The sequence below is a fragment of the Diceros bicornis genome, chromosome 1, assembly GCF_020826845.1.
Source record: "Diceros bicornis minor isolate mBicDic1 chromosome 1, mDicBic1.mat.cur, whole genome shotgun sequence".
NCBI classification, from domain to species: Eukaryota; Metazoa; Chordata; class Mammalia; order Perissodactyla; family Rhinocerotidae; genus Diceros; species Diceros bicornis.
The window spans coordinates 37,789,475-37,933,653 of record NC_080740.1 but is presented as its reverse complement, the minus strand read 5'-3'; the positions used below and the strand labels follow the sequence as shown (position 1 = coordinate 37,933,653).

The window sequence follows — 144,179 nt, the reverse complement described above, 5'->3', positions numbered from 1 at the left end:
TCTCTTCAGCCTCTCCTATTGTCCAGCTGGGAGAAAAACTTTTCCCAGGGCAAGGAACTCCAAGTAAGGAATTTGCAATCCTTTCAAAATCACTTGAGTTTAAATTAATTTGTACAGAGTAAAAGTCATTGTCTGTGATGTACAATTCCATGGCTTTTCACAAATGTAGAGAGATGTGTATCTACCATCACAGTCATGATACAGAACAGTTCACTTACCCCCCAAATTCCCTCCCGTTGCCCTTTGTAGTCAAACCCCCCCGCCCTGATTTTTGTTAACCACTGACCTATTCTTCATCCCTATAGTTTTGTCTTCTCCAAAACGTCATGTAAATGGAATCACAAAATATGCAGCCTTTTGGGCCTGGTTTATTTCACTTAGCAAAAATGCATTTGAAATTCTTCCATGTTATTGCATAAAATCACTTCATTTTAATATTAATATCCATGTACTACATCAGCATAGTTTAGATTTTTGCTCTAATGATTCCCTTGAATTCCTGTATAAGTTTCCTACAGCTGCATAAAAAATTACCACAATCTTAGGGACTTAAAATAACACGAATTTGTTAATTCACAGTTTCTGTGGGTCTGGAGTCTGGGCACAGCTTGACTGAGTCCTCTGTTCAGGGTCTCACAAGGCTGCAGTCAACATGTCAGCCTGGGCTGCTAGCTCATCTGAGGCTCACGATCCTCTTCTAAAAACTCACTGGTTGTTGGCAGAATTCAGTTCCCGCAGCTAGCTACAGGACTGAGGTCCTTGCCCTGTCAACACTTGGCCTTTAGTACAGTGAAACCAATTTTGAATTTCTAACCTCCAGAACTGTAAGAGAATGAACTTGTGTGTTTTAAGCCACTAAGTTTGTGGTAATTTGTTACAGCAGCAATGAGAAACTAATACATTTCACATTAGGAGAGAAGTGTATGTCCAGGGGATATGTTAAAATAGAACCGTGATTCTCAAACTCTTTTAATTGCCAACTCTTGGTAAGAAATACATTGTACATCAATATCCAATATGAACAAGCACACACAGTTGTACACACACAAATACATAATCGAAAGTTTTGCAAATCAATATTTATTCCACAAAGTATACTCTGACATCTTCTGTACTATTTTATTCTATTCCATTATTCCATTTTTTTTCAAATGCTGATTAGGACCCACTAAATTGATTTCATAATCTCCTAATGAGTATCTTGAAAAACACTGGAGTTCAGGGAAGAGACTAGGCCCTAAGAAGGGTAGATTGGGATCCAGCTGAGATGGGCATTAAATGACAACCTCTTGACAGCATATGACGAATGCTTCTTAGTAATTCATAGTTGCTGCCACTGCCATCAGGGGCCTAAAAAATTACAGACAGTGCAAAGTTTTTCTCTAGAACTCTGAATTCTCTATTTCAATGGTTCTCAACTGAGGGTGATTTTGCAGCCCAGGAAACATTGGGCAATGTCTAGAGACATTTTTGCTGTTACAACTGGGAGGGAGGCCACTACTGGCATGAGGTGGGTAGAGGCCAGAGATGCTACTGCTTATCATTCTACAATGCACAGGAAAGCCCCAACAACAATGAATTATCCAGCCCCAAATGTTCAGTGCCAAAGTCGGGAAACCAAGCTGTAATTGCATCTTCTCTTAATCAGCTACGTCCAGATTGACTCTGTCAGTCTCTTTTGAAGCCCCTCTCCAGGCTTGTCCTCCTTTCCTGTGTCCTATGGTCCAAAATTATGCCTTTCCTACCCAGCATAAAACACTCACAGCTCTAGTGAATTAGGTTTGTGTTTTAGTCCGTTTAGACTGCTATAACAAATACCACAGAGTTGGTAGCTTATAAACAACCAAAATTTACTTCTCATGGTTTTGGAGGCTGGAAGTCCGAATCAGGGTGCCAGCATGGTCAGGTGAGGGCCCTCTTCTGGGTCACAGACTTCTTGTCATATCCTCATATGCTGGAAGAAGCAAGCAAGCTCTACCCTCATGCCCTAATCACCTCTCAAAGGCCCCATCTCCTGATAACATCACCTTGGGTGTTAAATTTCAACATAAGAATTTTAGGGGACACAAACATTTAAACCATAGCAGCTTGTGATGAGTGACAGCTGCATTTAAAACAGTTTATTAACGAATCTGAAAGCAGTGATTGGTGAAATGTGCAAGAGAGCTTCTTGGCACACAGTGGCTCGTTCCAGGCTGCTGCTCTCAGCGAACTACACAACCACATCTGCACCTTGTTTCCAAATTCCAAAACTACAAGGTAGCTCATCTAGTCATCGAAAATTTACTGCTTTAGGCTATGAAATTTTACTATAGTCAGGTGTAAAGTATATTTGAAAATCATTCGAATGAGACACAGGTAGCACTGGTCCATTGAAAACTGAAAAGAAAATGACTTTCACATTATAAAGCTGTTTAGGAGCTTTTTTCACTCTAAAGATAATTTTCCCAGTGTCCCTAATTCTATATATTCCATTGTACAGCACTAGAAAGAAACTTAAGGATAGAAGGAAGAGTCAGTAACCAGCTTCTGTTGTTTCTACAAATAACTGGTAAAAATATACCATATGTTTAGGAAATGACATCTAATTAAAGCCAACATGAGACAACTTTCTAAGGGAGGCCCAGGCCACATTAACAGGATCAGCTCACTGGGTTAGGGGTGGGCGGTGGTACAAATACAAGAGGGAGGGGTGGTGCTTAGCGTGAAAGGGTGGATTGTGAAAATAATCTACTTTAGCCTTCATATTTGGGGGGTCTTTGGAAAAAAATATCACATGTATTGTTAATTCCAAAATGAATGGTTTTGTGGTTTGGGTATTATTGTCTCTTCTAGTTTCATAGTAACATGAAAGCACCTATAAAAATAAACTCCAGGAAGTGGAAGATACATTACAAAGAGAGTTTTAAACATAATAATTAGAATTTCTGCCTTCCGAAAGTAAGATAGCTTTGCTGCGGAAAATACTCTATCTTAATGTCTGAGTTGCAGTAGGCAGCTCCCCCGAACCCCAGGGGAGGCTGGAGTAGTGGTGAGAAGAGGTCTTAGCAAACCAAAATTCAGGAGCTTGGACAGTTAAGGAAGGTGTCTGAAAGAGAAGGTTTCAGAAGGGCAATGTTCCAAGCAGAACAAACCCTTGAAAGTGAAAAATATTCTTTACTAACCAGTCAGGCTCCTTCTGTATTTGCATGTATTTCCCTTTGGAGCAAGGGTACATAGATTAAAATAGAAAGAAAGAAAAAAAAGTGACCATTTCATTAAATGCTGACCTTGTGTTTGGCACTGTGCTAGGTACGGATTAGTTCATGCAGTCATCACAGTAATTCTGAGGTGAGTACCATTGGTATCCCCACTTATACGTGAGAAAACTGAGGCTTAGAGGAATTGAGTATTTGGCTTAACAAGAGACCAAGCTAGGATTAGAAATCAGGCAATTTGATTCTAGAGGCAATTAATCATCCTGGAACATGCGGTGCATGGGATTCTTTCAAGCACTGCCAAAGGTTTATTTTACAATGGGCTCAAAGTAAAGGGAATTGTTAAGGTGCGGATGGTTGAAACAAGAGAAGTCTGGGAGTTTCTTTTTTCTTTTTTCAGTCCTATCAATTTTCTCTTTTTTTTTTTCTCCCCAAAGCCCCAGTGCATAGTTCTATGTCCTAGTTGTAGGTCCTTCTAATTCTACGTGGGACGCCACCTCAGCATGGCCTGATAAGCACTGCGTAGGTCCGCGCCCAGGATTGGAACCAGCAAATCCCGGGCCGCCAAAGCAGAGCGAGCAAACTTAACCACTACGCCACCGGGCCAGCCTCTCTATTTTTTTTAAATTGAATTATATTTGACATATACCATTGTGTAAGTTTAAGTGTACAATGTGTTGATTTAATACATTTATATATTGTAGTATGATTGCCATTGTAGCCAGCACCTCTATCACATCACATAATTATCATTTCTTTCTTGTGGTGGGAATAATTAAAATTTAGTTTCCCAGCAAGTTTGATGTTTGTAATACAATATTGTTATCTATAATCATTATACTGTGCATTAGATCTCCAGGACTTACTTTTCTACTAGTTGCAAGTTTGTACCCTTAAACAATGTCTCTCCTATTCCCCCACCCTCCAGCCCCTGGTATTCACCATTTTACTCTCTGTTTTTATGAGTATGGCTTTTTTTAGATTCCGTATATAAGTGATATCATACAATATTTGTCTTTCTTACACTTAGCACAATGTCCTCAAGGTCCATCTATGTTATCACAAATGGTAGGATTTCCTTCTTTCTTATGGCTGAATAATATTCCATTGTGTCTGTGTGTGTGTGTGTGTGTGTGCGTGTGTGTGTGTGTATCAACTTCATCTTCTTCATCCATTCATCTGTTGATGGGCACTTACGTTGTTTCCATATCTTGGCTGTTGTGAATCATGCTACCATAAACATGGGAGGACATACATCTTTTCAATATCCTGTTTTCATTTCCTTTGGGTATACACCCAGAGGTGGAATTGCTGGATCATATGGTGGTTCTATTTTTAATCTTTTGAGGAACTTCCATATTCTTTTCCATAGTGGCTGGACAAATTTACATTCCCATCAATAGTTCACAAGGGTTCCCTTTTCTCCACAGCCTTGCCAACACTTGTTATCTCTTGTCTTCTTGATGACAACCATCCTAACAGGTGTCAGGTGGTGTCACTGTGGTTTCAATTTGCAATTCCCTGATGATTAGTAATGCTGAGCATCTTTTCATGTATCTGTTGGTCATTTGGATGTCTTCTTTGGAAAAATGTCTATTTAGTCTCTCTGCCCATTTCTTTAATTAGATTTTTTGTGTTATTGAGTCGCATGAGTTCTTCATATATTTTGGACATTAACCCCTTATCTGATATATGATTTGCAAATATTTTCTCTCACTCTGTAGGTTGCCTTTTCATTTTGTTGATTGTTTCTTTTGCTGTGCAGAAGCTTTTAAGTTTGATGTAATCCTGCTTGTTAATTTTTACTTTTGTTGTGCTTTTGGTGTCATATCCAACAAGTCATTGCCAAGACCAATGTTAAGGAGCTTCTTCCTGTGTTCTCTTCTAGGAGTTTTACAGTTACCAGGTCTTATGTTTAAGTCTTTGATCCATTTTGAGTTAATTTTTGTGAGTAGTATAGGATAGGGGTCCAATTTCATTTTTATGCATGTGTTTATTCAGTTTTCCAGTTTTCCCATTTGTTGAAGACACTATCCTTTCCCCATTGGGTGTTGTTGGCTCCATTGGCAACTATCAGTTGACTATATAGGCAGAGGTTTAATTCTGGGTTCTCTATTCTGTTCCATTGGTCTATGTATCTATTTTTATGCCATTACCATACTGTTTTAATTACTATAGCTTGGTATATAGTTTGAAATCTGGAAGTGTGATGCCCCTGGCTTTGTCCTTCTTTCTCATGATTGTTTCGGCTATTCAGAGTCTTTTGCGGTTCCCTTCAAATTTTAGGATTTGTTTTTTCTATTTCTGTGAAAAATGCCATTGGAATTTTGAGAGGGATTGTGTTGAATCTATAGATGGCTCTGGGGGGTGAGGACAGCATCATGGCGGCATGAGATGTTCCTTTTTTCTCTCTCCTTTTACTTACAACTGAGTTCATAACTGAACAAAAGTGCCTCTGCACATTACACCAGAATGCACAGGAGATTTCTACCAACATGTGCTTCAGAAATTAGGTGGGTAGAATCTTGGAGGGGTTGCGGATCCAAGAGAGTCGGTGAGCCTGCCCCACCCCCACTTGCGCTATCAGAGGGAAAGGAGAGAAACTGGAGACAGCAAAACAGGGCGGACACGCAAGGGAGACAGAATTTGTGGAGGCTCAGTCAGCGTGATGGGAGAATAAGGCACACCATCAGAGCAGGGTAGAGACGAGTTTGGAGACAGAGGAGAAGGAGAATCCCAAGGAGTCCCCCTCCCCAGGGGACACTCAACAAGCATGCTGAGCTTTCACAGGCAGCAATTACGACCTCCCCTCCCGCACAGAAGAGGTGGAAAGTGAAGGCAGTGAGTGACTGACTGCCCGGCTGCGTGGGCCACAGCTGGAGGGACCCGTTTCTCTCCAGCATCACGAATGTCTGAAGAGGGACCTCCGTGATTGGGGTGATGGAGAGGAAGAGGAAAAAAGCGGAGAAGAAATAACATAGGGCATTGAAGGAACGCGTTCCCTGCAGTGGGCTTCGGGGATTTCAGCAGGAGGTCCGCCCATGAATCCCTGGGAGTACCCCTCCCATTCAAGGATCCCCCTCCTGGACAGTGGGCACCCACAAAGACCCCGGGGGCTAAGCCCACACCTCCCCCGAAATCCGCCGCCAGCTTTTTCTATGCCGGCCTTTTTCAACGTGCACTTCAGAGTGCAGCCCCAGAGCCGGTTCAAGTAAGGAGAAACCGAAAACTTGAGCTATAATGCCACCTTGTGGAAAAGAAAAGAAAAGTTCCTAAGTGCCAGTGGGTTGAACCATTAACAGTGAAAGTAAACAACTAAGAAAGGTGTATGCTACTTCAAATGCAACGGCAGAGGCACATTTCATCAAACACTATGAAAAATCACGGTGATATGATACCAGAAAAAGAAAATGATAATTCTCCAGTAATCAAACCCAAAGGCACAGAATACTGCCATCTAACTGATAAAGAATTCAAAAACGCTGTTATGAATAGATTCAACAAGCTACAAAAAAACTCAGAATGGCAATTAAATGAACTCAAGAGTAAAATTAATGAACAGAAGTTCTCTACCAAAAGACCGGAATTTTAAAAAAGAACCAGACAGAAATTCTGGAGCTGAAGAATTCAGTGAATTCAAGGAAGAAGGCATTAGAGAGCCTAGGAAATAGGGCATATCAGATTGAATAAAGAATTAGCAACCTGGAACATAGGAATTGAGAAACGACTCAGGAGAGAGATCTAAGATTTTTAAAAAGTGAAGAAACCAGGCCAGCCCCGTGGCATAGTGGTCAAGTGCACGCATTCCGCTGCTGGCGGCCCAGGCGCGCACCACTTGTCAGGCCATGCTGTGGCAGTGTCCCATAAAAAGTGGAGGAAGATGGGCACAGATGTTAGCCCAGGGCCCATCTTCCTCAGGAAAAGGAGGAGGATTGGCAACGGATGTTAGCTCAGGGCTGATCTTTCTCACCAAAAAAAAAAAAAAAAGTGAAGAAACCCCACAAGAGCTATAGATATGATGGGAAAAACAAATATAAAAATAATCGCTCTACCAGAAAGAGAAGAGAAGGATAAGGGAGCAGAGAGTGTATTTAGAGAAATAATAGCCGAAAACTTCCCAACTCTGAGGAAGAAATTGGATGTACAAATCCCAGAAGCTAATAGAACACGCTATTACCTCAATGCAAAAAGACCTTCTCCAAGACACATGATAATGAAACTGTCAAAAATCAATGATAAAAAAAAAAAAAATCTTCAAGGCAGCCAGGGAAAAGAAAGAAAGTAACCTACAAAGGAACCCCATTGGGCTATCAGGGGATTTCTCAGCAGAAATGCTATAGGCCAGGAGAGAGTGGAATGATATATTCAAAGTGCTGAAAGATAAAAATTGCCAGCCAAGAGTATTTTATCCAGCGAAGTCATCCTTCAGATATGAAAGAGAATTAAAGGCTTTCCCAGACAAAAACTGAGGGAGTTCACCACCACTAAACCTGCCTTGCAAGAAATGTTGAAAGGAGTTCTTCAATCTGAAATTTACTTCTTCCTTTCCTTTTTAGATAACTTTTATTTCTTTGTCTTGCCTAATTGCTCTAGCTAGGACTTCTAGTACTATATTGAATAAGAGTGGTGAGAGTGGGCTTCCTTGTCTTGTTCCTGATCTTAGAGGAAAAGCTTTCAATTTTTCTCCATTGACTATAACGTTAGCTGTGGGTTTGTTGTATAAAGGCTTTATTATGTTGAGGTATGTTCCTTCTATACACAATCTGCGGAGGGTCTTTATGATGAAAGGATGTTGTATTTTTTCAAATGCTTTTTCTGCATCTATTGAGATGATCATGTGATTTTTATCTTTCATTCTATTAATGTGATGTAAAACATTTATTGATTTGCATATGTTGAACCCTCCTTGCATCCTGGATGAATCTCATCTGGTCATGGTATATAATGCTTTTAATGTGTTATTGAAGTCAGTTTCCTAATATTTTGTTGAGAATTTTTGCATCTATATTCATTAGGGATATTGATCTATAGTTCTCTTTTCTTATAGTGTCCTTATCTGGCTTTGGTATCAGGGTAATGCTGGCCTCATATAATGAGTTTGAAAGTGCTAGCTCCTCTTCAGTTTTTTGGAAGATTTTGAGAAGGACTGGTGTTAATTCTTCTTTAAATGTTTTGATGTTATTCACCAGTGAAGCCATCCAGTCCTGGAGTTTCTGCACTGGGAATTTTTTGATTACTGATTCAATCTCTTTGTTATTGGTCTGTTCAGATTTTCCATTTCTTCCTGATTCAGTCTTGGTAGGTTATGTGTTTCTAGGAATTTATCTCGGTTGTCTAATTTGTTGATATATAACTGTTCATAGTAGTCTCTTATGATCCTATGTATTTCTATAGCATCAGTTTAATGTCTCCTCTTTGATTTCTGAATTTATTTATATAAGTCTTCTCCCTTTTTTTTCATGGTTAGTCTAGCTAAAGGTTTGTCCATTTTGTTTATCTTTTTGAAAAGCCAGCTCTTAGTTTTGTTGATCTTTTCTACTGTTTTTCTGGTCTCTATTTCATTTATTTTTGCTCTGGTCTTTATTATTTCCTTCTTTCTGCTAACTTTGGGCTTAATTTGTTCTTTTGTTCCTAGTTCCTTGAGATTTAAAGTTAGGTTGCTTATTTGAGGTCTTTCTAATTTCTCTGTATGCATTTATCACTATAAACGTCTCTCTCAGAACTGCTTTTGCAGCATCCCATAGGTTTTGGTATGTTGTGTTCCCATTTTCATTTGTTTCAAGCACTATTTTTATTTACCTTTTCACTTCTTCTGTGACCCACTGACTTTTCAAAAATATGCCGTTTAGTTTCCACATATTTTTAGATTTCCCAGCTTTCCTCTTGTCATTGATTTCTAGTTTCATCCCACTATGGTTGGAAAAGACAGTTGGTATGATTTCAATCTTCTTAAATTTGCTAAGACTTGTTTTTTGTCCTATCATATGATCTACCCTGGAGAATGTTCCATGTGCACTTTAGAAGAATGTTTATTTTGCTGCTGTTGGATGGAATGTTCTGTCTATGTCTGTTAAGTCCATTTGGTCTAAAGTATAGTTCAATTTCAACGTTTCCTTGTTGATTTTCTGTCTGGATAATCTATCGACTGCTGACAGTGGGGTACTGAAATTTCCTACTATGGTGTTGTTGTCTATCTCTCCCTTCAGATCTGTCAGTATTTGCTTAATATATTTAGGTGCTCCAATGTTGGGTGCATATATATTTATGATTGTTATATCTTCTTGGTGTATTTACACCTGTATCATTATATAATGACCTTCTTTATTTCTTGTAACTGTTTTTAGCTGAAAGTCTATTTTGTCTGATATAAACATTTTGGTTCCTACTTACATGGAATATCTTCTTCCATCCCTTAACTTTGAGCCTATCTGTGTCCTTAAAGCTGAAGTGAGTCTCTTGCAGGCAGTATATAGTTGGGTCTTGTTTTTTAATCCATCCAGCCACTCTGTGCCTTTTGGAATCCATTTAAATTTAGAGCAATTATTGATATGTAAGGACTTACTATTGCCTTTTTATCCATTGCTTTTTGGTTGTTTTGTATTTTCATTGTTTCTTTTTCCCTCTGTTTATGCCTACCTTTGTAAATTGGTGACCTACTAGCTTCATGAACTTGGATGTCCAAGTCTATCCCCAGGTTTCAGAAGCTTTCAGTTATTATTTCTTTAAATAAACTCTCTGCCTCCTTCTCCCTCTCTTCTTCTGGAACTGCAATTATTCTAATATTTGGCCTTTTGATTGAGTTCCATAGTTCACTCAGGCTTTCTTTGCTCTTATTCTCTTTTCTTTGTTCACTTTTAACTGTGTTATTTCTAAATCCCTATCCTCTAAGTCACTAATTCTATCTTCCACCTGCTCTACTCTACTACAGATGTTATTATATTCTTCACCTCACTCATTGAATTCTTCAGCTCCATAATTTGTTTGGTTTTTAATGATTTCTATCTCTTTGATAAAGAGTTCATTTTGTTTGTTCATGTATTTTTTTTCCCTATTATCAATGAACCATCTTTCTGAGTTTTCTTGTAGTTTGCTGAATTTCTTCAAAATAGCTATTCTGAATTCTTTATCAACTAGATCACAGTATTCCATAGCTTTGAGCTTGGTTGTTGGAGAATTATTTATATCTTTTGGGGGTGACATATTTTCTTGATTCTTCATGTTCCTTATATTGTTGTGTTGCTGCTCTCTCATTTGAAATAGCAGACACCTCCTTAAATCTTTATTGGTTGCCTTCAGATGGGGTAGTGATCATTGGTGTTGCTATAACTGGGGTTTCCTCAGGTTCCTCAGGGTAGACCTGCTCCATTCTCCTTGCTCCCTCTTGTGGCAGAATTCTAAGCTTTTACATCTTTTCTTATTCTTATAACTCACCAGGCTGGCTGCTGGAAAATTCTCTCGTTTTCCCACAGGTGGCACTATAGCTCCAGTTTGTGGTTTCTCCCTTGCCCACAGACCCTAGTCCATTTTTTCTAAGAGCACTCCAATAACTGGACCTGCTCTCATCTCTGCACTTGAGAGCAAAGATCTGGCCACAGAGTGGGGGGAGGTGTGGGTTTAGCCTTGGGGTGATGGGGATGCCCATGGACCCAGCAGGGAGATTCTCAAGTGGGATACTCCCAAAGCCTTGTAGGGAGACGTCCTGCCGACGTCACTGGCACCATGTTCCTTTAATGCCCTTTGATATTCTTATCTGCTTCCCTCCCTTTCTCCTTCCTTCCCCCAGTCCTGGAGGTCCCATCTCAGTACTCTGGGTGCTACTGAGAGAAACAGGTTTCTCCAGCCACAACCCACAAAACTGGAGTAGGCAGGTACTCACGGCTTTTCACCTCCTCCACAGAAGAGGTCACCAACACTGACAGCTTAGCCCCATGGAGTGTCGCCTGGGTGGGGGTCTGGTGGAGTTCCTCCCGCTCCACTATGTACAAATTCTCATCATTCCTGCTCCCATGGTGTGCTGGAATCTCCCCTCAGGCAGGCTGGACTTGTACAAATTCTCTCACACACCTATGGGGATCTGAACAGGCTGGCACTCTCCAGGTTTTTTCCCCTACCAAGGTGAGCAGGGATGGGGCAGGCTTGCTGACTTCCTTGGCTCTGCAGCCCTTACCAAGTCTGTTTGTCTATTTTTGGATGCACAGGTAGGCAAGAGTCCTCCCAGGTCCCCTTGGCCTAGGGTGTTGGCCCACAGCTCCCAGTGAGGCACTTTTGTTCATGGATGGAGTCTAATTAGTTGTTTTAAAAAAGGGGAGAGAAAGGAAGAACATCTTATGTTGCCATGATGCTGACGTCACTCCCTGTGAGTTCTTAGGGAGCAATCTATTATAGAGGTTATTCAGACATAGAAATTACATTTTCCAAATTCTGTGATCTTACATGGGTAGTAGCCTAATAGGTATCCTCACCTCTTCTTGACCTGCAATAATAAGTGACAAGAGATTTTCACATATTGAGGTATTTGGGGGTAAATATTTGGGTTCAAAACTGATTTGGCCTGAACTAAAGAAGCCTGACTTATGGCCTGTCAAATATACATTGTACCTCTGCTTTAACCATTAAAGTAAAGAATGTACTCTCTTAAGGTAAGAATGCATACCTCCCCTCCTACACTCTCTTGGTAACACCCTATTGGTAACGCCTGGTCCCTTTCCCGCCTAGTCCCTTTCCCGACACCAGGGTCATGTTGATCTGCTAATTTGCAACTGAATACCGCTTCAAAACTTTGATGAATATGTATCCTGGATGTGTTTAACATATGTTCTTTGTTCTAAAAAGATATAAGACTCTGCTGAAAACTATGCTTCTCTGGAAAGCCTTCCTCCTTTCTGGAAAAGACCTTCCTCGGTTATAAACTCCAGTTTGGTTCAAGTAAAACTTACCTTCTCTCTCTTATCTATAAAATGGTTATTGGTTATTTTGCATCAACATAAATTACCCTTCAGTTTCATATCTCTGTCTCTGTCTCTCTCTCTCCACACACACATACACACACACACACACACACACACATGCACACATATGTGCATGTGTGCGTGATATGATGTTTTAATATCTGATTTTGGAGTCATACTGAGTAAACTGTGTTAAGTCAGTGGCTGGAACCCCAGCAGCAGCGTCCCAATAAAATCTGATTATCTCCAAAATAGCTATAATTTTCACTAGACAAGTCACGATAGCTACTATCTTTGGTGCTCTGAAAGACATTTTTTTGGTCAGACTTCAATGAGCTGTGGAGGAAGGGAGGATGGGAACTCTTTTCTTTGCTAACTGGTCTTTTGATATGAAGAGCCTGAAATGACCAGAGGGCAGCTGTAGATTAAGGGTTAATATGACTCCTATTGTGCCTCTGGAGGAAGGATTTCCTTCTGGGAACCAAGACTTCTATACTGGTAGATCCTAGAGGTGTGAGAACAGGAAACACAAATACTCCTAGTGGGTCACTGGGAATGGTGTAAATGGGGCCAATTCTACTGCTACCCCTTGGTGCCTGGACCCATGTAGTCCACCTGTTGGGAACAGAGCACCATATAATGGTTTTCGATTTAGGATATATGTTACATCCTAGAGAATGCTGCCCCATCTTCGCAGGGTATCATCACCAAGCTGGTGCTTCAGGTGTGCCTTTTTAAAAGGTCATTCCATCTCTCTATCAGTCCAGCAGCCTCTGAGTTTGGCAGCAAATGACAAGATTGGTTGATCTCATGGTTCTGTATTCACTGCTGTACCTCCTTTGCTGTAAAGGATTCTTTGGTCCTTTGTGATGCTATATAGGATTCTATGTAGGTTGATCAAACCCTTTGTAAAGTCCTTGGATAGTGATGTTGGCTGAGGTCATGCAGCCAGGAAAGGAAAGTGCACACCCAGAATATGTGTCAACTCTATTAAGGATTAATTCATTCCCCTTTCTAAGATGGAAGGGGTCCAAAGTTACTAGCCACCAAGTGGCCATTGGTTTCCACAAGGGAAGGTGCTGTATCAGGGCTCAGCATTGGTCTCTGTTACTGGTAGATAGGTCATTCGACACAAGCAGTAGCTAAATTAGCCTTGGTGAGTAGAAGCCCACGCTGTTTGGCCTATGTGTGGCCTCCATCCCAGGCTACTCTGTTCAAGCTCTCATTGTACCAACACTGCACTGGCCAATAACAGAGGCAGACTGACACTTGGCTGAGTCATCCTGCCTATTTGGTAGTATAGTGTCTTTTCTGTGATAGATGATCTCTGAGGGGTAACGTATGATTCAAAAATCTTTATATTTTAATGCTCATTCCTATAGGTCTATCTATATGTCTCCTCCCCAAACCTCCTTGTCCCTGATCTTCCAATCTTTCTCCTTCCAGACCTTTGGCTAACCAGCCAAGCCATTAGCTATTGCCTACAAGTCATATATACCTATTGCCTATGAGTCCTTGGGCCACTTTTATTTTCACACAAAATGGATACCCATGTATACAACCCAAAGCTCTACCCACTGGAAGGATTTCTTCTCACCATTATCTTTCCCTCGAGCTGAAGGAGAGATACTGGCCAACAGCGGAGAATGAAACTGGGACCAGGCCTTGTGCAGCTTATTTGTGCCTTCTTGCCCCATTCTTTCCCATGTACCCCTTGTACCTTACTACAGATGGTTGCTGGGTCTGCATAACCTTATGACTTTGTGAGTTTGACAGATCCCAGCTCAGTTCTGGATGTATGATCACTTCCACGATCCGATGCTTGTCTCAATCAGGGCCCAGTAGCGTCCAAGGAAGTATTTTTCAAAAGATGTATATTTTCCACTGCAGGTGGCATGGTCTGGTTGCAGACTCATAGGGGGTTTATGTTGTAATTCTCCAACTGAAGCATGCCATAAACACCACACGGCATCTTTTTCCATCACTCACAGCTCTAATATCACTGGGTCTGTCAGGTAGTACGGTCCAAGAGGAAGGATCACTTGTATTGCAGCCTGGACCTGTTGCAGATCCTTTCCTATTCTGGGCCTCACTCAAAGCTAGAAGCTGTTTGTGTAAACGGGCTAGAATAGTGTTCCCAGTATGAAATATGCTGCCTCCAGAATCTGAAGAGGCCAACCATTGTTGGCCTCTGAGTGGGGAATTTGTGAAATACAATACTTTGTTTTTCACTTTGAAAGGGATATCCTGGCATACCCTAGATCATTGGATCCCTAAAAATTTCACTCGTATGGTCAGCCCCTGAATCTTCACAGGGCTTATCTCCCACCCATGGAGGGCATGTATCTTACCAAGGCCTTCGACGTGCTTGCAACTTCTTGTTCATCCAGTTCAAGTAATACAATGTTATCAACATGTGGACCAATGTGATGTTATGTCCAGATGACCGAGATCCCTTCTGACTATATCATGACTAAGGGTAGGCAAGATAACATTTATAGTACACTGTTGTGTATCCATAACTTGAACTTTCTGGTCCTCTCTCCTAACAGGGATGGAAAAGAAGGCATTTACCATATCAATGGCCACATAGTATCTACCTGAGGCCTTGTTAATATGCCCTAACAAAGATGCCAAATCTAGCACACAGCTACAAGTGGAGCTACAACTTGGTCAAGTTTGAGGTAGTCCACTATCATCCTCCAGGATCCATCTGTAGGGAACAGACCGGTCAATTAATGGGTATGTGACGGAGATCACTATTCTGCCATCTTTTAGGTCTTGAAATGTGGCACTAATCTCTCTCTTCTCCCCAAGATGCAATATTGCTATTTATTTACTATCTTGGCTGAGTATGGGGCAATTCCAAAGCTTCACTTTGTCTTCCTTTCTATAATAAATAGCTCTTATCCCACAGACTAAAGAACCACTATGGGTTTTTTTCCAAACCCTAAGTGTGTCCATGCCAGTTAGATATATTCAGGGATGGGGAAAATGACCATGAGGTGGATCTGTGGACCCAGAAGACTCACTGTGAAGTAGACCTGGGCCAGGAACTAAATTTATTACCTAGCCCCCATTTGCTGCCACTGTAATGGGGACAAGGGGGTATGATAATGTTTGGTCCCTAGTTATCAGTGTCAACTCAGAAATTGTGCCCAATAATCCCAAAATATTGAGTATTTTCCATTTCTAAGTGTATGGTTTCCCAAGTAAGTCCCTTTGGGGAAGCAGTGGGAAAATTAACACATGAACTTGCCATGGTATGCAGGGTCCTTCCTCCTAGAGATGTGGTCTGTCAGTCAATGAGTTCTGGATCTGAGAATTGGCTCAGGACCAGAAACTGGGCAAGAGTTCATGACTTTGTATTGTGGTGACTGCTCTCGGCCTCCTGATCATCCATTTTTTATTTCTTTTGATTATATAGATTGGGCAATATCCTTACTAGCTGACCATCTATCTTGTACCATTAACCATCCATTGGTTCTATCTTGGTTCCATTAACCATCTCTGTAGCTCTCTGCAGATCAAGACTTTAGCTGCCATCCTGACCTTGCAGTTCATTAAGATAATTTACCCACTTTGCTCCTGCCGTTAAGTGCCACAACCTGGCATCTATTATTTCAGGATCTCATTATCTCCATTGTTATCAGGGCACCCAGCTCTATAACAGCATTTCCTACCATCAGTGCTTGCCTTCAGAAGACAGCCACTACTGAGCTTCTAAGTGATGCTGGTGTCCCTTTAAACAGCACATGCCTCATTGCTTTGGTTAACGGAGGAACCTCTGGGCTGTCTTGCCTTACACAGTATATTCACCCTAGCAGGCACACTTCTCTGAGCTTTTTGATCCCTTCTTCCTCTTGTCTGGTTTGGAAGTTCTGTCATACTTCACTTAGCTGGGCCAAGCTAAGTGGCTCAGGTTTTCTCCAGGCTTCCAAGAACTACCCCAGCTGTACATCAACACTGTTCCCCCAGGTCCCTGCCAGAGCATTAAATCTCTTATCATTGGAGAGTGTTTACATAGAAACTCTCCCTAATCCAGCTTTATGTTCCTTCCCCCTTGATCCAGAGCCCTCAGGATCCAAGCCCATATGTATTCTTTCGGCTCCTCCAGGTTTATTTTGGCAAGGTTCTGCAGCAACTTGGGCAGGCTCAGCACTTCCCTAGCCCAATTATGTTGCAAATTGACCTTAGTTATTGGCTTGGTGGTCAGAGCAGGTGAGGCAAAGCCTGAGGAGGGTGCATGTTACCCTGCAGGGCAGAAGCTTCTGCATCCTCTTTAAGCAAGGGAGAGGAAGCGAGTGAGTGGTAGCTTAACAGGAAGAAGTGGGCTACTTCTGCAGTTCCCTATGCAAAATTTTTCTGTGCATTAACCCAGATGTCCTCATCCCAAGTCTCAGGGTCCTACTCCTTTCCAACCAAGTCCCTAACCTTGGTGTAGCAGACATGAGGGGGCTGGAATGCAATCTTCTCAAGCTCTGCCAATCTCACAGTTAAGTTCTGGGCTGAGTCCCAGCTTTTTCTGTCCTCCAACTGCAGGCGATGAGACTCTTCATATGCTGTCAAGGAGGCCCTGTGGCTTCATACATACCTTTTAATTGGTGATTAATCACCCTCAGCATTTCTCTAATATACTGATTGTCCCCAACAACAGCCACCCAATCTCATACTCTTTATAATTACTACTTCTCTTGAACTTCTCAAATGCCTGAGACATTGTCCCAGCCAAGGCATTCCCAGTATGCTGTCCCAGTTCACCATCAGTGAAAGGTCCCATAATTACCATGCTTTGGCATGCCAGTGGTGATCCATGCTCCACATGCCACCAGTAACAGGGCCCTCCATTGCCAGCCTGCCAGTGGGTGATCCAGCTTCAAAATCTCATTTTAGAATCTGCTTCCTCATACCATTCTTGGCAATAACTGTCTTAGATGGGCGTCCCTGAAAAACAGACTGAGACGGAGATTTGTATGCAAGACATTCATTGTGGTACACCACTGGGATCAAAGCCTGCGAGGGTCTGAAGGAAGTAGGATGAGGCAGAGAGAAGAGTTAAATTGCAACGCAGTCACAACAAAGGCCTCAGCTGATGCTCAGTAGCACTGGAGCTGGAATGGCCTTTCAGAGTTGTCCTGCCTTAGCCAAGGGGGCTGGGTTTTTATAACTTGGATGTAGGATGTCTTTGGAGAGCAGTCATGACTTTCGGTAAAGGGGTTCTCTTCAGCGGCAATTCTCAAAGATCAACTCAGCTGAGTGCTGTCAGCCATGAACACTGACAGCAGCTGAGGGAACGAGTGCCTCAGTCCTACACGATGCACCCAGAGCATCCACTACAGGCACCGAGACACTCTCCTTTGCTTTACCCCACAATTCACATACACAGCCTCAGATTAAGAAGTATCACCAATACCAGGATTACAGAAAACGTTTTCATTTTTGGGGGGTGGGGGGGTGGGGGAGAGGGCATGTCTTTTTGTCTTTAGTGGTGTAAAGTCAAGTGTTTCAAAGTCATGTGAAACAGTTCCCCTCTGGGTGATTATGTCACCAACTCACTGCATAGTTCATTTCATCTGCTTTGCTTTCAATTTTTGGGGGTTACTTTTTTAAAATTTAATTTTGATTACTAATTATGTAAAATATTTACACGGTTCCAAAACAAGGTACATTCCAAGAGTCCTGCTAACCCCAAACTTCTGCCCTGTTTCTTTTCTCACTATAGATATATTTAAAATATATATGGTTTATCTTTCCGTTTAAAGATATAAACAATACACACAGACACACTCACTCTCCCTTTTTCTTAGATAATTGTTAACATACTGTGATGTTTAATTTTATGTGTTAACTTGACCGGGCCATGGGGATGCCAAAACATTTGGTCAAACATTTTGGGTGTTTCTGTGAGGGTGTTTTTGGGTGAGATTAACATTTTTTTTTTTTTTTTTTCAAACTCTCCACTGAACAATTTAAAATGGAGTCATAAACACCAAAAGTAACCCCACGAGGAAACTGCTTTCTTTTTTTTTTTTATGTTTGAAAGTATGTTATTTATTTATTTATTTATTTTTTTTTTTTAATTTTTTGTTTATTGCAGTAACATTGGTTTATAACATTGTAAAAATTTCAGGTGTACATCATTGTACTTCTATTTCTGCATGGACTGCATCATGTTCACCACCAAAATACTAATTACAACCCATCACCACACACATGTACCAAATTATCCCTTTCACTCTCCTCCCTCCCCCCTTCCCCTCTGGTAACCACCAATCCAATCTCTGTCCTTATGTGTTTGTTTATTGTTGTTATTATCTACTACTTAATGAAGGAAATCATACGGTATTTGACCTTCTCCCTCTGACTTATTTCACTCTGCATTATACCCTCAATGTCCATCCATGTTGTCACAAATGCCTGGATTTCATCGTTTCTTATGGCTGAGTAGTATTCCATTGTGTATATATACCACATCTTCTTTATCCATTCGTCCCTTGATGGGCACTTAGGTTGCTTCCAAGTCTTGGCTATTGTGAATAACGCTGCAATGAACACAGGGGTGCATGTACCTTTGCAATTTGGTGTTTTCAGGTTCTTTGGATAAATACCCAACAGTGGAATAGCTGGATCATATGGTAGTTCTATCCTTGATTTTTTGAGGAATCTCCATACTGTTTTCCATAGTGGCTGCACCAGTTTGCACTCCCACCAGCAGTGTATGAGAGAGCCCTTTTCTCCACATCCTCTCCAACACATATTGTTTCCTGTCTTGTTAATTATAGCCATTCTGACAGGCGTGAGGTGATATCTCATTGTAGTTTTGATTTGCATTTCCCTGATAGTGATTTTGAACATCTTTTCATGTGTCTGTTGGCCATCTGTATATCTTCTTTGGAGAAATGTCTGTTCAGGTCTTTTGCCCATTTTTTAATTGGGTTGGTAGTTTTTTTGTTGTTGAGATGCATGTGTTCTTTATATATTTTGGAGATTAAGCCCTTATCAGAAGTATGGTTTACAAATATCTTCTCCCAATTGTTAGGTTGTCTTTTCGTTTTGTTGATGGTTTCCTTTGCTGTGCAGAAGCTTTTTAGTTTGATGTAGTCCCATTTGTTTATTTTTTCTATTGTTTCTCTCGCCCGGTGAGATGCGGTGTTTGAAAAGATGTTGCTAAGACCGATGTGGAAGAGCGTACTGCCTATGTTTTCTTCTAGAAGTTTCATAGTTTCAGGTCTTACATTCAAGTCTTTAATCCATTTGGAGTTAATTTTTGTGCATGGTGTAAGGTAAGGGTCTACTTTCATTTTTTTGCATGTGGCTATCCAGTTTTCCCAACACCATTTGTTGAAGAGACTTTCTTGTCTCCATTGTATGTTCTTGGCTCCTTTGTCAAAGATTAGCTGTCCATAGATGTGTGGGTTTATTTCTGGGCTTTCGATTCTATTCCATTGATCTGTGTGTCTGTTTTTGTGCCAGTACCATGCTGTTTTGGTTACTATAGCTTTGTAGTATATTTTGAAATCAGGGAGTGTGATACCTCCAGCTTTGTTCTTTTTTCTCAGGATTCCTTTAGCTATTCGGGGTCTTTTGTTGTTCCATATAAATTTTAGGATTCTTTGTTCTATTTCTGTGAAAAATGTTGTTGGAATTTTGATAGGGATTGCATTGAATCTATAGATGGCTTTAGGAAGTATGGACATCTTAACTATGTTAATTCTTCCAATCCAAGAGCACGGAATATCTTTCCATTTCTTTGTGTCTTCTTCAATTTCTTTCAGAAATGTTTTATAGTTTTCGGTGTACAGATCTTTCACCTCTTTGGTTAAGTTTATTCCTAGGTATTTTATTCTTTTTGTTGCAATTGTAAATGGGATGGTATTCTTAATTTCTCTTTCTGCTACTTCGTTGTTAGTGTACAGAAATGCAACTGATTTTTGTATGTTGATTTTGTATCCTGCAACTTTACCGTATTCGTTTATTACTTCTAAAAGTTTTCTGGTGGATTCTTTAGGGTTTTCTATATATAAAATCATGTCATCTGCAAATAGTGACAGTTTCACTTCTTCGTTTCCAATTTGGATCCCTTTTATTTCTTTCTCTTGCCTGATTGCTCTGGCTAGGACTTCCAATACTATGTTAAATAGGAGTGGTGACAGTGGGCATCCTTGTCTGGTTCCTGTTCTTAGAGGGATAGCTTTCAGTTTTTCACCATTGAGGATGATATTAGCTGTGGGTTTCTCATATATGGTCTTTATTATGTTGAGGTACTTTCCTTCTATACCCATTTTATTCAGAGTTTTTATCATAAATGGATGCTGTATCTTGTCAAATGCTTTCTCTGCATCTATTGAGATGATCATGTGATTTTTGTTCTTCATTTTCTTAATGTGGTGTATTACATTGATTGATTTGCGAATCATAACCATCATAAACCATCATAATCATCATAAATCATAAACCATCCCTGCATACCTGGAATAAATCCCACTTGGTTTTGGTATCAGGGTAATGTCAGCTTCGTAGAATGAGTTAGGGAGCTTCCCCCCATCCTCAATTTTTTGGAAGAGTTTGGGAAGGATAGGTATTAAGTCTTCTTTGAACGTTTGGTAGAATTCACCAGGGAAGCCGTCTGGTCCTGGACTTTTATTTTTGGGGAGGTTTGTGATTACTGTTTCGATCTCCTTACTGGTGATTGGTTTATTCAAATTCTCTACTTCTTCTTGATCCAGTTTTGGAAGGTTGTATGATTCTAAGAATTTATCCATTTCTTCCAGATTGTCCAATTGGTTGGCATATAGCTTTTCATAGTATTCTCTTATAATCTTTTGTATTTCTGAGGTGTCTGTTGTAACCTCTCCTCTTTCATTTCTGATTTTACTTATTTGTGCCTTCTCTCTTTTTTTCTTGGTGAGTCTAGCTAAAGGTTTGTCTATTTTGTTGATCTTTTCAAAGAACCAGCTCTTGGTTTTATTAATTTTTTCTATTGTTTTTTTAGTCTCTATTTCATTTATTTCTGCTCTGATTTTTATTATTTCCCTTCTTCTACTGATTTGGGGCTTTGTTTGTTCTTCTTTTTCCAGTTCCTTTAGGTGCATTGTTAGATTGTTTATTTGAGATTTTTCTTGTTTGTTGAGATAGGCCTGTATCGCTATAAACTTCCCTCTTAGAACCGCTTTTGCTGTATCCCATAAATTCTGGCATGTCGTATTTTCATTTTCATTTGTCTCCAGGTATTTTTTGATTTCTTCTTTGATTTCTTCGTTAACCCAGTCGTTGTTCAGTAGCATTTTGTTTAATCTCCATGTATTTGTGGCTTTTCTGATTTTCTTCCTATAGTTGATTTCTAGTTTCATACCGTTGTGGTCAGAAAAGATGGTTGGTATTATTTCAATCTTCTTAAATTGATGGAGACTTGTTTTGTGGCCTAATATGTGATTAATCCTGGAGAATGTCCCATGTGCATTTGAAAAGAACGTGTATTCTTCGGTTTTTGGATGGAATGTTCTGTATATATCTACTAGGTCCATCTGTTCTAGTGTGTCGTTTAAGGCCAATGTTTCCTTATTGATCTTCTGTTTGGATGATCTATCCGTTGGTGTAAGTGGAGTGTTAAAGTCCCCTACTATTATTGTGTTACTGTCTATTTCTGTTTTTATGTCTGTTAATAATTGCTTTATATATTTAGGTGCACCTACATTGGGTGCGTAGATATTTACAAGTGTTATATCCTCTTGTTGGATTGTTCCCTTGATCATTATGTAATGACCTTCTTTGTCTCTTTTTACAGTTTTTGTTTTCAAGTCTATTTTGTCTGATATGAGTACTGCTACCCCAGCTTTCTTTTCATTGCCATTTGCGTGGAGTATCTTTTTCCATCCCTTCACTTTCAGTTTGTGAGTGTCTTTAGGTCTGAAGTGTGTCTCTTGTATGCAGCATATATATGGGTCTTGTTTTTTTATCCAGTCAGCCACCATATGCCTTTTAATTGGAGCATTTAGTCCATTGACGTTTAAAGTAGCTATTGATAAGTATGTACTTACTGCCATTTATTAACTTTTTTTTTTTTTTTCCCTCCGTGTTTTAGTACTCCTTCTCTGTTCCTTACTTCTTCTATACAGAATTGGTGGTCACTTTAGTTTGACCTCTGTCTGAAAGCTGTACTCTTTAACTCCCCTCCTCCCTCCTTTTATGTTTTTGATATCATATCTAACCTCTTTTTTGTACATTTGTATCCATTACGTTCTAATCATGGAAATAAATAATTTTTCCTATTTATGGTCTTCTCTTTTCCCCTTAAATCAGTCCCTTTAACATTTCTTGTAGCACTGGTTTCTTGGTGACAAACTCCTTTAATTTTTGCTTGTCTGGGAAGTTTTTGATCTCTCCTTCCATTTTGAATGATAACCTTGCTGGGTAGAGTAGTCTTGGCTGTAAGTTTTTTCCTTTTAGCACTTTAAATATATCGTGCCATTCTCTTCTAGCCTGTAAGGTTTCTGCTGAGAAGTCAGCTGATAGCCTTATGGGGTTTCTTTTATATGTAACTTGACATTCTCTTGCGGCTTTTAGGATTCTCTCTTTATCTTTAATTCTGGACATTTTGATTATGATGTGTCTTGGTGTGGGCCTCTTTGGGTTTATCTTGTTTGGGGCTCTCTGTGCTTCCTGTACCTGGATGTCTGTTTCCTTCCTTAGGTTTGGGAAGTTTTCATCTATTATTTCTTGAAATAGATTCTCTGCCCCCTTGTCTCGCTCTTCTCCTTCCGGGACACCTATAACACGGATGTTAGTGCGCTTGATGTTGTCCCAGAGGTCCCTTAGACTGTCCTCACTCTTTTTAATTCTTTTCTCTTTTACCTGTTCACCTTGGGTAATTTCTTCTAGTCTTTCTTCTAGTTCACAGATCCGTTCTTCTGTATCCTCTACTCTGCTTTTGAGTCCCTCTAATGAATTTTTCATTTCCAGTATTGTATTTGTCATTTCTGATTGGTTCTTTTTTATATCTTCCATTTCTTTGTTGACATTCTCACTGAGTTCATCTATTCTTCTCCCCAGATCAGTGAGCATCCTTAACACTCTTAGTTTGAACTCTCTGTCAGGTAGGTTGCTCATTTCTGTTTCACTTAGTTCCTTTTCTGGGGTTTTGTCCTGTTCCCTTACTTGGAATGTATTCTTTTGCCTCCTCATTTTGCCTCTTTCCCTGTGCTTGTTTCTATGTATTAGGTAGGTCAGCTACGTCTCCTGCTCTTGGATAGGTGACCTTATGTAAGTGATGCCTTAGGAGGCTTCCAGTGTGCTTCCCTCAGTTCTCAATGTTCCAGGGGTGACCCCTATGTGGGCTACATGTGTCCTTCTATTGTGGCCTGTTAGCTCTCCCTGTAGGCGCCCAGGGAGGCTGAGTTATGCTCCTGGCCAGCTGTTGTTATGCTCAGCTGCTTGTAGTTGTTGTGGGCCCTTCCGTCTCTTTATCAGGTGTGGGGAGCCCCAGCACGGTTGGCTGTAAGTTCTAATACCACATTTGTGTTGCAGTATTTCTTTTAACTGAGTAGGCCCCCAGCGTGGCAGGTTGTTAGGCTCAGGGCCTTACAATTGCTGTAAGCCTCTAGCCTATTAGGTCTCTTGTCAGCTCTCTGAGGATTGCAGCTGGGTGGGGCTGGCCTCAGGCACAGGAGCACCCAATTGTTTCAGGCTTTGGAAGGTGGGGCAAACCTCCTATGTGGGTCTTTGAGAAGCACAAGTCTTCTGCAGCTGACAAGCCCTGTTGCCCACAGGTCCACACCACTGCCAACACAGTCCTGCCCCGTGTGAGCGCCCCGACCTCCCCAAGAGGAGCCAGTCTCACCACGGCGGGAGCCCCACACACTCCGCCACCGCCCCACACTCTCCACCCGCTCCTTGTGCACACCCTGACCGCTCAAGTCGGCTCAGTTGCCAGGCTGCAGAGAATCCAGTCACCAATCTATGCAGGCCCACACGTTGCCTGAGGGCTTGTTGTTGGGTGGGGCCAGTCTCTAGGGTGGGTTGCCTGCCCGGGCTGAACTGGATTAAATCGGTGCTCTAGTGGGTGGAGCAGACCCTGGGCTAGCAGGCCTCAGGGAGAACTCCAATGGCGTCTGTGTCAGCACGCTCACACCAGGCCACAACAATGGCCGCCGCCAATGTCCCAGTCCCTGGAGAGGTCTCACCCCTCACCGAGATGCACTCAGGGCCTATTAGGTGAGTCTCTTGTCACCAAAGCACTGTGCACCTTTCTTTCTGGTGATTTTAGGATGCTTTCTGGAACGGGTGAGTTTGTGCGTGGGCCCTTTAAGAGCCAGTTTTAGTTTCTTTGTGAACCGGGTTTTCTGGGGGTCCTCCCCACTACTTTAGTAGCAGCAAAGTCAGATATTATGCCGCTGGTCTCGATTTTGCTGGGTCCACAAAATGCCCACAGCGGGGGCGCTCCTGGCTCAGGGCCCCGCGCCTCCAGGGAGGCTGCGTACCTGTGAGCTGCTCCCGGCAGCCGTGAAGCTGGCGGCTTGTGAAGGCGGTGTTTTTCCTCTCCGGAAAGGGGTCTCTGCCTCTTCTACCCCAGTTAGGATTGTCCGTTGTTGCAGGAGTTCCTCTTATCCAGTTTTCAGTTCTGTCTCAGGGGTAATTTTTCCACGAGTAGTTGTAAATTGGCTGTGTCCACGGGAGGAGGTGAGTTCAGAGTCTGCCTACGCCGCCATCTTGACTCCGCCTCTCGGAAACTGCTTTCTTTTCGAGATTAACATTTAAATCAGTAGACTGAGTAAAGCAGACTGCTCTCCCTAAGGTGGGTGGGCTTCATCCAATCAGTTGAAGGCCTGAATAGAATAAAAAGCCTCACCCTTATCTAAGTAAGAGAGAACTTCTCCTGTCTGACTGCCTTCGAACTGGGACATTGGCTTTTTCCTGCTTTCAAACTCAAATGAGTTTTATAATAAATCTTTTTTATTTTATGTAAAAAATATCACCAACACCATGATTTTATCTTATTTAAAGAGATTTAATATAAGGAATTGGCCCATGTGATTATGAAGGCTGGCAATTCCCAAGATCTGCAAGGTATTGGTAAGCTGGAGACCAAGGAGAGCCTAAGGCGGAGTTCCGGTCTGAGTCTGAAGGCCTGAGAACCAGGAGAGCCACACGTGTAGTTCCAGTCTGAAGGCTGGCAGGCTTGAGACCCAGGAGGAGCTGATGTTTCCATTTGATTCCAGAAGCAGAAAAAAGCCAATGTCCCACTTCAAAGGCAGTCAGGCAGGAGAAGTTCTCTTACTTGGATAAGAGTCAGCCCTTTTATTCTATTCAGGCCTTCAACTAACTGGATGAGGCCCACCCACATTAGGGAGGGCAATCTGCCTTACTCAGTGTACCTATTTAAATATTAATCTCAGATATATACAAACAAACATCCGATTGGTTCTGTTTCTCTGGAGAACCCTGACTAATACACATACCATATATACTTTTTCTCATCTTGCTTTTTTCACTTAACAGTATATTCTGGAGATCAATTGTAGCAATACAGAGATATTTCTCATTTTGATGGCTCCATAGGATTCCATAGTGTGGATGACACCTTGCTTTTTAACCAATCTCCTTCTAATGGACATCTCGGTCATTCCAGTCTTTTGCTAGTATAACTAATGTGGTAGTTACTACAGTTTATTCAACCATTTCCTTACCAGTGGGCATTTAAGATATCTCCAGTTTATTATTTTTTTGCTTTACAAAAAATTTATGCAATAAATACTTTTGTATATAAAGATACCAAGGAATGCTATATGAATATAGAGTCCCAAAGTGGGTCACAGGATATGTATATTTTTAATTTTTAAACAAATTTTCACAAAACTTGGCATATTCTTTTTAAAAAGTGTTACAGTAAATTACATTCCTACCAGCAATATATGGCAGTTTTCACTTCCCCACATCCTTTCCAGCACTGCATGTTGACACTCTTCTAATTTTTGCTAATATGATAGGTGAAAATAAAACTAATTGTTCTTTTAACTTGCATTCCCTGACTACTGGTGAGATGAAGCATCTCTACATATTTACCAGTCACTGAGATTTAGTTTTCTACGACTTGCCTACTTCTGTCATTTGCACATTATTGGGTTTTATTTTTCTTACTAATTTGTAAGCTTAGTATGTTACAAATATCAAATCTCCTTTTCAAATTATATCACTTAGTTTGCAGATCCATAAAAAAAATCTTTCAAAATCTTGCTATATACTTTGGTAAGGCAAAGCTCTTTCTTCTTGGAAATTCTACACATGCTTATAAGACAGTGGAGTAAGCTTCTAAAAGCCACAATATCTAGTTCATTTACCCTGACATTTCATAGGCACAGCTGTCTTAAAATATGAATATTTGAAAGGAAGAGTCTCCTCACCCCTATTTTTTACATTAAACATCAAAGTTATTTTTAGGTAAAAACTATTTCCATTAATATAAAGGTTGGAATTATATCAATAAACTTACAAAAGAATCAAGCTAAATAATTTAACCTTATATTATATTCCCCAAAGTAACTAAAATGTGTTCTTTTTCTTAGAGATATCCTTCCCTGAATCCCCCATCTTCCTGTCTCAATGTAGACTAATTGTCCTTTAAGCCTGCTGCAAAGCTATGGTTCTGAGATTCACCAGCTTCCTGTGAATTTCCTTCCTCTTTCTTATAGAGGAAAAAAATAAGAAAAAAATAAGAAAAAAACCTTTCTTATTGGTTTCTAGATCCCAAGTCTTTCTTTTATAATGTATTCTCTTACTTGGGAAGCACACATCTTTCAGTAACTTTCTAAAACGGAATGAGAAATACTTTCTTTTGAGACTTGCATGTATGAAAACGTCATTATAACCTCACACACGACTGAAAATTTGGGCACAAAATTCTGAGTTGAAAATTATTTCTCAGACCTCTGAAGTCACTTCTCTCTGTCTTTTGATTCTTGATCTTCTGTATGTGACTTGTCTTTATCCCTCCCTCCCTAAAAATTTTAGAATCTTCTCCTTATCCCTGGTATTCTTTAATTTCACAATGAAGTAACTTGGTATGAGTCTTTTTTTCTTTCATTGCTAAGCACCTGTTGGGCCCTTTGATCTGGGAACTCACATTCTTATGATCTAAGTAATCTTTGAAAAAAAATTGTTTTTGGCAATTTCCTCCTCTATGTTTTCTCTGTTTTGTTCTTATAACTCCTCTCCTGAAACTCCTACTGGTCAGATATTGATTACCTGATTCTCTACCTTTATCTTACTTTTTCTTTTCCATCTATTTGTTTTTTGCTTCTACTTTCTGGGAATCCTCTCAACTTTATCTTCCATTCCTTCCATTAAATATTCAATTTTACAATATTTTAAAATATATCCAAGAGCTTCATTTTGTCCCCAAATGTTCCTTTGTTGCTCCTATTCTTGATCTTTTCTTATCTCCTTGGGTGTCTGAGCCTGGGTTCCCTGAAAGCAGAGCCTGTGACAAAGGCTTATGCACAGGCAATTTTGAGGGGAATGTAATCCCAGCAAGATGTCAAAGATGAGGACTAAACAGAGAAAAGGAAAAGTCAAAAAAACAAGGATGGATTAGGGAGTTGGTTACTGCTACAGGCAGCTGGCTCTCAATCAATCCTATGGGACTTTCCGAGAAATCTTTTTGAAATATTCTCAAGAACTAGGTAAGGTACAGAAGGAAGTACCTATTCCATTCACAGGTGTCAGAGTGGTGTTAATTTTCCCTCACCTCCAAATTGTGCGTACTTGACTGCCAAGAGGGCTGCCACAACAAACTGCGGTGGCAGAAAAAGTCCCAGGGCAGGAAGGGGGTTATAGCTAGGGCCCAAAACATGGCAATGTCCAGTCACAGTTGGGTAAAGTTGGTCAAAGACTATGAAGAATTGGTTACGGCAACAGTGGCTAGACTAAGCAGTGGGGCCAAGAGGATTTTGAAGTGATATATAAGGGGTATCCGATATACTAGGAAAAGTAATGACAACTTTTAATTTTGTTCATGTCTTTCCTATTAGTTTGATTATGTTGTTTGCATTGGTCTCTACCCCTCATATTAGCAGCTCTCTTCAAGTGTCTGGTGACCTGTGGCTGTCCGCTGATATGTGAGGCCCTAAAAACATGACTGGAAGCTCTGTGTGTATGGGAGAGGCTCTTCAACAGAGGGGCTTTAGTGGAGGAGGATATGAAGAGTCCATATCAATGGAGCAACTTAAACTATCATTAACTAGTTCTTTTCTCTTGGCCTAATTTCCCTGTGGAAGAATAGGCTAGAATCTCTTGCCAAGAATAGGGTGGAGTGGGGTATAAGCCTGGCTGCCAACAATCCAGGAGCAAAGGCTGGGAGGGGGGAGTGGGCTGAGGTCCCACCACTGAGAAGGTAATCTTTAGGGTAATCTCCCGGCTCTTAGTTCAGTGCCCCTGCCCTCAGTTGTGTCTGTACCTGCAGTCTTCTGCAGGGGTGAATGAGAGGCCATGGCAATTGCTAAGGTTTGTGATATGGTAAAGGGGATCTGAGGGTCTATCTGCTCCGATATAAACTTCTAGGTAATTCTCCTATTTTCAATCCTACTAGTACCTCCAAATCCTAAAATCTTTCTGGGATCTGCAGTGCAAATCCACATGCTTCCATGGTTATTCCACTGCCAACTTAAATTTCAGCCTTCTCAGATTTGCTCAGTTAGATATGATTCATTCAGAAGTTTTCCAGCTTCGAAAATTTTATAGCTGTTACCATCTCTCTGATTCTCTTTGTCCTTTTGGGTCTGTGTTATTTAAAAAAAAAAAATTCTTCACAGTCACTTGTGGTTTGAGAGAGCCTAAATGTAAATGAGTGTGTTTAATAATCTATGTTTAACTGGAAGTTTCTGCCCTGTTACTTTCTAAAATATTAAAAAAAGTTAATATCTCTTATTGTGCACCACCTATGAATAAACACTGTGAGAGATTTATAATATGGGCCATTAAATAACTCACTCTCCCCCTTGCCTTCTGCTATTGGCTCCTTGCTGTTTCTCAAACACCTCAAGCATGCCCCTACCTCTGCACCCTGCCATTTGCTATTTCCCATCTGGATCACTCTTGCCCAACAAATCCTCACTACTCCCTCATCACTTCCTTCAGGTTTTCACTCAAATGTTACTTCATCAGAGACACCTTCCCTACCTACTCTATACATCACAGCAACAGCCCAACGGACCCCCCACCCTGCTCCTCCCTATCCCTTTTTCTCCAGAGTACTTATCACACTCTAACATATTATATATTATTTGTTTCCATTTGAATTTATGCTCTAATGTAAACTGTTTTGTCCCTGCTGTATATATCCCAGTACCTAGAACAAGCCTGGCACATGGCTGATGCTCACTAAGTATTTACTGAAAGAAAGGGAGGGGAGGGGAGGGGGAAAGGAAGGAAGGAAAGAAGGAAGGTTGCTTGGTTGTTTGGGCATTGTATTTGATAGAATATAACGGGAGATGAAACTCTTTTGACTGTTTCTTGAGGTTAAATTATGACCTGGCCCAGAGGTTTCCCTGATTTTGGCACATCCTAACCAAACCATAACTTAATCTTCTCATAATTTCCCCCCCAAAACAAAGGGAAAAGAGAAAAAAGATACTGCTAATCACTCCGTGCAATACTGTCTCTAGCTCCACGAGGCCAAGGACTCATTCACCTGGCACAGTAGGCACTTAAAGAACATGTCGAATGAATGAAGACCAGGACCTCCCTGAATGTTCTGCTTTGCATAACCTTCCTCTAGGACTTTTACACATCTCTGAACTGATAGAAACCCTGATAATCACAGACTGAATTTCCTATGGCCTCAACAGAATGGGGCTTAGAGTCAGACTAATTTTATTTAGAAAAAATAAAGTGACTTTTACATCCCAGAGCTCTTGGAGTAACATTCATACACGCCACAATCTAAGGAAATGTTCCAAAGAGAACATTTGAGGAGGGAGGACAAGAACTGTAAGGAAAACCTTGGTCTATCTGGAAGAGGAACACCACTAATGGTTCACAAGATAAGACCAAATAAGAAAATGTGGGCCAATTATGAGAAATCAGGATATGAGAGTGTTAGGACTTAAAAAAACAGTTTAGCTTTGACTTTGGGATGGAACAGTCAAGTGGAGCCCCAAAAGGTTTTGTGTTCAAAAGCAACTAAGTATTTGCTGAAATTATTTTTCATCATTTTAGCAAAGAGGGATCAGATGCAAGGCTTAAACCTATGTGTATAAAGTAAATTTTGCAATTTCTTAATATAGATTTTCGAAAAGGATTTGTTATCTCCCACTCCAGATCTCATCCTACACAACATGCTATGAGATACACTACTCTTGATTTGTGAAATAATTGAGTTTTAGAACAATTTAGTGAGTTTCTGACTATCAAAAACAAAAGTACAAATTAAATAAATCAACATTAACAGCTGATTAACAGTGATAAAATATACTTTTATTTTTTGTTGAGTCAGAGGGCCGTAAAAAAAATTATTGCTAAAGTAGATATCAGGCAAACAGAAAGGTACTTTAGAAGTCCAGTTACCTTGGAGTTTATTTAAACTAAGAGAAAAAGGTCATAATGTTTTCATGCAATACATACTTGGTTCTTTAAATAACAATTGTGACATAGAAATAATTAAGGAATGCTGCACCTGTGATCCATACAAAACACCAACGTTTTGGGTTGTACATAATTTAAAGAAATGTCTCAAACACTTTTCAAAACACTGTAGTAGCCAATACACAGAGGCATGCCTTAGGTGGGCATAGGAATGCAGTTTAGAAAAGAAAGAAAAAAAATCACACTAGAACTACTCAATTTCTTCAAAATCACTGAGCAAGAAAACAACGTTGAACTTCCATACTGATTTTACACTTCTATACAGTACCTTGACTTAAATCCAAGAGCAAAAGTTAAGACTCTCCTCCTCTATTTTTGGTAAACAACTGCATGGTAAACTTAGATGACTTTTCCCCCTGGATTTTACCTGGGAGTGGCCTTTTAAATTTTTTATTTAAAAGAGGGCAGGTTTGGCACTTTTATACTGATGTCACCAATGTTAATATTTCTTGGGATCTCAGGAAGATTCATATTCTTTACAGCTGATACAGCACGGGCTGGAGCTCCCGCTAAGCCAGCCTGTATACAGAAGCAAATAAAAGAAAAAGAAAATGTACAACTCAGGTGTAGCTCATCAAAAAACACTAAAAATGGAGGACAATGACAAAAGATTTTTTCATATAATAAGCTTAGAGACCAGATGGCAGTTTGAATTGGTATGGGATGGTTACTTTGAAATACTAATCTATAAAGAGAAAACAGTTGACACATTAAAAAATACAGTGAATACATGCAATGATAACAAGGTAAAGATTGAAATACAAATTAACTTGTACTACTTAGATATCTCACACAATATTCAAATTACAAAAGCTAGATCTTCACCTATATCTTGATTTAACTGACTTATGATATAACCATGAAGCATATTTTACGTTAGTTTCCTTGTCAAACATCTCTTGCAACAATCATGATAGATTTTGGTGTTTTTTTTGCTTTTAAAATGGCATTTATTATCAATATATGCTGTGAAATAAAAAAACTAAAACTAATAGATCATGCTTGCTTAGTCTCTTGACTTAGGGCTCAGCCCTTAAAACATTTCAAAGCAATAAAATCTTTTAAAATTTATTTTTTAAAATTGTGGAGGCTCCTCTAAACTTTTCTAGGAAAGTTCTAGAACATTAAAAAAAAAATCAGGTTTTTATGGTGAAGCCTCAATCCAAAGAGAACAGTTCTACCTAAAAATGACACTGCAAGAAGAGGATCATTCCAACCCTTCAATACATTAGTAAAAATATAATGATTAAAAATATTTTGTCATATAAAGTAGATTCAACAACATATCTTACAAAATACAAACTTAGAGAAAGAATAGCATAAACGCAAAAGGTAATATATATATATAAATAAATTTTAAAATTTCCAGTACAATTAGTGTATAATATTTGTCGTTCATCTTAGTAGGAAAATTTATAATTTTGAAAGAAAATATGCTTAAAAAACAAAATAAAAATGAATATATATCATTTTTCTCAAATAGCTACAGCAACAGTCTGTGTATTTTTAAGGTTTAATTTATATACCAATTAGATTTCATCAATTTTATTCAGGCTGTATAATAAAGTAAAGCCAACAAAAACATCTGAATTCAGTGGCATACGTCATCTTGCACAAAAGCAGACAATTAAGTAACAAAAACAAATCTTCCACTTTCCTTAGATTACATATATAAGAGACAGTGTCTGTGTAATTAGAAACATGAGTTTTAAAGTTTCTTTTTGTAATTTTAGGGTTTTTTTCTTTTATGTAATCCTACCTCTTTTGTTAATCAAAAAAATAGTAATAATAAAGCTGTTACCTGAGAAAAATCTTGACTGATACAAAATAGGCCAGTGTAAACTATTTGCTGAATAAAGGATACAAACATTGTTAAGCAATGAAATAAAAGCCATGGATTATCAAGTCAGAATTGGAAATAATAGAAAAATCAGTAAAATAGTATTAATAATAGATATGGTTCACACAGGCAATGATAAGGGTGATATAGATGAAAAACTCCATACCCAATTAAAGAATGAATAGGGCTGGAGAATTCAATTTTTGTAATTAAATGGAGATTAGTTGTTTTTGTTATATAACTAAAAATTTGATTGACCTCTACATTTATACCTACCTGAAGCAATGCAGTTTTTGTTGTACCCCACTTCCCTCCCACTGCCCGAAAAGATGTTGGAGATACAAATGAATATTTTTTAAGGTGGCATGAATCATATTCAAAAGGGTTTTTAACTTGATTATTTCAAGTTCATTGTCTAGCTACCAAAATTTAGAATGGTTTAAGACCAAAGAAGAATCCAGTTCAGACAGCTTTACCATATTCCTTTTACCTACCATCTAGGCCCTCTTCCTTTTACCAGGAAGTATGTTGTCTGCCAAGGGAACAAAAATTATTTTACAAAATTACAGACATCCTAGAACTAGTAACATTTTTCTAGGTAGAAGTATTTCATAATTTTTCTAATTAAAAAACCAATTTGTCACTATTTTTACTTTGGAATTTCTATACAGGGTACAAATGATGAGTAGACTATAGAAAAGTATTAAAAAGATATTTGAATAAAAATATTTTTAAAGACATGAATTATTAGAGGATTTTATTATTGAGAAAGAGAGAGAAGGCAGATATGTGTGTGTGTATGTATGTATGTGTGTGTGTGTTTTACTGGATGCCATGGTTTACATTTATAAATAGTAAAAATAATTTTTTCAGTATTAAATTAAATGTCACTGTCAAGAAGCCTTCTTTTTCATAATACCCTGTACCATGAATAGCTAAACTGAACTTAAGCAAAGAAAATGAGAATAAAAATGTGTCCTGTTAAATTTCATTAGATTAAGTTGTTTCTCTGTGACCAAAGAGGGTTTAACTGTTGGCTGCTAATGAGAATACATAAAGTCAATATACCAATTGATTTAAATAGCATATATGTGCCAAGTTCTTATTATGTAAAACCAAAAGAAATTTCTGAGTACAACAAACTACAATTCTTCTAAACATAAGCAGCAAGCCATAGACATGCAAAGGATGGTAACTATTCAGAACACGCAAATGAATTAAGAGAATCAAATTATTTCTCAAGCATGTTCAATACTTTTGTGTAGTATGTCATGAATTCAAATGGTAGGAAATGAAAAAATTGTAATGTGTACTTCAATTAAGTTTTAATTAAATATTTTAAGAAATCAGATTCTGCAGAATATAAAATACAAAAAAAATATGAGAAGGACAGTTGATCAGTAAGTAGATGCTTAAATGAGCTATCAATGTTTATATATAAAAACTTCCGGCTTAAAAAAAGACGATTCATGTTACTCAGGTAATCAACACTAGAACTGCTATAAAACAAATTTCATTTTCAGACTTCTGTGAAAGTGAAGTCTGAAACATTTTTTATTAAAGAATAAAATGTAAAAGAGGTAATACGCCATTAGGAAATCAGTTTGCCAACACAGAAGTGTAAAGTAATTTTCATCTTAGTTAAGTTTTTTTTCAGTAAAATATACTCAAAGCAGCAGGATAACTTTACTAACACAATTTTTTGAACACTAAAATTTACAGAAATTAAGTTTACCTGACTTGTTAGTGGAATGTATAACTTAAAATGCAAAAATAAGATACTTCTGACAGTACAATATAGTTCTTAAAGATTTAAGATTACACAGTTGACACACAGCAGAAATAAAAAGAATGAAACCCTACTGGAGAAATAACTTGTTTCCATCGGTTGTTATACTTGAGCACCACCATTGCAGGTAGACTGCAGCAACTCCACTAACAAAAACAAATATATGAATCCAAAGCAGTTAAGAGTATGAATTGGATGGAAGAATGAAGTACAGTATATAAAAGAATGGTCATGTTTTCTCTCCCATGAGATTAAATAAATTAACAGAATTAAGAGAAAGAAAACAAAATGAAGTCTGCAAGTATACCAAAATGAGGCCAAACAGATAGAAGACTTATACAGACATACTCTCGGAAATTTCAAGCACTTGAATCACAAAGATAGTAATGGATGGATATGATTTGTTTTTGATTTTGTTTTTAAATTGCCAGACCCAAAAATAAACAAAATATGTGCAAGCAAAACTGAAAAAGCAGCATTACTAAAATACAATTGAAAGAATCTGAAAGCTCCCTTTTCCTCATGCAATAAGCAATTAACTTTCTCGAAGGGAAAGGGAAAGAATCTGGATATTTATTTCATCTAAGATATAAAATACCATCCTACCATCTTAAAATATTTTTTCAAGCTTGAAATATAGCATAATAAGATGGTAGTTGGGATAAATTGTACATACTAAAACCTTTACCCACCCTTCCTGCTGGAAGTTGCTATATGCACATTCATAATTTTGACCTAACAGCAAAGTGAAAGAACATCAACATTAATAAACACAGTATTAAATGGTTTCAGACTCAAAATCATTAACAAAATAATGGCAGATTTGGAGAGCATGTTTTGAGCAAAATGCAAAATGTCAATATTTTAATTTCTGAATGTAAAATAGAATAACTTTTAATCCAGGAACTTATAATAGACTTCTTCTTTGCTTTAAAGGCAGTGCTTTAATACTGCAATTATAAACAGACAGGTTAGAAATGCTGATGACAATCCTCTATTGAGCAAGAACTTTGGTACTTTATTAAAAATTTTATCAAAATTAGAATATTTAAAAATTTTTAAACCTTCCAAATTACTAGTCATTTTATATAATCTTCAGTTATAGTTTTAATTTCTACCACAGGATTTGCCTGTGTGTTATAAATATAGCAGATCAATGTTACTCATGGATTTAATTAACTAGTTTTGACCATTACTCGTGACCTCAGGGATCCTTACCATAATTTTGTAGAAGAATAACTGCATGTCAAGGGAGAGGGCAGAACCAATTCATCTGTATCTTAGGGCCACGTTTCTTATTCTCTACCCTTTGAAAACAGATAATTAATTAAAAAAAAAAAAGCTAACTACTAGTTCTAGTGATGGAAGTTAAGAGACCCAAGTGGTTGATGGTTCTTTGCTAGAAAATAGCAATTTACGATTAGTTAAAGACTGGAACATAGAAATTGGCAGTGATTTGGATCAATGGACTGAATGCGTACCTTCTATTCCAGCGACAAAATAATGAGGATCCAGGGAGCAAAAGTGGTACCCACAACGTTCATCATCTAGCCCATGATCCAAGATAAGAAATTATAAAGCCACCTGTATGTTGCTGCTTCTCAGACACATCAAGAAAGTAATAATTTAGTGGCTAAAAAGCAATGCCAAATTCTCAGTGGCATTTTTCTAATTAGTAAGGTAGGTAGTCAAACTTGTTAAGTTTATAGATTTTTTTCCTCCATGGGACTCAATAAAGCATTTTCATTTTGAAGTTTTTAAATGGAGGCCTATAAACATTTTCATTTTTCATAAAATGGCTTTGTACGAAAAAGTCATTCATCACCATCTACATGGAAATTTTTAAAAAGTACTTCACATAGCTAACTTATGGTGTGAAAAAATGCACAGGAAATACCAGAGAAAATTTAATTTTGTAAAGCTAGGAGTCTATTAAAAACACCTCCAATATTTGCCAAAATATGCTTTGCAAAAATGTTCAAGGTTTACAATATTTTATTGAGTCTAATGACGTGTTTGGATGTCAGAAGGTTGCTACAGTGGAAATCCATTTTATTTTGGTTAATATATTTAACTCCATCTTTTAGAGCATTTAATTCAATTTTAGAAGATTTCTGATCTTAGTTTTGTTGGCCACTTTTAATATGCACCTGTTAGTCACAGCTGCAAAAGCAATTCTGTTAAGACTTTGAAACTGAAAACCATTATGGGGGGAAAAAGTACCAAGTAACAGTCACTATTCTAAGCCTTCACTGCTTTCCACTTTGTATGCAAAACTCTAAAAGTTCAGCTTTTGGTTTGTAAATTGACAGCTTCCAAAACCCAGCAGGCAATTTTGTTAGAATCCTAACTTAGAAAGATGGGGAAAAAAAATCTGTGAGAGTTAAATCAAGATTGGTTCTGCCATATGATGCTCAAAATAAACTCTAAATTTTTATATACAAAGTAAATTGTCATTTCTACAAATGTAATTTGTCAGTTAAATGACAATGTTTAAAAAAAAGAACAAAAAATTTAAACTTTCTTTTTACAATGCAGGCAGACAAAACAGAACAAACATGACATCAATGATATACTAGTAAAATACACTAAATCCAATAAAAGATGAAACTACAAGGAGAAACTAGAATGGAAAATAGGCTACAGGGACTATATGGGTTCATTAACACAAAGAATTTTTGAGTCTGGCCTAAATAATTAATTGCCTTTGACATCATTTTGCTTTCCCTTTGTTAAAGTACATTTTTCTCAAAGTCAGCAATACCTTGTCTACCTGTCCTGTCTGGGAGATTGAAAGATAAAGGTCTGTAAGAGAGAAGAATGGAAAGAGCTAGAAAGATCAGGATGTTCGGAAAAAAGAGGACTGACTTTAAAAAAGTAGTGACTAAATTCAGACCCATTTATTCATTTTAAAAATAACATGAAATACATAAAGTCTCCCCAACCCCACCCCTCTACCTCCACCCCCAGGGAGTCCTTTTGTTCCTAGGCAGATTCCTGGGTGCGTCTTACACTTCCCCAAATCCCCACCAACCTCCCAGCTTAAACCCTCCTCTCCCAAGATCCCAATGTTATAAGAAACCATTTTTCTACCAAAGCAGGATAGATGAAAATACATTCCGAGCATATCTTTGCTTCTCCTCTCTTTAAAGATCTGGGTGATCTTTGCTTCTACCTGTCTAGGTATGGGGAATTAAACTGGTTCACTTTCGACTGTCACTGGAAATACCTTTAAGCCAAAATAATATTTTCCGTTTGTGACAAAATAAAGGCACCTAGATAGATACATGTTATATTCTAAAAGCTGTATCTTAATTATACCCAGGCTGATTTTTTAAAGATAAATGCTATTCTAAATATTACTTTAAATTAATTTTAAAAATATGGTTACCAGGTCTTGTCATCAATCATGATATTCTGGATTTTAATCAGGTCTTTCTTGGCAAGTTTTTGCTCACATAATAAATTTGAACTAAAATTTAGTAAAAGTCAGATTAATAAAAGCTTGTAGTTTGCTCTCAAATACTTTTGGATTATCCTGCAATCATATATTTGGTAGATATAACCAGTTTAAGTAACATGGAAATGAAACCCATATGGAAACTTCAGACATTTCAATATGTCTGGAATAAAGCTGGTAGCCTCCCAAACATACTTAAAATAAATGAAAATTAGTGAAAAATTTGAAAGTCAACATTATTTTCACCACAATTTCTTAAAATATGATCAGGACTAAATGGTTTCACTTTGACTCAAAATCCTATTTTTATTTATTTATTTATTTATTTTTGTGAGGAAGATCAGCCCTGAGCTAACACTCGATGCCGATCCTCCTCTTTTTGCCAAGGAAGATTGGCCCTGGGCTCACATCTGTGCCCATCTTCCTCTACTTTATATGGGACGCCGCCATGGCATGGCTTGACAAGCGGGGCGTTGGTGCGTACCCGGGATCCAAACCTGTGAACCCCGGGCCACCAAAGTGGAGCGCCTGCACTTAACCACTACAACACCAGGCCAGCCCCTCAAAATCCTATTTTATAACTAAAATATTAGCAGACATTACATAGAGAGGGAAAACTTGATAAATATAGAATATGTTGTGGTTTACCCCCAAATTTAAAACATACTTTCTTGTAAAGGAGAAAAAGAAAAACTAATTTGGTAGCAGATAACAACTGATTATACATGTTAAAAGATGACCAGTGGATGAAAAATAGAAGTATTCACTGGTATTCAAAACCATTTTAAATAGCACTGTTTCTGTGAAAGGATTTTTTTCTAAGTTATAGTATTATAACTATTTCCATCAGAAATGTAAATTCTGTATTTTACTGCTTTTTATAGATAAAAATTGCCTCATTAACAAAGTTTTACTGGACAATCAAAAGGCAAATATCCGTTATGCAATTATTATAGGTCCTTCATGACTTTTGTCAATATTATATATAGAAAACTAAGGAGAAAAAGAAAATAAAAAGGACACCACCAACGGAAAGGAGTTAAATACCTGGAAATGTGAAAATTCCAGACAGGAGGTCAATATAGTTTGACAGATGATTACACAGAATTCACAAATTACCACATATTCATTCATATTAAACTGATTAATGGACTGTGTCACTGTCTGTCTCTTGGCATTTAAAATCAATATCCATACAGTTTTGTAAAGCAAGGTTTAACAGATTACATAAATTTCAAGTTATCATTTTAAGACTTTAAAAACTATAGCTTAGAGTTTATAGTAAATCTTTTACTATACTAAACAATGTATTGCAAACCAACTATACTAAATAAGATTGAGTCATTTTCCTTGTTTTACAACAAAATTTTCTCTATTAATCTAGTATGTCTTTCCCTTTCAAAAATCAATATTCTAAAAATTGGCTATAGAACATACAAAATATATACAGTTACTGGAAAGAGTCATAATTTTAAGCTCTTCACCAGTATAAGCCTCTCCTTTGGGAAACCAATAGGGATGGTAAATTGAGATAAGAAGTGCAGGACTATTTTAATTTAAAATAGAACATTGGAAAACATTTTCTTTCCATTTTTTTTTTTATTATTATTTATTTATTTATTTTTCCCCCAAAGCCCCAGTAGATAGTTGTATGTCATAGTTGCACATCCTTATAGTTGCTGTATGTGGGACGCGGCCTCAGCATGGCTGGAGAAGCAGTGCATCGGTGCGCGCCCGGGATCCGAACCTGGGCTGCCAGCAGCGGAGCGCGCGCGCTTAACTGCTAAGCCACGGGGCCGGCCCTTTTTAATTTTTTTTTATTTATTTTGGAAAACATTTTCATACAAAGCTTCGATGTTTCTAACTCTCAGACTTCAGATTTATCTATCATCCTGTGTTTCATTCAATTCCAGTGAGCACAGTGTTGTGTTAAACTAATCCTTTAAAGTGCCAACAAGAAAAACATTCTTCAGAACTCACCTGCTGTAAATTAATGCTAGCATATTTTTAATACTTTGCTGCTTTTATAGTAATATTTAGTTTAAATCAACCAAACACCTGAATTTGTACTAAGTATAAATAAAATTTATTTTTCTAATCTGAGTTATGACTATAAATACCAAACATAAGACGATCCTCAAACATAGTGTGGAATGAGATATTGAGACTATTCATCTTTCTAAACTTTTGCTATAGCAACAAGAAACAACCAAAATAATGTGAACTTGAGTGGCTCAGCTACAGCACCTGTTATTGATATGCAACCTAGGACTTGAGGGAAGAGTCACTAAAATTCTGAAGTAGGGTTTTATACAGTGCTAAAGTGCTGGCTGGTCCTCATTCACCCAGTCTAACAGCACCAAGTTAGCCACGTATAACTAACCAAATCTTCCTCTTACAGAATGCAGTAAAGGCCATGAATACATGTATCATTGTATAAAATATATAACTTAGCTAACTTGTCAGTGACCTTTGGGAAGGATTTAGAAAAAGATTAAGGCACTGAATTTCTTTTTTCAGTGTGTACTCAGGCTTGCTAAGCACGTATTATAACATAAAATTACTTCCTCATGAGAATTCCATTTCCCATCCTTTCCTTTTCCAGAAATAGTTTTGTAACACTAAATTTATATATCTTCAAAATATCAGTTCTAAGATTTCCTTGATAATGACTAAATAAGGTTTTATAAAGCAAATATTGATTCCATTATTCAAATAAATAGTTTCTTTTTTTAAGCAACAAGAATTTGGAATTGTGTTTATTACCCAAGGCAGTTATGACTGTGGCTAAAAGAAGTATGCAAAACTATTTGGTAGATAGTAGTCACAGAACATTTAACATACTAAAATATGTATATTCCATTTTTTAAAACTGAATAATCATACCATCTGTACCTAAAGGGTGATACTGAAGGACAAACAGTGAAAGCTACAACTCATGCATAATTTATGATCATGCTTACTACCTTCATCATTAACTAAAGCACTTTCCATTCTTACCTCAGATTTCTCCAGTTTATTTTGTGCATCAATTTGTGTAACAATCTCATTCATGTTGGTCTCCAATACCATTCCCCCCATCACCATTTCTGCAAGAATATTATGAACCTAAAGGAAAAAACAATACACATCCATACAGAAAACTCACTACAAAAATGTTTTATGTTTCCAGTAGGTTTTGTTTCAAATACTGCAGTGTCTATTTTGTAAGTATGAGCTGTAAAATAAAAATTATTTGGAGTGAGGGCACATAATCTACTTTCATCACTACTGTGAAGACTTAGGCAGTTATATAACCTCTTAATTTTTAGCTTAATGGGCTGTAAGACAGAGATAATAATAGTACCTCCTTCACAGATTGTTGAAAGGATTAAATGAGGTCGTCCATGGAAGTGCCCAAAACAAAGTAAATAATCAATAAACATCAGCTACCACTATTATTGTATCAAGTTTCATGCTATAAAAAGATGATCTATAAAGGCCTTTTATACCAGATTCTTAGACAATAATTACTAAGTTGTTTTATGTTCAAAGTATTTAATGAAGCTATGTGGTACTACTGCAAGCTCTAGATTGAAAAAAAGCATAATTTTCTTTTTATTGTAGGTTCTTTAATAATGCTTTTATCCCAAAGCCCTCCCTATATGTAATACTCAGATTTTTTATCATCAAATACATCTTACAATGACTAAAAACTGCTTCTTCCATTGGGGATAAATAATATAACTCAGGTGTTTTTTCATAAGGTATTTATTGGATCAAAAATTACCAATTCAGGAGAGTGCCATGAGCATCACGGCTGAGTGAGCTTTCCCGTAAACTCTCCCCGGATAAGTTACAACAAAAACAACATTCACATGCCAACAAAGGACAGTCAACAACACAAGGGGACGTCTGAGAGACCGACACAGCCGCACATGTGCGAGTGGAGCCCCCAGAGGAATTGGGGAGAGGTAAGAAGAAATCCTCCCCCTCCCCATCTGATCAGCGCCTCCCGGTATGTGCGGCTCTCAGAGAGGGGGGAGGGGCGGCCCTCTGCGGGAAAACCGTCGCTTTCCAAGCCCACTCACAACCCGTGGGAAAATCCCATATGGAGGAGTCTGAACTGTTGTGGGGGTGTCGTCAACATCTGAGCACCCCAGGAGAGGAGACAGCGAGGGAAGAGCGAGAAGCCCTCCAGGATGGGGCAGGCAAAAGAGAGAGCCCCCCCCCCCCCCCCCCCCCGCACCCCCCGCACTCCAGCTCAGCCAGTCAGCCAGAATGCTCGGCTTGGGGATGGCTGTGGCTCAGAATACATAGCCCTTGACTCCCACCCAGTGGCGCCAGGTGGAAACTGCAACCAGATATTCTTAGGATGAGGAAAAACAAATCAAACTCAGCAGGCACAATGCAAAACTACATTAAATCTCCAGACCAGAAGCAGAATGACAAGCACCCAGAAATCAACCCTGTAGGCACAGGAATTTATAACCTAAAGGACAGAGAATTCAAAATAGCTATCATAAAAAAGCTCAACAAATTACAAGAAAACACCTATAAACAATTCAATGAGATCAGGAATTTCTTCACAAAAGAGATTGAAACCATAAAGAAAAATCAATCAGTATTGTTGGAGATGAAAAACACAATGAAGGAGGGGCCAGCCCAGTGGCGTAGCGGTTAAGTGTACACGCTCTGTTGCAGCAGCCCGGGGATGGGATCCCAGGTGCGCACCGATGTACTGCTTGTCAAGCCATGCTGTGACAGCGTCACATATAAAGTGGAGGAAGATGGGCACGGATGTTAGCCCAGGGCCACTCTTCTTCAGCAAAAAGAGGAGGATTGGTGACAGACGTTAGCTCAGGGCTAATCTTCCTCACAAAAAAAAAAACACAATGGAGGAGATAAAGAAAAATCTGGAATCTTTAAAGAATAGAGCTGACAATATGGAGGAAAGAATTAGCAGTATTGAGGATAGGAATGCAGATATGCCCCAGATGGAGGAGGAGAGAAAACAAAGACTAAAAAGAAATGAAGAAATTCTCAGAGAAATATCCTACTAAATTAGGAAATGTAACATAAGGATTCTAGGAATTCCCGAGGGAGAAGAGAGGGAAAAAGGAACAGAGAGCTTATTCAAGGAAATAATAGCTGAGAACTTCCCAAATCTGGGGAACAAGCTGGAAATTCCAGTAAAAGAAGCCAATAGATTGCCTAAATATATCAACAGGAAAAGGCCCTCTCCAAGGCATATAGTAGTAAAGCTGGCAAAAGTGAATGACAAAGAAACAATACTAAGGGCAGCTAGACAAAAACAAAAAACAATGTACAAACGAATTCCCATCAGGCTCTCAGATTTCTCAACAGAAACTTTACAGGCTAGGAGAGACTGGAATGATATATACAAAATTCTGAAAGACAAAAACTTTCAGCCAAGAATACTCTATCCAGTGAAAATATCATTCAAATATGATAGAGAAATAATAACTTTCCCAGATAAACAAAAACTAAGGGAATACATAGCCATGAGACCCCCACCACAAGAAATGCTCAAGAAGGCCCCCATGCCTGAAAAAAAAAAGAAGAGAAAGAGGATACAAAGCTTTGAGCAAGGAGAAAAATAGGTAGACAAAATCAGAAAAATAGTAGCTCTCTATCAGAATAGATTAGCAAACACTTAAATACCAAAATCAAAGATTAAAGGAAGGAAAACACTAAAAATAAATATAACTTCATCACTTTAAACACACACCCACAACACAAGATGGAATAAGTTGTGATAATAACAACTTAGAAGAGGAAAGGGATCAAATCGACTTAGTGTAAGGAAATAAGAGGTCATCAGATAATGGACTATCACATCCATGAGATTTTTTATACAAACCTCAAGGTAACCACTAAACAAATAATCAGAATAGAACCACATATGATAAATAAACAGAAAACTAAAAGAGTCATCATAGGGCACTACCAAACTGAATTGGTAGTCCAAAACACACAGGACGAGAAACAAAGGAAATGCAAAAGAACCTGAAAATAAGCGATAAAATATACACATTAAGCCCTCATATATCAATAATCACTCTAAATGTAAATGGATTGAATTCTCCAATCACAAGACACAGAGTGGTGTGATGGATTAAGAAGCAAGACCCAACAATATGCTGCCTCCAGGAAACACATCTCAGCTCTGAAGACAAACATAGGCTCAGAGTGAAAGGATGGAAGACAATACTCCAAGCTAACGGCAAACAAAAGAAAGCAGGTGTTGCCATACTTACATCAGACAAAGCAGACTTCACATAAAACAGGTAATGAGTGACAAAGAGGGGCAATATATAATGATAAAAGGGACACTCCACCAAGAAGACATATCACTTTTAAATATATATGCACTCAATACAGGAGCACCAAGGTACATAAAGCAACTATTTACAAACCTAAAAGGAGATATTAACAACAACACAATAGTAATAGGGGATCTCAACACCCCACTCTCATCAATGGATAGATCATCCAGACAGAACGTCAATAAGGAAATAGTGGACTTAAATGAAAAACTATAGGAAATGGACTTAATAGACATATACAGAGCGCTCCATCCAAAAACAGCTGACTACACATTCTTCTCAAGTGCGCATGGAACGTTCTCAAGGATAGACCATGTTGGGAAACAAGGCAAGCCTCTATAAATTTAAGAAGACTGAAATCATAACAAGTATCTTTTCTGACCATAATGCTATGAAACTAGAAATCAACCACAAGAAAATTACTGGGAAATTGATAAAGATGTGGAGATTAAACAACATGCTACTGAACAACCAATGGGTCATCGATGAAATTAAAGGAGAAATAAAAAATTATCTGGAGACAAATGAAAATGAAAACACACCATACCAACTCATATGGGATGCAGCAAAAGCGGTCCTGAGAGGGAAACTCATAGCAATACAAACCCACTTTAACAAATAAGAAAAATCCCAAATAAACAACCTTAAACTATGCCTAATGAAACTAAAAAAAGAAGAACAAACAAAGCCCAAAGTCAGCAGAAGGAGAGAAATAATAAAAATTTAGAGCAGAAATAAATGAAATTGAAACAAAAAAACAGTAGAAAGGATCAATGAAACGAAGCATTGGTTCTTGGAGAAGATAAATAAAATTGACAAACCCTTAGCCAGACTCACTAAGAAAGAAAGAGAGAAGGCTCAAATAAATAAAATTAGAAAGGAAAGAGGAGAAATTACAATGGATACCACAGAAATACAAAGGATTATAAGAGAATACTATGAAAAACTAGAAAAACTTTTATCCTTAACCACAAATTTACTACTTTCTTTGCTCTTCTTCTTTCTTCAATTCATTCCTTCTATCTCAGACTTCCTTCTGTGTAAAGTACCCTCTTTAGAATTTCCTTCAGCAAAGGCTTGTTGGTGGCAAATTATCTCATAATTTCTCTGACAACATCTTTATTTTGCCCACACTCTTGCAAGATATTTTTGCTGATTTTAGAATTTCAGCTTGGGAGTTACTTTCTTTCAACATAGTTATCTTCTAACTTCTGTGGTTGCTGTTGAGAAATCAGTTCCCAATCTAACCATTGCTCTTGTGAAGGTAATGTGTCTTTTATTTCTGGATGATTTTAATAGCTCTTTCTCTGCTCTTCAATTTTACTATCATTAGTCTAGATGTAGATTTCTTTTTATTTATTCTGCTTGTGATTCTTTTATGTGTGGATTGGTATCTTTCATTAATTCTGGAAAATTCCCAGCCATTAGATACTCAGATATTGAATATGCCTCATTCTTTCTCTCCTCTTCTTCTGAAACTAAGAATAATTGTTCATTAGACTTTTCTCACTCTATCCTCCCCACCCTGTAAACTCTTTCATATTTCCAATCTTTCTTGTATTTTTATGCAGCACTATGAACAATGTGTTCTATCTTTCCATTTACTCAGATATGTGTATGATCTACATTTAAATTCATTCACCGAAATTTTTAATTTTGACATTTTTTTCCTCTTCTAGAAATTAAGTTCTTTTCCATGTCATTTGGGTTGTTTTTTAATATATATACTTTATTCACTGCAATTTTTATCAGCATTGACTTCTAACAACTTGCTCAGTAGATGGGGTAGGGGCTGGTATGTCCAGGGCCAGCTTTTGACTGGTGCTGGCAGGGCAGGGTGAGCCTGGCATTTCTGGGGTTTAGTTTTTGAATGGCCCAGCCAGGAATTTGGTTACAGAAAGGAAGGATTGAGCAAATAAGTAAATGCATCAAGAGTAACGGGAATAATAGGAATGAGAATAATCAGAGTAAACTCTCACTGTCAGAGTAGCAAATTGCAAATATGGAAAAGGAGAAGGCTAGAATAAATTCTGCAGTGTTGTACTAGACTCTGAGGTATTAAGAAGAACTCGATGATTTTTAATATCTATAAAGATATAGAAATAGGTAGGGGTGTGTGTGTGCGTATACATAACATCTATTATATCACCTCTGTAGCAATGAGCATACATGGTGCTATGACTGTCATTTCTAAACATCATTGTCCACTAAAGGAACAAGGGTTCCTTGAAGAAATGGCTGTCTCAAGGGCTGGGGCAGAAAATATGTAAGATGCTCTCTCCATAGAAAAGGCTAGAAACAATGACCAGCCTCATAATTATGAGCACCTCCAGACTGTGGTCTCTAAATACCATTTCCCACTAAAAGGAATCAGGCTCTAGAATGGCTGATAAACGTCTAGAGCAGGAAATGAACAAAATGAGTTCACTGAACTTATCTGAGGTCAAATGAACAAAATGAGTCTGGAACATCTGTACCAGAACTCAAAGCAGCTATTCAAGTCCATTGTGGGGAGGTCATGTCAAAAGGACTCAGAAGACAACCTGAAGGGATTCCCATTGGCTAAAGATGGGGCAATTTGAGCATCAAAAAAAATAATATCTGCAGTAGATTAAAACAACTTTTGGACCCAGTTGTGGTCCAAAAGCAAGCAGAGGGTTGTGTGCAAAAGTCTCCGTATCTGGCCCTAAGAAAAAGTGAATTGAGCCAGTTAGGAGATCCCTGGCTGTTGAAAGGTCCAGGGCTGCTTGAAAGTTGAAAATAATCCTACTTTCACAGAAAGGCTGAAAACAAGACTAGCATGGTTTTAGATGGAGAATGTAGGGACAGGAAATGTCTATTATTCTGGTCTCTGACTCCTGGTATTCTGAAGCTTTTCTCATTGCATTGAAAAAAATTAAAACAAGAGCTTAGCCCAGAAAAAAGAGACACAGCTAATTTAGGGAGGTTCTAAAGTAGTGACACACTGTTGTGTGAAATGAACATTATATACTGTATGATCTCATTTTTTATCTTTTTAAAGACATATTTGTTTCTGTAATTATTTGTACAAAAGATCTAGAAATACATATACTCTAAAATGTTAACACTAGTGTTAATTAAACAAGGAGGCCATTAGTCTGAGGTGGTTCTAACACCTTAACAGCCTATGTAAGCAAACTAAGCCTGTAAATGCCTCAAGGTTAAGAAAGTAAAACCGAAGGACAACCAATCACAAACAGCCAACTCGGCTTTCCCAAATAATGCAATGGTTACACTGTAGCCAATCAGATCATTTCCTTGCTTTGCTTCTGCCTCTTCTCTATACAAGTCTTTCCCCTAGCTCCTGTCGGTGGAGTGCTCCTAACCACTTCCCGTTTGGTGCTACCCTACCTGAATCAATTTTTGCTCAAATAAACTCGTAAATTTAATATGCCTCATTTTATCTTTTAACACTAGGCAATCTCTGAAACTGAGATGGCTTCTATTTATTTTCCTTTTATTTGTATTTTCTTATTTTTCTAAAATGAATATAAATTAATGTACAATAAAAGTTTTAAAAACACTGTGTGTCATATGTGGAAGTTGTAGACGAGGAGAGCTTAATTTCTCTATTAAAGAAAACTTTTATTCTCTAGTATAAATGTGAAAACTTCACTCTTACCAAAATATTTTAAAATAGAATCCTCAATTTTCTTAAAAAATTGCTAGATGCATTATACAAACTAATGATCTTTGAGCAATCATTTTAAAAAGAGCTTTTCTAAGCATTTTAATCATGTACCAAAACTAATTTCGAATATTGTAAACCCTAATGACTAAAAATAACAGGAGTCTTTATGAGTGTGAAAAAGATAGATTAATTAGAGAAAAGCAGTAGAAAACTGAAAATAGACTCTTAAAAATATCAAGTTTAAGGGGCCCGTCCGGTGGCGCAAGCAGTTAAGTGCATGCACTCCACTGCGGCGGCCCGGGGTTCGCTAGTTCAGATCCTGGGCGCGCACCGACACACTGCTTGGCAAGCCATGCTGTGGCGGCATCCCATATAAAGCGGAGGAAGATGGGCACGGATGTTAGCCCAGGGCCAGTCTTCCTCAGCAAAAAAAGAGGAGGATTGGCAGATGTTAGCACAGGGCTGATCTCCTCACAAAAAAAAAAAAAAAAAGCAAGTTTAAGTTCTCTGTCCAAAATGAGTTAATACATGAAATCCAATCACTTAGCAAAGAAGAAATATGATCTAGGAGATCGGCTAATGATAAATGTATTCTTTTGATGTTCACAAATAATAAAATGCATTCCTTATGCTATATCTTGATTGTGGTAGTGGTTACATAACTACATACATTTGCCAAAACTCCGCTGAATTTTCATGTGTGTAAATTATTCCTCGATAAAGCTGATTTTTAAAAATCACTTTTAGGCCAGCCCGGTGGCACAGTGGTTAAGTTCACATGCTCCACTTTGGCAGCCCAGGGTTCATGGGTTCGGATCCCAGGCACAGACCTACATACTGCTCATCAAGCCATGCTGTCGTGGTGTCCCACATGCAAAATAGAGGAAGATGGGCACAGATGTTAGCTCAGTGACAATCTTCCTCAAGCCAAAAAAAAAGAGGAAGATTAGCAACAGATATTGGCTCAGGGCCAATCTTCCTCACCAAAATAAATAAATAAATAAATAGTAAAAATCACTTTTTTTGCTAAAATTTTCAACAGATTATTTTCAGACTATTTTATTCAATGGCTTAATCATTCAAAACAATCTGCTGCATTATATAAACTTAATACATAAAAAAATCTGTATAGAGTAAAAGTGGAATCTCTTCCTCCTCAATTCCATATCAACAATACCCAGTAACACTAGCTAGAAAACTCAGTCATTCGTCCTTTCTCTCACCTCCAGCTTTCAATAGGTCATCAAGCCCCGTCAATTCTTTCTTTCATCCCTACTGTTCTGCCTCAGTTCACTTCTTCCTGGACTACTGCAACAGACACCTAATTGATTTTCCTGTCTTTAATCTCCCACCTACCAATTCAACCTCCATAATGTAGAAAAAAATGATCTTGCCCAAAAAATGTATAAGGCAAGAATAATGCCAATAAAAACTTGTTTAAAAATATTAAATTGCTTCAGAATGAAGTCCAAAATCCATGCCACTAAAGACACTTTAAAATTAAGCCTTTTGATCAGTATCAACATCCCCCAACAAAAAGCCTGTATTTTATCTCTCTGCTTAGAGAGCCATCCTCCCCTTTTCTGTCTGTGAAATATCTACTAATCCTTAAAAATCCAGTTTAAATGTAATTTCCTCCATTCACACCCTCCTAGGCAGAGGTAGGTGGTTCAGCTGTGTTCTCATTAACACTCTGACCCACTGTTACCCTCTCTAGACGTGATTCCTCTAGGGCAGGATCCGAATCTTCTTCACTAAACACAGTGCCTGGCTCTTAGTAAAAATAACTTATGAACTGAATAATAAATAAATAAAGGTATAAAAATAGTACTATTCACTAAATCCATTTTTACTTTGACAAATACAAATGAATATTTTTCTTAGATAAAAAGCTTAGAAGATTTGACAACATAGAAATAGTACCTTGTCTACATGGAAAATTAAATCCAGTTCACAGACATTTTCAAAACACTTGTCTAATGTTTCCACAAATACCTAAAGAAAAAGAAAAAAACAGGTTAAAAGCTTTTGAGAACTGTATAAGTGTACTCAAATGTATTATGTACAAGGCAGACAATTCTTAATTGTGAACCAAAACTTTTCTATTATCACATTTCTCTTTTTTAAATTAAAAATTGTATTAAGTGCAAAAGAAATAATTATAGACTATTCTTCATGTAAACTACTTTTCAATACATTAATATACAAAACAAAATAAACTTTGCTGAAAATAACTAAGAACTAGAAATTCTTGGCACCATTACTTACAAAAGCACTGAAAAATACTCAAATCGGGCTCCCTATCTTCATGCGAGGGAAAAAGAAAGCTTATTACAAAGTATTTATCAAGATAGATGGGCATAGTTCAAGTCCCTACCACACCTAATGTAGCCATTAATTTTTAATTGGCAAATCAGCATAAAAGATCACTAAAAATTACTTATGGAAAGAGCACAAACTTTGGAATCAGATTTACCTCGGTTCAAATTCTGGCTCCAATACCTTGTATGACCTTCTGTGGGAAAGGCTTAACTCAGCAGGCCTGGGTTGCTCAAACCCTACACATTCCCCAAAATGGCCTGTTTCCAGACTAGCCCTTGGCTGGCTCCTTGGAACTGAGCTCTGAGTCCCTGGAGAGTTCTGTCTGATAAGAACGTTTTTGCATGCCTGAGTCCTTGGGCCACACTGTACCAGTCTGAGCAGAGAGTTCATGCTAACAATGTGATTTATGGCGAACATCTCTTTTTCTCTGAAGTTCTGGAGCTTAAGTAAACAAGGTCAGTCATATAGGTGCTACATGCGTATGTGACTGACCCCCAATAAAAATCTGGGACGCCCAGGCTAGAGTGAGCTTCCCTGGTTGGGAACACTTTGCGCATGTCATCATATATCACTTCTGAGGGAATTAAGCATATCTCTGTGAATCCAGCGGGAAGGGACACTTGGAAGCTTGCACCTGGTTTCCTCCAGACTTCCCCTCATGTGCCTGTGATGATTTTACTCTGTATCCTTTCACTGTAGCAAACCCTAACCACGAGCATAGCAACTTCTGAGTCCTGTGAATCTTAGCAAATCACTGAGATGGTCTTGGGGACCTCTGGCACAAACCTTCAAAAATCAATCTCTTAAATTCCACTTTGCAGAGCTGTCACTGACTATTCTATTCTATTCCTATTTCTATTTCTATTCTCACTATCCTTCTCAATGGTAACTTTCATAGACAGAATGATCATACAATTTATCATCCGAACTAGGTGGTATTAAGAGTAAAAGGGAGCAGCTAGCTATTAATATTATTATTATAATAATAATAGTACGTAATGTTATCATAATAACGGCCTGAAACAACAGATGTAAACCAGGATTGTTCTAAGCAAACTGAAATATATGGTCACCCTATTCATAGGTGATCCCTTGGAATAAAGTAAAATCTAAATAGCAGGCTTCCTGCTGTAACTGCTCCAACCTCAGGCCATTTTACACAGATCCACAATCCAAGGTTCCTTCCTGGCATTAATGTAGATGGATAAGACAGGCGAAACAATGTAGATATGTAACTATATGACTTTAATCAACATTGTCTGAGACCAGGAGTTGGCAAACTTTCTCTGTAAAGGGCCAGAGAGTAAATATTTTAGGCTTTGTGGGCCATACAGTATAGCATAAAAACAGCCATAGACAATACATAAACAAATGACCATGGTTCTGTTCCAATAAAACTTTATTTACAAAAACAGGTGGCAGGCTGGATTTGACCTGCAGGCTATAGTTTGTTGACACCTGACTTATACCAAAGTCACTAGGAGAAATAGAAGTCTGTAGTAACCAAGAATATACAGTTTTACTCATAATTTCATTTATGAGAAAAAGTCAAGTTATTAAGATGACCAAGTATGGGGCATACACAGGTCAGCTTCAAGTGAGTTTCTAGTTTATTTCAATTTTGTGGTAGGTAGAAAATAAATATCGTTGATTATCCACCCAAACTCCCAACTTTATCTATTTCTCCTCAAGGCCTTGGTGACATGGCCTGAGGTGACAAGTCCCTGAAATGACTTTATTCATTCTATTTCTAACTAATTCAAAGTCATTTTCACACTTGCTATAACAGACTCTTGATATGAAGATTGAATGGGATAATGCTGCCAGAACACAGAGTAAGCACTTAACAAATATTTACTTCTTGGGGAAAGTAAGAATGGGAGCCAAAAAGAGAAAACTTTTCCCATTGAGAAAGAAAATATTAACTTCTGAAACAGTGTCTTTAACTTGGAAATGGTCTGAATACCAATTTATAAATAAGTTATGGGAAATAAAGCCATTTAAGTTCCATACCCCTTCTGTACATTTTTACTGAAGTATAACATACATACAGAAAAGTACACAAATCATAACAATGTATAATCTGATAAATTTTCACAAAGTAAACATATCTGTGTAACCAACAAGTTACACCCAAATCAAGTATTAGAATTCTATCAGCACTGTAGAAGCCCCCTCCTACTCCATCAGTCATTATTACCACCAAAGGTAACCGCTACTATGCTTTCTAACACTATAGATACATTTTGCTTATTTCTGAACTATATTTAAATGGAATCAGATAGTATGCAATCTTTTCTGAGTGACTTCTTTTATTTATCATTATTTTTGTGAGAATCATTCATGTTATTACATAGTACAATAGCTGATTCATTCCTGTTGTACAGTATGCCATCACATGAATATACCACAATGTATTTACCCATTCCACTGCAGACAGAAATTTGGGTTGTTTCCAGTGTGAGACCATTACATTTAGTACTGCTAAGAACATTCTTATACATGTCTTTTAGTGAACATATATACACATATTTACTGAATGCATACCTAGAGTAGAATTGCTGGGTCATAGGGTAGCAAATATTCAGCTTTAGTAGACAGTGCCAAATAGATTTTCAAAGTGATTATAAAAATTTACACACCAAAGAGCAGTATATAAGAGTTCCCACAGTTCCACAACCTTGTCAGCAATTTATGTTGTCAATCTTTTAATTTTAGCCATTCTTATGGGTGTGTGGTGATATGTCATTGTGATGTTAATTTGTATTTCCCTGACGGCTAATGAGATTGAGCACCATTTCATGTTTATCAGCCATTTAGATATCCTTTTTCCTGATATCTGGTCAAGACTTCTCATTTTTCCACTGGTCTGTCTTTTTCTTATTGATGTACAGAAATTCTTCACATATTCTAGATACAGTCCAGTCATATATACATATTACAGACATCTTCTCCCACTTTGGCTTGCCTTTTCATTCTCCTAATAGTGCTCTTGGAAGAACAGAAGTTTTAAATTTCAATATAGTCCAATTTAGCAGCTTTTTCCCTTTATGGTTAATAATTTTTTTATGCCCAATTTAAGAAATCTTTGCTTACAGTAAGGTCAGGAAGATATTATCCCAGAAGAAAACAAAAGCTTTATTGTTTTATTTTTCATGTTTGGATCAAATCTACCTGGAACTGATTTTTGCGTATGGATGAAGTGGTCCTCCTTAATTTAAATCATTATTAGACTTACTAATCAGAATAAAGTTTTCAGTATGCCTTTATTTTTTCATGCTTACTTTTTCCAGATCCACTGGTTTAATTACCCATATATTGTAGCCATTCGTTTTTAACCAGCAGTTGATGACTATCTTGGTGAAAATGCTGTCTAAATAGTTTCCCTTCACTTATGCACATGGATAAAAGATCGGTGGAACCCACTAAATGTGCAGACTATATATTGGGTAAAGAAAAAAAAATTTTTTCTTGGTAGCATTAAGTGTGGCACTGGTGAACCATGCAGTGGCAAAAAATATGGGCTGCCTAACGAAGCAGTATGGTATAGTGGTGAGGAAACCAGAAAGAACTGGCTTCAAATTCCTACTCTGCTGCTACCTAGCTATGTGAGCTTGAGCATCACATGTAACTCCTCCAAATCTCAGAACTATAAAATAGTTAAATGATTTAGATAAAGTATTGCTTATCTGGCTGTTTGAAACATGCGAGGATTATAGAATTAAAATAGAAATAGAAAATTCTAATTATGCTGATAAACACTAAATACATGCTGAGGCTGCCAAGTGATTTGCTTACTAACTTAGAAAGAAAAATGTTGTCAATATTTAAACCAGAACAATACCGGCTATGAAAATGTAAATACTTTAAAAAAAAAGCGCCCTGCAGCAAAATATCATTATAACTACACGTTCTTAATTTAGGAAAAGAATTCTTAAGGTTTAAGGCATTCAAATGCTAAGTTTGGCTAAAAAAAAATCAAAAACCCTCTTCAAAAAACTTTCCATTTATTTTCTTTTGATTTGGCAAAAATTACTTAATATAATTAGAAATCTAGAGCCCCAAGGTAGATAGATACACACCGCTGACCTGTTACACGGACAAGACCAATACAAAACTAATAATTTACAAACCGAACTAAAGAAATTAAGGAAAACAAATTTATGGGCTTGGGGGTTCTAGCCAGAACAACAACAACAAAATAATAAAGCTGCTGCTGCATTATATTTCACAAGGAGAAAGATCAAAAGAGCCAAGAACTAGAAGTGGTAAATGGCACTCTCTTGTGTTTCATTTTTTGCTGAGGAAGACCGGCTCTGAGCTAACATCTATGGCCAATCCTCCTCCTTCCCCGCTCCCCGCCCCCCCCCCCCCGGCCAAAGCCCCAGTAGATAGTTGTATGTCATAGTTGCACATCCTTCTAGTTGCTGTATGTGGGACATGGCCTCAGCATGGCCAGAGAAGCGGTGCCTCGGTGCGCACCCGGGATCCGAACCCGGGCTGCCAACAGCGGAGCGCGTGCACTTAACCGCCAAGCCACAGGGCCAGCCCTACTTTTAATTTACTAAGAGAATCATATTTTAAGTTTTTCTTCATTTTAATAATTACCTAGTTTTCTAAAAATAAATTTAAAAGATAGAGATATTCAGAAAAATGCCACATCCACATATAAACAGTCTCCTCTCCCCATGCCCTTCTATCAACAGAACCTCCTTGTGCTTTCTTTACCTTTAATTACAAACCTATATGTCTGGGCCTCAAAGGATAACAGGAATCTATTATGAGGCAGCTCAGTATTTAAGAGTACTTAGTACTTAAGAGCATAAGCTTTAGCCTGTCTCTATTAAAATTCCAGCTTAGCCTCTAACTATGAAATCTAGGGCAAGTTATTTAACTCTTAAGCCTCAGTTTTTTCATTTGGGCATAACAATGGTACCTATGCCATAGAGTTGTTTTGGTGATAAATGAATAAACAAAAAGAGCTTAGAACAGTGCCTTGCCAAAAAAAGTACTCAAGGTATGTTAGCTAGTATTATAATACTATACACATATGGAGAAATAAAAATGTGCACTAGGTAAAAGAGATGCCATAAAACATCCTTAAGCAATATCACTTACTTGGCAGACCCCCCTTTTAGAGTTTCCAGGTAAAAAAATAATTTTTTTTCTAGGTTTGGGGACTTCTGTTAAATTTCAGGAGGAATTGATCCTACTGTTTCTAATCTACAATATTAAATGAAATACATAAATGTTAAACCGACATGTTATGAGATAGGAAAAGTCTTAAGCCCAAGAATAGGAGGCAAAAATTTAAGAATACTAATAATACGCCAAGAGATCTAAAAAAAATTTGTTTTTCAGTCAGCAGCAAGATGTTCTATAGAAATATTGGTTTAGCTCAAGCCAAGAATCAAAAAATACCACTAAAAATGTACCAAAAGAGTTAGGGAAGACAGATTGAACGTAAAATCAGATCAATTACCTTTGAAGAACAACTAAGAACGTAGCCTAGGTACACTCTCCAACATGTACTGCTGCGTGTAATATTCAGAATCTTTAAGGTATATGGTATTTATGGTGTGTGAATAGCACTCAACTCAGCATATGACTGGATTCTGGACTGGATTTCCATTAAATCTGACCCCGACACTCATATGCCAATGATGACAATCTTAGCAAAAACAGAGACATTTATTGTGCATTTACTATGTACCAGGCACTTTACACATATTAAACTCTTGACCTCAATATGAAGAATTTAAGAGTTGATCAAAGGACTGTCTTCTATATTCATGTCATAATGATTCTCAAAGAGTTCACATTAATGATTCTTTTTATGTAATTTATTTCCATTTTTAAAAATAGTTAATGATGGGGGCTAGCCCAGTGGTGTAGTGGTTAAGTTCACACACTCCGCTTCAGCAGCCCAGGGTTCGCAGGTTCAGATCCCGGGCATGGACCTACACACCACTTATCAAGCCATGCTGTGGCAGGCGTCCCATACATAAAGTGGAAGAAGATAGGCACAGATGCTAGCCCAGGGCCAATCTTCCTCAGCAAAAAGAGAAGGATTGGCAACAGATGTTAGCTCAGGGCTAATCTTCCTCAACAACAACAAAAAAAGGTTAATGATGATAATAGCTAGCATTTATTGAGTATATACTATTACGGCTTTGCTATTGTTCCAAGTGCTTTAGAGAGATTATTTTATTTAATCCTTCACAGTAATCCCATAAGGCAGGTACTTTTATCATCAACTATTTGGAGAAGAGTAATCTAAAGCAAAAATTTAACTAACTACTAACACAGTTAAGTAGGAGAGTGCTGATTAAAATCCAGAAAGTTTCATTGCAGAACCCACATTCTATTCACTACGCATACTCCCTCCAACAACAACAATTTTAATTTTAACATAGTAAGACGTGATTATTTAGAAAATTTGGAAAATACAGAAAAGTATAAAGCAAAAATTTTAGCTTTCCATACTTCTACCACCCACATTAACACAGTATTGTGCTAAGACTGCTTTTCCTAGAGTATAGGAAATTTAACTACACTGTAGCCCTCCATTAAAGTGACTTAACATGATTTGTATGTTGGATTTAGAAGTATAAGGAAGAGCTAGGGTTTTGAATTTGTAAGGCTAATAAATCAAATATTACTTTTAAAAATGAAAGTAGCATCCGAATTATTTCTTTCTGTGCACAAAAGCTACTTGCAACAACACTTAAAAAAACTTATTTTGACACAGATGGAAGAAAAGTTGATTTTAAAAACGGTATTTGACTTTGAAAGATATTATTCTACCTGTAATTGAATATGGTACTATTGATATTTTGAGCACTGACTTAAAACAAAATAAAATGAATAAAAATATTACGGCTTTTCCTTACGGAATTCCAACTAATAAATACAGAAAGCATGATGGAAAAATCACCATTTGGCAAACACCACAATAATAATTCTTTCAGGCAAGAATCATCAAGAGATGCTAAAATTAATGATCAAAAATATGGTAGAAAAAGGATATTTACATACAGTTTCAAAATTATTCCCCATAAGATACTTTTAAGCACAAAGGGAAAATGGAAGTTTACAGTTGGTAAGCCTGGCAGGCACCACCTTAACCAAGGGATCAGAATAAATACCACACGTAATGGTACAAAATGACACCATGGACCTCCTGATATGATCCATTAAGGACATAACATCACTTCTGTGGTATCCTTGCCAAAAATACATTAACCTGAATTTAATCACTAAGAAACATCAAACAAACCCAAACTGAGGAATATTCTACTAAATAACTGGCCAGTACTCTTCAAAGGATCAACATATGAAAGACAAGAAATGAATGAAAGACAAAGATGAAGAACTATTACAGAGTAAAGCAGACTTAGGAGACTTGAAAACTAAATGCAGTATGTGATCTGAATTGAACTCCGAGCAAGAAAAATGACATTAATGAGACTTTTGGCAAATTTTGAATCAAGTCTGCAGGTTAGATAGTAGTATTATATCAATGTTCATTTTCTGATTTTAATCATTGTACTGTGGTTATGGAAGATGTTAAATTTGGGGAATATGGGTGAAGATATGGTATGCAAGAATTCTTTATATTATACTTGCCACTTGTTTCTAAGTCTGAAATAATTTCAACATGAAAGTTTTAAAAAATTTTTAAAGAAAAAAACATTTTGAAAAACCAAGCTCAAAGGGCACTCTCCTCCTCTATATCTAATTCCTCCCTGAAAACCTACCATTCCACACTAGGAAATAAAAGAATTCACCTTAAATCAAACGAAACCACCAACATAAACTGAGTTTCTCTCTCTCTCAAATCTACTTAGAACGGGAAAAAATAAATTTTAAGTTGCTTCCAGCTCCAAAATTCTGACTTTAAGTACTTGAGTTCCAAAATACTTCCTCCACCACTATAAAGTAAATAATAATAATGTGTCTATTATATTCTAGGCCCTATACTGACTGCTTTATATATATTAGCTCTAATTCTTACAACAATGCTGGAAAGACAGATATGAATATTGGCACCCACAGATAAAAATATTGGGGTGGATGAGGCTAAGTCATTTGCTCAAAGTTACATAACTGTTAGATGATAGAGCCAATATTCAAACCCATACCATCTGACTCCAAACACCAACTTGACACTATGATGCTTCCCAAGAAGACTGCTGAGATATCAACAAAACACATAAATTAGAATAGTAAGTATTATCAAATTTGATACCAAGATTCATCACAAAGAAGCAGCAGTGTAAATAATGGAAAAGTGAACATTATATTTCCAATTATTGGAAATTAGACTTCTCAACAATGAAAATAAGATAGGAAAAGAATTTTAGGAATGCTGAATCACTCCAACAGTGTGCTTCAAATTGTTTACAGAAATATTTTTTGGTTTCCCACATATACAATATAATAAACAAACAGAGTTTTAATACTCTGATAATATAGTGTGGTGCAGCAAGCACAATTTTCCTAAAATGATCCTGGGCATTCACTCTGGATTGCCTGGAAAATAAGCCAACTGGGCCAGGGCTCGCTCCTTCTCCAGCAAGAGCAACTGTACCAGAATTCATCTTCCCATAGGACCACAGGTTTTTTAACTGCCCCCCCAACCCCCTAGTAGAGAAGCTGCAACTTCCCACAGTCCCCAAGTGCTGGTCAGCTGGTTCTTTCAAATAATGCTTAAAAACAGATGGCACCTAAACCTATATAGCCCAAAGCTAAGTAGTGTATATGTCACCCCATTGATGTGGGTGCTTTCAAACCTACCCTTATAATAAAAGAGAATGGTGGGAGGGGGTGAGGCCTCCACTGACACACCATTCTACATTCAGTAACACCTACCTCAGCATAATTTCCTATGCGATAATGGGAAGATCAGGGGATCTTTCTTCACTTAAGTATTCTTGGCTTTTAAGTTGCCCCAGTTAAGCCTGTTTCTTATCACATAACTCTGTCACCATGTAGAATTCATCCTAAGCCATCACACAACATATAGGATTCACAAATTCTTATAAAAATGAAAAAGAAATATAAAAGGACTTCTGTATTCAACTTAATTTGTGTACTAATGAAATAATACTTTATATGCTTTCCTTATAAATATATGCATTAATGATAATGTTAGCTAAATACCACTGACTACTACATATCAGTCATTTAGCCATGGGCTTCATGTACAGTATCTTTTTTGATGCTTGCACCTACTCTATAAGTTTGTATTATTACTATTACCTCCATTTTGCAGATAAGGAAAATTAGAGTCAGAGATTAAATAACTTGCCCAAAGCTATATAGCCAGTACAAAGTAGAACCTGAATGGCTTTAACCACTACTAGCTTGCTTTAATTCAGTGATCTTTCTAACAACCTCGTGATGTCTGTAGGCAGTATATTCAAAAAGGCATACCTTACTGGTGAAAAACTTCAAGGTCTAAAAAGATTAAATGACTTGCTCAACCTCATAACAAATTAGCATTAGCATCCATAAGTAAAATAATTTCACAAAATCTAGTCTAACACAGTACCATAGAAATGCCAATGCTATCTATACATGGAGCTCTAGTTTATATACATATTCTAACACCATGGTCAAAACTTATCTTTCTAAACCTAAAGACAAGTTTAGCTGTTAGTTCTAAATTTTTTCCTAACTACAACTGAACAAGATTGATGCTGATATAATTGCTACGTGTGATACAGAAAACTGTAACAGAATTTGGAATTACCTAGTGAACTTTTATGCCTCCATTATCAGCTTGGCAAAAATTAACTGAGGACAGTATGACTGCTTATAAATAACTCAAACAACCAACATTAATATTTAATGAACTTCTATTCTCATTCTGTAAATATTTTAACAATTCCAATGAAGATACGCTACAACAGAAAGGACTCTAAAAAAAAGCTAGCTATCAACTCTGAAATTTGCTTATATGACAGTCAATACTACAATAAAATAGTACATGTCAGAAACAAAAAAAGATCTCCTTTTTTCCAACTTACAAAGAAATTTAAAAAAAAGAAAGAAATCAGAAGCTGATTATTCAATTTGGTGACATAACTGGTATAAATTCCATATGGAATTTACTAACAATGCCTTCTCTCAGACTTTATACTAAGACATAAAGTCAAATCTGGGACAATATATGCATACCTTAGAAACACAAAATCTTGCATAAAAATATAGGCTTCCAAGGATCATCTGAATGCTATCACTTTTAATATTCAACAAGTCAGAATTAAACATAAGTTTAGTAATTATATGTTGATGTTTATTAAGTTTTCTTAATCCATTCTCTAAAGAATACCCAAGACCAAGAGGTTTTGATCCAAACTCTCTTGGTTTATAATTTTCCACTTTTACTTTTTACATTACACTTACCTTTCTCAAAACTAGAGGATGGACAAAGCAAGAAAAGCAGTTCTAAATAAACTCTGAATAGCTGTTTCATGAAACAGAATCAGAAACAATGAGCTACCCCATTCCATCTTTGTTCACTCAGCTAATATTTTTAAAGTGACTGACTCATGCATGCTCTGCACTCCCTCTTAAGTATTCAATGATCTGTGGTAATCACAGGGGAAAGACAGTAACTACAGAACTTCCAACATGTTGGTAGCAGTAACAGAATTAGTCCCTGTAAGGTCAATAACAGAACCTTTCTTTTTTTGTGACATGATAGATCAACATGTGATCACTCATTAAGATCTTTTTGTAAAAACAGCTCTAGCCTACATTACTAATGGGAAGATGACAGAATCCTCCTGAAATCCTCTTTTCTGTATCTTATATAATATGAAGGCACATTATCAACAATTGAACAGTAATGGCTAAAAAATTTTGTGAAACACAAGACAGTTTCCACTTTCCACAAACACATGATAGAATTTACTTCAGATATGATGTAAGATATTTGTTCTTTGACAACTCCCCATATAATTCCCTTCTGAGAGATAACAACTATGCTATCATAACCATTAAGATCAGCCACAGCATCAAAATAATAATCAATAATGATGACAAATCTCAGAATACAAGTGTAAAATACTTCTGATTTACCTCTAGGAAAATTCACATTTATTTTAGTCTTTCTTAACTGCAATATTTCTCTTCAATAAAACAGATTACTTTTCTCCTGTTTCTCCTCTTGTAACACTAGTAGCTAGCTAAGGAAAATAAAGAACAGCGTTTTGGAATTTAGTGTGTGTCTACCACTCTAGTCAGCTGTGGATAATTGAGAGAGAAACTAGAAAGCACAGTCCATATTAAAAAATCATTTTCTAAAAAACACAAAATTTCTTTGAAATAACAGTCTAATGAACTAACTACTACCTATATGGGATAAACCAAGAAATGAAGTAATGAACAAAGTTAAAAGGCAATGCAATACAGACTTGTGATCAACCCTTAACTGTTACCAATTCATATACAAGTAAAAGTTAGCTTCTCTTTCTTTACTAGAAAAGCCTTTGGGAAAACAAAACACAACAAAATTTAGCAGTGTTTCTCAAGTAGTCCCCAGGAGGAAAGTGAATATATATCCAAGGGATCTTGGGGACATATCTGCCTCAAGCTCAAAATTTCTTTGAAGTCTCCTCTTAGAGTTTTAAATATTATAAAAAATTTCTATTCTACCTCATAATATATACATGTTTATCTTAATGTACACGTTTATCTTAGAAGTGTCATTTCCTTACCCCCAATTAAAAAAACATATACCAAGAATGTCTGCCATGATTACTTCATGGTTTCCTGTAACTCAGATATCTAGCTCTTCCTCAAAACCCAGTTTAAGAATTATGGATTTAGAATAATCTGGCATAGTCACAGCTCCATTTATCACTTGCCTTTTTTTCCTTTATTAACAATATTTGACACCAAAACCCTTAATCTCTCCCTTTCTAATATTTTTAAGCTTTGGTACTCAGAATTATTACCAAAGTTGTCTGCTTTGGGTAATTTCTCATTTAGTCTGTAACACTAACTAGATCCCAAACCATGCCTCCTTCTTGCTGATTTCAAAAACATGAAACTTGTTTGGCAAAGAAAACTTCCTTTTTACATGCAGCTTTCTCTAGTCTACGACTTGCCTACACCATACCTCTACATTTTTGCCCTGTCTGGGGTTAAGAGAGAGAAAGAAAACATAAGTTCAGAGCATTCCCTCAGGATAATCTTAGCCCAAAATAATTATCTGTAGCAACTACGTTTTTTTTTATTGTGGCAGAGGTAATTTTTTAACTTTTTACAGAAATATCACAGACAAACAGAAAATATAAAAATCTTAAGTGTACACAGAGCTTAACGATTTTCACAAATTGAACACACCAATGTAACCAGCACTCAGGAAAAAAAAAAAACAATTACTAGCATATAGCAACTACTATATTTTATTTTTCTAGCTAACTCTCCTTCTTCTAATTAACCTTTGGGTTGTATTGTCAGTTATTTTATCATGAATGCTAAATATTAGGCATTAAATACGTTCATTCATTCAACAAGCATCTGTTAAGGACCTATTATGTGCCAGGTGCTATTCTACACACTGGGGTTAAATCAGTGAACAAAATAAACAAAAACCCTGGCCCTCATAGAGCTCACATTCTTGTAAGGGTAAATGACAACAAACAAGATAAAGCCGGTCAAATATATAGTATATTAGATGATGACAAGTACTAAAGAAAAGAATAATAAAGCGGGAAAGGGGTTAGAAAATGTCAAAGAGAGGGAAAATTTTTAGAAAGAAGGGTTAGGGAAATATCATATTGAGAAGGTGACATCTGGGTCAAGACCTGATAAAATGATGGAGCCAGCCACGGGAATATCAAATGGAAGAACAATCCAAGTACAAAGACCAGAAGTACAAAGGCTCTGTGGTAGAAGCATGCCTGGTATATTTGACGACAGCAAGGAGACCACTGTGGCTGGAGCAGAGGAGAAAGGAACAGAAGATGAAGCAAGATAAGCAGCAGAGTATGGGGAAGGGAGTCAGATCATGTGAAGCCTCATGGGTCATTTGTAAGGAATCTGGCTGTTACTCTGAGTGAGAAGGGAAGCCACTGAAGAGTTCAGAATCTAAGATGTGACGTATTTCAATAGTATCACTCTGGCAGTTTTCCTGAGAAAAGATGAAAGGGAAAAGTACAGTGGAAGCTGGGAGACCAGTCAGGAAACTACTCTAATAATTCAGGAAAGAGCTGATGCTGGCTTAGACCAATGTGGTGGCAGCACAGGGAGTAATAAGTGGTCAGATTCTGTATATCCTACAGGAGTTGCTGAAGAATAGGTAAGAGAGACTAGGAAACTGAAATGAAGCAACTAAAGAGGTAGATGAAAACCAGGCAAGTAAGGTGTCCTAGAAGCCAAGTGAAGAAAATATTTCATGGAGAAGAGATTAATAAACAATCTTAATCAAATAAAGGAGGACTGATGAGAACCTTTGGATTTAGCAATAGTAGAGCTAAAATCCTGACTGAAGTGTGTTCAAAAGACAATAGGAGAAGAAAAATTTGAGACAGTGTATATGTACAGACAACTTTTTAAAAGCATTTTGATATAAAGAGAAGGAAAGAAATAAGGCAGTGGCTGGAAAGGAAAGCAGGGACAGGACTTTTTTTTTAAGATGAGAGAACATATTATAGGCTAGTGGGAATGATCTAGAAGAGAAAAGAAAAACAATACAGAAGAAAGAGGGAGAACTGCTAGAGCAATGAGGAGAAGGACACTAGTATATAAGTGGGTATGTTGGCCTTAGCTAGGAGCCTAGTGAGTTCATCTCTCACAAAAGAGTAAGTAAAGTACACGGACACAGATGTACAGTCTGGAGAAGCTCTCTTCTGATTGCTTCAATTTTCTCAGTGAACTAGAAGGCAAAAGCTAGAGGTGCTTGAGGTATGAGGAGAACATATCAGTAGTTGTCTAGGAATACAGGAGAGTGAATGGACCAGGGAAATATAATATGATTACTGGGTACCATTAAGGACTCACTGCGGTTAGAGATCATAAATTTAAAGTAAGACCAGTAAGCACGGTTATGCTTTTTTCCTCTAAGTATGTACAGGTGTACGGGTTCAGGGAAGGAGCTGAGTACATACGTGACTATGATTATCATGACTGACCACGGAATTTAAGCTGGGTAAGGAAAGAAAGACATCAGGAGATCAGGGACAGGGAAAAAATAACAGATTTCAAAGACTGAAGGTCCCAATAGGCTCAAAGAATTGTTGGAGTTATAGAAATTGTGAGAAGAAAAGATAAGAGGTGGTAGACAGAGAGTGGAAACTGTGAAATTGAGATTATGGGCAGATTGCAGTTTGGATAAAGACAAGGTCTAGAAATGAGTAGTGAGGCGGTGTGGAGGGCAAAATTCACACAACCTGGAATTGTGTGAAGGTTTGAAGACACCAGGATACTGGAAGAATTAGCCACATGGACACTGAAATCACCACAAGCAGTATCGGAGTGAATGTCAGTGAACTGAACTAAAATCTGTAAGGAGACAATCCTCCATGGGTCTTCCATTTCTGCACATAATGTGAGCAAAGGTACTGACTGCCTTTATTGCAAACTATCTTTTCAAGCAAGCTTGTATAGCAAATAGCCTATCTTGGGGCTGGCCTTGTGGCGTGGTGGTTAAGTTCGTGTGCTCTGCTTCCGCGGCCCAGGGTTCACAGGTTCAGATCCCAGGCGTGGACCTACGCACCACTTACCAAGCCATGTTGTGACAGGCGTCCCACATATAAAGTAGAGAAAGATGGGCATGGATGTTAGCCCAGGGCCAATCTTCCTCAGCAAAAAGAGGAGGATTGGCAAGGAATGTTAGCTCAGGGCTAATAAAAAAAAAAAAGAAAACAGAATATTTCTCCAAATAAAAGAGTAGGATTACCTATACCCTTGGGAGATATTCTCTTCCTCCAGGACATGGGCAGACATGCTTAGTGTCCAATATAAAAGACTCCAGTTCCCTAAGCTTGGGGTTCCTCTCTTGTAACTCAATCCACTGTGTATGCAGGTATCACCTGGCCCTCTTCAAGTCACCTTCTGGGAACTGGGAACTGGGGAACCGGTGTAAGCTGTTGCTCTGGCAGCTGCTTTTGCTATTAGTAATAAAGTCCTTTGTTTCTGGCCCAGAAGTCTCCTGTCTTCTGCCAGCATCCACAATTCTTCCAGTTAACTTGTTAGCTTACAAGTAAGGTAAAATTTCAGACTCTTGAAAGTTTTTGACAAAATCTCCAGTGAATGGGAGGGGAGGATAAGAGATGACTGCAACAGGATGAAGAGAAGGTGGTACAGTTTGATAACATGAGTTAAAGTCTGGAGACATTTGAGAAGAGAGAATGGTAGGAAAAAAGCAATACAAAGCAAAGAGAACACCTCCAGACTCACTGATATGAAGAAAGCAAGAGAGAAAACTGTTACTATTTGACACTTGCAGGTAGTGTCATTAGAGAAGCCCGATTTAATTTGGAACAAAAAGGTGAAGGTAATATTAACAGGAGAGACTGAAGATAAAGAAGAATTTGGTGATGACTGACCCTGAGTTCCAGAGACATTATGAAAGATTTTCAGGAAACAGGGAGGGGTGGGTTTTGGGGTCAGATCTGGATACATATGGTAAGAGACCTATGAGTCTTAGGCTTCTTGTGGTGACATATGAATAGGACATGATGAAATTAGTTGTGATTAGTCTTAATCACATTAAATTAGTCTACATGTTTCTACATTCCTCGTCCCTCTTTTACTCACCCAATATCTATTATGGCACAATTTCTTTCTTACCAAACAAAATATCATTTATTGAAAATTTAGAACACACAAGTTTGAAAAAACATAAATGTCAAAATTGTTATTTAAGACATTAAGAGGCAAACGTTAACTTACTTGGATTAGATCTAAAATACCAAGTTCACTTTCTGAAGAATCCACACAGAAGACAAAATATAATGTTGCATAATGTCTGTAAATCAGTTTGTTGTCAGATCCTCCAATTAATCTACATGACAAAACAAAACAATTGGAATGTTATAGGAACAAAATGAAAAACATTTTCATTAGTTCAAGCAAACTGACAATTTATTTAAAACCTTTTATAAATGTTTTGTCATAGCATTTAAAGGCACAGCATTTAAGTGAACTTACATCAGAGACTAAGTAAATTAAGATGGCTACTTTCTTCAGAGATAGCAAGTAAAAGAAGCTGGTGCTTAATTTTAGTTCATTCATTCACTAAACTATCTATTGAGTACCTACTGTGTGCCAGGCATTGATAGTGGGCAAGGAGCAACAAACAAACAAATAAATAAGAAAAAGTTATCAGATTGGAAGGTGCTACATAGAGAATCAAAACAGGATGATGCCATATTGATGGATTCTCTACTTCAGATTAGTTGTTCAGAAAAAAGTGACATTTAGGCTGAGATCTAATGATAAGGAGCCAGCCACTAAAAATTTAGAGAAGAGCATTGCAGGCAAAGGTAACAAATAACAAAAACCCTATTTCATTAAGAACAAAATACGTATGTTCAAGAAAGAGAAAGAAGGCCTGGTGACAAGAAAAGATTCATAAACGATGAGGTCACAGAAGTAGGCATAAATCAGATCACAGGGCATTTTTAAGTGCTTACTAGATTTAACACCAAAGGTCACAGTAAGTCACACAGCTTACGACTGATTATTAACGAGCAAAAAAAAATGATGTTTCTTAAGTTTTGGACAGATTTGCCATCAAGATCTTCTCCAAAAATACATTTTGTTTTAGAATACAAAGGCAAAAAAAACTGAGCTAAGACATTCTCAATTCTCTAATCAAATATTTTTATTTAGATTGACTGGAATGTCAGCATTTTTAAAATAATAATTTAGGAATCATTCCAAACACCTTATATTTTTCTAAATACAGTTTAGCTATTTCATAGTTAAATTTACAATAATTAGTTCACCTTCTCAAAAGATCCTTTAACACTAGCATATATAAAATCAAGGCTAAATGTAGTCAAAGCTAATTGAACAAATCAAACAGGACATGGGAAAAGGGCATCTATTTCTTACTCGGTAAAAGTAACACTGAATTCCCAAGTTCATTGAAACAACTTCTCTAAGTATACACTACCTTTATGTCCTCTAACAGGAAAAGTGGAAATAATCTTTGACAAGAATTAAAATTCCTACTATGCTAGACATGTTTCTAAAAAAGATACTCAATTAAAAAATATGTACATGCACTTCAAAGATTCTCTGAGATTATTTTTATAGACTATGACTGTAAATTTTCCTTAAAAGAGACAAAAAGAGCACAAATAGCAGGCTTCACTTCATCCTGAATCAGTAATTTAGTGATTACCTTAAACTTTTGTTTTGCTCTTCTTTAAAAGAAGACCAGGGGCCAGCCCGGTGGCGCAAGCGGTTAAGTGCGGCGCTGCGCTGCAGCAGCCCAGGGTTTGCTGGTTTGGATCCCGGGCGCCCACTGACACACTGCTTGGCAAGCCATGCTGTGGCGGCGTCCCATATAAAGTGGAGGAAGAGGGGCACAGATGTTAGGCCAGGGCCAGTCTTCCTCAGCAAAAAAAGAGGAGGATTGGCAGATGTCAGCACAGGGCTGATCTCCTCATAAAAATAAATAAATAAATAAAATAAAAATAAAAAATAAAAGACCAAACTTTTGAAAACTATAAGTTTCAAAATGGCTATTAATGTTATTAAAAGAAAGAAAAGATATTACTATGTAATATGACAAGTATGTATTTTGCCGTTAAAAATACAATTTATTCTTTAAACTACAGTATGATACTGATAGAAACTCTTTTATGGAATGCAATATACCATATAAAACCAAAGAATTTTAGAAATCATCTTAGTCCAAATATTTCATTTTAAAGAGAAAACTGAGGTACAAGAATTTAAGTGATCTGACCAAGAAAACCAGCTTGTTATTACAAAACCAGGACTAAAGCAGATGTGTAACTTCATCTCTGATGCAATATTTGCTTTCTACTTTTTTATAAGGCTAGAAAAGAATAATCACAAATTCAAGCCATAATTTCTAGTTCAGACTCTGGTTAGATCCATCAGGTTTTTGCCTGACTACCACTTACAGTGCACTGTGCTGGGTGGTAAGTTTCCTATGAGATAAGAGATTAAGAGGCTGAGATGAAGGGAAGTGATAGTAATGGCCAAGACAACTAAACTCCTCCAGAAGTTTAAGAGAAATAAGTAAAGTACAATGAAAATACAAAAAAGAAACTAGGTACACCCTTCTCAACTATTAAATTGGAGGCCTTGAGTTAACAGCAAAATTTACAAATTGTAAGTGCATATTTGCAAATTTAAGTGTAGCATGATATAAAATTTTAAGAAATGCAAGTAAACTCTCTACATGATAAAAAGTAAACTGGTGATCAGATAGGAATGAATTCTCTATTATCCGAACTATTTTTCATAATATGCATTATACGTATTAAAATACAGAAAAGTGTAGGTTTCTCTGACTAATCTGTGATTATTCACAATGAAGCTCAGCTACAGTTTACTTTCTAAATTGTCAAGGAAGAAATATGATGAAATTAATTACATAAATATGGGAGGGAACATTTATGAAACTATTTGAGAGCAAACTGTTTTCATGAAACCCATTAATTTAAAAGTATTTATTTATAACAGTTGGTAAGCTAATTATAAGTAACTCTTATTTATTCGTTTTAAAAATAGAAAAATCCATTAGCCGAATTCTATCTACATAAAGATAGGTCTATATATAGATACATATATACACACACACACAGATATATATTTGAAAAGCAGACTTCACTCTTGTTTATAATAATAAAATAAAAGATGTAATCTAAATCTTTAGGAACAGGTTCATGCATCCTAAGGAATACTCTGTAGTCATTAAAAAGAATGAGGTTGCCCTAGATGTGTTTACACATGCAAAGCTTTTCAAAATATTAAGTGAAAACAAGCAACATGCAAACCAGCGCATATAGTGTGATCCCATAAGTAAAATTTTTAAGGTTATACTTTTATATGTTAGTCAATGCAAAATTACTTTTATATGTTAGTCAATGCAAAATTAATTGCCTAGAAGAATACATAACTGCGAAGAAAGACTAAAGTTGGGAGAGGGAGACTTAGTTTATATTTTATACAGTAGTCCCCCCTTATTTGCAGGGGATACATTCCAAGACCCCCAGTGGATGCCTGAAAGATGTTTCTGTAAGATGTACTGAACCCTATATATACTGTTTTTCTATATATACATACCCACGATAAAGTTCAATTTATAAATTAGGAACAGTAAGAGATTAACAGTAACTAAAAATAAAATAAAACAATTGTAACAATATACTCTAATAAAAGTTACTGTAGATCTTAGCAACATCAGCATACAATTATTTTTCGTTCCTTATTAAGTTGAGAACTTTCACCTTTTCACTTAAAGGAAACACTTTATGGCTTCTCTTTGGCATATCCGAATTGCCAGCATCACTACTCCTGTGTTTTGGGGCCATTATTAAGTAAAATAAGGGTTACCTGAACACAAGCACTGTGATATCATGACAAGTGATCTGATAACTAGGATGGTTACTAAGTGACTAACGGGTGAGTAGCGAGTAGTACATACAACACAGATACGCTGGACAAAGGGATGATTCACAACCTGGGAGGGATGGAGCGGGACAGATGTTGAGAAGAAATGCTACTCAGAACAGCACGCAATTTAAAACTTATGAACTGTTTATTTCTAGAATTTTCCATTTAATATTTTTGGACTGCAGTTGACTACAGGTAACTGAAATTGAGGAAAGCAAAACGGTAAATAAGAAGGACTACTGTAATTTCCTGTAAAGTCTGAATTTTTGCCATTGGAATATATTACCTTTATATAAAATGCCTTTATAAAAATTTGTAAAAAGAAAAAAAACTGCATATCTTAAAAAGATTAAGTTAGATGTATAGCTAACACAGGTGGTAATTAATTCACCTGATCTAATTAATCAAAATTAGGAAAATTTTACAATGAATCACCTAAACAGTATATATTTTAATCAAAGATTAAAGATTAGAAATATCCACGAAATGTTTTACTTACAATCCTCCTTCTAGGAAATTACAAACATTTTCATCTCTCTTAGATACCAAATGGAATGTCTCCCTGATGATTTGCTGTTGTGTATCTTCACTCTAAGAAAGAACAATTCGTATACATTAGGATTGATTTTCTAGGTTTAACAGTATTTTAAGAATTTTAAAAAATAAAAGGTAATAATATCAGCCTGGGAAATTCATCTAAGAGAGAGGTCCTTGGAGAACCAACATATCACAATCTACAGAAACAAAACCCAATATTTTATTATGAAAAACAAAAGCAAATACAAAACAAAAAAATTAACATTTTCTAGTTTACCATTACAATAAAACTAACTTATTTTTAAGTTTCAAAAACTAACAAGAAAAATATTAGATGAATTACAGACATTAGTAAAAGGGACACTAGATATTAACTAGTCAAAGCTCATTGTTTTACAAATGAGTAAACTGAAACAGAGAGATAAATTATAAATAACTCATATAGCTAATCTATATTTTAATAGAAGATACAGAAGTTTAGAGCTTCCAATTAAGTAAGTTTAACTAAATGCAAATTAATGAGTCCATCCATCTATTCATCCTTAGATAAGCATCCTTATATAAGCAATTTTTGACATAAAACCAAGAATTGGCTCAAAAAATATTTATTAAACTCACCAAGTAACTCATATCCCTGCAAAAAAAAGTGTCAGCTTCTCAAACATTGCAATAGAAAATTGGGCAAAATCATGAACCGGAATTTCACACGAAAGGACGGTCCACAAACAAATGAAAAGATGCTAAACCTCATTAGTAATTACGTGAAATGCAAATTAAAGTAACAATGAGATAACTCCACAAGCACCATATTAGCAAAGTGTAAAAATATCACAATATCAAATGCTGGCAGACATGTGGAGCCAAAGAAACTCTCATCCCACCAGTGAGAGAGTAAATGATACAATTGCTTAGGAAAACAGTTTTATAATCCAGCACATCCACTCCTAGATACTCTGCTAAACCAAAGGAAATCATTGTTTTGGAAGGTCAAAAAAATAGAATATTGGCAATTACACTTATGTAATAAACTCTTAACTTTGTGTACCAAGAGACGTGGAAGAATGTTCATAAAGGCACTATAACAACAAAAAAAGCTAAAAATAACCCAAACGTCCACCAATAACAGAATGGACAAATCACGGTACGCTCAAACAATGGAATCCTATAAGAAGTAAAAATTAAAGAAGTAAATTACACCCATCAGTATGAATGATTCTCAAGAACTTAATACAGAAAAGAGGAGGTATCTTAGCTCAGGCTGCCATTACAAAATACCATAGACTTGGATAGCTTAACTAACAGAGATTTATTTTCTCATAATTCTGGAAGCTAGAGGCTCAAGACCAAAGTGCCAGCATGGTTGGTTTCTGAATAGGCAAGTTCACAGAGACAGAAAGCAAATTAGAGGTTACCAGGAGCTGGGGGCATACAGTGAGGTGGGGAACAGGGAGCTATTGTTTAAATGGGGTACTAGAGTTTCCGTTTGGAGGGATGAAGAAGTTTGGCAATAGACAGTAGTAACGGTTGCACAACATTATGAATTGTAATTAATGTCACTAAATAGGACACTTAAAATGGTTAAAATGGCAAATTTTCATGTTATATGTATTTTGCCACAATAAAAAAAATTTTTAAATAGTAAAAATAAAATCTAAAACATTCTGAAATTTAAAAGCATACTTTAAAAAACAATCATGGGTCAAAGGAAAAATCATAATGAATGTTATAAACAGGTGTTAGAGTCCTAACATAATGGATATTAGAACTCAACAATAAGAAAAAATCTGAGAATTAAAACTTGTAGGTCACAGAAGAAGTCTCCAGAAACACCAATAAATAAACAGTCCCAGAAACACACACACACACTTAAAAAAAAGAGAGAAGTCTCAAAATTCTTAAGAAAAATTATACCAGAAAAAAACACAAATAAAGGAAAAGGATAAAGAACACAAGTTAATGAAGTATACCTGAGTAGATAAATAAGGCTAAACGCTGATTCTTTGGAAAGACTTAAAATATATAAACCTCTAGTAAGATTAACCAACAACGATGAAAATGGTGGTGAGGAAGAAGGTAATAATCAACAACTTAAAGAACACAAAGGGTGACCCAGTTACACATGACGCAGAAATTTAGCAGATAATAAGCCAGTATGATAAACATAAGACAATAAATTTAAAAATCTAAGATGAAATGGCAAAATTCCTAAAAAAAAAAAATTTAATAAAACTGTCTCAAGGAGAAATAGAAAAACTTTAATAATCCTAGAATCATAAAGAAAGTAAACAGTAGTTTAAAATATCTCCACCAAAAATAAATCAGGCTCTGATGGCTTTAACACCAAGTTCTACCGATGATTCAAGAAACAGTTGACTCCAATCTTCACAACTCTTCCAGAGCACAGGTAAAGAACTAACATCCCTAATTCATTTTATGAGGCTAAGCTAACAGTGATACAAAATTAGACAAGGAAAGTATGAGAAATGAACATTGCAAGCCAATCTCACTAAAGAACATAGATACAAAAAAATACTTTTTTTAATTAATACATCATGACCAAAATGGTTTATTCCAGTAATGCTAGGTTAATTTAATATTAGAAAACTGACTAATATGATTTTCTACATTAACTAACACATTAACAGAAGAAACAGAACATTTGAATAGATGCAAAAAAAACCATCTGATAAAATTCAACCTCAATTCTTGAATAAAACAAAAAAAAAAAAGCTCTTAGCAAACTTAAAAAAAGAGAATTGCCTCTAGTGAGGGTATCCTATAAAATACCTTTTGCAAACATACTCCCAAACAAAATGTTTAAACAGTTTCTTCCTTTTAAGATCAGAAACAAGATAGGGATAATGGATATTGGTTTTCCTATTCAGTGCCATACCAGTTATCACCAGTGCAAGAAAAAGAAATAAAAGATATAAGACTTTGAAAAGGAAGAAACAAAACTGTCATTCACAGATGAAAGGATTTTCCACATAGAAAATCTAACATAATTTACACAAAGTGCTACAATTAATAGAATTAACAAGAACAGAAAGCCAGTATACAAAATCTTATTGCAATTCTAAACTTCTGCAACTATCAGTTGGAAAATGTAATTTTAAAAAGATATCCTTTACAATACCACCAAAAAACATGTAGTGCCTAGGAAAAAATGAAACAGACATGCAAGATTTCTACAGAAAAAATATAAAACTTTGTTGAAAAAAATTAAAGACCGAAGTAAATAGAAAAATGTACAATGTTTATAGATTGAATGATTCAATATTATAAAGATGCTTGACCTCCCCAAAATGCTCCAAGGAGTCAAGGTAATTCTAATCAAAATCCTAACAGAGAGAGAGAGAAAAAGAGAGAGAGAGAGAGAGAGAAACTTGAAAACCTGAATCTGATTCCAAAAGTTATATATTAGATCAGAAGAGTAGAATAACAAGACACTATCAAGTAGAATGTGAAAGGACCTGCTGACCAGATAAAAATTATTATAAAACCACAGTAATTAAGATAACATGATACTCATGCAGAAATAGTGAAATCGACTAATGGAACTCAATAGAGAACCAGAAACACACTCACATATATATAAGGTAATTTAATTTAAAACAGACTAGGTATTGCAGATCAGTAGGGAAAGGAAGGGTATTTCCATGAATGGCACCAGGATAATAATTGTTGCTTGATAAAAATTGTTGTTTTTGTTCTGTTTTAATACAACGAACTTCTAGCTCTCACATTATATTGAAAAATCAATCCCATGTTGATTAAAAACAAATGTCAATGGTGAAACTACAAACTTTTAAAAATATAATACAGGAAAATATCTTTATAACCTTGTAATAGTGTTGAACTTTTAAATAAGACACAAAAATAAGGGTACCATAATGAAAAAGATTGGCAAAGTCAATCACATCAAAAGCAGACACTTCTAATGCTCCAAAGACACCAGAAAACGAAATAAGAGAGCTACAAACACATAGAATATATCTGCAATACATAAAAACTGGCAAAAGAATAGTACCCAGTATATACAAAGAACACCTACAGGTCAGTAAGAAAAAGATCAACATTCCAATATAAAAATGAGTTGGCAAAATAAAAAACTTAGATAAGAAGTTATTAAAAAAAAGGAAACCAGAATGGTGAATAAACTATCAAAGATGTTCAAGTCCATACAGGTAAAAAAGAAAAATAGGAAAAAAACAAAAAACCCTGCTAGTTAAAACTGCAATGACAACATTAAGTATCCATACTATCAGTGAAGATATATAAATATGTCTAATAATATCAAGTATTGGCAAGAATGTGGAGCAACAAAGCACTCATACACTGCTGAAAGAACTGCAAATTGGTAAAACCACTTCTGAAAACAGATCCGCATTACCTACTAAAGCTGAACATGCACATACTCTAGGATGAAGCTATTCGACTCCTAGTGATACTCTGGAGAAATTCAAAACAATGTTTACAAGAATGCTTACAGCAGTACTGTTTGTAATAGGAAAAAATCTACAATATAAATGTCCATCAATGCTAGAATGTATAAATAAACTGTGGTTTATTCATGCATGGAATATTATACAGCAATGAAAATGAATGACTGTAACTAGATATAATGCCAATAATGATCTTAGAAATGTTGAATTTTTTAAAAAAATAAAGTCACAGAAGAATATAAACACTATGATTCTATTTTTTTAAAGTTCAAAAACATGTGAAGCTAAACAATAAACTGTTTAAGGACAAAACAAATATGGTAAAACAAAAACAAGAGAATGAATTCAAAAACTCAAGATGGTAATTATCTCCTTGAGTAGAAAGGGAACAGGATAGGATACAAGAGAGGTGCAGAAAGATTTCAAAGGTATCAGTAATTTTTGTTAAAAAGGAGTGGTGAACACATAGTAGTTAGGGTATTATTTCCTACTTCTTACATATAAATATTCTTTTGTATCTATTCAATATTCCATAAAAATACTGAAAAGGAGAAAAGGAGGGGGAGCAGTGTATAAGACAGCTGCCCTCTTCTTTCCTTATGTTTGCTTGATCCCCTGCACCACCTCTTTCTAGTCTTCATCTAGAGCTAAACGGTGTCCCGAGGATGACCTTACCTACTCTTGTGGCTTCCACCATGTTATCTCCCTAATTTCTAATTCTCCTATATCCCTAGCGCTTAAAAGAAGCCTATCTTCTTTTCTGAGTTGCAAATAGACATCTCCACTTGTATTCCATAAAGTTATATTAAAACTTACATGTTGAAGACTAAAGACCAAAAACATTACAGTTTTTCTCAAACCTATTATTCTTACTATACTTCTAATCTTAGTTGATGGCATCACCATTCATCCAGTCTCTTAAGCCAAAAATCTTGATGATTCCTTTTCTTACTTCCCATGTCCATTCATTCAACAAGTTGTATTAATTCTACTTCAGAAACAACAGTAAAGCTAAATTCAGATATTTTCTCAACTTGGATTCTTATTCTCACCCAGAATACTATAAAAATCACCAAAACGTTTACTCTGCCACCAGTATCTCTACTCTAGACCATCCCATACATGTCTCCAGAATTACTTTCTAAAAAACAGTATGTTACTTTCTTTCTTAAAGATCTCCAGTTTCCATCTGACCTAAAATCCAAACTCCCAACTATGCCATAAAAAGCCCTCCAAAATCAAATCTAGACCTATCTCTGAAGTTTCATCACCTCTTTCTTCTCCCCCATACAATCTACTCCAACCACACTGAACTTCTCACTATTCACTCTCTTCATATTTTCCTACTTCCTCACCCCATTCTCTAGCAAAACCCTTTTAACACTTTAACTTGTCATCATCTGTAAAATAAGCTAGAATTCTAAGGATAGTGTAAAGATCTTATAAAAGTTTTCTTTTAAGGAAAGCTATCTTTTTGCATTATATTATTGTTTATAAACAAAGAGGTTAAATATGCTAAACTTTAACTATGTTTCATTATTTTAACAGTGAAAAGAATTTCTCATGTGAACTTCAACACCACCACTTGGAATAGTCTTTCTTAAAATGCCAGCAATACTCAACTGTGAGAATCAATATTGGAAAGAATGCCTTAAAATTTTAATCAAACATCTAAAGTCTAAGATTAAACAAATCAATTCTCTGCTCACATAAGACAATTTCCCTTTCTTTAATAATCAATTTAATTTAACAGCTTTTTCATAAAGAAGCCTGGAGTTTGCTTCAGATTTCCTAACACTATGGTTTCATAACAGAAGTCAAGAGATACATTTCAGTTGGTCATAACTCCTAGACTACACCAGTCTAAAGACAACTAGAGTAACATAAAGGCAACAAATTTTATTTTAAATAATTCTTAATGCCTTAGCGAAAATTAAATTTTAAAAATTCAGTAATCCACTAACAAAACTTTCTCTTTTCCTATGTTCCTTTCCTGTCCTTATGCATATGTCATAAAAGCCAACTTTAAAACCAAAACTTCCCTCTAATCAAACCGTTAAGTATGTCATTATCCTCACTCCTCCCTCCCACACACACTCAGAGAATTTTTTTCTTTAAATGTGTTCATTCACTCTGTCAGATGTTAGAATAGAGGATTACCAAGACGAAAGAGAAACAGATCCTGTTCTCAAAGAGCTTAAAACAAAAAATAAAATGAATAAAACTATTTAAAATTTTTATTTAGTGTTCTATATCTTGCCTTTTTTATATTCCAAAAAAGAAACAGATGTCTTTATAATAAAAGATAGAGGGCAATCCCTGACATAAGAACAGCACAAATAACATACTATAAGAAGTCAAGAGGAATAATGATTTTCAGCCACAAGACTATCATCTTCAAACAAAAGTGACAGATATCTAGGAAGGGCCTTAAAGAATACATAGAATTCAAAAATGTAGAGAATAGGGAATGTAAAGTTGTATGATATCTGAGGCAGAAGGAAAAATTTGGGGAAAAGAATGGAATCAGGAAAGCAAGGAGCATACATGAGGAATAATAATTAGTTCATTTTGCATTAAAAGGAAGAGAAGTTTGAAGACTAAGCCTCAGAGCACTCTAACATTTAGGAATCATGAAAAAGAGAAGGCTCCGGTAAAGAAAATCCAGTGAGTGTGTTCTTTTTATCAGGCCGCTCCCAAGCAGGAAGTCTGGCTGGAGAGTTGGTGTGTGTGGGTAGGCCTCACTTTTTCCTGAGTGCATAAAGAACAAGCAATCAGGATAGAGTCACCCTTAAATCTTAAACAAGGAGGGAAGAGGGCACCTACAACAGAAACTGCATTAACACTTGCCCAGACATTTCATTAAATTTCTTTAGAGAAGAACCCTCTGTTATTTTCCCTCATAATGTATAAAAGTGTATTTAAAACGCTTAGCACAACAAAGAAAGCACTCAATAAACGGCTGCCTATTATGGACACTCTAAAACTATCATCTTCCATACTAAGATGTTTCCCAGTTTCAGTGACAAAGACCCTATTATTTTATTTAAATAAACAGCTGAGAAGGTGATAGACTGAGTTTGAAATATTTAGAGAGTCTGAACCACAATGACAGTTGAAAGGTCTCAGAATTCAAAAACAATGCAAAATTTAGGGGGGGAAGTTAGAGTAAGGTACCAAGACAATTCAGTGGAGAAGGAATAGTCTTTTCAACAAATGGTGATGGGAAAACTGGATAGCCACACGCAAAAGAATGAAGTTAGATCCCTACCTCACACCATATATAAAACTAACTCAAAATGGACCACAGACCTAAATGTAAGAACTAAAACTACAAAACTCTTGAAAGGAAATATAACTGTTAATCTTTATGACTTTGGATTAGACAAAGCTTTCTTAGCTATGACACCAAAAGCACAAGCAAAGAAAAAAATAGATAAACTGGACATCAAAACTAAAAACCTTTGTGCTGCAAACGATATCAGCAGGAAGGTAAAAACAACCAGAATGGGAGAAAATATTTGCAAACCATATATCTGAAAAGAAACTTGCATCCAGACTATAGAAAGAACTCTTACAACTCAATAATAAAAAGGCAACCTAACTTAAAAATGGGCAAAGGGGAGCTGTTGGCCTGGTGGCATAGCAGTTAAGTGCGCACACTCCACTTCAGCGGCCCGGGGTTTGAGGGTTCAGATCCTGGTCATGCACCAATGCACCACTTGTCAAGCCATACTGTGGCAGCATCCCGTATAAAGTAGAGGAAGATGGGCACGGATGTTAGCCCAGGGCCAATCTTCCTCAGCAAAAAGAGGAGGATTGGCATCAGATGTTAGCTCAGGGCTAATCTTCCTCACAAAAAAAAAGGGGGGGGAGGGGGCAGGCCCAGTGGTGTAGCGGTCAAGTTTTCATGCTCTGCTTCAGTAGCCCAGGGTTCACAGGTTCGGATCCCGGGCATGGACCAATGCACCACTCATCAAACCATGTGTGGCAACAACCCATGTACAAAATAGAGGAAAATGGGGATAGATGTTAGCTCAGAGCCAATCTTCCTCAGCAAAAAGAGGAGGATTGGCAACAGATGTTAGCTCAGAGCCAATCTTCCTCACCAAAAAAAAAAAAAAAAAACATGGGCAAAGGATTTGAATAGATTTTTTTTTTTCTTGGTGAGGAAGATTCTCCCTGAGCTAACATCTGTGTCAATCGTCCTCTTTTTTGCTTGAGGAAGATTAGCCCTGAGCTAACATCTGTGCTGATCTTCCTCTATTTTGTATGCAGGTCACTGCCACAGCATGGCTGACAAGTGGTGTAGGTCCACGCATGGGATCCAAACCTGCGAACCCAGGACACCCAAGCGGAGCACATTGAACTTAACCACTACACCACAGGGCTGGCCCCTGAATAGATTTTTTTCCAAAAAAGATATGCAAATAGCCAATAATCACATGAAAAGATGCTCAATATCATTTGTCATTAGGAAAATACAAATCAAAATCACAATGAGGGCCGGCCCCGTGGCTTGGCAGTTAAGTGCACGCTCTCCGCTACTGGCGGCCTGGGTTCAGATCCCGGGTGCGCACCAACGCACCGCTTCTCTGGCCACGCTGAGGCCACGTCCCACATACAGCAACTAGAAGGATGTGCAACTATGACGTACAACTATCTACTGGGGCTTTGGGGGGAAAAAAAAATCACAATGAGATACCACTTGACATACACCAGGATGACTAGAATCAAAAAGACAGACAATAACAAGAGTTAATGAGGATATGAAGAAATTGGAACCCTCATACATTGCTGATGGGAATGTAAAATGGTATAGACAATTTGGAAAACAGTCTAGCAGTTCTTCAAACAATTAAACATAGAGGTACCATTTGACGTAGTAATTCCACTCCTAGATATCTGCCCGAGAGATATGAAAACACATATCCACCCAAAAATTTGTACATGAATGTTCATAGCAGCATTATTCATAGTAGCCAAAAAGTAGAAACAACTCAAACATCCATCAACTGATAAAGGGATAAACAAAATGTGATACATCTATACAATGGAATATTATTCAGCCATAAAAAGGAATGCAGTACTGACACATGCTACAACATGGATGAATCTTGAAAGCATCATGCTAAGTGAAAAAAGCCAGTCACAAAAGACTATATATTTCATGATTTCATTTATATGAAATGTCTAGAATAGGCAAATCTACAGACATAGAAAATAGATTAGTTGTTACCAGGGGCTGAGACGAGTGGTGATTGAGAAGTGACTGTTAACGGGTACTAGGTTTCACTTGGTTTGATGAATATGTTCTAAACTTAAATTATAGTGATGGATGTACAACCATGAATAAAAACCATTGAATTATACATTTTCAATAGGTGAATCTTATAGTACGTGATTTATACCTTAATAAAGATTTTTTTTTTAAGGTTAGGTAATTTAAAGAAAAAAAAAGCTGGAGCAAGTTTCACAGCTAACTTTCTCCTAAAAAAAAGTCTCCTTATGGAACTCTTCTCTGGACGAAATCTTGGAGGACTTTGTATTTTGCAATAAGGAAGTTCATTCCAAAACAAGGCCTACAAAGAGACGATTCATTCTGAGAAAATACAAAGAGTATCCGAGAACAATCTCTGGAATGTTCTACAGTTCCTTAGCTACATAATCTTCCAAGCAAGGGTAGGAAGCAGCCAGTAGCAGTAATACTAAAAGTAATTGTTTTTATAAATTTAGGTAACAATTACTGAATCTTTATTATGTGTCAGATTTTACAAGTATGTTTCTTATTCAATCTTCATCAAAAAAACTTTATGCCACAGTAGAAGACTGGTTAAATAAATTATGGTACACTATACAAGAAACTATTATGTTGTCATTAAAAAATTATTTTCTGGATATGACACCAAAACCACAGGAAACAAAAAAAATAGATAAGTTGGACATCGCCAAAATTAAAAACTTTTTGTGCGTCAAAGTACGCTATCCTTTAAAAAAGGATACCATTCCTTGGACAAAAAAGCAACCCATGGACTGGGAGAAAATATTTGCAAATCACATATCTGTGACAAGGGATTGATTCCAGGATATATAAAGAACTCCTACAACTCAACAACAACAACAACCAGGTTAAAAAATGGGCAAAGGACTTGAATAGACATTTTTCCAAAGATATCCAAATGATCAGTAAGCATTTGAAAAGATGCTCAACATCACTAGTCACTAGGAAAATGTAAAACAAAACCACAGTAAGAAACTACTTCACACCCATTAGGATGGCTATTATGAAAAAACAGAAAATAAAAAGTGTTAGCAAGGATGTGGAGAAATTAGAACCCATGTGCTTTGCTGGTAGGAATGTAAAATGGTGCAGCTGCTGTAGAAAATGGCATAGTCGTTAAAAAAATTAAACACAGAATTACCATATGATCCAGCAATTCCACTTGTGGGTATGTACCCAAAAGAAGTGAAAGCAAACACTCAGATATTTGTACACCCACGGTCCCAAGTACACCTAATAACCCACGTTAATAGCAACACTATTCTTAACAGCCAAAAAGTAGAAGCAACCCAAGGGTCCATTAACAGATGAATGGATAAACAAGGTGTGGTACCTGTACACACACAATGGATTATTATTCAGTCTTAAGAAGGAACGAAATTTTGATACATGCTACAACATGGGTGAACCTTGAAGACATTAAGCTAAGTGGAATAAGCCAGTCACAAAAGGACAAATATTGCATAATTTCTCTTGCATGAGGTTCCTAGAGTAGTCGAATTCATAGAAACAGAAAGTAGAATGGTGGTTGCCAGTGGCTAGGAGAAGGGAAGAATGGGGAGTTAGTGTTTAATGTGTACAAAGTTTCAATTGGGGAACATGAAAAAGTTCTGGAGATGGATGATGGTGATGGTTGCACAACAATGTAAATGGACTTAATGCCACAGAACTGTACACTTAAAATGGTAAATTTTATGTTATGTATATTTTACCATCATAAAAAAATTATTTTATAACAATCACACTAAAATATATTAATGACAAGAAACAGCAGAATGTATATGAGGTAGGATGAACTGGCAATCTTCCCCACTTAATTAGATAGCACACAGGAATCAAAACAATTCAATAGGTCTGGCACATTGAAAAAGAGCCCTTTCCTCCTGGGTAACAAAAGGAACAATGAGTGACAGCTAGTGATTCTTGAATTACACCATGCTTCAAGCAAGAGAGGCAAGATGTAAATGCTTCTCACCACAATAATAGTGGTGGTCTAGAGGGCTTCACATAAACTTTGCTCGCCTATAATTAAGGCTGTGAGTTATCTGAGAAAAATAAATGCTTTTCTTCTTGAGTTGCATTGCTTAACTGGAATGCAGGAAATGGAACCAGCTTGATCACAGGTCTCATAAGCATAGAGGCTGCACAGAATTGGGGCGCTCACTTTTACCTTCATTCATTGGGCTAGCACTCCTACTCTCTGGAGCCTAATGATAACTTGGTAGAGAAGAAAATAATGGAGCAGAGGACAGCATCACTGCCTCTCCTGCAGAGGCGAGAGGCATTGTTCAATCGCGCACAACACAAGTAGGATTCAAGGAGAAATACCTCTCCTTGTAGAGAGCAGGGTGGGGATACATGTCATCAGACTGAAAGATTTGAAGAAGGCTCTAAGATTTGGCATGTAGGCATGATCTGGCCCTGTCTTTCTCTCTGACCTCATCTCTTGCCACTCTTCCCTGCGATCACTCAGCTTGCCTTCTTGTTATTCCTCAACACATCAAGTTGGTGCCATTTGAGGGATCCTGCACCTCTTTCTGCCTGAATCATTCTTTCCTCAGCTGTTCTCATACACTGCCCTACCTCGTTCAGCTCTCTTCCCATGTCAGTTCCTCAAAGAGGCTTTCCTTGATTATCTTATCTAATACAGCCTCTCCCCTATCACTCTTTATCCCCTTACATTGTTTCATTTTTCTTCACAGACTAATCCCAATTTTACATAATTTGTTTACTGTCTATTTCCTATCACTAGAATGTACACTTGTAAGGCAGGGACGACATCCATCTTTCTCATCACAATATTACTAGTGCTTAGAACAAGGCCATACAAACAACAAATAAAATTGTTGAAGGAATATGGGCAGGGAAAGAGAGAAAGGAGAGTGCAATGGACAGGTGAGGTAGTATTCAAAAAGGCCATTCCTCCTCCCAAAGGACTAAGTCTGGAAGTGCCTCCCCTTAGAGTTTTAAGAACCTAACACCTGTTAGCTAGAATGTTGGCCTTTATTTTTCTTACACTCCAATATCCTTCTGAGAGTTGCCTGATCCTTCAGTAAAGAAGTTCCTTATCTATATTGCAGTTCAAAGGATTTGGTAAGGGGAAGGCTGACAGGGCAGAATGGGCAAGGAAAGAACATGGGTAATTTATCGCAATTGAGAGTTTTATATAACAAGAGGCTGGAAGGGGGCCTCCTCTAGGTGGTCTACAACTCAGAATTACCTTGGCTTGTCAGCAGCAGTGAAGAAATCCATAACCCTCAAAGTACAAAAACGACTCCAAGTGCTAAAGACAAGAATGAATTCCTTGACTCCAACCAAAATTAGCAAAGATTTCCTGTCGGAATTAGAAAATGGAAGGGCCCTGATACACTCAGGTTACATACATGAGTTCGATTTTGTAAAAAAGACATAGACAGAGAAAAAATATATGCAAATTATTAAAGTGCTATTAACATACATGAATGTATTTTTAAACATTTTAAACATTCAGACATTAACATATTTGGTTATCTTAAACCCACAAATGTTCCAAAAATCTACCAACAGCTTCAATGCATTTTGTGTTATTAATGTCTAAAAGGTGTATACTTTTCATTTGGACATTCTGGAAGGAAAAATAAAGACTAGGAAAATGCACTAAATGTTAATAGTTATCTGGGGATGGTGAAATCAAGGAGGACCTCAGTGATCTTAATACTTAAATATTTTCCACATAATCACAAACAGAAAGTTATAAAAAAATAAATAAATAATTTAACATCAACAACTTTACTAAAGAAACATAATATAGCCACACTATACAAGGCTTTCCTTTGTTCTGAAAGGCAGAGGAATGAACTATAGCATTGTTCTATTTATAACCTTTCCCCCAAAACCAAAAAATCACTGTCATTTTGAATATTTCATTTCCTCCTTTACAATTTAATTTTTAACAGGTTTTATCTTAATTTTTTAAAAGCAAGTGTTCAAGCATACTACCTACAAAAATTGTGATCATATTAGAATTTGAATTTTTCAATGATCCTTTGATATAAGGAATACCCTGAACTAAGATCTTTTGTGGCACATGTTCAGAACTACATATTATCAAGAACCATTCCGGATATTAACAATTTCAGAAGTAATCTAAAATTACAGAAGAGAAAAAATAGTATCTATTCAAAAGAAATAATGTGAGCTAATAAAGAGGGAATAGTGGACACTTGTTTGCCAACCCAACACCTACTCCTCTCTTCCACCTTTCCAATAGAATACCAATTTTATTCACGTTTCCACTCTCATCCTCAGCTCCAAGGGTGGATCCTGATTAGTGTAAGCTGTTATTGGTCTTGGTAGAACCACCCAGACTGAAGGAAAAGACATATTCCAGGAACAGATCACTTTCTCCTTGTGAACTGAATTGATTACCACTGATTTCAAGGAGGAAATCAGCCTTTGGATATCAACTTTGTAAACAGCAAGGCAGAGAAAGAGAAAGAAACTGGATTTATGATGAAGTCATTGATTTGCTGAATCAAGTAATTCTGGAATCTGTCTACTATTCTGCATTTTCTATTATGCAACCTAACATAGGTTTTTTTAAGCAAATTTGAGTCAGGCTATACTATATCAAATATATGTAGCCAAAAGCATCTTAAGTAATATGGAAGGAAATCTAATCATTTGGAATTATCTTCTTAACAAACAGTTCAAATGCTACATGTTAACACCTTAATTAACAATTAGAATGGTTGACAATTATATCTTGATCATAAAAATAAGTTTATCCCATCTGCCACATCGTCTTAATAGTCACCAAAAAAAGATCAGTCAATATGGATGCATCTTTCTTAAAGATTTTTTAAAAAGGAAAAAAAAAAGTTATACATACTTATATTTTTCATGTAAACAAATTCAAAAAAAGGCAAAGACAATCTTAGAGTTCCTTCTAGGGCTTGCATGTGATTGAAAACAACTTAATAATCAGATACGGTTTATAAGAAAATTGAGGCAACTCATGTACATAACAGTTTGAAAACTTTACTGTTTGCACTGTGTGTGCACATATAAACACACAATCTCTTTTATCTGTGGAAACAACTAAGATAATTCACATAAAAGAAAAATACTTTTACTTTATTCAAGTGATTCATCAAAGGATATGCCATGGTTCTTAATAACACAGGAATCATAACCCAAGGGGTTTTTTTTATTTGATTGTTATGTAAAAATATATCTGGTTTGTGAAATATAAGTCTCATTAGTCATTTATAGTAATACACAAATATTGCCAGGCAAATATTAAAAGACTAAAGTTTATTGTTGCCAAGTTGCTGTGGCTAAGCATTAATAAAAGAAACAATTAAACCAAGAAAAATATGTGAACTTCTGCAGTCATAGCTCAAGGATATGGAAGGCAAAAACAAAAGAGGACACATTCTAAGGCCACCCTTGAATTCTTAATGTCCAACTCTAGCAGAATGAACCAAAAACGTCAATTTAGCAAAACAGGTGTGTGACTTCCTATGTCTCACACACAACAGCAGTTTGGAAGCACAATCAAATCTAAAAATCTATTACAGCAGGCAGTGCAAATCTGCACTATTAAAGGGTAAAGATGAACATATAAATTGTTGTATCATGAGGGAGGATAAATGAGGAACGGAAATCCAACGCAGTAAAGGAAACTGGTTAGCAAGCGGTTAAACAGTTTTCAAACTGCTCAGTGTTACAACATTATTGTTGGACCCAAACCTTGGCATCCTATCAGGGTACGAACTGTTAATGCAGCCAGACTCCTAGATACTGCTTAGTAAATTAATCTCCAAACTGTCAATCTTATTAGATATATACTTCTCTTAACTTAAAACAGAAACAGTTGAAATAACAGCTATGCCACTATTACTTTTGTCCTAAAGGCATGGATTCTTAAAACCTCTAGTTAATGAAGGACTAAATTTTAAGAGTTGGAAGGAATATTAGGAAGTCACTTCTAACCCAAACTCCATCTCAAGCTAGGAGACTCTAATGAATGCATTTAGCAAAGATTAATTGAGAGTTTTCTATATTCAAGACTCAATGTTGATTGCTGGGGGTGACACAAATATGTCTAAAACCTGATATCTTCCCTCAAGGAATCTGTACATCACCCCAAAGAATTATAGGCTGTGAAACAGAATACTGTACCATAAAAATAAAATCCTAAGAACCAAGAGGAGTTTTTCATCAAGATAAAAGGTTTTAGGGCATGCTTTAGTGATGTTTGAGATAAGCCTGGAACAGGGGGTCGAATCTGGACATTTGGCAATGGAAAGGAAGGACATTCCAGGTAGTGAGAATAAAATAAACTCTGATGCCCTATACAAACAGACCTCATTTCCAACTACTCTCCCTTACTAGTCTGCTCTTGCCATGCCAGTTTTCTTGGTGTTCTTCAAACAGGGCAGGTTCCTCAAACAGACATTCCCTCCTCAGAGCCTTTGTATCTGCTGCTCCCTCTGCCTGGAATGATCTTCCCCCAGATATCTGCAAGCCTGGCTTTCTTACCTCCTTCAAGTCTTTGCTCAAATGTCACCTTCACAGTGAGAACTTACCTGACTATCCTATTTTAAATTGTCACCTTCACACTCTCCATCATCCTTCCCTTTTTATTAAATTCTCCACAGCACTTGTTACTATTGGGTATGGTATATATTCTACTTCTTATTAGCTTTGTCTATTCCCCTGCCAAAAGAGAAGTTATCTGTTTGTTCATTTTTAGATTTTAAACACTGCCTGCACATGGTAGACATGAAATCAGTTTTTGTTGACAAACTGACTGATGGAATAAATGAATGAAAAACATTTCTTCCCTCAAATAGGTTATGATCTGGTGGAGGAAGCAAACAGATAAATAAATAATCTTAAATTATTCCTGAATGACAAAAATAAATACACAGTTAGCAAAACCCAATTTATAAAAGACTAATACACAGAAACAGCTCCTGGCATCCCCACTTCTACACGTCCAGTGACCACCAGATTCTTCTTTTTACACCTCCCAGCTCCCTGTCCCCAGTAACACTGCCACTTATGCAAAGGCCAAAAATGACACTAGAGCTACCACTGCTGCCAAAACTGCCTCTTCCCACATTAACCTTCACTGCTACCTACTGAGTAAAAGACATTTCTGTTCCTACTGTTGGACAAGAAAAAGACGTATTCCTGGATTTCCAAATTAAATACATTTTTCTGTAGATAGTTATATTCTACACTACAGAAGTGGTTACAATGATATTATGGATTACCCAAGAAACCTACTATTTTGAATACTGCTTAATTATTAAGTGCAATATGTAGATATGGAAAAACACATTTTTGAATTCTGTTTTACTACTGGAACATACCTTTTCTACACTGCAAGCGAATGGCACAGGCTTTTGTTAAGAGAAGGATTCCTTCCATACAGGCTAGGACTATATTTTAGGCAAATGGCTAACAATGTAGAGTTAAGGGCATTTTTTGCACTCAGAAGGATCAACTAGAATTTTATCCTGGATTTAAAAATGATGTAGAATTCATAAATAGAGCATTAGTATTTAAATTATACTATACTAAAACCAAACAGGAATAGTAGAAAATATTCTTTATCGCCAGCAAAAGCAAAACCACTTTTTCGAAAAGGAAATGAGGACTAAGCTCAAGATTTCTCACTTCAACTAACACCTTCACAGACTGCATTATCATTTTAGGCAAAGTGACATTTTCACATTTAATTTTTAATGGCAGGAATGATTTCCATCTGGGATTTATCTGCATAAAAGTGTTAGCCTTGGCAAAATTTCAACATTTAATTGAAAGGTCATTTCTGGCTCTAAGCAAAATGCCCCACTACTACACAATAGGTATATCTCTACATTAATCCTACCATTTAGAGCTCGATTTTATGTGTTTTACCCGGTGATGAATTTTGCCCTCAGATAGGCACATCTGTCTATAACCCTCTTTCAATCATTAATAAATTATTTATCTTTACTACCTTAAAACTTCCTGCATTTTCCAACAATATTTACAGTACTAAAAGAGTTTTACAAATATTACTATTCTTCATAAGCAGAAGAACCACTACAAATTAGGGCAAATTCCCTGATGTAGAAAAATGCCAACCCAGCAGCTGAAATGAAAACTTTCAGGTATAGAACCACAGTTCTAATCGGTCAACTACAAACGTCGCCAGTTATGGCCGTTGTAAATAATTTACAGCTACTAGGGCAAAAGCCCGATAAAAATGTCAGGTCCTCACTTATCTTTTTGTTTAATAAGGAGACACCTGCACGTCACACTGGGCAGTCGACCATCTATCGCAACACACAGGAGACACTACGGAGTGTGCAGTTATCAAAACGCAGGAAGCCAAAGTTCCTGCGCGATGGGAGGACTACGGTGAAAAACACTAGCCCATCCGTCCCTAGGAGAAGAGAAAGAAGTCCACGAGGAGAGGCTGGGAGTCAGGGAGGTGGGGCTGCGAGACCCGCGCGAGCGCGCTGTCCTCAGCGGCTAACAGAAGCCTCGGGCGGCAGGAAGGCAAGGGCGCCGGTGGGCTCGCGGGCACAGGTGGGCTGCAGCTGCCCGACCGGCCAGGACCCCGCACCGGGAAGTCTCCAGGGCCTCGCCCGTGCAGCTGGGAAACCACCCAGCCCACAGACAGGCGGAGGAGGCGCCCCGGCAGAGCCACGTCGGAGGATAGGAGCGCTGCGGAAGGTGGGCACCTTCCCACACCCACCGCGAGGCTGACAGCCCGGGGCGCGAGAAGGGCCGCGGCGCGCCTGAAGGGGTCGCCTTCAGGGCGCTGCCTGCTGCCAACGACTCCCCTCGCCCAGATCGGCAGCGGCGGGATACTCACGTAGGGCTGGTAGAACTTGGAGAGCCGCGGCTTCCCGTGGTTGTTGAAGATGAGGATGGCCTTGATCATGGCTGAGCCGGGCCGACAGGGTGGGCGCTAGGGGCCAGGGCGGGGGCGGGCGCGCGAGCCTCGCCTCGGGATCTCGCCAGCGATCCTTCCCCACCCGCCCCCTCCCGCACGCGCGCGCGCTCCCGAGCCGCGGGGCGGGGCCTGGGAGGGGCGGGGCCTGGGCGGGGCCGGCGCGGAGGGAAGCGGAAATATCTCCGGGCTGGAGTTCCCTTGCCGGAGGGGCGCCTGCGCACTCGGTTGTCGTGCGGGGACGATGCTCAAAGGCGCTTTCCGGAGGCTTGTTGCTGAGGGAAAACGGTAGTTGCGGCATTAACGGTCAGGGGTCTGCGACAGGTTCACACAGAGGACCAGCCAGCAACCCCAACTGTCGCCTGTGGGTTGCGTCCCCCTACTCCAGCGCCTCCTTAGCGACGCTCCCTGGCGCCAAGCCCGCCCGCTGCACGCTCTGAGCGCCGCCCACCACTTCCGCCCTCGCCTCCCACCGAGCAAGATGGCTGAGGAGCCGGAGTCCGTTCTGCAGCTCCCACCCTCAACTGCGGCTGACGGCGAAGGACCTACGGAGGTCTCCCCTGAAACAGCCACTCCGGAGCCCCCTTCTTCCGCTGCAGTCTCCCCGGGAACAGAGGAACCTGCCGGCGACACCAAGAAAAAAAGTAATTTTGAGAGAGCAGTTTCCTTCTGGGCAGAGGCAGGAGGTTTAGATTGCGTCCGATTAGGGATGGCGGCCAGTATAAAGAAGCAAAGTTTAGAGGAGGGCCAGTCCCAGACCTGGTTTTTGACCAATCAGGAGAGAGGAAGTGTACTATTCGGCTTTCAAGACCTTTGAGTTGAGAGCCTCTAAAGAAAACTATCCCTGGACGCACCTTCGCGGTGGGGTGCCCAGTACTTGACTGTCACAGCAGTTATTACCCTGTACTCTGATCTTCGAGTTGGCCAGACGGCGAGCTCTTTGAAGGTGGGAGTTGAGTGGGATCTTGGTAGCTCCAGGTACTTAACGTGCGACCTAATTATTTGAATGATGATTTAAGGTGATAGGGATGGTCGGTGACAAGTCTGGATTAGAATCCACGCCTTCCGACCGGTTGGCTGTTTTTTATGCCAATTGCGTGGGAATTCACTCCTTGAACCAAAAAACTGGAGTTTTACCCAGTATGAAGAACACTAAGGGAAAACTAAAGGTATAGGCGTCGCCTTTTGTTTTTTAAACACCATTTTGGAACCTTTGTAAGCGAATCATTTTCATTGCTTGAACTAGCTGTCCTCACCTCTTGATTGCTTGAGAAGTAGTTCGCCGTTATAAAATACAGAAATTCCTAAATGGAGCACTGTATGTAGAGTTGCCTATGAGAAAAGCAGCAGATCAACACCTCTGATTCCAAGAGGTTGACCCTGGACCTTAGACAGGTTTTCTCAGTCCAGAGTCTTAAAGTGTAGAGATGGCATGTTTTCTGGTCAGTGATCTCACAGCCTTTCATCGAACTTCAGTTTCTGCTGCTGTGGAGGATAATTGTCTCCCCTAGCACTGTCTCCCTTTTAAATCAGACTGCCTCTACATTTGGGGGAAATCTATTGTGTCGTTTCCATGTGGTGCAGTAGTAGAGAAACAGAAACGTGTGGTTATTTCTATAGGTAACCATTAGAATCTTAAAGAATCCCACGAGTTTTACAGATTCTTGTTCCCTTTTTTCCGTCCAATTTACTATAAGCAGGAACAGACTTTCAAAGGGTTTGTTTTAAACTCTGATAGTCTTAGTAAAAAGCTTACTACTTGACCCTGAAGATAACTGTGTAAAACAGAGGCTAAAAAACAATGGCCCAGAGCCCAGATATGGCCTGAGGTTATATGGCATGTTTTCTTTGGTCTGCATGGTATATATCTTTAAACCATCATTTAAAAATCAGATTTTCATTTTCTGGCTCCTGTGAGCATTTGAGTTTGCCTCTCTGCTTTAAAATTTAGTTTCTAGCTATTGAATTTCTATCTTGAAATTGTCGTCCTTTTTTGAGGACGTCTGATGAAAGAAGCTTAAATATTTCCTATACCCCGCCTTTGGTTTAATCTACAGAAGAAGAAAGATTATGGAAGCAGACCAAGGTTGTTGGTCTTGTTGGCACATTAGGATCACCTAGGGGAGCTTTTGCACATGTCGGTGCCAACTCCCTACTTCCAGAAGATTCTGATTTAATTGATGTGGACACCTGTATTCTTGTAAATGTTCCCCCAGTTGAGTCTAAAGTAGCTAGGGTTGAGAACTACAAGCAAATCACCTTTAGAATTAAAGGGAAAAAAAAGAGTGCAGTTATAATTACAGAAAATACGTTTCCTTCTCCAGCTTCTTGCCCTCTCTCTCTTCTTCAGTAGTACAACTCAGTATTTTCTGGTTCACTTTCTTGAAATGCCCAATTGCAGTTGAGTTATTGATAGCCCCAGGGGATTGAAGGAGCAGAGAAGGGCAAGTATAGAAGGTGAATTAACCAAAATCTTAGTTATCTCCCAATTCATCTCTATTCCCTAGATAACAGAAGCTAGACTTATTAAGTGGAGGAAGGAAAATAAACTAAAGCAGGAGGATAAACTGTGCATCATATGTTCTAGGTGCCTCATTCGAGGGGTAAACTTGAATAAATTGGTCTCAGTGACCCCATTGGGTCCCAGTTTTTAGTACCAAAGAATGGGACAAGAAGGATGTAATAGAACAGAGTTAACTTGAGGGGACAGCAGAACACTATTTTACTTTCAGTGTTGCTTTTGATTGTAGATGTCTTTTTTTTTTTTTCTTTTTAGCAAAGGAACTTCAGGAGACAGATTCATAGTCTTTGCGTTTGCATCTTTGTATTTTGGATTATTGAAACCTTTGATTTCTCTATCTGAAAACTTTTTGGCTCCTAATTTTTGTATTTTCTTTTTAATTATTTTTATTGTCTTCCTTCATTGAAAAGTGTATTGTAGAAAACTTAGTGGTTACAGAAAGCACAAGTAAAACCAAATAATGATTGTCTATAATGTCACTACTAAGAAATAGCATTTTGGTGCATATGCCACATTTATGTGAATATATGCTTGTGATGATTTTAATGAAATTGAGATCATATACGTGCTGTTTTATATTGAGTACATTTTGATAACTTTTTCATACTGTTAAATATGCTTTTATGTTTCTTTAAAGGCAGCTTAATCTTAAGATTCAGTAAGTATGAGTTATGAGCTGATACTGTTCTAAACTCTCTACATGTGTTAACTCATTTAATCCTCATAACAACTCTGTGAGGTAGGCGCTATTATCCCCATTTTGCAAATGGAGAAACTGATACAGAGAGATTAAAGAGCTTATTCAGGTGTATATACCTAACAAGTGGCAAAGCCAGGGTTTTGAACCCAGGGAGTTTAGAGTGTGGATTCTTTACTACAGTATGTAAATTCTATCATAGAGTATAATATTCTTTATTTAACCAATCCCGTCTAAATATCTTTGTTGGATATTTAGGTTTACCAATTTTTTTCTATAAATGTTTCAGTGAAGGTGAAATCCTGTAAGTGAATCTTTTCACATCTCATATTTTCTTAGATTCCTGAGACTCTTCTTCGAGTCAAATATATCTTTAAGTATTTGGTAATGTATTACCATATTGCTTTCCAGAAAGGGTATACCATTTTGTATTCACAATAGTAGTATCATCTACACTATTATTCTAATCTTTACTAGTTTGGTAGATGAAAAAGGCCATGACTTTATTTTTTATGTTTTTCATACCTTAATTGACCATTTATATTTCTTCTCTTTGGAATCGCCTGTTATCTTAAAATGCATTTTAAAGATTTGTTTCATGGGGAGACCTTGTGGGACTTTAGGAGCAAGGAAAAAAACCCACAAAAATATGATGAAAAAGAATCTTACTAACATTTTTACATCTTGGGTATACCTCCAGTATCATAAATACACAAACTGTAGGTAGATTAAAGGTTTAAGTTTTCTAAAGTCTTTTATATCACATTTTCTTTAGATGTTTTAGGGTAATTGTCACTAATTTTTTCTTTTACAGTTGACATTCTGCTAAAGGCTGTGGGAGACACCCCTATAATGAAAACAAAGAAGTGGGCTGTAGAGCGAACTCGAACCATCCAAGGACTCATTGACTTCATCAAAAAGTTCTTAAAACTTGTGGCCTCAGAACAGTTGGTATGAAACCAATGGTGATCATTTCCCTACAAAAATTCACAGTAGTTCCTAGGCAACAATGAATAACTGTTGTATATAAAAATGCATATAGAGCCACATATGCTACTTCAGTAATGTCTTTTTATTTTTTATGTTGGTGGAATTTCTGTGCTTTATTGAGGGATTCTCTGGGGAACCCTGAAATGGAATGAATTTTAGATTTGCTGTTACAATGTGAACCAATTTTATTTTACTTACTGTATTGGTTGTTCTCTTCAAAAAGTGACTGAGTGCCCATGCAGAAAGATCTATCATAGAACATTAGTATAGAAAGTTTTGGAGTTTTTTAACTTGTTTCAATGTCAGTGCTACTTCCTTCCTATTCTTCTTGAGGTAAGCAAGATATCTTTACCATATGTTGTGGAAGAACTAAGAGATACACTTATTTCATATTATGGTACATGTTAAGCACTTCTTGGTGGCATTTGTAAGGATTCATGTTTTAAATGCCATTGGTTTTTAACATGGTATTCGACTATAGAAATTTAAATGTCTACATGTGTTTGGCATTTTGTCACATGTTATATTAATATATTAGACGCCTTTATCTGCAGATCACAATCTTGGTCAGTACTAATACAGATAGCATATGAGTGGATAGGTAGTTGAAAAATCACTAAGTATTTTTAAAATACAATTAAGAATTTGTATGTATAAGTATTGGAGAGGGATTTAGTTGCATGTGAACACAGGAGTGAGAACCGGTAAGAGGAATGAACTGATTATTAAAGTGAGACGTTTTGGAATCTGTTTCTCTTTCTCAGTGAAGAGGAAGAACTACTCTGATCTAAGAGTTTGGCTGTAAGTGGCTCTCACAAAAGGGACATGGGTGCAAAAATAAGGGCAAGATAGGTTATTCACTAGAAGTTATTTGAGGCAAGAATAGCATAGAAGCATGGATTCCTCCAAAGGATGTTGTCTGGGAAAAGTGTTGGAAATATTTGAGTTTTATAGGTGAACATCTCTCTTTTTGATCAGAGTGAAAAAATCGTCTGTTTTAGAATAAGAGTGCCATATAGAATTTAATTCACTATGAGAGATGGGCAAGATTGTAGTGTCATCCACTATAATACATATGGTAGCTAAAACCTTGGGAGCAAAAGACCTTGCCTAGAGTTCACGTCTAAATGGGAAAGTTAGGGGAATGATGACATGCTTCAGAGAAATGAGTAGAGGCTATATCCCTACTAAGGGTGCAACATGAAGAGTTGGAGAGGTAGGAAACCAGAAGACTACCAAGTAATTAAGGCATTAGTTTTAGAAATTTATAGATAGAAGAAAAGATGAAATGATGCTATGTTCTATGTTAATGTTAGAGTCTTGACGTTTCGTATTGCCTATATCCAGCAATCTGAAAGGACTTGATTGATATCAACATGTATTAGATTGAACCATGTAAAATTGCCATCAGTCAACCATTTTAACTTATAAAAACAGCAATTTCATATAGTTCAACCTTAAACCTTCATAGTGAATCTGATTATCCTTTCCCATTTAAGCAATAGGTAACATAAACAAGTAGAATCATTTTGTCACTTTCCTAGATAAAATTAGAACTCATCTTCTGGCTTTCATCTAGCTGTACCCACATTATTTTAGCAAAATGGATGTTAAAGAAAACAATGATGCTGAGCATTCTGGGAAGATAGCAGTAGTGTTAGAAGGCGTAGTTGAATTTCCAAATTCCCACAAAAACATAGTCAACTAGATAGCAAAACCAAAAACCCGTGATCAGTATTTATAACAAAACTAGATGATAAAGTATCCTGATGAACCCTAAAATGCAAATTGGTGGGGACAGACCGTCAATAGCCACAGGATCTGCATGATATCAGCAAATGTGCTGAAAGAAGCAAACAAGATTGGCATCTGACAGCTCTGAGGAAAGGAGAACCTGGAAATAGCTAACAGGTATTCACTGGAAACTGCAGTAGGCCAATTTAAGAATAGTTGAGATTGAGAGGGTTTTATTCTGTCCAGTAGCGAGTGATTACAGTATATCTGCACTAAGGAGGACTGAAGCGGCTGGAGCAGTCTGCCCCTGAAAGCTCTCAAAACAGATTCAGTAAGGCTCTCTTCCAGGACAAGATCCCACACTGAGGAGGGACTTCTGGAAGTGAAACAAAATTGATGAGGGTAGGAATATGAGAGGAAGGAAAGAAAAGGACTGGACCAAAGTGGAGGGGAACAGAACCTGGAGAGCTCAGAAAGCAGGCCTGCATATTGTTGAACACTATACCAAAAACAACAAAAGAGGGAGCTCTATGGAGTTAAAAGAACTGCACTAACCCACTTGATTCTAAAAGTTGAAGAAAACTAATTTCATATAAAAACAAGTAACAGAGGAGCTGGCCCAGTGGCGTAACAGTTAAGTTTGCGTGCTCCGCTTTGGCAGCCCAGGGTTCACAGGGTCGGATCCTGGGTGTGGACCCATGCACTGCTTGTCAAGCCATGCTTTGGCAGCATCTCATATAAAGTAGAGGAAGATGGGCACAGATGTTAGCCCAGGTCCAGTCTTCCTCAATAAAAAGAGGAGGATTGGCAACAGGTGTTGGCTCAGGGCTAATCTCCCTCACACACACACACACACACACACACACACACACACACACACACACACAAAAAAAATCAAGCAACAGAGAAGTATCAAGGTTGAATCCCATAGAATGTCATAAGAAAAAAGAAAGAGAACAAGATATAACATCCCTAAAGACAATGAAAACATGTCAGAAAAATGTACGTATAAGACATGTCAATAACTAACTTATTATCTCAAAACAAGCTAAAAGACACGAAGAAAATGATACAAGACATGAAAGAACAATATAAATCAACATTAGTATAAAACTCAAATGAAGTAACAGAGCTCAGGAAAAGAATTACAAATAAAAGTTATTTCAGAAATGGAGACTTACCTAGAAGTAACATAAGAGCAAATAAATAACAGATAATGCCTTAAGAAAAATAGAAGGCAAAAAAATTCTGTTTTAATCAAAGGGAAATGAAAGGTAAAAAAGATTGGAGAGAAAGTGACAAATATTGAGTATGAACAAAGAAGAAGAAAACCAAAGCAAAGGAACAAAACAAATACTTAAAAACTATAATTCAAGGGAAATTTCTTAAAAAAAGATTTGAAACTACATATTTAAATAAGTACCTGAGAATACCAACCCAGAATAACGAGCACCAAAACACATCCTTTGAGGGACTGACCCTGTGGTGTGGTGGTTGAGTTTGCACGCTCCACTTCAGCAGCCCAGTTTCGCGGTTCGGATCCCAGGTGCAGACATACACCACTCATCAGCCATGCTGTGGTGGCGACCCACATATGAAATAGAGGAAGACTGGCACAGATGTTAGCTCTGGGCGAATCTTTCTCAAGCAAAAGGAGGAAGACTGGCAACAGATGTCAGCTCAGGCCGAATCTTGCTCAGTAAAAAAAAAAAATCCTTTGGACATCTAGGGGGGAAAAGGAAGACATGACTTAGAAAGAAAAGTAGGTTATCATCAAACTTTGACAAGAAAGATACAAGGAAAGTGTGAGATAAGGATTTTATGTGCAAGAAAACTGACTATTTTTTTTCCTGGGCCACCGAAGCAGAGCAGGCTGAACTTAACTGCTAGGCCACAGGGCCAGCCCCCAAAACTGGCTTTTTAATCAGGGCACAAACTATTAGCAATGTGCAAGAACACAGGGAATACTGTTCCCATGAACTCTTCCTGAGGAATCTACTAGAGAAAGCTTTGTAACAGCCAAAATAACTAAAGAGACATCAACATAAAGACTGGTGGTTTAAAAACAAAATCATTATTCTTTAAAACTAAAATAATTTTATCTTCCTAAGTTCTAGCATTTAGCAGAAGATTGCATTTTGAAAATTTTACTTCCATGGAACATCCGTTTAAACTAGCTGAATTGCTCTTTTTTATTAAAGTCACTTTCAGTTTCTAATTCCTGTTACAAAATCACATTGAGTTCCTGTAGTTCCCTACTACATCTACTCTTCTGTCCTCTACTCTCACACCATCTTACTTTTGTTTCTTTTGCCTACAAAATTCTGATTACTATCTTCACCTAGTTAAATCCTGTTTATTCCTCAGGTATCTCTTCCAGGAAGCCTTCCCTGAGCTTTTTGCTAGGCTATACATGTGTCTGTGTACTGCACACTTTGTCAGATGCTCTTTTCCCATCTATAGTCTTTTCTCTTCATATGTGTTGGGCTCTCCAATAGATCAAAAAGTCAGTGAGGGGAGAGGTCATATTAATCTTCATAGTTCCACACCTTGAACAGTTCCAAGCACATAATAGACGCTCAGAGAATGTTTGCTAAAATAAACTGAATTGTCACCAAGAGCCCTTCTCCTAATTTAAAATATACCAAAGAGTAAAATCTATATTCACTCATAGTTAAACTGCCAGGAGCTAAACACAAATTATTATGTCTGTATTACAGGAAATTCACATTAAAATGCACACTGATTTCTGGTAAGTTTCTGAAATTATGTTAGAACCTTATTCAGCCTAAACCATGAATTGGTATTTAATCATGAACTATTTTCAAATATTTTAATAGTTATAACTAATGTCAAATGAATATGTATACCAGGCACCATTACATGATGTGTACTATTTCATTTTATCTTTCCCAGCAGCCCCAAGAAGTATAGGTACTATTATTTTCCATATTTACAAATAAGGAAACAGGCTGAGAAAAGTTATTTGAATTTAGAGCCAAGATTCAAACCTGGATCTGTCTCAGTAGAGCCTCTACGTTTAGTTACCACATTGTATTGCCTAAGGGAGAAACGTAAGCAATATTTATTCTTATTATAGTTGGTGGGCCAAGTAGTATCTGTCAACCAACTGTTCTGGTAGATATTGATATAGATATTCTTTTTTAAGACTATGTTAAGCCCAGGAAGTTTTAGTGTTAGAATTTAATTATAGACAAAGCAAAATTGAATATATTACCTACAAATAATGTTTTGTTTTCTAAAAAGAAAATTATCAAAAGCCACTTTGATACTGTGACCTTTCCTTTCAGTATCTTCAGCAATTTTTTAAGTACTAGAAATGTTTTAGGAAAAACAGACTAAACTGAAACATTGAGCAATGAATTCTTTAAAGAACAAGGTTGTAAAGACATTAGGTTTCAGCTATGTTACATTTTTCCTACCTGATTTGGCTGTAAGTGACTTTACAGTAGTGGCACCCAGCCAGAAGTTTAGTACCTTTGAGAGTTTTCAAAGGGTAAAGGGTAAAGGTCAAAAAAATCCAACCATGTATGTCGTTTACCCAAGAAAAATGCACAGACTATCTCAAATATTAGATTTCTTGATTTTGGGCTGTGTTTGTGAAAGTTTGTTAGGAGAAATTCTGTCTTTAATTATGAGTAAATGAGAAAATTGATATTTTTAATAATGTAATTTCTTAGCTAAACCTTCAAAAGCTATTTGTAAAAATAATATTTAAAAGTTTCTTAGTTATAAAAAGTTGAAAAGCACTGTTCTAGGAATAAAAATTCTGTTATTTTTATTCCTCCAGAGGAAAGACATGATCTTCATAAAGATGTCATTTAGTTGACTAATTTATGAGAATTAGAAAGAAGTTTAGGGAAGCTTTCTTCAATACTGAAGACAAATAATTTGAAATAGCTGGCTAATGGGAACCCAGAAAAATGCAGATTAATCAGGATGCCATTAAAAGTGAATTGCCATAGTTTTTTTTCTTTCTTGCAGTTTATTTACGTGAATCAGTCCTTTGCCCCTTCCCCAGACCAGGAAGTTGGAACCCTCTATGAGGTAAAACATTACTGCTTTATTTTTTTAATGGAATGTGCACATCTGTGTATAGTATGATCATTCATTCACATCATCATTTTAAAAAGTGATGTGCCAGAGCCGGCCCTGTGGCGTAGTGGTTAAGTTTCTGCACTCCACTTTGGTGGTCTGGGGTTCGCAGGTTCGGATCCCGGGTGCAGACCCATTCACTACTCACCAAGCCATGCTGTGGCAGCGTCCCACATACAAAATAGAGGAAGATTGGCACAGATGTTAGCTCACGGCCAATCTCCCTCACCAAAAAAAAAACAGTGATATGCCATTCTTAATTGTCAGCAAAGAAGAAATCATTTTCTTGTTCTCTGTTATATCTCTAACACCTTGAACATAGTTGGATCTCAAAAAATTATACAGTGATTGAAGAATTAAGGAATGAATAATACAAACAGAAGCTAACTTGGAAGTATGCCCAGAAAGTAAAGTCTCCTTTTTTACCTACATCTAGTTTCTTCTACGTTGTTTATATAATCAGTAATCTAGATCTGCCTCCAAGAAATTGAAAAGGAGACTGCAAAGAATGACTTTATTCAACATTCTTACAGTTTCATGGCAGTAATTGTTAGAGTATACACAGTAGCACCACTACTAGAAAATAGCGTGCACATTATAGTCAGAGATGTAGAAAAGGGGCAAGATTAAAATATGTAAAGCTGTCCATGCCTAAGATACTTAAAGGACAGGTTTTATTAAACATTTATGATTACTAATGTCTGATAGTAACTTGCATCTATTGAAAGAAATACCTTATAGATAACTTACATGTACATGTAGGGTTATTTATGATACATTTTTTTTCTTACTTTCATCTGAGAAATAACAAAAATTGAGTTTAATTTGTTGCCTTTTTTCTTTTCGTAGTGTTTTGGCAGTGATGGTAAACTGGTCCTGCATTACTGCAAATCTCAGGCATGGGGATGAACTACAGAGAAAAAGATCTTGCTTACTTAAAATGAATTGTCAAAAAGGAAACAGCTCTGAAAAGTTTTGATATTTGTGGCAAGAGACTTATGGATATGATCTACTCAGCATGTATCTACTATGACCCATGTTTATGCATAAAAAAAATCCATAGAGTAGATGGACTCAAAAAAATGTGATTTGTATTAAAACACAAATCATCATAAAAGATTGACAGAGTATACCCATTACTACAGGTATTGCTCCAGATCTGCCTCCAAGATATTGAAAAGGAAAATAAGACTGTATAAAGCCTCTTTATTATCAGTTCTCAAAATGACTGAAATTGTTTGTAGAATTAGCGCTCTGCTGATTTTTTCCTACTGTAAAAGTCAGTTTACTAAAGGATTCTTTTTGTGCTTGTCCAGGGAAGTTCAATTTGTTTGAGATATGGGATATGCCTTTTCTCATTTGCATGTTTGTTTACAGTGTCACCTTATGAAACAAAGCTGCGTTGACCTGCTGGCTCTATACCTTACACAGTCCAGTAGAGGGCAGCACAGCTGGCAGAAAGAGGCCGTTTGGTGTTAGATCTTTGCCAGATGATAATGGAGGAAAAAAGCTGTTCCTGCTCATTTCTACCAAACATCTAGCCAAGAGAGCACGCATGTTGACACACTGGAAGATTGCTTTAGAGAAAATGCATGCTGTAGTTATTGTATTGGGAAACGGAATTTTACAAATTCTGGACAAATGATTCATACAGCTCTTTTCAGTCCTACCATATAATGATTCTTGAGTCCCGATGGTTATAACTGTGGTGTTATTCTGTCTCTTACTTTTACAGTGTCAAAAGCACTCAGTGAGTACACCTGGCAACATCTTTAAGTTTTTTTACAATGCATTTTGCAACTTGAAAATGCTCAAAGAATAATTGAAAAATAGTCTTAGATTTTGTGTGTACTTCATGCCATGACTAAAAGCACCATTTTTACTTATGCTATTAGACTGGTTGTTTGAAGTGAGATTTAATGTTTTTTCTTCATTCTATATTATATTTGTAATGCAACATTAAAAAAAAAATTCCAGTAAATTGAATGGAATATCCAAACAGGATCTGAGGTGTGTATGAGAATTCTAAGTGTTTATTTTCAAAGATAATGGGATGATATGATTTTGTCAAAGGACTTTGAACTACACATATATCCCCTAAACCCCAGAATGTACTTTATGGTTAATGATCTGCCATACATTAGCTTTAGGGAAGGCTAAGGAACAATTCCGTTTACGGTGATGAAATCGCTTTTCAGTTCTCATTTTCTGCCCAAGAATAAATGCTTAAGTCCCCTTATACCCATGTCCCTGTTTAATAAATTAATACAGCTAGTAGTTAGCACTGAAATAATATGGATTGAATTGTCAAATTTATCTTGTAAGACTAGGTAAGAAGTTAATATGTGTGTTGAAAGCTGGAAATGTATTATTTTTGAGTCAAATAAGTTGGATATGAAAAAGATCTGTTCTCTAGCTTCATCCACTTACAGTTTACTGAAGGATGTGAACATATTTACTTATATGCATATCTTATTTAAAAATAGCAAAAATGTGTTTAATTTACACATGATGTTTGCTGCTGCAGTTTCAGATGATAGAATATTTACTACCTCAATCAAAACTACTTGAGTTTGAATTTGTGACATCAATTTAATTGTCCTTTTTCTTTTTGTGAGGAAGATCAGCCCTCAGCTAACATCCATGCCAGTCCTCCTCCACTTTATATGGGATGCCACCACAGCATGGCCTGACAAGCGGTGCAGCAGTGTGCGCCTGGGATGTGAACCTGGGCCGCCAGCAGCGGAACGCGTGCACATGACCGCTACGCCACCGGGCTGGCCCCCAATTTAATTGTCCTTTTTTGATCTAAATAACTTATTTATTAAGTCTAAGGTTAGCTAAATATATATATCTTGTTTTCTTCCCTAATAACCTTGAAGAATGTACAGGGCTTTACACTTTTTCAAACCATATTTACATTTTTATCTCTTAATCCTTACCCAAACAATTAATCACTCCATGCTAACTGCAACATTTACTTGTAAGCCTGGATCCCATAAGTTATTGGGTAACTAGAACCTAAAACACAGTTCACAGATATTTTTGCAGGTGTCTGCTTTATACTGACCTAATTGTAATTGAACTCGGCAGAGAAACTGAATCCTCAGGTTATATTTTAAGTTTTGCACGTTTATGAGGAAATGGATGTCAATAACGTCACACTTTATTTTCCTGTGCAAAGATGACCGGTAGCACACAGAATGTATATAATATTAGAATATTGTGCTTCCATTTTTGAAGGTACCTGTGCCAAGGACTTCATAATGAGTCCCCCATATTAGAGTATAAGGTAAGCCAAGAATGTTTATCTGTAATCAAGATAAGATTGGATACTTCCTGGAATCTTTGATTTTCTAGAAGTCTAAACCCTGAAGGGACCTTAAATATCATCTACTCTAATCAGATTAGAAAACTCAAAGAGATGTGCAGACTATGTCTTAGATTATATAGCATTGTAACCCAGAGTGGGAAAGTCTGTGGTGTTCAAGGGATGTGAAAATGAATATCACCTTTCATACAGTTTCTGCTTCATTTTCCAAGGATTATAATATACTTGGTAAGCTTCTGGCACTAGGGAAGTCAGCAACAGACCACATAATGGAAGGAAAAGTATTCAGAAAACAGTTCAGCAGGTTTAGTCTTACAAATACTATTTTCTTACAAGATTATTCAGCCCACCCTGGATTATTCAGTATTCCCTGAATGTGCCTTGTGTTTTTCTGTTTCCTAGATCTGCTCATGCAGTTCACTTCTGGAAATGTACTTACCACTTTACCCCTTCAAATCCTACTGTTCTGCTTAATTCAGTTTTTAACTCTTCTTAAAGTTTATCTGAGTCACTCAAGGAGGAGATACTGTCTCCGTCAAAAGAACACTTAACAGCAAACTACCACTATTACAGCACTTACTGCATGCTACCTTATAAGCATGTGTCCCAGACCCTTTCATGATTGAAATGGCCCTGAAAATAGGATTTTTTTGGTTTTTTATTTGGTACCCACACACGTATAATAGTACATTTCCTTACACACATATAATTAGTAATTCATTACATATTGAATAAATGAATTTAAGTGTGGCTTGGAAAGTATGATTTAACTTAGAAAAACAACAATAATGGAAATTGGTGTGTTTTAAATTTTTGTGTGGCAGAAGATAAAGGAAAATATTTGCAACATATGACAGGGTTTTAATGTCCAGATGTGAAGAACTCATTTCAATCAATAAGGAAAAACAAACCACCTGAAAAATGGGCAAAAAATATTAAAAAGCAATTCACAAAATATACAGAAGGCCAGTAAAGCATGAAAAGTGCTGAACTCCATTAGTTATTAAAAATACAAACTATGAATTATTACCTATCATAGAAGTAATAATGTAAAACAATGTAATTACTAGTATTGGCAGAGTTGTGGGGAAATAAGTCTTGTCATATTCTTGGTGACTGGAATGTGAATTGGTGTACGTTTTTAGGGGGGAATTTGGCTTTTTTTATCAAAAGCCTTGAAACTGAGTATAAGCTTCCATTTGTTCATTCACATATTGAGTGCCAGCTGTGTCCTCAGCATTGGAATAAGATTCCTCTTCTCATGGTGCTTTCATTCTAATTGGGAGGCAGATTTTCAGATATGAATTTAAATAATTCTTGAATTTTTAAATTGAATTTTACAAATAATGAAAAGTAAAAAAGATATTTGATACCAGATATTAGATTTATCTGTGTTTTCTTATATAAATGAAAGGTAAAACGTATGTATATGAGTGTGATTAGAATCTTAAGTTAGAAGAATCCTTATAAATCAACTCCCATAGTTCCTTCTATGTCCTCATATCAGATATACATGAAGCTCATGTTGATTACTTCTGGTGCTGGCCACAAAGAAAGCCCTGTCCATTTTGTGATGGCTCTATTCCTTACAGAACTGTCTTCCTTACTTTGTCCCTGCCTTTTCCAACTATTTGTTCCCAGTTGTAGTATCTAGATCTACAAAGCATATCTTTTCCCCTGTTCCCACCCCGGTTCTCCTAAGTCTTCTCTTAGTCACGGCAAATCCATTCCTTCCAGTTAGTTGGACTCATTCTTGATCCCTCTGTAACAACCTGTTTCCAGTCAATCAGCAAATCCTGACAGCTTTACCTTCAGAACATGTTCAGAATCCAACCATTTCTCATCTCTTTTGCTCCCACTCTGGCCAAAGCCCCCATCAGTCTTTCACTCAAATTGTTGTTCCTTTATCTCCTCTCTCCTTTGGCCCAAATCCCTGAATGGCTTCCCATATCAGAATAAAAGCTAAAGACCTTACATTGTCCTGCAAGGACCTGTGATCTGCAGTCCCCCCTTCCACACCGTGCCACCCACATCTATGTTCATCTGTGTTGTTATTCAAACACTAAGCTTGCTCCCATTCCAGGGCTTTTGTACTTAGTGTTTCCTCCACCTGGAAACCCCCTTCAGACAACTACATGTCTCACTAACATCCTTCAGTCCCTCCTTAAATATCACTTCATCTAGGAAGAGTTCCCCTGAACTTCCTCTAAAATGACGACTCACCACCTCACTACCCTCCTTCCCCTTCTTTTTCTCCATTGTATATTGTATACGGTACCGTGTGTCCATTTCTCCCTGTGTACATATATAATATTGACCTGTCTACCCTCCCCCCATTAGAACATAAGCCCTCTGAGGGCAGAAGCAGTTCTGTGAGCAGTGCCTGGCATATAGTACTTTTAAAAATATGTTAAACGGATGAATAGATGAACATTTCCAGACCTCTAATAATTCTAGTTTCCTCCTCTGGATATCTACCCCAGGTCAATATCTGTCTTAAAATGTGACAGTCATTGCCCTGGGCAATGCAGAGTGCAGTAGAACTACTACCTCTCTGGATATAGGTATCCTGCTTATGTTATTAGAGCCTGTAATGTTAAGCACCTTTTTTTTTTTTTTTTTTTTGACAGTAGTTAGGTTACAGTGTGCAACTCTTAGGAAAAATTTGGGTGTCCTTTGCAGAGAAAACAAAAAAACTTGAAACAAGTTTTCTGGATTTGAACTCATAACCCCAGGATTTCTAAAGAAAAACTACCAATTGAATTGCTCTAGCCAATTACCAATATGCTTTTTCTAAATTCATCATTCATGCATACCCAAGGCACTGTGTGCAGGGCATAGAGGAGGATATAAAAATAAAATATAAGTGGAGCCTATCCTAAAGGTTCTTACTGTCAAGATGATCTACATAAGTAACTGTAATACTTGCTGCAAAGTGGTAGGTGCCTAAGAAAGATTGACTACTGCCCCAGTTGTTCAGGAGGAGATATAGCTTATTTGAGAGTAAAGCACCTGAGCTAAGACCTTAAGATAAGATTTGGACATATTGAAATGGCCCTCTAGAATCTAGGCAGAAGGAAAAGCTTAAGCAAAAGAATGGATTTGGTAAGCATAAGAAATAGTAACTAATTCGCGCCGGCCCAGTGGCGCAAGCTGTTAAGTGCGCACACTCAGCTGCAGCGGCACGGGGGTTTGCCGGCCCCGATCCCGGGCGCGCACTGACGCACCGCTTGTTAAGCCATGCTGTGGCGGCATCCCATATAAAGGAGAGGAAGATGGGCACGGATGTTAGCCCAGGGCCAGTCTTCCTCAGCAAAAAAAAGGATTGGCATTGGATGTTAGCTCAGGGTTGGTCCTCCTCACACACATGCAAAAAAAGAAATAGTGACTAATTCAATTTGGCTGAAAGATATATTTATACAGAATAGTATAAGGTGAAAGTTGAAAAAGATATTTTTAGAGCCAAAACACGGAGAACTTTAAATGCCAGACTGGCAAACCTAGTGTGTAGGAAATAAGAGTTACTGAAAGTTTCTGACCAGGAAACATCATCAGTTTGTGCTTTAGGATAAATTAATCTAATGGCTGTGTTGGGGAAAAGGTGGAACCGAGAAATCCAGTTTAGAAGGCAAGTGCAGTAATCCAGCCAAAATAGAATAGAAGCTTGAACAGGTGGTGTAGCAATAGGAATAGAAAGGTGGGAAAAGAAAAGATACTATGGAGATACAAAATTTAGCAATTGCTTAAAAAGGCTTGAGAATGAAGCAAGGAAAGAGGAGGCAGTGATAGATGAGGTTTTTGAGCCTAGGTAGCCTCATTACAGAAATAGAACCTCCAGGACTTGAAAAGCATGCTTGAAAGGAATTTTAAATATATTTCATCTGAGGTGCCAAAAGGTGTTAAATAGAGATTGCTCTCCACGTATAAATTAGGGAGATGTGGGAGGCATCCTCATAGAAGTGATTAATAAAATTGTGGGTTCAGAAAAAGGTTTAGAGAAGAGCAATGAATGTGAATGTGTGCATATGGCGTATTAGCAAAGATTCTTGAGGTCTTTGAAGGTTATTCAGAGCCAGAGAAAGTAGAAAAAGAATTGTCCAGAAAATTTAGAGAAGTGTAATCCACTATGAAGTGCAGAGAAGTTAAGCTTGTATTGGATTTTTGTTCATTCCAAATATTCATGGATTAGAATAACTGAAATGAATTGAGACTCAATAGAAAACACTGACAAGAATAAAAAAAAAATTTGAGTAAACAATGAAAATTGTAGAAGTTACTCTGTCCGAAAATAACCACCTCTCTGCAACACACGTCACAAAGCCTTGGCTTCTGGAGTGCTTTCTACCTATAGCCCTTTTGAACAATGGTTATTAAGCTGTCGTTTTTACTTGCTAACAGCATTGTTAGAATACTTATAGTGTAATCAGTTTAAAGTAAGACTTCAAGTGGCACAAGTAAATTTAAATATAATATATACATTATATATAGACACACATATGTATATACATGCATACATTGAAGCAAAGTCTAGAAAAAACAGACCAGTCTTCCAGATGTCTTGACCTTTAATAACTTTGAATCCAAATTATTCCCTGGGCCCGTGTATAATAAGAAAGAAGAAATCTATACTTGCATTTCTTTTGTCCCTCATATTTTCATTCATACTTAATGTGTGTTGTTCTCAAAGCGTGCTAAGTGCTGTGCTCGGCACAGAAATGCGTTTCCCTACGTGTGTTACCAGTAGGCCCCTTCAAGCACGGCTACAATACAATTAAAGGATTTAAGTAGTCTAATTAAAACCCTTTAAATTGGGGGACAAAAAAAAAAGCGTGTTTTTTTTTTCACCGTTAACTGAAACACCAGGTCTTTGCAATGAATATGTTATTTTTTAGGAAATGTTTGATTTTAAAATCAAAGAGGGATACCAGGCTTTCCATCGTTTCACAAGTCTTGCTCGAGACCCAAGTCTCCTTTGTCAAAATGTACTTTCAGTACAGTACGTTTGAAATTTTTTAAAGGAAGTCCTTGACTTATTTTCACCTAGCCTGGAGCATGTTATCGATAGTTTCAATCGACAAAACAGTAGCTCTCCAGCTTGGGAGTAGAATCCATCCTCAACCTCCGCGGGCTCCTCACAATTCCTCAGCTCTATTTGGAAGGAAGGGTCCCTTTCCTTGCGCTTCGTTCTTCAATTTCTCCAGTCTTTTTCTCCTGACCCCTTCTGCCTCTGTCCTAGCGTCGGAAACCACAGACGCCGAGAGGGGCCTCACAGAGCGGCGGCGGCGAGGGGCGCGGAGAGAGGGGTTGGGATGGGCGGCCAAAACGCGCCCTGTGAAGGTGGGGGAGAGACTGCGCGAAGCCCACCGCCAGCGCAGAGACACGGGAGGGAAAGCTCCCGCGAGGGCCACAGTGCTCAAGAGGCCGGGGCCGCGTGCGGGGGCCGTGCCCGCACGCTCTCGCCGCCTCCGCCGCCTTTCTCAGGTCGCTGGCCGCCTCTCCCCACCCTCCAAGGGACGTTGGTACATTCCCGCTGACTCCGAGAGCTTAAAAGGGCCCGCGAGGCTGCGCCCAGTGGATTTGGTCCTGATTTGTGCGCGGGGCTCGTGTCCTCATCCCGCCCCCGCCGCGCGCCCAGATCCGCCAAACTGCCGGGGGAGTCTTGATATCTTGGCGAAGGTTTCTTTACGCTGTGGCGCTCTAGCGTTTGGGGGTTGTGTGTGTAGCTGTGTTGCTCGCAGCTAGGGCCCCTCCGCCCCCGGCCCCTCGGCTGCCTTAGCACCGCAGCCCCGCAGTGTGCAGCGCGCGCCGCCAGCTCCGCAAGGGATGGAGCAGACCGAGGTCCTAAAGCCACGGACCCTGGCGGATCTGATCCGCATCCTGCACCAGCTCTTCGCCGGCGAGGATGTCAACGTGGAGGAGGTACAGGCCGTCTTGGAAGCCTACGAGAGCGACCCCGCCGAGTGGGCAGTGTACGCCAAGTTCGACCAGTACAGGTGAGCGCGCTTTAGCCCTGCCGGCCGAGGATCTCGGGCGCCGGCCTCGAAGAGCGGGCGTGGGGGAGGGGGTCTGGCTCCGGGAGAGCGCGGGCCGCGCTGCGCCCACCTGCCCACCGCTCCCGAGCCTTTGACGCACCGCCGCGCCGCGCCTCCTCGTCCGCGGGCGGCCGGGCTGGCGCTTTGGGCCGAAGGTGGATTCCTCTGGCCTTGACGGCCGCTGGCCGGAGAGCGGCAGGCTCGCGGAGGGGAGGCCACCGCGCGGCTGCAAGGTTTTCTATTCTCTTCTCGCCCGTCAATCTCGCCGCTTCCAAACCGCCACTCCTCCTCCTGCCCCCGGCCTCGGGAGCAATGCCCTCCCCTCTGGAGCGATCGCTCGCCTCGGACGCCGAGATGCGGGGCGACCCGGGTGGCCGGACACACTTAGGCTCTACCCTGCCGTCCGCCCTGAGGAACCGACTGGCTGGACTAACGGAGGTGCTCCCAGGAGAGAACTGCATCAGCCATCCGGACAAAGGGCCGACGGCGGAGGACGCAATTCCCCGACGCCAGTTCTCCTCCATCGCTTCGCCCTCGGTCGCTTGCAACCAGGCACCTGCCAACAGGCATTTATCTGATACAAAATAGCGTCTTGGAGTTGTCAGCTGCTCTTTTTCAATTTATACTGCTCCTCTCCCAAACCATTGTAACTTCCCGGAATGCAGGTTTATTTAAACCCGCTATCAGGTTCGCGAATTAAACGACTGCTGCTTTTTCATCCCCCAAGCCATAGACTTGCCCTTATCCTCAGTTCTGAAGATCTGGCCTGTAGATTGAAGACCGATGCTTCCTAGATGTGCTTGAGTGTGATGCCCAGGCAGGCTGGGTCCTTACAGCCTCGGCTTGGTTATTAAGTAAAACTGATCTCTCTACCAACCCTCTGGGTGAGAAGTAAAATTGAATCACCCTGAAGGGTAATAGGTTCTTTTCCGAAGGGCAGCCTTTATGGATGGTTAGGTTGACGGTAGAGAGAAGTGGGGGGTGGGGGGCATCGTTGAAAGAGAAGAATAAGAAGATGAAGTTTTCCTTGGGAGCAGTCCATTAGTCACCTCACCTAAACATACAGTGTGTTTGGTAAGGTTTTGTCGGCAAGGGTTGTTTCAACTGTATTTTAGGATTTGAAATAAAGTGAAGCCTACTTAGGATCCATCCCATTTTCCACTTGCAAGTGACTCTAGGAAATTCCTTTGGTTTGTATCAACTCAGTTCATCGTAAAGTCCTTCTGTGCCTGCCAATAAAGCTACCAGAGTCTAGTTTTTAATTTTGCTATTAGCTCCAGGTAATTGAGGGCTTGTTATGGGCCGGGTACTCGTCCAGTCACTTTACACATATGTTAACTCATTTACCTCACAACAGCTCTAAGAGAGAGGTTCCGTTCTTACCCTTATTTTACAGGTGAGGAATGGTAGGCGGTAAAAAGGTTGGATTACCTGCACAAGGTCGTACTTGTATCAAGTAGCAACTCTGGGGATTCAAATTAGCATTGTTTCAGAGCCCACACTCTAAACCACAACTAAACTTCCTGCAGACATGGTGCCATAATAGTTTTCTTCTGTCTGAATATATTATTATTGACCAAGTGAAATTAATTAAGCAGGGTAGGTTGTAAGAGCTCTTAATCTTTAGAACAACGGCATTTCCAAGGGCCTTGAATTCCTCTTGATTGACAAGCTTTAAACCATTTGAAATGCAATCAGTCGGACTATTCCACAGGTATCTGAGGCACAGCCGATAAAGGGTGCAGTCTTGGGTGGGCAGTTGGGGGAGGTGGGGGGGAGATGGGAAATCAGAAATCAATTTGATAGTGTTTTCGTTTGTAATAGATGTCCTAGCATTGTGAAGGATTCTGATCTCTGCCCTTGGGAAAGCCAATGCAGAAGAACAAAGACAGAATATGTTCCAGGGTGGGCCAGACAGTAAATTCTCTAGAAGAAGACCTACAAAGCAAGAGGGGTGACCCAAAGTGTAATGAAGGGAGATGTAGGATCCTGGTACAGGAACGGAGTTTACTATGAATTAAAGGCTGGGTGCACAGCCCCTTGCTAGGGTATAAAGGGCTACAAAACAACGATGACTGATGTCTAAAAAGCACTTACTAATCCAGCACCTGGCCTCCAGCCTGGAGGAGGAGAGGGGAGGAAGAGACATGTGGGACAGAAGTGAACAGATGACTATGTGAAAAAACACTACCCCAAAAATGGGGTAAAGAGTCCTTAACGATGACAGTCTAAATGAATGTCATAATTATCAAACTTATTGATGCTAATTAGATGGCATCGGGAATACCACTGGGACCAATAGAAGCGTTAAAGTTGATTTTTTTTCTTAGTGGTTGTAGTTTTGGTTTAGGATTTTTTTTTTTTTTTTTTGGCCAATTAACTGGTTTCTCACTGTAAAAGGTTTAGAGCATCGTTTGCTTCCCTAATGTAGCCTCCTTTGCTCTGGTACTTAGGTCGACTGCCACCCTATTTGTGGAGGACTTTTCATTAGGAGTGCTTTAGAATGTGATTTGTGTCTGGGCTATAGTAAAACTAAGAAGAATTCTAGAAGAGCTATTTAACAAAACCTTGTCACTCAAGTTCTGGTTTAGCTACAGGGAGAGAAGAAACAAAACAGTAGTAACATTCTTGCCTAGAGCAGTAATGCACTTTGCAAATACCTTCTGTGAGAAACTTTTATTCTTTTTATCAGTTTGAGGCTGTCACATGTAGAATCATGGAATTTGCTTTCTTTTCCTGGTGCCTTTTCAGTGCCATTAATTACAACTGAGCAGCTGTAAATGCAGTGATTAAAAATACAGAAATGTCCAAAATGAACTGTGAAAAAATATTTGTTTTCATTTGTGCTGGATTTCTAATTAGAAAACCACAAAGTTGCTTAGAGGTAGAAATGTTAACATTTGTAAATGAATGATACTTTGTGACTCACTGATTTTTCCCAGTGCTTGTTTCATCAACCAAATTCAAACTTCTGAATGTATTCTTTTTAGGTATACCCGAAATCTTGTGGATCAAGGAAATGGAAAATTTAATCTAATGATTCTATGTTGGGGTGAAGGACATGGCAGGTAATACAACTATTCTTTTGCAGATATTTATTAGAGTATCTATTCTAGGATATGAAAAGTACAGTCCAGGCTGGCAACAAGTCTTGTGAGCACTAAGAAATCTCATTTTATAATTATTTGTTCACAACGTCCCCTAATCCCAACAAAAATTCTCATGTGAACTAGCCTGAGGGGTTTAGGTGTACACCATGCATATCAAAACAGTCCCCCAAAATGAGTAGTAAATCAAAGGAGACATGTAACCAGTTTAACTTAATCTTTGTCTTTGTCTTCTATGGAGTTAAACTTTATATGAATTGTGCTAAAACTTGACCTTTGTGGTGCTTTGACGTATGTAAACAATGATGGGACCAAAGACCAAAGCGTGCAGATTTGGAGCTAGAAAAGCAATTCACAAATTCAGAAAATTTCTTTCTACTTCAAGTTAATTGTGTACTTTCTTTATATAGAAGGTAAGGCAACTTAAACTAATACTGATTGTTTGAAACTTGGTTCCTTAATTTGTCCTAAATTTACACATTTGCCAATCTTATTACCAACTTTTTTTTTTTTTTGTGAGGAAGATCAGCCCTGGGCTAACACCCATACCAATCCTCCTCTTTTTGCTGAGGAAGACTGGCCCTAAGCTAACATCTATTGCCAGTCCTCTTTTTTTTTTTTTTTTCCCCTTTTTCTCCCCAAAGCCCCAGTAGACAGCCATATGTCATAGTTGCACATCCTTCCTGTTGCTGTATGTGGGTTGCCGCCTTAGCACGGCCGGACAAGCGGTTCGTCAGTGCGCACCCGGGACCCAAACCCGGGCTGCCAGTAGCGGAGCGCGTGCACTTAACCACTAAGCCACGGGGCCAGCCCCGCCAATTGAGTATTGTTATCTCTTGAAACAGATCCTTCTCGGTCTTTTGAGAATGGTGAAAACAATAATCCAGACCCATTTTTGATGGGAGAAAGGAAACATGAATTTACAAGACTTTGGAAAGTTAGGTTTATAGAGTACATTCATTTATTCATATGGGATTGAGTTATTTTCATTCAGTATTTTTTGAAAGCAAATTATATGTCAAGAGTAGGACTAGGCTCTGGATTTAGGAAACAAGTTCTTATGGATTGTATATGGGTTAATAGAATTCAACATATGAAATAAATGCCAATAATGTATACCAATTCATATCTTTTAATCAACCCTACAGCTAATACTACTTAATAAACTTAAATACTATTTACTCTAAGATTACATGAATAAATCCTTTCCCCAAATCCAATTTATTTTCTCCCACCAATATTGAGAGGTAATCAAAGGTGGGATACTCTAAATCTACAAAATGCTAACATTATATATACTTTTCTGTATAATTTTAGGGTAGTAATGCATACACATACCCTTTGTTCTCCAAAGGAAGGAGAAAAGAGGAAAACCCTGGGCAAAAACACTAAATGTTAAGTGTGATGCAATTATTATAGATGATTATCTTTATCCTTTCTAAAATTTCTCTAGTGTGGTTTTATAATCAAGTTCTAGCACAGCTTAACTGAATTATTAAAAGCTATATTTTGAACAAGATAAGACTGCTAGTTTTGTTTTGTTATCAAACTAGTATTACAAAAAGGTTTTAAAAAATTAACTTCTTTAGTAGAGGTATATGTCAAAACTGTACCCCTTATATGCATTGATATGGAAGACTTTTTTTTTTATTACTTTGCCCTGAACAGTGTTGAATTATGAATTGATGACATTTAAAAATCCAGCTGAAATAGATTTTGGCCTGGGAGATGTCCTGTTGACAGTGTGCAGCTGTGAGCTCTGGGCAGACTGTTACTGCAGATCTGGGTACTAGACCATCCACTGAGTTCAGTTGTCACTTTGTGTCTACATAGCAGTATCCATGATCACACTGACTCCCACTGCTTTCTGAAGATGCTACAGGGAAATCTAAAGGAGACGTTATTTGCCTGGCCAGACAAAAAATCCAATGAAATGATCAAGAAGTCAGAAAGAATCCTGAGGGAAAACCAGTGTGCCTACATCAACGGTAACATCCAGTACCTTTTTCTAAGGGCAAGTGGGAAAAACCTTGAACTCCCATCTGAAATATTGGTTTCTTTTTTTTTTTTTCTTTTTGTGAGGAAGATCAGGCCTGAGCTTAGATCCATGCCAATCCGCCTCTCTTTGCTGAGGAAGACCGGCTCTGAGCTAACATCTATTGCCAATGCTCCTCGTTTTTTCCCCCAAAGCCCCAGTAGATAGTTGTATGTCATAGTTGCACATCCTTCTAGTTGCTGTATGTGGGACGCCACTTCAGCATGGCTGGGGAAGCAGTGCGTTGGTGCACGCCCGGGATCCGAACCCAGGCCACCAGTAGCAGAGCGTGAGCGCTTAACTGCTAAGCCGCGGGGCCAGCCCCGAAATATTGGTTTTTTACACGTGTGCAATACAACTTGCATCATGGAGTCATGATTGCAAATATTTGCGAAAGGACCTAAAAGCAGTGGGTTTTGTTTTTTAAAGCTTTGCATCTGGATTGGAATCATTTATTAAAAACTTATGCAGGTAGATTAGCACCCACTGCAAAAGTCATTTACCTGCCAAGTCTTAGGACAGTTAGAATTGAAGATGAATTTATGTAAGTAGAGTCTTTTAGTAAAGGAGTGAGGCCAAGTTGGAAATATTAGTCTCTGTGTTAGAAAATGTAAAGAAATGTTTTGGAAGTGATAAAGAATGCTAGCTAGTCCCTGTTTTTCCAAAATGCATACAGCATACTTAAAAGAGTATTCTCTAGGGAAACTTTGCAAAGCATGTTATTTAGCAGTGATTTATAGATCTCTTACCAAGAATTCATTCTTTTCCCTCAGTGTGATATGGGAGAGCCAAAAGCTTTTCAGGAGAGGCGATAATTAACGTCCATCTTCCTAAGGGGGATAATAACTTTCCAAAAAGTTCATTAAAGCTTATTTTTTATTCCCATTTACAGATGAGATTGCCAACACATAGGAAGATTAAATAACTTGTCTAGGGTCATTCAGCTTTCAAATGGCAGCCAGGATTTGAACCAAGCAATTTGATTCCAAAGCCTGTACTCTTGATCAGGATGCTATCCCACTTATATAAAATCATATATTACAGAGATTTTTCTGGCAAAGCAGGTTCTTTGTTCTTATATCTTAAAGTCCAGTATTGACCTTGATACTTGGCCTAAATTTATTCATTGGTTTAAAAATGCAAGCCACTTACAAAGGTCAGATTGTATAGAAAGTTTTTTACCCCATTCACATAACACAAAGTAGTTAGTTTCTTGTGTAGCAGGAAACTTATTTGAGGCATGCTATGTGTATAGGCATGTCAGATTTCCAAGAACAAGTTTGCTGCCTGTATCACTCACAACAAAGCCAAAAGCCTTTCAAAAAACTTACTTTCAGCTAGAGTCACAGAATGTTTGTGAAACTAGATTAGATCTTGAAGAATAGGTAAGCTTTTCTCAAGTCTTCAATGCAAAAGCCTACAGGAGCCAAGCAGGTAAAGTGAGTGAGTGGTGCAGGCCGGGAATAAGACTGTGGGAACTGGTGTGTGAGCCACGCTGACTAAGAGGGTAGCAATGGCCACTCAGCTCCAGCTAAATTGTCCAGATTTCTTTTTCCATAGAAGTGGGAAATTCCAATTTTTATGGGAATTTTGCCAGTCAGTAAAATATCAGGTGTGATAAGCTAAATATTTCTGTAGACTAATTACCCATATAATCAAAAACCACAAATTTTAAGCCTTTGATTTTTACAGATGCAGGAGTAGGAGTGCAGATGGATAGTGATCAGTGAGAAGGATGTTTCAAGTATAGGGAAGAGCATGAACGAAGGCACAATTATTGCAAAGAATGAAAACTATTCAGAAATGATCGAGCTGGAGGGAAGAAGGAAGAATGGGCTTGCACACGAGTAGTGGGAGAGAAAGGTGAGATCAGGTCCTGGGCTGCCTCCAAGACCAGCTTAAAGTAAGAGCTTGCTTTGGTCAAGAGCATTTTATCTGTAATATCTTGATCAGTTCAGTAGCTGTGTGCAAGACAGAGTGGAGGAAAGGCAGAGTTGGGGCAAGGAGACCAAGAATAGGCAAAAGGCGGACATGGCCTAGACCAAACTGGTATCCATTAGTATCACCATGAAAGATCTAATAGTACTGTGACAGAGAGTACACCATGGGCATAAAAGAAAGGAGGCAAAATAATGATGATAATAATAATGCTGGGATTATTAACAGTAGGGGTCAGCCATGAGCCTCCAGGGCTTCCCTTTCTAAGGGATGCGTGACTAGTTTTTGTGGGGTCTTTGCTTGCAGAATTGTCCAGCATGCATTGGGTGGTGTATGTACTTGCAGTTGGAGAAACAATTTATTTGTGTCAAGAGCAGTCAGTTCTTAAGAATGTTGGACTTTTGTTCAAAGTTGTGCTTAACCCAGTATATTTTGAAAGCAGTAAACTATAGAATCAAAGAGTTTGCAGATCTGAGATTTAAGCCCCATTTTTAGAAATGAGGAAAACTGAAGATCCTAGAAACGGCGAGTGGTTCAAAGATAGTCTAGCTAGCTACTCTAGCTGAGAGTGGGACCTAAGTCTTCTGCTTCTAGGCTTCACTGTTCTTGATCGTGCGAGCTCGTGGGGCTAGATCATAAGGTATAAAGCCAAACTAGGGGCCTACATTAACTACACTAATTACACTGCATTTCTTCCTGGACTAGTCCTCAAACCCTCTCCTCACGACCTACATTTCTTCTCAACGTATTTTTTAAAAATTGAGTATTTGTCTGTATTTTAATCTTGAAGACGTCTCCCCCGGGGCCTTTTGACTTGCTTCAGTGTGGATTGGTTGATCGCTAGGCCAGGGCTCAGCTGTCATCCTGGGGTCCCCTCACATCACCCAGGCTTTCCCTTTGCTCTCTCTTGTTACTGACCCCCTTGTTTCCTGACCTCGTGTCTGCTCTGTTCTTGGTCCATGCCCTTGTTTTGGTGGAGCATATCCTCCAACGGTTCTATGAGAGAGGGTTCTTGGAAAGTAAATTTTTGCTACCTCATGTATCTATATTCAACCCTTGCAACGTATAAGTCTTCTCCTGAGTGGTGTCCATTTCAAGTTGTTGTTTTTCAGGTTGCGCTGGCCTCTCTTTCATACTAGAGGCCTTGCTCCAATGTCTGGTGGCCTTGGCTGTGTGCTAATATTTAAAAACCAGGGACAAAAAAGTTAACTGGTAGCTCTGAACACATGGATGGTGTTTATCAACTGGACTTCACTCTAGGATAATTGGGCAGACCTTTTTCCTTGAGGGACAACCAATGGCAGTATCTTGAGGGTTTTGTTCTTGATCAGATCAGATTCCCCAAGAAGCTGCTTCTCGTCTCCTGCCTGGAGAAAAAATTCCTGTCTGGCAACATTCTGGCAGCTAGGTGGTGAAGAAAGTGGGGATCCTACCATTCAATATGTAAATTTTCACTTGTCACCTGCTTTTCACCAGTCCTGAGTTTATCTGCTGTATTCTTTCTAGAGAAGAGATTTCAGAACTCAACGGAGCAGGGGAAGGAGGTGGGTAGGCGGGAGTGTTGAAAGGGATTTGAGACTCTACTTAAGTTTTCAGAAGTGCCTGTGCTGCCAATTTCTGAACTGTTTGGGAGTTTTAAGATATAAATCAGGTTATTTCTTAGCTGTCCCATGGGTAGGAGAGGATTTAGCTTTCTCTCCTCTGCAAAGCCATCCATCTACTTTCAAGCTTTCAAATTTTTATTAATATTTTCTTTTTCCATTTTCTTTTTCTTTGTATGTTGATGCCTTTTTTATTCTTTTACTGCAATTGTAGGTTTTCAGGAAAGAGCAGAGTGCCTGTTGCTTACAATCTTTAACTAGAAGTTCAATTCTAATTTCTATTAATTCCATATGTATCAAATTGATTTACCATCTTAGGTGATAGACAAAATTTTTACCTACAGCTGTCATCTAAGCTCCTATTCTTCCTTCGTGGATATTGTTTAGATTCCATTGGCTTACATCGAGTAGAGAATATTAGCCATACGGAACCTGCCGTGAGCCTTCACTTGTACAGTCCTCCTTTTGATACATGCCATGCCTTTGATCAAAGAACAGGACATAAAAGCAAAGTCACCATGACATTCCATAGCAAATTTGGAATCAGGACTGCACTTGTAAGTATAATTTCTCTCTTCTAGGTTTAAGTGCTTTATGGGTTGGCAACATTACACCGTATGCATTGCTTTTTTTGTTCTAGATATTATTTTAATATATTGTTTTAAGTGTTCTTGAATTGAAGAATGAGCTGCACCTTAACTTGGAAGAAGGGCCCTTGATATCCTAATTCTTTTCTTTAACTTTGGAGAGTATATTTTCAATTTATAAAAAACTTAAATTAGATGCAAAGAATTGTTTCTTCAGAAACCTCAAAATGTATGCTCATTCCTAAAGAAAATGTTTTCTCTTGATTTATTAGAGAAATAAGAGTGAAAACAATATTATTTGGTATAACTGCTACTGCTCTGACTTTAGTGTTCATAGACCTAACTTGCTGGGACAACGCAAATAACTTGCATAGTCAACCTTTGCAAAGTTGAGACCCTTTTCTGATGATATAAAGAAACTTGCTTGTTTTGATGGCCAGGTTACTTTTTCTTTGAGTAGTGATGCTATTTAGACCACAAATGAATGAGAATAGACTATAATATGGTCCGCCTTGAGGAACACCAGTTTCCACCTTAAAATAATAAGGCAACCAACAGTAATATGGTATGGCAGTCCTCCTCTGGTGAAATAAGTTGGCCATTTAGGGGGATGGTTTTTAGTAATTGGAATGTCTAAAAGTAGACAGTGCATGAAAACAGAGCCTGAAAACAATTCTCATGAATTATAAGAAAGTACAGCCTTTGAGAGAAGCTGGGGTGGAATTTTCTGAAGTGACCGCCTTGCTTTGTTTTCTGCATTCCAACCCCAAGAGATGCTCTTATTACAGCAACAAAACCACAGGGCTCCGGTGCCATAGCTGAGTTTTCATTCACTGCTAGAAAAACAGAACTTAGAACAAGCCAAAATGTCTCGTGTCAAGATTCTTACTCATCTTTCTTTTTTTCTTTCTTACAGACAACTTCTGGATCTCTGGAGAACAACTAAGGAATACGAAACCCTCTGAAGTTGTACTTTAAGGTCCGCTGAAAGTTTTGCCTTGGACAGGAAGGGCCTTCCACCATTTGCTGCCCAGTAATATACTTTACAAAGCCAATACTTAGATCTACTGTAAGGTAGATGTGATTGTAAGGCATTAAGTAAGCAAAGAGTGCCCTGAGCTACTGCAGGAGAAAAAGTCCCACTACAGAAAAAAAAGGCTTGTAATTTTAAAGGCCAAATCAAGTGCTCTCCTGGTTTTATCCTCTAAATCCAGTGGAACCATACTGGGAAGGTCAATGAAGGTTTTTATAGCTTTTGGAAACACTTTGGTCTCTGAACTATGATTAGCAATAAATAAAAACAAGAAACCACAGACATCAAATGCCTGCCTTGTTACTTGGAGGACTAAATGTAGATATCTTTAATATACTTTGTATGTCCTTAATATTTGAAGAGAATTTTTTGAATCTGTGGATATTATTTTTTCAATCTTATTTTACAAATTCTTGTTCTATAAGTAATAGGGTATTGTAGATAGAAAAACTTAAGGTACTTTGCCATTTGGTAATAAAATGAAGGGCAGAGGATTTAGAAAAGTACATGTACCCAAGCCCACAACAAACCAAAAACATAAATTCATGTCAGTGTGTCCAGTGGTCATAGTCAAAGACTTTGTACTGCTACAAAAATTGCCAAATAATTTTAATAAAATTGGATTTGAACACAATTTGAAGTTGTCTTTCTTTTTAAGGTGATGAGAATTTCATATAATTCATGGTTTCTTAGATTTAAGTAGACTGCCAAAAGTACTACAAAAGATGCTTTTATGATGTAAGAAGATGAGAGGGCCAAAAAAGGCATGCAAAAGCAGCTTACCCTTTCAGGCTTTACATGTGTTCACTGATGGGCCAGAGATACAAACCTGAGGGCCTCTGGCCCCAGTGCGGCTCGTAGACACAATCGGTTTTGCCTGGAAATTGTTTGTGGGTCTATATGTGTTAGATGTGAATTGGTTTTCAACATTTAAAAGCTGGAGATTTCACAGAAGGTATAGATTGCTAGCTTCTTGAAAATTTGAAGCATCTGGCAACATTGGACCTGCGTTGCACTTTCATTGACATCCATTAGCTAGGCTGGGGTCTGCGCTTAGATGGGGCCACCCCTGCAATCTGCAGCAGCCTCAACTTGCCTGTTTCCCTTATTTCTGTTTTCCTGCAAAGCCTACATATGCATTTGAGTTCGCTGCCCCTATTTTAGGCAATTTTCTTAGGAATATCTGTCATAATCTTGGAGTTTATCATCTCCGGAAACTTAGAAGGTAAAGTCCTTTGAAGATAGTTTCTATACAGGTCATTGATTATGTTGTTTACACCACTTTGTATAATTATTTACATCTTCCTCATTTTGAGAAGGATATCAACATTTATTGAGTGCTTACTATACACGAGGCATTGTTATAAGTTGTTTAGACGTACTAACAAACTTAATTCCATACAACTTAAGAATTAGTAAAGTTTTTCTCCTGGTGCTATAATACATTACCACAAATGTAGTTGCTTAAAACAACATAAATTTATTTCCTTCAGCTCTGTAGGTCAGAAGTCTGACAGTTTCACAGCACTAAAATCACCATGTCAGAGGGCTGCATTCCTTTCTGTAGGTTCTGGGTAGGATCTGTTTTCTTGTGGTTTTTTTCCAGCTTCTAGGGACTGCCAGCATTCCTTGGCTCAGGATCCCCTTCCTCCATCTTCAAAGCCGGCAGTGGCAGATTTAGTCCTACGTCTCAGCACTCTGACCTACTCTCTGCTTCCCTTTTCTACTTTGAGGGACTCAGGTGATAACATCTCCATCTCTACGTTATACCCTTAATCATATCTGTGAAGTCTCTTTTGCCCTGTAAGGTAATATATTCATAGGTTCTGAGGATTAGGATGTGGATGTCTTTGGGGATGATTCTCCCTACCACAGTCCGCCATTTTGCCCCCAAAGAGCCATGTCCATCCCACATGCAAAGTAGATTCACTCCAACCCAAGACCCCCCAAGACTCATCCCATCACAATGTCAACTGAAAGTCCAAAAATCTGAATCTCGTCATCTCAAAAGTTCCAAATCTCATTTAAATTAGGTGTGGGTAAATGTCTATTATAATTCATTCCAGGACACAATTCTCCTCCATATTTGGACCTATTAAGCATGGTTTAGAAACTTGCCAAAAGTTACCCAGCCAAGATATTACAGAGCTAGGAATTTGATCCCAAGCAACCTTCCTTTAAAAGTCATTCTCTTTAGGGTCGGCCCCGTGGCTTAGCGGTTAAGTGCGCGCGCTCCACGGCTGGCGGCCCGGGCCCGGATCCCGGGCACACACCGACACACTGCTTGTCCGGCCATGCTGAGGCCACGTCCCACATACAGTAACTAGAAGGATGTGCAGCTATGACATACAACTATCTACTGGGGCTTTGGGGGAAAATAAATAAATAAAATTTAAAAAAAGTCGTTCTCTATACTCAGGCCTTTCAGGTTAAGAGAAACCTGGGCCATTTCCAGTTTTTGTGTTTCCTATTATATTTTTTTAAAATTATTGCATACTTTTGTCATATATACAGTATATTTAAATGCTTATTAAATAGCACTTTTAACACACAAATGGGGTAATACCCTATGTGTGACGAGTAGAGGTCAAATCTAAATTGGAGGTTACTTATGAATGTGAGGCTCAACCTAAGTGGCCACTCTGGCCGTCCTGCCCACCCTGACCTATGTGATCGGCCCCGTTCTCTACTACCCATGACAATGTTCAGGAAGGAGCGACATCCTTCTCCTCGAGGAGCTCAACGTTCACTTGAGTGGATGACGTGTTTGCACACATGGCAAGGCAGTGAACAAATGGATTATGTAGGAGGGAGAAGAAACATTGAGGCTGGAATTGTACTGGTTGCTAAAAGATGAATAGGAGGTAAAAGAAGGGGAGGTAAGGGCCTGAGTCTAGAAGAGGAGGAGGAACGAGCCCTGTGTGTGAGGAGAGAGTGAAAGGCAGGGCTGGCGGTGGGCCCGCGCACCACCTTAGCACACAGTCCCTCCCATCTCACCTGCAGCTGGAGCGTCTGCACTTGCTGTTCCCCCAGCCTGAAATGCCCCTGTCCAAGCGCTTTACATGGCTGGCCCTTCAGATGTCAGCTCAAATGCCATCTCCCCAGAAAGGAATTCCCCAACCACCCAATCTAAAAGTGAAATCTTCAGGCGCTTTCTATTCAGTTTCACCGAAACACTTTGGTTATCTGAAAAGCGTCATTTCCTTTCTCCTTTATCATCTAAATCCTACCAATAGAATGCAAGGCCCATAAGCATAGAGACATGGTTTCATTCACTGCCGTATCCTGAGCACGAAACTGTACCTGACACATAGGAGGTACTCAATAAATAGTTATGAAATGAATGGAAAAAACCCTGAATCTCTTTACCTAATAATTTTGTATTAACATACCCTGATGCTATGGTCTTTTCTATGTGCCACCAAATCAGGTGTGCATGTTATTTTTATCAAGTATGGAAATTCTAAGAATCATTTTTTTAAGCCACAGACTTCTTTTGTGAGGCCCGTGTCAGGAGCTTATCTTGTGGGGTGAGTTCATTAATCATGTACTTAAACAAACTAGCTGGTGAATGAAGGGCTTTTACGTGTGTTTCGTGGGAGAAGACAGCGTTATTTTTCCCATTTAGCAAATGTGCTGAGCCTTTTTTTTTCCGACTCACAGAACACTTTGAAAAATCTCTGAATGCTAAAGAACTCTCCAGAAAGGCTAGCACACAACAAATTTGCATACAATTTCAGAAAAGATTTCTGGACTTTCTGAAGGTCCCTAAGGGCCCCAGTTAAAGAACTCTGCCGTATGTGAGCAGAGTAGGCAGATTTTCCGGACCCATCTTCCTGGTCTTAACAGGCCTTCTAGCAAGTAAGCTGCATAGGCTTTAAGTCAGTACAATAAAAATCCACGCTGTAGTGTGAAGCAGCCATGCAGGCCACCTTCTCCTGTGTCAAAACGACCTTGCAACCCCACGCCTCATGACTGAAGACACCAGCTGGACAGATCCACAACAGGAAAAGATAAAGGGGTACCTCGCTCTCATGTTTCCCAGCTGCATTTCTTAGAGCTTGAGGGACTACTTAACTACCCTGGTCCTTGCCTCCCTCCACACATAGAAAACGTCAGCACCTTTGAACTTGTTTCATATGTAACCAAAGAAGTCTTGTTTATGTTACCTTCAATGTATAAGCTGGAGAAAAGCCCAGATGTACTCCATCTCTTTTTTTGAAATGTAGTTGTAGGTGTTTTTTTTCTTTTCCTCTTCCTTGCATGTACGTGTTTTGTGAAAGTGATATAAGCTGCACTTAAACTCACATACCTCGGAGCAGTTCCATCAGAGCACTCTGTCGAACTGTTCTCCCAGAGTTCGAACTCCTCACTCTGATTATGGAATAAATTCCTTCACTAATATCACCTAGACTCTTTATGTTAGTCGACATGAGCTATGGCGTGTGGGAAACTGTGGCTACTTCACTTCATTTTCTGCGATAGGAGGGCACCGGCAAGCTGGGCTACTAGTTAACCTTTTAAACGTAACAGTGGGGTTTCTAGGAAATACTAGCAGCTGGTGCTGCCTTATCCAGGCACGTCCACACACATTTCACAAGATCTGTTCTCTCTGCTTCTAAAAACATGAAAGACACTTCAGACTTTCACAACTTTATTTATCCAGTTGGTGGATGTTTTCTTTAAAAAGTGTACATGGGTAGTGAAATAAGCCCAAACACGGAAGGACAAATATTGTATGATTCCACTTATACCAAGTACCTAGAATAGGCCAATCCATAGTGACGGAAAGTAGACTAGAGGCTACCTTAGCAGGGGCTGAGGGGAGGGAGAATGGGGGTTGTTGTTTAATGGGTACAGAGTTCCTGTGGAGAAGGATGAAAATGATTTGGGTATAGGTAGTGGTGACGGGTCCACAGCATTGTGAATGTATTTGATGCCACGGAATTGTATGCTTACGAATGGTTACAATGATAAGTACTATGTTATGTATATTTTCCCACAATAAAAAAGTTATTTCTAAAAAAAAAAAGTGCATGTGGGGGGGAAAATGTGTACGTGTGTGTGTGTGTGTGTGTTGGAATAGGTAAGACATACTGTCATAGAAAATGCAAATGATAGGAAAGGCATATGGTGAGAAGTATCCTTTCCATTCCCATCCCAGGCTCTCAGTCTCCCTCTCTAAAGGTAACCTATATTACCACTTTCTTTTTTCCTTATCTATTTTTCCCAGTTTTTATACAGAAGATACCATTCTAAAGTTCATGTTGTGCACTTATAAGAAGATCTTTCCATATCAGAATACAAACCATTCATTCATTTATTTGTACTGCTGACTTCATGGTATTTCATCGTATGAACGTACCATAGGTTAGTTCACCAGTCCTCTATTGATGGACTTGGATGTGGTTTCCAACCTTTTACAAATACAAACAATTCTGCGTTGAATAACCAGGTACATCATGTCATTTCACAAATATCAATTGACATATTTCTTTATTACAAAAAAGCCAAGATAACTCAGCCCCAGGAAATGAGGTAACAGCAGAAGGTCATGGCAAGCTGCCCTGGCTGAAGAGTACCCCTTCAGTGCAGAACCTGTCACCTGATGTCATCCCTCTTCAATTCAGCCCCCTCCACTCTGTTCCTTGGTCAAGCGTGTTCGTGTGAAGCCTCCAGTGCTGTCAGAAGCTTGACACTCACAGAGATTATTTATCACAAGCAAGAAAGCCCAAGGAAAGTCCACGTGTTTGTGAGAAAACTAATGATCTAGTCAAGGTCAATTTAGAACTCTGCCCATGCTCAGTAGGAGGGTTGATGCATTCCTGATGTTTGTTTTTATCACTGTGCTTTTTGAGTAATTGGAGACAACGAGATAGCTTCGTGTGCTATTTGAAAACATGCCTCACAGGTTGCTTAATGAGGGGCATTTTGTTTAACTTCCAAGTAATTCCCAGAAAGACATAAAGGAACTGTGAGAGACTGAGATCTACCTAATATGGTTTTGAGCACTGATTTAAGCGTGTCAGTAATCTGAGGAGCATCCTTATACAAGCTCAAGAAAATCTGCTTAAAATATTTGTATCTGTATATCCATATACTATAGTGACATATATAATGTTTACCTAAAAGCACAACCAGAAAAATTCCTTGCACATGAGGGATAGAGAGAACTAGAAAGTAATCTAATGCAACTGAAGATCGATTAGCCTTTGATGCCAAGAGCCCTCCTAGCCATGTCACAGCAAGAAGAAAACATCTCATTGCAACAACAGATCACCACAATGCACCTTTCAGTGAAAGCTGTATGATTATAATTAGATTATGCAGGATTCATCTAACAAATAAATATAAAATAATAATATCATGGAATCATGAAGCTGAAATGTACTTGAGTGAGCATTTAGCCAAACAAGTCTTTTGATAAATGAAGAAACTGAGGCAGGTGAGGTTAAGGTTAACCAACATACCTGAGCAATGTTGTGCTGCTGCAGGTTCATATTGCCCCATGGGAGCTGATATTCAGGAATTTTGAAAGCTGATTGGTAGATTAGAATTGGCCATAGTGGGAGTATTTACACTGTGAAATCTGTCAATGCTGCAAATCAGGGTAGTTCTCTCCCCCCAGAGAGCCTTTGTTAAACGTTTGTCAGCGTACCACTGTATCTAAGGCAATCCAGCCAATTCAAAATAAAGACAAGGTTTGCCTGGACTATTTAAATATACATTTTTATCCTCTCATTTTTATTGGACTTCTAAATTTTTTGATCACTTTTGCATATATAGATATATATTACTGTCACTTCAGAGAAATTCATTGAGGTGAGACAGGGATATTATTTTTCCCCGCTCCATTTCAGAGATGAAGACATTTAGACACATGTTGATGAAATATTTTGCCCAAGGACACATAGCTAGGTAATGGAAAAATCAAAATAGATGTTGGTTATGCCCAGGACACATTGAACCTTTGGCAAGAGAGAAAAACTATTAAACAGGGACAGAAAGTCAACAATGTGGCCAACGCAATGATGACTCTATGGCTTTCCTGTCTGGAATCTGTCAACTGGTTCCTGACATCACAGTTTAAACAAAAATACTCATGAGGTACTCAGGCTGGATGGGACAGTGAATAGTCTTATTTTTCCCAAGTGGATCCAACTAATTATTATGTCATAGCAAAGGTTGGGACTGGGCTGTGCTTTATTCCTACTTATCTGACAGGGCACAGGTTATAAACTTTGGGACTATGTTCATAGTTATACCCCGCGGCACCAGACAGTATCCCAGGTTATTTCTATTACAACTCACTCAACTGCAAGTAATGAAATGTGAACCAAACTGACTTGAACAAAACAGGCTATGAAGTCCAGGGGATACTCAGGAAAGGATAGACGGAGGGATTCAAACAGCTTTTTAGAACTATATCTTGCTATCCTCATTTCTTGACTCTAAAGTCTACCCTTGTGGTGTTAGGATGACTCCCAATATCTCCAGGCTTACAACTTCAATTTCAATTTTGGAGGATAAGGGGTTATTTCTTCACAGTCTTTCTGTAGGAGTTAAGGAAGTTAGCTATATGGGCTCTGATTGCATCCCATCCCATCCCTGACCCATTCACTATGGCAGCAGGGTATGATCTCTGCCCTGGCCTGAGTCACCTGTTTGCCTCTGGTGTCATGGGTGGAACCAGTTCCACCAAATCAAATAGATTATTGGGGGGATTAGGGGGAATGTCACCAAGGAAAATTGGAATTCTGTTATGAGAAGAAAGGAGAAAGGAGAGACTAGACGCCAGGCAGACAAAATCAACAGATTTCCATTACATAGGAGCTCGATAGATTTTTGTTGAAAGAGTGAATAAAGGAATGAAAGAAAAATCATAGCAACTAAATCACCATCACCTTTTTACCAATTTAATGCCAATAAAATACCAATTTAATATCAACTTAAATAATTCAATGCTACTGGTAAAACCTACAGACAACCCCATCACTCCAAAATCAGAGGACTTTATGGATAAATTCACGAGTGTTCTCCAAGGAAAGCTCCAATATCTAAATATCCTCCATCAATCCTAACCAATGTCAAAATTCTTCCACCAGTATTACAGCTCTGTGTAACAGGAGACAAATGGGCTCTTTCTATTGTCCCAGAATTAGCTAAATCCTAAGGCTGAAACAAAAGGTATCAAATACCCTCATATTCTAAAAAGAACAGACAAAAGTCACGGAGAGGCTGGGGTTAGGCATTTTCCTTCAGGACTTACTAGGAGGTGGCAGATCCTGCTCTCCCAGCAACAACCCTATCCATCACCCTTCCCCGGTCTATATAAGATAAGGCTGAGGAGTTGGAGTCCTTGCATTGCCATTGTGAGTTGCTCAAATCCCTTTCCTAATGTTCATTCCTAAGTCTATAAGACTGCATTAAGTCTGTTAGAACCACATTCCAGCTCCTATGGTGACCACACCTGCCCACCCCATACTCTAATTCCCCACCCCCTCAACCCCAACTGAGCCAGGTTTTCCATTCAGTTCTTAGGTCTCCCTGTGCTTTGGCCAAATAACACTGTCTTAACCTCACTGGCTTTGTTCTCCTGTCTCCTGCCTAAAATGCATTCTGTCCCAGTACCTGCCTTCTGGAGGAAAGAGCAACTCCTCTCCAAGGCCCAGCTCAAATATCAATTCTTTCAGAAGTTTCCCCAGTGGGAAGGAATCTCTCCATCTTTGAGCTTCCATAGAATTTCATTTTCACTTCCTTGTAGCAGTTGCCAGATTCTGTTCTGTTACAGGAATTTGTGTTAGATCTACTACCAGATAACAGACTTCTGAGGTGCTGTACAGTCCCTAAGACAGAGCCCCATTCAGTGGGCCCTAGCTAATTCTTGTTGTATTGAGTTGTAGCAAGACGATTGTGGTTTTGTTACAATAATAATTTGTATCTTGTTTTTGCTGCTTTAGAGAAATCAGAAAGAATACCAGCCATTGAGATTTTTTTCTGATTGTGTTTTCCCTGCTTCCTTCCAAGAGAGCAGGCTGCCTTTGAGTTCCCTTGCCTTAGGGGCCAAAGAAGTGGCTTCAGGACAACCTCTCCTCCTGGTCTTTTTTTTCCCCAAAAGCCTAAATTGGTTGAGGAGATTCTGGTGGGTGTTCAGGGGTTGGGTAGGGTGGGGAGGCAAGCTCTTAGAAGCCTTATGGATGGCAGCTGAATGGAAAAGAACATGGTTTCTTTTAGTAGGACCTGTGTTCCATTCCCTGGAAGTATTTTCAAAAACAGTAGATTTATGGTGCACCTAGAAAGGCTAGACTCTGGTAACTAGTGCCTCCAGCCTTAGCACAAAGCAGGATCTTTCCAGGGACAATACACATTTAAGCAATGAGTTTATTAGTGACAACCAAGATGAACTGAAGCCTACAGGTATTTACTCTCTCAGCATCACATAAGCTTCTTGAATTCTTGTGTAATCCTGAGAAGAGGAAGGAACTCCCTCAAATAAAAACTAAAATTAAATTTCCCACCAGCCTGGTAGGATATTGGCCAAGAGTTAGAATTAATTTGATTCACAGAAAAATAAAATAATACCGCTTCCAATGTTGGATAAGATCCTAGCTGCTGTGAACCGAATGTGAACTGAGTCAAAAGGGATTTTCTCCGAGCTGTGTTCAGATTCATAGACTTGAACTCCACTGGACCCCAGGGCAAGAATCTGCTGAGAACATCTGGGTTTATAATTCAAAAAAAGTCCAAATCATGAGCAAAAGAGTGCAGACAGATAGTGTAAAAATAGAGGACAGTGCCATCCAGGGATCAGGGAGCCTGATCTGTGGAGCTGAGAGGTGCAGTTTGCCTTGCCTCCTTTTGGAAACCTGCATCCTGCATTATGGCAGCTTATAACAGTCACTCTTGGTTCCTGGGAGGCAACAGGCACTTATGAGAGGTTCAAACGTACATCATCATCAACAAACACAGTAGTTAAGTACTTCCTATAAACATGTGTTAAACATCGAAGCCTTCAAATTTTGTCAGGTAGGAGATGAATACGTGTTATGGGACGCCCTGGTATTTCTAGAAACTTTAATGACAATAAAAAATTGGGAAAAAATATGATTTAAAGCAAGCACTTTCTGAACGTACTTTTGGGAAAGATTAACTCTTTGTTCTTGGAAAATATTCTCATACAATCTTTTAATAACATAAATATGTCAAGGAACCAGGGAGCCCCTACATCTCTCTTTTGGGAAAACTGTGATGCTATCATTTATCTCTATACAGTCATTGAGATAAATAAGTTAAATGCTCTGGGTGATCATATGAATTGGGTTTATGTCTCTGCAAACTTTGTTACTTTGGAATAAATGGATCTTTTCTCTGTACGGGCTGTGTGTTTGGTCAAGCTGGGGTCCACAGGAAACTAGTTGCAGAAACCTATAGAAGAAACAAGACAGCCTCATGGTCACCTCACTCTGCAGAAGAGATGGTGGAAAGGAACTGGACTGGCTTGGAGTGATTCTGCAGGCCTTCCTCTCTCGGTGTTGTTCAAGTCTGAATAAGCCAAACATTGGCAAGGTATTGCTGTTGGACTGTTTTCTGTTGTGAGTGTCCTGCTGGGGCCAGAGGGCCAGATCACATCCGGAGGTAGGGAGTAGGGCATGGGGTGAGGCAGGATTTCCCTGAAGGGAATGTCCATTTCCTCTCAGTCAATCTGGGAAGAGGCAGATTCTGGCTGAGGGAAAGAAGAGGCCACAGACTGGAAGGGAGCAAAAAATTCCTTCCTCTTCTCCAGTAGAAGGATGTAAAATGTGGAGCGAGTCCAAGCATTTTTGTAGCAGGACAGGGCTGCTACCTCCATGTAGAGGCAGGAGGTGGACCTTTAAGGGACCTCACAGTAGGTCTGAGCCTGGGGTCTCAGAGAAACCACATCTAGCAGTACTATGAGGCTCTGTACTACACATAGTTCATTTCGCTGTATCCAAACCCTCAGAAATGTCTTGTTCATGTCAGTTTAGTTTTTGGGGGGCTATGAGGGATCAAGGCAAGGTTTGGATTGGATTCACAAAGGGGCCGTGTTATCCTCTCCCTGAGATCAGTGTTGGAGATGCAGTGATGGGCCCAAGGACCAGTCATCTCCAAGAATCATTGGCATCAGTATTAGGCTAGGCAGCAAGGAAGAACAAAGCGGACTTGTTGCACACATGAGACACCATCCTGCATAGTCTCAAAAATACCTGGAGGTTTTACTTCTTCCTTTCCAATTTGGATCCCTTTTATTTCTTTTTCTTGTCCAGTTGCTCTGGCTAAAACTTCCAGTACTATGTTGAATAAGAGTGGTGAGAGTGGGCATACTTGTCTTGTTCCTGACTCAGAGGAATAGCTTTCAGTTTTTCACCATTGTTTATGATGTCAGCCATGGGTTTGTCATATATGGCCTTTATTATGTTGAGCTACTTTCCTTCTGTATTCGTTTTATTGAGAGATTTTTTTTTTTTTATCATAAATGGATGTTGGATCTTGTCAAATGCTTTCTCTGCATCTCTTGAAATGATCATGTGATTTTTACTATTTGCAGATGACATGATTCTATATATATAAAACCCTAAGGAATCCACCAAAAAACTACTAGAAATAATCAACTAATACAGTAAACTTGCAGGGTACAAAATAAACATACAAAAATCAGTTGCGTTTCTGTACACCAATAACAAACTATCAGAAAGAGAAATCAAGAATACAATCCCATCGAAAGGAATAAAATAACTGGGAATAAATTTAACCAAGGAGATGAAAGACCTATACACTGAAAACTATAAGACATTATTGAAGGAAATTAAAGAAGACATAAAGAAATGGAAAGACATTCCATGCTCATGGTTTGGAAGAATAAACACAGTTAAAATGTCCATATTACCTAAAGCAGTCTACAGATTCAATGCAATCTCAATCACAATCTCAATGACATTCTTGATGGAAATAGAACAAAGAATCCTAAAATTTATCTGGAACAACAAAAGACCCCAAATAGCCAAAGGAATCCTGAGGAAAAAGAACAAAGTTGGAGGTATCACACTCCCTGACTTCAAAATATACTACAAAGCTATAATAATCGAAACAGCATGCTGCTGGCGGAAAAACAGACACACAGATCAATGGAACAGAATTGAGAGCGCAGAAATAAAACCACACATTTATAGACAGCTAATCTTTGACAAAGGAGCCAAGAACATACAATGGAGAAAGGAAAGTCTCTTCAATAAATGGTGTTGGGAACACTGGACAGCCACATGCAAAAGAGCGAAAGTAGACCATACACAAAAATTAACTCCAAATGGATTAAAGACTTGAATGTAAGATCTAAAACCATAAAACTCCTAGAAGAAAGTATAGGCACTACACTCTTTGACATTGGTCTTAGCAGTATCTTTTCGAATATCATGTCTACTCAGCCAAGGGAGACAAAAGAAAAAGTAAACAAATGGGGCTGTGTCAGATTAAAAATCTTCTGTACAGTTTAAAGGAAACCACCAGCAAAAGGAAAAGACAACCCAACAACTGGGAGAAAATATTTGCAAATCACATATCCAAAAAGGGGTTAATTTCCAAAATATGTGAAGAACTCATACAACTCAACAACAAAAAAATGAACAACCTGATCAAAAAATGGGCAAAGGATCTGAACAGACATTTTTCTAAAGAAGATACACAGATGGCCAACAGGAACATGAAAAGATGTTCAACATCGCTAATTATTAGGGAAATGCAAATCGAAAGTACAATGAGATACCACCTCACACACATCAGAGTAGCTATAATTAACAAGACAAGAAGTCACAAGTGTTGGAGAGAATGTGGAGAAAAGGGAACCCTCATACACTGCTGGTAGGAACGCAAACTGGTGCAGCCACTATGGAAAACAGTATGGACATTTCTCAAAAAATTAAAAATAGAAATACCCTATGATCCAGCTATTCACTACTGAGTATTTATCCAAAGAACATGAAATCAGTAATTCCAAAAGATTTATGCATCCCTATGTTCGTCGCAGCATTATTCACAATAACCAAGACGTGGAAGCAACCCAAGTGTCCATCAAGGGATGAACGGATAAAGAAGATGTAGTGTATATACAACGGAATACCACTCAGCCATAAAAAAGACAAAATCGCGCCATTTGTGACAACATGGATGGACCTTGAGGGTATTATGCTAAGCGAAATAAGTCAGACAAGAAAGACAAATACCATATTATTTCATTAATATGTGGAAGATAAACAAATAACATATAGATAAAGAGAACAGATTAGTGGTTACCAGAGGGGAAGGGGATGAGGGGAAGGCTAAAGGGGTAAAGGGGCACATATGTATGGTGACGCATAAAAACTAGACTATTGGTGGTGGACAGGACGCAGTCTGTACAGAAACTGATGTATAATAATGTACACTTGAAATTTACACAATGTTGCAAGCCAACATGACCTCAATAAAATAATTTTTTAAAAATACTTGGGGGTTGCTTTTTAAGGACTAGAGTCCAAAATCATGCTGCTGGGGTCTGGAAGTTTCATCCTGAGGATATTTAATAGAAATGTGATGATCTAAGGTTACAGTTGCAGGCTAGTGAGAGCTTATTTGGACTTATTACATGAGCAGCATCTCCAGGACAGGCAGGCCACCTGGCCAAGAAGCTCTCATTCTGTGTCCCCAGGTCCCACCCTTCCAGTGAGACCCTTTCATTCGAGTTCCTGCTGCCACCACCCAGCCTGGTCCCAGGGAATGAGCTCCCTCTTCAACGCTTTGGCCTAAGCAAGGATAAAGCTTTTCTCCTTAAATCTCTCCTTGAATCTCTTGAGCATGGTATCATCTCAATACTAAAAGAAGTTAACTCATACTAAAATAAATAAATTTTAAATTTTACCTCAAAAAAGATTTGTTAACAAATATTGAACTCTTAATTAATTATAAGCAGGCTGAATTCTTTTAGGCTATGTGTTTGTAGCTTTTCATAATAAAATAGCGGCAAAAAATACATTCCAAAATAAACGTTACAAATAAAACAAAGTTTTTCAATATGGAGATCCAGATCCTATAATAACTTCACTCCAGTGCTGGAGCAATTTCACAGACATCTCCTCTGAATTCTATTTCTATGCTCCAGCCTGTCTCCATGGAACAAGTGCCATCATATTCTCTACCGCACAACAGTGGTGTTCTGAATGACTTAATCTCTTTTTCGTCCCAGTCATCCACCATGATGCCCACGCCTATCACTTTCTCATTTCTATACTGAAGGACAGACCTTCTTCAGAACTGATTAACAATTCAGAGTAGACTGACACAGGAAGGACGACATAAACCCACAATGTCATAAGCAATGGCCTAGTTGTAGCATGTTCTTACAACAGCAATTATACAGATTTATTAAGAGGAAGACAATTTCTCTTATACTCTGCTACTCCGTGTGGCAGATTGTATTTTCCAAAATGGCTACAGCAATATTTCTGGACCCACATGCTCTTCCAGAACCTATTCCTCCTCCCCCTCCCCAAACCTAGGTGAGGCTTATGATTGCTTCAATGAATAGAATGTGGCAGAAGTGATACTCAGTGATTTCCAAGGCTAGACTACCACTTTCTACCTTCTCTCTCTCTTTCTCTTTCTCTCTCTCTCTCCCTTTCAACATGCTCACTCATGGAACCCAGCCACTATGCTTCAAGGAAGCCCATACCAGCCCAAGCAGAGAGACCACACAGAGAGGCCCTTTCAGATAGGAATTGAGGCCCCCAGCCAACAGCCCACATAAACTGCCAGCCGTGTGAGTGAATGAGATTTCAGATGATTCCAGGTATCATAGAGCAAAGAAAAACCATTCCCTCTGTGCCCTGTTTGAATTCATGACCCTCATAATCATAAGCATAACAAATGGTTGCTTTATACCATTAGATTCTGGGGTAATTTGTTACCCAGCCATAATAACTGGAACATGCTGGTAGAGTGGAGATATAGATATCAATTGAATCCATGTCCTTCATTGAATTTACTCTCCCATATTTCTGAGATTCCTTTCATAGCTGCACACATAGTGGAAGTTTCAGGGGGCCTGAGTTTGGAACAAGATGAGAGATATTCTTAGGAGTCAGACACATAGAGATGAAAATATCAACTTTGCTGCTGATAATGTTGATTGGTGAATATGGCTTTGGAACTGTGGCCAAGTGGGTTTGCTAATATCTCACTCCTCCATTAGACATAGTCACTAACCCAGGTACTAGCCCAACTGGGTAACAGCAGTTCTCCTCCCCCACCCACTTCCCACACACCTTTCCCCAGGGGTAGGTCCCTTGCGGCAAGGCAGGGGACAATCGCTAACACTGAGGGAGGGGGTAAGTGAGAATGCCCAGTTCCTTTTCCCAAATTCACTAATCAAATCACTCCCTCCTCCTCCCAGCAGAATGAGGGGTGGGGAAAGACATCAACAATATTAGTGCAGCTGAGCAACTTGCACACAGAAGCATGAATGTCATACCTCTGGCCATATTATTATTAATTATTTATGTTCCCTTAATATTTTCTACTTTAGCCTTTTCCTAAGCAAACACTCCCATGAAATCAGGGGTTTGATTTGCTAATTATATATTTTTCCAGTATACATTAAAATAAGTACTCAGCTATTAAAAATCGTCCATGTGCCATTCAAAATAATTTCACCTATGTCCATGGACGTGTATCACACTTGGGGAAATGATGCTATGAGAAATTGATGCAAGTCACCCCACAAAATGAGTAAGCTCCAACTCAGGCAGATATGTAATTCAATTTTTGGTCAAAGGCAAACATGAGACATGAAAATTGATGTTGAATTAAAAAAATTAGAGAAGATTACATTTTACTATTTTTTTTCAACAGTACAATCCTGAGGTAGAATGGTAGCAGAAGATACTTGAAGCAGGCACTAGAAATCATGTTACATTAAAATGGAGTCACCTGATTCTTCCAATAATTCCATCATTGTGGGCATGATGCAGAATGATTCTGTTATTAAGGATTCTGAACCTTAGTGCATTTCCCAACTGCCATTCTACGAGCCTTTGAGGTAAATTTTTGTTGCCTTTCATACGCTCTCTTCAACTTTGATGACAACAGCTGCTGCTCCATATCTTTTTATCTCCCTTTTTCCTTTCCTTACTCCTGGAGCCTGCTGGGGAGAAGTCAGAGTGGAGCTGCCAGCCTAGAGTGTAGTCGTGGAACCATAGCAAGATGATGGTTAAAGTGTTCTCGGTTGCTAATAATGGTCTTTTAAGGCTGTTTCCATACGTGATTTAAATATAAATTTGACACAGAAAAACATCTCCTTTCACCCTGAGGCCCCAGACTGGTGTGTCCTTCTCGATTGATTTCTTTCTGTGCCATACTGACTCATTGCAACAAGGAGGGTGAGCCTGCCAGGCCATAGAAGTAAAAAGCAGTGACAGCAGGATCAGGATAATGCCACCTTCTATATTGACCTTTCTTCACCAAGAAGGGCCTATCCAACTGAAGGTTAATTATCTCTTGGAGGACACTGTCAAAGAAAGAGCAGAAACAGTTATGGAAGCTCATCCAGCTAAAGCAACTGTGAAAACAGGAAAATACTTCTGAAATTTGGGTCCACTCTGCCTGTCTCCGATATTACCAAAGGTAATAAAACCAAAATATACCTAAATAAATAAATAAATAAAACTGATATTACCAAAGTCAAAAACCAAGCAGTAGCAGCTACAAGAGGTGGCATGTAGTTGACACACCCTGTTCTGTGCTACACTTTCCCACCTTGGTGTGAAGGCTGCTGTTGGAGGGATGGATTGTTCAAGTGTGAGAATCAACTGGGGAAGCTTGTTTAGAAATGTAGTCTCCTGGGCCCACCCTTAGAGAGTCCAATTCTTTGGGTCTGAAGCAAGGACCAGAAATCTACACTTTTAACAACATTCCCCAGAAACCCAGGGCATTCTGATGCAGAAGATCTACAGAACACACTTGAAGAAACACCACTCTCATTACTATCATTGGGACTTTCTCTGCTATAGTGCATATGCCTAAATTATTTCTTAGTGACTCTTCTGAATTTCAGTCTGTTTCTCCTTTGACTTTGCTTTCCAGGCTATGCAATCACAGCTCTATTATAGGAGGAACAGAAAGAACACTCAACCAAGAGACCTCAGTTCCGGCCTTGCCCTGTTACTAGCTTGTACTGGGATATTGGGCTTCTAACTTCTTTGGGCGGTGGTTTCCTTATTTTTCACTTAAAAGAATATTTTTTATACTGAGCTCCACAGAACCCCAGGATTCTTGGATTTTCCCCAAACCCAATGATTTAATGAGGGGTGAAGGATGACTAATAGTCTGGGATTAAGGCCCCGCCAACCCGCAACTCCTCCAGCAACCAAACCAGCTCGGCTTTGAAATTTTACTTTATTTATTGGAATTCTAATAATGGTTTTGTTTGGGCAGGGGAGAGACCCCACTGCTGGGGTTTTTTTTTGTTTTGTTTTGTTTTTTTCTTTTTAGTCCACAGGATTTAAAGATGTCTTTAAAGAGTCTCTTTGATTTTCAGTATGTATGATTCCAGAAACCCTGAATGGAATCTCTGGTACAAGCTCTTCTTTGGGGGATTTTTCTGCCCCATCCCGTGCCCAATCTGTGGTGGCCAGTTTTATTATGTTGGGGAGAAAGGATTCACTTTGGGGAAGCTGTTGTATTAAGAATCAGAGGTGTGAATGGGTGCTATGGGCATTGTGTCAATCTGTGCTTACCAGGGGATCAACTCAAGAGTCATTTAAGCCTAATTATCAGAGAAGGACAATGCTCCATCTACTTCTGCTCAGTCTCCACTAGAGTTACCGCTTCCCCTCCTTGTTATCCCCCTCACAGTGATGTCCCTGATAAACTGTCTATAAGTTGTGGTGTGGACAGAGACAACAGACTGTCCAGAGGACACCCAGAGCATTTAAAAGGTACAGTTCCACTCTGAGAGGCATCATATCATCTCAAGACAAGATAAAATAATCCCTCTGAGTTCTTCTCTCTGTTCAAGAACAATGTGTTATCACCCTAGCAGGAAGGCCCTTGCACTGGGCAGCAAACAAGGAAGACATCCACCCAGATCAGGCAGCAGTGGCCATGTTCAGCTATGGTAATGTCACCTAACCAGAATCACCTAACCAGAAAGGGTGAGGCACCTGCAGCTTAGCAGGAGCAGAAAAAGTTCTTCCTTTGGCCAGAGGGATTGAGGTACTGAAGGGATTGATGACTTCTATTAACTGAATAATCAGGAGATATCTTTTCCATTCATGTGTATAAATAAGGAAAGTGCAGTAGAAAGAAACACCTGCTATCTCTGGACATGTTGGAAGACACCAATGGCACCAGCCGCAGACTACCTGCATCAGCGCCTGCTGGGAAGTGCTCTGTCCTCCACATCAAACACCTTCTCTACAGAACACAGCCTGATAGCCACGAGCACTTACCTGACCCTAGACTAACTTGTCCTCATCTCCTAGCCAGTAGGACATACATCATCATAGGCAGCCCCTAAGTTACCTGTTCAGATTGTCACCGACAGAAAAAAAAAAAAGCTACCATCCATATATATAAAACCTGCTTCTATATAATTAAAACTTTATTTATCTATAATGCAATAAGCTTTGCCCAAATTTTAGGGAACTCTATTAGGAAACTAAACTTTGGGGTTAAATAAGTTGTAGAAAGAAAATCTGCTTTGGCAAAACCCAATTCAATAAATGAATTCATTTACTCAACAGACGTCTATTGGCCCCTCTTAGGTGTGAGAAGTTGTAGCAAATCCAAACAGAACACAGTCCTCACCCTGAACAGGAGTATATATATACACACACACACACACACAATAATAATCAAACTAATAAGAATAATAATAAATGTCATGAAAGAGATATAAACCAAAAAACTGTGGAAATTGAGAATGGGAATGATAAGAAATTTTCACATATTGAGGTATATCGGGTAGCTACTCTGGTTTAAACCTGATTCAGCCTGAACTAAAGAAGCCTGACTTATGGCCTATCAAACATACATTTTACATCTGCTTTAACCATTAAAGTAAAGAATGCATTAAACATCTCAAATAAAAGAAGGCACTCTTTGAAGATAAGGATGCATACTTCCTTTCCTAGCCAGTATCAGTACTCCTGAATATAAATTTCCTTTCCCGGACGTGAGGGTTGTGTTGACCTGCTAATCTGTAACTAAATATCTCTTTGGAACTTTGATGAATATGTATTCTGGGCATGTTTGATGTATGTTCTTTGTCCTAAAAAGGTATAAAACTGTACTGAAAACCATGCTTCTCCAGAATGCTTTCTTCCTTTGCAGAGACTGCATTCCCAGGCTAGTCTTCAGCTTAGCTCAAGTAAAACTCACCTTCTCTCTCTCACCTATAGAGCGGCTATTGGTTATTTGCGTTGACAGGGAGTTCTTCTGCTCAAAGGATGGGTAGGATTTTTACAGGTAGACGTGGAGGATAGTATATTGTAGGGAGAAGGAAAGTCTCACAATAGCCAAGGCTCACAACCTTCCACGTCACATACATTTAAGGAGGCTTTACTATCTAGGAAAACTGTGAATCTAATTTGACTAGAGGGCAGGGTAGGAGTGGAAGGCTGAGGGAAAAAGCAGAGGGCAAAGGCTGAGGCCTTTGGGCTTAATTCTGAAAGCAACGGGGAGTGATCATACAGAATGGTTAGTGATCAGAGCTGGACATTAGGAAGTTTTACCTGGTTCTTAGTGTGAGGTGGGTTAGGGGAAAGAAAGAAGTGAAGATAGGAAAGGCATTTTGGAGGCCTCTGCAGGGGTGTTGACAGGGAGATCTGGACTAGGAGTTGGCATTGGAAGTGGTCAGGCAAGGGTTAGAGGAGCCATTGCCAAGGTCAAATCTACAGGACTTGGTCATGGATTGGCTGGAGGGAGCGAGTATTCAAACATGACTCTGAAATCTCCACAGGCTTCAGGGAGAAGGGATCGGACATATTTAACACAGACAAGTCAGGATGAAACTTATCCTGGGAAGATAAAACTAAGTTTGATTTTGGGTAGTTTCATAAGGAAATAGAATTTCTGAACTGACCCGCTTTATGTTAATTCTCTTATCATACTGAGTTGCACTGCTATCAGTAGAATACAGCCTGAAGGGAAACAGGAGTGCACTGGGGTGAGAAAAATGCATGCAGCCAAGGGATGGAAGATGCTTTACGGGGACAGCCTGTTCTGTGACTCACCCAGTTGCGGTACAGAGTCACTTAATTCATTTTTTTCCATTCTATTAATAACTTTATTTTTTCAACTTTATTGGGGTATAATTGACAAATGAAATTGTAATATATTAAAATGTACAATGTGGTGATTTGATATACGTATACACTATGAAAATTCCCACCATTGAGTTAATTAACAAACATATCCATCACGTCACATATTTATCTTTTTTGGGGAGGGAGTGAGAACAGTTAAGTCCTACTCTCAATAAATTTCAGTTAAGAAATCCAGCATTATCAACTGTCACATGTTATATAGTAAATCCTGAGACCTTATTCATCTTATAACTGACAGTTTGTACCCTTTTACCAGCCTCTTACTATTTCCTCACCCCCTAGCCCCCCGCAAACACCATTTTACCATTCTACTCTCTGTTTCTATATGAGTTTGACTTTTTTTTAATTACACATGTAAGCAGATTTATTTAATTTACTTGGGTAAATTGTTATGAAGTGTATAAAACAGAGTCTAATTCTTAGGCACATGATGGGAAGAATTGTCACATTAGTTTCTTCCAGAAAAAAAATCTCCATGTGAATTATTAAAGGTGGTTTTAATACTGCAGGAAAATCTAGTTCTACTTATTTTGTTTTATCCTTATCTTTCTCCAGGATAAAAGCTTGTCTGCATATGTGAACTCAGCCCTTGTTTGCAAGAACATCAAGTTTTTCTTCATCTACGATATTTTAAGATCAATGCAATTAATCTGCTTTTGAGTCTGACGCACTTACTTTACCCACACCAGATATTGGCAGAATTTGCAGTAGTCTCAACTGGGAAAAAATAATTTGCCTTTAATTTACAGGTTTTACTTTAAGTCTGGGAATGTCAAACTCAATTTCAATTTTTTAAACTTCAAAATCCAAAATGTTTGGAAACATAGAATTCTTCTATTTTATAATTTTCACATATTTTTTTCAAAATAGCCAAAAAATGATCTCTTTTTACTCCCTTTTCCATGTCCTCACTCCACAAAATGTAAAGAAACTGATGAACAAATTTATTTAAAGATATTTCAAAGATTCATGTGAACAGAGGTCCAAAAAGCCAGTCCAGTCTGCGTCCAGGCAGGAGGTGAAATCCTAGGAAAGTCATTTCCTGGAATTGGAATTACAGAGCCAAGTCACATAGGGAAGATTTAACACAGGGGTCAGGGCACTGAAACTGTAGACCCTGGCTAACCAGCTGAGCCCACCTGGCTCCTGGGCTCCAGAGCATCTGCACAGGCTGGGGTAATCCCAAGAAATAGTAAGAACAATAATTAAAGTAAAGGGCCGGCCCCGTGGCTTAGTGGTTAAGTGCGCGCGCTCTGCTACTGGCAGCCCGGGTTCGGATCCTGGGCGCGCACTGACGCACCGCTTCTCCGGCCATGCAGAGGCCGGGTCCCACATACGGCAACTGGAAGGATGTGCAACTGTGACATACAACTATCTACTGGGGCTTTGGGGGGGGGGGGGAAGGAGGAGGATTGGCAATAGATGTTAGCTCAGAGTGGGTCTTCCTCAACAAAAAGAGGAGGACTAGCACGGATGTTAGCTCAGGGCTGATCTTTCTCACAAAAAAAAATAAATAAATAAGGTAAAAATTGCAACTGTAGCACAGCTACTAATGCTGGGCACTGCATTGCGTAGTCACATATTATTTCACCCCATTTCACAACACCTTTGTAAGAGTGTATTTTCAGCCTCATTTTATAGATAAGGACATCAAAGGCTCAGAGCAAGCTGCAAAGTGGTAGACTTCTAATTGGGACCAAGTTCTGTCTGACTCCAAATTGTGCTCAACGCATCCTGCTGCTCTGCCTCTCCCACAGGTTTTTCTTACACACTTGAGCAGGAGGCCAGATAAGTATCCTGGCTTCGGGCTGAGCTGTTCAGGTGCTGAGAGCCAGGAAACTAAGCCTTTGGGCATAAAACTGAGACTCTTTCCAAATGCCTTGGCATAAGGCCCTTATTTTAGAAGTTCTTACTTACTTTTCCGTTCCACTGAAAGTTATTTTCAAATTTCTCCTACTCCTAATAAAATAGATATTTTTCTACTATTACATAAAAACTAGACGCTAAGGGGTTCTATGGCCCTTCTGCTCATCCTCATGATGTTTTCGCTTCCTCACTCTATAAACTAGAGCTTTAGAATGCTGACGTTTCCCCTCTCTTTCACCCTCTCCCAATTCTTATTTGCTGAGATGCTTTGGTACTTTTTGTTCTAAATTATTATTAATATTTCTTTTGTCATATATGTCTTCAAATTCTTCAATTTTGAGCTCTTTATTTGACACTTACATTACAAATTCCCAATCTCTCTACTACTATTTCTTTAGAGCTAACCATATGTGCTTCAAGGTTCATTGCTCGTCAATCTTGCATCTTCTCTTGAGCTTATCTGAGCTTGAAACATTCTTTCTTAGTATTTTCCTCAGCTAGAATATATGTGGGATATATAATCTAAATCATCACATTTCTTCAATAGGTTTCTCTTTACTCTGGGCGGTGAATGGCAAGTTGGCTGAAAGTAGACTTTTCAGATTGCATTCCTCCCTCTGATGCCCATAGGTGTGATTCCACCATCTCCTGGCTTCCATTATTGCAGGTGAGCAGTAGTCTTGTACCAGTGTGATATTTTCTCTTTTGTCCGGAAGCATGTAAGATTTTTCTCTATGCTTGCAATTCAGAAAACTTACCAGGATATATCCAGGAAAAGACATATTATTTATTTTTCTAATCCTGCCTAGAACTCAGTAAATCTTTTCAACGTGATGACTTCAGTGTATTTAAATAAGAACTTTTGTCCTTTGTTTTGAAATTTTTCTTCTGCTTAATTATCACACCATTAATTGCATTCTCAGTTTCATCTTTCCTTTTTTCACTGAATTATTTAGCTTCAAATAATGCATTTTAGGCCAAGAAAGTCCTTTTAACACTGTAATAGGATCTCCTTGAATGAGTGCTTATTTATTGTTTGTTTGTTTATTGTTAAAATTGTCTTCTGTCTCCTTTAGCAATCACTACAGTGGAAGCTAACCCAATTCTGGGTGTTCCGGTTGCTCCTTATTCTTTTTTGGTTGCTGGGTTGTCTGAGACCATGCCTTTGTCTACTCTTGGCTCTATCTGCCCCTGAGGTTTAGTCAAGCTATGCAGGTGCGTTAAGCAGAGGTAAAGCCGTGAGAGATACTCAGAGGCAGTGTTCTCTGCCATGGTGGGCCTGTGATGGACAAGCAGGCAAACCATGACTCCTTCCTTGGTCAAGGACCAGAGAGGAGCTTTCTGCTCCCATTCTTCTCACCAGTAAAGGCTGGTGTTCCTCAGGGAAAGAGAGGAGGATGTGCCCCTGTTCAGCTGCCCCAAGGAGTCCAGTGGTTTTTCCTGGGCCACTTGGAGGCAGGTTGGCACCGTCTGTCCTCCCAGGTGGAGATCTACAGATCTCCTCAAGGCAGTCTCTCCCTAAGATCCAATCCTCATCCAAGTATTCTTCCTCCATATTTCTCAGGATGTGGTCTGATTCTCAACAAGGGTACCAAGACTATTCAACTGGAAAAAGATAATCTTTTCAACAAATAGTGCAGAGCAACTGGATAGCCACATGCAAAAGAATGAAATTGAATGCTTATCTCACACAATATAAAAAAATTAACCCAAAATGGATCAAAGACCTAAATGTAAAAGCTGAAACTATAAAATTCTTAGAAGGAAATATAGGGGTAAATCTGTAATACCTTGGATTGATCAATGGATTCTTAGATATAACACTAAAAGCAAAAACAACAAATGAAAAATTACATACATTAAATTTAATCAAAATTAAAAACTTCTGTGCTTCCAGGGACACTATCAATAAAGTGAAAAGACAACACACAGAATGGGAAAAACATATTTGCAAATCATATATCTGATAAGAGACTTGTATCTGGATTATATAAAGAACTTTTACAACTCAATAATAAAAAGACAAATAACATGATTTTTTAAATGAGTAAGTGATCTGAATAGACATACCTCCAAAGAAGATATACAAATGACCAATAAACATGAAAAGATGCTGGGCATTATTAGTCATCAGAGAAATGCAAATCAAAACCACAATGAGATACCACTTCGCACCCACTAGGATGACTAGATTCAAAAAGTCAGATAATAACAAGTGCTGGTGAAGATGTGGAGAAAATGGAACCCTCATACACCACTGGTGGGAATGTAAAATGATACAACCTCTTTGGAAAGCAGTCTGGTGGTTCCTCAAACAGTCAAACTTAGAGTTTCCATTTGACACAGCAATTCCAGTCCTAAGTAACAACCTAAACGGAAACAACCCAAATGTTCATCAACTGATGAATGGATAAACAAAATGTGATATATCCATACAATGGAATATTATTTGACTGTGAAAAGGAATGAAGTACTAATACTCGCTACAGCATGGATGATTTTGAAAATATTATGCTAATTGAAAGAATACAGTTACAAAAGACCACATATTATGTGATTCCATTTATACAAAATGTACAGAATCAGCAAATCTACAGACAGAAATAGATCGGTGGTACTTAGGGCTGGGTGGTAGTGGGAGTGACTGGAGAGGGAAGATGGGGGAAGAAAGCAAATCACTAAAGGGTACAAGTTTCTTTTTGAGATGGTAAAAATGTTCTAAAATTGATTGTAGTCATGGTTGCACATATCTGTGAATATAGTAAAAACCACTGAATTGTACACTTTAAATGAGTGGATTATATGGTAATTATCTCTCAACAAAGCTTTTATAAAAAATACACTATTATGGGGCCAGCCCTGTGGCACAAGCGGTTAAGTGCGTGCACTCGGCTTCAGAGGCCTGGGGTTCACAGGTTCGGATCCCAGGTGCGCACCGATGCACTGCTTGGTAAGCCATGCTGTGGCGGCATCCCATATAAAGTAGAGGAAGATGGGCATGGATGTTAGCTTAGGGCCACTCTTCCTCAAGAAAACAGGGGAGGATTAGCATCGGATGTTAGCTCAGGGCTAGTCCTCCTCACACACACACAAAAAATACACTATTATGAAAAAAATGATAATATTGCTAATGGTGTTGCATAAGAACAAAGATTAAAATTACCCCAAGCCTGTGTAACCAATAAAAAGATAAGTAATGTTCCAAAGCCTTGTAAAATGGGCAAATTA

At 38.2% G+C, this 144,179-nt stretch overlaps 3 protein-coding genes across 4 annotated transcripts; 2 read left to right on the top strand and 1 right to left on the bottom strand.

Moving 5' to 3' along the window:
- Positions 1-30,588: 30,588 nt before the first annotated feature.
- Positions 30,589-89,083, bottom strand: AP3S1 (adaptor related protein complex 3 subunit sigma 1). The gene is made up of 6 exons (XM_058538849.1): positions 88,914-89,083; positions 70,290-70,381; positions 66,083-66,194; positions 49,772-49,843; positions 40,868-40,975; positions 30,589-31,297 (listed from the first exon to the last, which is right to left on the bottom strand). The coding sequence occupies exons 1-6, from the start codon at positions 88,980-88,982 to the stop codon at positions 31,169-31,171; spliced, it is 582 nt and encodes a 193-aa protein (XP_058394832.1). The 5' UTR covers positions 88,983-89,083; the 3' UTR covers positions 30,589-31,168.
- A 118-nt stretch (positions 89,084-89,201) lies between these two features.
- On the top strand, positions 89,202-101,453 carry ATG12 (autophagy related 12). 2 transcript variants are annotated; one of them, XM_058538863.1, is made up of 4 exons: positions 89,217-89,635; positions 93,024-93,160; positions 98,939-99,001; positions 99,899-101,453. In XM_058538863.1, the coding sequence occupies exons 1-4, from the start codon at positions 89,473-89,475 to the stop codon at positions 99,956-99,958; spliced, it is 423 nt and encodes a 140-aa protein (XP_058394846.1). In that variant the 5' UTR covers positions 89,217-89,472; the 3' UTR covers positions 99,959-101,453. The 2 variants fall into 2 exon arrangements, with proteins under 2 accessions (XP_058394855.1, XP_058394846.1); XM_058538872.1 differs by lacking the exons at positions 93,024-93,160; positions 99,899-101,453 and having other exon boundaries at positions 89,202-89,635; positions 98,939-99,000.
- Positions 101,454-107,848: 6,395 nt separating this feature from the next.
- On the top strand, positions 107,849-119,347 carry CDO1 (cysteine dioxygenase type 1). The gene is made up of 5 exons (XM_058538835.1): positions 107,849-108,373; positions 111,403-111,480; positions 113,353-113,507; positions 117,481-117,650; positions 118,597-119,347. Exons 1-5 carry the CDS (start codon positions 108,204-108,206, stop codon positions 118,624-118,626), a joined length of 603 nt encoding a protein of 200 aa, XP_058394818.1. The 5' UTR covers positions 107,849-108,203; the 3' UTR covers positions 118,627-119,347.
- Positions 119,348-144,179: the final 24,832 nt, after the last annotated feature.

Coding starts and splice junctions, on each gene's coding strand:
- CDO1 (XM_058538835.1), top strand. CDS start 108,204: ATGGAGCAGACCGAGGTCCTAAAGCCACGGACCCTGGCGGATCTGATC. Junction 111,481..113,352: donor TGGGGTGAAGGACATGGCAG/GTAATACAACTA, acceptor GTGTCTACATAG/CAGTATCCATGATCACACTG. Junction 113,508..117,480: donor CCAGTGTGCCTACATCAACG/GTAACATCCAGT, acceptor GATATTGTTTAG/ATTCCATTGGCTTACATCGA.
- ATG12 (XM_058538863.1), top strand. CDS start 89,473: ATGGCTGAGGAGCCGGAGTCCGTTCTGCAGCTCCCACCCTCAACTGCG. Junction 89,636..93,023: donor CGGCGACACCAAGAAAAAAA/GTAATTTTGAGA, acceptor TTTCTTTTACAG/TTGACATTCTGCTAAAGGCT. Junction 93,161..98,938: donor TTGTGGCCTCAGAACAGTTG/GTATGAAACCAA, acceptor TCTTTCTTGCAG/TTTATTTACGTGAATCAGTC.
- AP3S1 (XM_058538849.1), bottom strand. CDS start 88,982: ATGATCAAGGCCATCCTCATCTTCAACAACCACGGGAAGCCGCGGCTC. Junction 70,382..88,913: donor CCAAGTTCTACCAGCCCTAC/GTGAGTATCCCG, acceptor GTTCTTTCTTAG/AGTGAAGATACACAACAGCA. Junction 66,195..70,289: donor AATTTCCTAGAAGGAGGATT/GTAAGTAAAACA, acceptor TTTGTCATGTAG/ATTAATTGGAGGATCTGACA.